Source organism: Rhipicephalus sanguineus, chromosome 11 (genome assembly GCF_013339695.2).
Source record: "Rhipicephalus sanguineus isolate Rsan-2018 chromosome 11, BIME_Rsan_1.4, whole genome shotgun sequence".
Lineage (NCBI taxonomy): Eukaryota > Metazoa > Arthropoda > Arachnida > Ixodida > Ixodidae > Rhipicephalus > Rhipicephalus sanguineus.
This window is the reverse complement of record NC_051186.1, coordinates 17,480,529-17,624,707: the sequence shown is the minus strand read 5'-3', so window position 1 is coordinate 17,624,707 and position 144,179 is coordinate 17,480,529. Positions and strand designations below refer to the sequence as shown.

At 46.0% G+C, this 144,179-nt stretch overlaps 1 protein-coding gene across 1 annotated transcript; it reads right to left on the bottom strand.

The window, feature by feature from the left end:
- Nucleotides 1-32,051: 32,051 nt before the first annotated feature.
- LOC119374895 (uncharacterized) lies at nucleotides 32,052-91,674 on the bottom strand. Its single transcript, XM_037645099.1, has 2 exons — nucleotides 89,516-91,674; nucleotides 32,052-32,148 (listed from the first exon to the last, which is right to left on the bottom strand). The coding sequence occupies exons 1-2, from the start codon at nucleotides 91,672-91,674 to the stop codon at nucleotides 32,052-32,054; spliced, it is 2,256 nt and encodes a 751-aa protein (XP_037501027.1).
- Between the last annotated feature and the right edge of the window lie 52,505 nt (nucleotides 91,675-144,179).

Genomic DNA, 144,179 nt, shown 5'->3' with positions numbered 1-144,179 from the left:
GCGGGGATGTGCCAGGTTTTTTGTTTATACTCAATCAAGAGGATGCGAAGTCTTCCAAGCGTGCATCCGAGCCGCCGTATGTGGGCGAAGCCTGCGTTGATTAGAGCACTGCACGGGCTCGGGCCTACCCAAACCCGGGCCCGGCCCGGCCCGTGGGCCGGGCCGGGCCGGTAAAGTAGCCTTCACGCGGGCCCGGGCCGGCTAGGGCCTGAAGCTCCGGGCTTAGGGCCGGCCGGGTTTGAGGTGGCGGGCTCGGGTCGGGCCGGGCTTGGACTTCGCTCCGTTCTTAATGGGTCGCAAGTAATACTTCAACCATCGTTAGACCGATAAAGTGTCTCGGACAACCCGAACGTCATTAATTTGACCATCAATGAGTTCTTATAATATAAGAAAATCAACGTCACATTCCATTTTGAAATTTCGCGCTGAAATCTCTGCACATGACGATCACGGATTTCAAACTGCATTGCCGCATTTTGGGGACTTGTGCCCAACGAAATTTCCAGAAACTTGGTATGTGTCTATGACCCCTTCAGAGGTCAATATACTTCATTTTACCCACTATAAACTACATAGGCCCACACTCTTAAAAAAAGGTGTCTGTACTGACTACCTTTGGGTGGTAATCGCCTCGCTACATATGATGACCTTTTGGGGTGTCAACGACTCCCTTGCGTTCTTCCACCACCGACTCCCTTCTTCACAATTTGGGGTGTCAAACGACTCCCTTCGTTCTTCAGACCAACGACTCCCTTCTTCACAAGCAGAGAGTCTACGTTACGCCCAACGCAGGAGTCTACGTGACTACCTTTATTTCCCGCTAGTACCATCTAGGTAGTCCAGGGTGACCCCTTTGCCATGGTACGCTGACCCCCACTGGAGCGTTCCGTTGACTCCGTTGTCCTTAAGGACAGTGGTGTACATGACTCCCCTGGCAAGAGTCAGTGTGACCACTTCGTGGTACTCAATGAGACACTCTGCAACAAATACTTGCGTTATTTTTCTTCTTGGTCGATATTGATGAAACTTGCTGAGTTTAGGTTTACTTATGTGGGGATTTCAAATATGCAATTATCTGGAAGAAAACGCAGTTTTTACACATAAAAATTTCATGTGTCTTGATGAGCAAGCCTTTCCAAACTTGGAGTTACAAAGTAAATCGACATATCGCTATAGTTAGGGGATAAAAACTGTATGCAATAGTTTTAAAGGATTTTACTGCGCTGTTCTGGCATAATGTTCATGAACCCACTAGCCCACATACGAACTCGCGTTTTAAACCCATTTGAGTTAAAAGTTACGTAATATTGAACTCTCGTGAGCGAATCACCAGCTAGACATACACTTACTGGTCAATGTTCAGCATACTATGACTATTGTTAAGTGGGTTTAGGACATGCATTCTGGTTATGTTGCATACAGTTCCCATTTCATATTATTGTGATATGCTTACTTTGTAACTCGTGCAGGCCTAACATGGCACATGAAATGTTTGATATACTTAACACGACATATAAGTAGAAAAATATTTGCATTTTCAAAATCAGCGTACAAATACACATAAACTAAACAAGTTTTATAGAGATTGATCAAGAATTTCAAAAGAAGTTCAAATCAGAGCGAACGCCTTAGGGTTTTATCTGACAATCGAGCGAAGTGGGTGCCGCGTAACCTTTGTTACTCAACAAGGCACTTCCACCGGGTTTACTCAACAGGAACACTGTGGTGTATGCGATAGACAGCCGCAACAAGTTTTTGTACACAACTTACAGTGCTGCACTCGATTCCTCTGGGGGAAATAAAATACTACTCGAAGTTTATATAGATGAGTCTCAGAACAATTCCGCTCGCGTAAAACAACAAAAAAGTTGATTTCTAGAAGAAAGTAAGCCATGCAACACGAAACAGAAGAGATGCGGACAGCTCAAACGCTAGCGTTTGGTTTGTCTGTGTCCTTCTCTTTCACGTCGCATGCCTTCATCCTATAAACAAAACTGAAATTTCTGCGATTACGTAAAATGATTCTTTGAATCGGTTTTATAAAACACTTCATGCCATTTCATACATGTTCACATTGTAATGACAACCTACTGTTTTATCAGTAAGCACCTAAACTATAGGCACAACATCCTTCGAATAATGCGTAGTCCTTAGCCACGTCACCACAATTGTTAGCATTATATATATATATATATATATATATATATATATATATATATATTATATATATATATATATATATATATATATATCTTGTGTTGTGTGTGTGTTTGACATTTTTGAGCGCGCCAAAAGAACAGGACGAAAAAACGACGCGGACACAGCGCTGACTTCCAACATATGCTTTATTTTCTACAGTGGTACATATATATATATAGACAACAAAAAGCAACGCACGCAGGTGCATTGTACAGGAAGGCTTACATGTAAAACCACAAATAAGTATGCATGACTAAGCAATCAAACACCTGATACCGGATTTTTTTCTTCTTTAAGAGATCAAGCGGTCATTCCTGACTACCACTATCGTCTAGTCACCCTGTGGGCCTTGCTTAGAAAGTCTAGTTCTTTTTGGATAGGTCATTGAAGGTGCACTAATGCAACATGCATAGGTCGGCAAAAAAATGTGGAAGCTCACTCAGACCTCACTCACGAAACATATCTTACCCTTAGAGCTCACTCGGACTCAGACTCGCCAAACTTTTTTTTCCTCATCCGGACTCACTCGGACTCAGACTCACTATAATTTTTCTCAACCGGACTCACTCGGACTCAGACTCACCAAAATATAATTCACTCGAACTCACTCAGACTCAGACTCACGGCTCGATCTGAGTCTGAGTGAGTCTGAGTGAGTCGACTCATGAGTCCGCTAACCTATATTAGCCTTTTTCTACCATAATGTCAATGCTCTTTAACGCCAATATTTCGCATAATCGGTGCGCTACTTAGCACCTTTTGATCTCGTACCTTCAAATACGAGTTATCTGACTTTGTAGTTCAATAAGGACCGTTTTATTGAAAGAGATGACTCACACGAGATATTTTTATCAGTAACTTCCCATGAAGAAGTTTGCGGGGGGAGGCCAAGGCACCTCCTCCCCCTCTCCCTCCTCATCTCACGCCTCTGATCATAAATAATGAGCTGACGTATGAACGGTAGCGCGTTGACGTATGCGGGACTACACGGAGTATAAATGTGAGCCGACATAAGGCTGATAGTAATGCTGAAGTTGAGTAGACAGGACCATAGGTCGGCAAGAAATGTGGAGCTCACTCAGGCTCACATCATGCAATATATTTTGCCTTAGGGCTCACTCGGACTCAGACTCACCAAATTTTCCTCAACTGGACTCACTCGGACTAAGACTCACCAAAATTTTTCCCAACCGAGTCTGAGTGAGTCTGAGTGAGTCAACTCATGAGTGAGTTTGCCGACCTATGTGCACATATCTCCCAAACTTGCAATCTTCGCCGCTTCAATTATCTCACGTGTTTGTTTGTGCCTGGCTCCTTCCTGTCGCAGTGCACTGCGAATACATGGGATCGCACCCACACTTCCTGCAGTGGAAAGCCAAATGTCCCACACCTCCAGTTCGCACGTTATTTGCGTGCTCACGACAGCCTGTCATTGGCACACCGTCCCGTCTGCCCTATGTATTTCTTGCCACAGGACAGCAGTAACTCATAAACGATGTGTTCTCCACATTTAACAAAGCTTTCTTTGTGCTTTTTTGGCACCTGGTTTTTCAGAACCACTGTAGGAGGCCTTGCACAGATTATAAAGCTTGTTTGGTGCTGAAAGGACGACTCTTACGTTGGCGTTGTTCCTATCTTTTTCAGCCTATGTGAGACATCGTGAAGGTACGGTATGACGGCGCATTTCTGCTTGACAGGCTCCGTTTCTGGTGAAGCCTGCTCCTCACCCTCGCGAGCATGTTTAACAGTCTTGAGAAGACCCTCCGCCACAGATGTGACGACATACTGAGGAAACCCCGCCTTTTTCAGGCAGTCAGCTTGCGCCTGGGAAACTACACGAACACTTGTGAGGACATGAGCGGCGAAGCGCATTCATTAGGGTTAATTTTGCAATACCCCTTTTAACTAGCTTGGAGTGGCCCGAAGAAAACGGCAGAAGCGGCTTATTGGCCCTAGGCTCGTACGACCAGCAGACCTGGTCTCGCTCGAAGAACATTCGTAAGTCAAGAAAACGCAGGCGTTGTTTTGCGGCATTTCATTGCGTGACTGCGAGCGGGTTGCAGGAAACGCGTGAACAGATCAAGTACGTTTGAAGAATCATTGCCAATTCGCCTGGACTTGATTCTAGAAAGACAACGTAGTCGTCTACATATCTAAACACCTTCTTTACATTTGTGCCTGTTAGCTCTGTTTCTAGTTTCTAGTAACAGGCACAAATGTAAAGAAGGTGTTTAGATATGTAGACGACTACGTTGTCTTCTAGAATCAAGTCCAGGCGAATTTGGCAATGATTCTTCAAACGTACTTGATCTGTTCACGCGTTTCCTGCAACCGCTCGCAGTCACGCATGAAATGCCGCAAAACAACGCCTTGCGTTTTCTTGACTTACGAATGTTCTTCGAGCGAAAGACCAGGTCTGCTGGTCGTACGAGCCTAGGGCCAATAGCCGCTTCTGCCGTTTTCTTCGGGCCACTCCAAGCTAGTTAAAAGGGGTATGGCAAAATTAACCCTAATGAATGCGCTTCGCCGCTCATGTTCCTCACAAGTGTTCGTGTAGTTTCCAGGCGCAAGCTGACTGCCTGAAAAAAGGCGGGGTTTCCTCAGTATGTCGTCACATCTGTGGCGGAGGGCCTTCTCAAGACTGTCAAACATGCTCGCGAGGGTGAGGGAGCAGGCTTCACCAGAAACGGAGCCTGTCAAGCAGAAATGCGCCGTCATACCGTACCTTCACGATGTCTCACATAGGCTGAAAAAGATAGGAAACAACGCCAACGTAAGAGTCGTACCTTTCAGCACCAAACAAGCTTTATAATCTGTGGCAAGGCCTCCTACAGTGGTCTGAAAAACCCAGGTGCCAAAAAAGCACAAAGAAAGCTTTGTTAAAATGTGAGAACAACATCGTTTATGAGTTACTGCTGTCCTGTGGCAAGAAATACATAGGGCAGACGGGACGGTGTGCCAATGACAGGCTGCGTGAGCACGCAAATAACGTGCGAACTGGAGGTGTGGGACATTTGGCTTTCCACTGCAGGAAGTGTGGGTGCGATCCCATGTATTCGCAGTGCACTGCGACAGGAAGGAGCCAGGCACAAACAACACGTGAGATAATTGAAGCGGCGAAGATTGCAAGTTTGGGAGACATGTGCATTAGTGCACCTTCAATTGACCTATCCAAAAAGAACTAGACTTTCTAAGCAAGGCCCACAGGGTGACTAGACGATAGTGGTAGTCAGGAATGACCGCTTGATCTCTTAAAGAAGAAAAAAATCCGGTATCAGGTTGTTTGATTGCTTATCATGCATACTTATTTGTGGTTTTACATGAAGCCTTCCTGTACAATGCGCCTGCGTGCGTTGCTTTTTGTTGTCTATATATATATGTACCACTGTAGAAAATAAAGCATATGTTGGAAGTCAGCGCTGTGTCTGCGTCGTTTTTCGTCACTGTTCTTTTGCGCGCTCAAAAAGTCTAAACATGAATTACCAACTTGCCGATGCCTACGCTCTCGCAATATATATATATATATATATTGTGTGTGTGGGTGTGTGTCATTCCAGGCCAAGTGTCCCAAGACGTGGCGCTCGCACAGCACAGATTTTGCTGATAAAATTTGTGCCTTTTTCCTGGTGCCACATGGAGTATTGTGGCAGAAACACTTTTGGTCGAAAAAAATTTTGACAATCATGGCACCCCCTCGAAATTCGCTTCTATTTATTAAACTGTACCTAATAGAAAAATGTGTATAAATCTATTTTGTGTGTTGAGCTACGAAAACCGCGCTTGCGCTATCACAGAGGTTCTGTTTAGTTGTCCCATTCATTATTTCCGATTTTTTTTTGTGTTTCACTACCAGCTACGTAGCTTCAAAAAACTACAAAAATCTTCAATGTTCGTGAATTTTTCTTGAGCTAGTTTGCAACTCACCCTAACCAATATTAACATAGCCTGATTTCCAGGGAAGTGTATTTTAGTACATAAATGTTAGGGGGTAAAGATAGACTTCAAATCTTCCGAAAAAATTGTGATATTTGAAGAAATGTACGATTTTCACCTGTTTGACCGGTATGTTTCATACTGATGCGGTCAAAGTAAAAATCGCTCGTCATGTGGCGTTTGATAGAAGACTTTCATCGTAAGTAACGAAGAAAGTCTAATCACATCATTTTTTTGGTTTTAGGAAGAAAATAATTTTTGAATTTGGCCCTCCGATCGCGCAGTGCATGTCATTTTTGCTGCCACTTCGCCGCAAAGCACGTGGTCGCCCTTACAGCTGACACGTCGTCCAGGCAGCGGCCAGATGCGAGATGTATGTCAGCGTGCTCGTGAGTGGTCCGAAAGTCCTTGTCGCGCTGTCAGGGCGACGAGGTAATGAATTTGCGTACAATGAGCATTTGCTATGCGGGGCCCAATGGGAAATATGGACGCCCGAGAGCAGCATGCGGAGTCGTTGGCACAATGTCCTAGAGGGACATCTGCACAACTAGCATACACATACTGAAAGAAATAATGCACAGCTGTACACACTTCTTTCTCAGGGTATACATGTTGTACAGACGGCCTCTAGCACAATGTGCCAACGACGCCACAGGCTGCTCTCGGCGTCCATACTTCCCACTGGGCCCAGCCAAGCAAGCTCACATTGTAACGCGAATTCATTACTCGTCGCCCTGACATCAACGTGACAGACTTTCGACCACTCACGAGCCACTGACCTACATCTCGCACCTGCCGTTGCCTGTGACGAGTGTCCAGCTGCAAGGGCTACCACGTGCTTTGCGGCGAAGTGGCAACAAAATGAAATGCACTGCGCGTTCGGATGGGCCAAATTCAAAAATTATTTTCTTCCTCTAAAAGAAAAAAATGATTTGATAAGACTTTTTTCATTACTTAACGATGAAGTCTTTTATCAAACGCCGCAGGACGAGGATTTTACTTTGACCGCATCAGTATGAAAAATAATGGTCAAACATGCAACAAATCGTACATTTTCTCTAATTTCACAATTTTTTTTTCGGAAAGATCTGAAGTCTATTTTACCCCTAACATTTCTGTACTAAAATACACTTTCCTGGAAGTCAGGCTATTAATAATAGTTGGTTAGGGTGAGTTCCAGATAGCTCAAGAAAAAATTCACGACTTTGAAGATTTTTGTAGTTTTTGAAGCTACGTAGCTGGTAGTGAAACACAAAAAATTCGGAAATAATGAATGGACAAGCTAAACAGAACCTCTGCGATAGCGCAAGCGCAGTTTAGAAGCTCAACACACAAAAGTAGATTTTATACACATTTTCTATTAGGAACAGTTTAATACAATAGAAGCGAAATTCGAGGGGGTGCCAAGGACCGTCAAAATTTTTCGAGCAAGAAGGTTTTGCCACAATATCCCTGTGGCCACAGGAAAAAGGCACAAATTTTATCAGCAAAAGCTGCGATGTGCGAGCGCCACGTTTGGGACACTTGGCATGGAATGACCCTTAAATATAAGAGCTACAGAAAGATCACGAAGGCCTGATACTGTAGGAAGGCATTTGACACACGACGTACGTTTTTAGCACTATGCTAATGCTAAACGTACGTCGTGTGTCAGTACCTTATATATAGGTATGATATATATAAATATATATATTTAGCGGGTATGGAGAGTTCTGTACGAACTGAAATACGAAACACCGTCCAGAATACAGCGAGACCACTTACTGTCAGAATGAGTGAGATATGCAAAGCAATAGTTTCGCTAACATCGTCATTACTGTCAAATGCGGCAATATACTAGACCTGGCATAAACATTAGCATAGCCAGCAGTCAGTTTTTGAATAGGAATCAATGGCCAGCCATCAAGCACTTCTTTGCGACATCCATTACATATTTTATGTGGCATACAGCGCAAAACATGCAACATGTGTAGTTCTCATGAGTACAGGATTCTCATGTAATCTGAGATACAGGACCCCATAGGTGACACAGCTTGCGTGCATGAGCTTGGCAGTGTCGTGTTCCCAGACCATGTCAGGGTCGGTGCATTCTGGCGAAAAGGACAGCAGGTTGCACTGATTCGAGCCACTCACGGCCAGACTTAAGCGTGGCTATTCCGCAATTCTTGGACACAGTCTTGACTACCTCGAGACACGAAGTTTCCAAGGATGCTTCCTGGTCAAAGCAGCTGTAGAGCTTCAATGTGCAGTCTTGAAGCAACCTGAAATAGTCAAGTGCACAAAAAATAAACACATGATGACAGACAGATCGATCACCTTTTAATCTGACAGGGGAAGCGCTCACACACCCAGATTCCATGAAGTTCATGGCAATGAACAAAACCAGGGATACTCATTAACTTTGCTGTACATTGAGGGGCTGTTACTTCCATTAGCCAGCTGCAACTGTTTCCGCTGCATGACCTCCGTACAATTAGAAGGATGTTTTTTAGAGAACGCATATTCTTATCAAAATGTATAAGTAGTCACGCTCAAGAGTTTTCGCGCACACACTCTATGTCAAGAAGGAAATAGTTTGCTGCAACTAAATGGCAATGAAGAGATTAATTAACAAAAACGCATTAATTAACTTTAATTCCTGACCTGGAGGTAGTTGTTTATATTAGAAAGTTGTATCGCGTGCCAATTAATGGCATAAACACTTTTTTTTTTAATCGCGAAAGTTACACGTAATTCGTGATATCATCCTTGAATTTCAAGGACGAAATCGAAACTGATAGCGCCTGACGTGCAGGAAACGTCGCTTCTCTGTTACGTAAGCTCGGAGCTACACGTGAAAAGAAGGTGGTGATAGTTTAATGAAGGTGGGCCGCAGCAGAATGTGATCAGGAAATCTGCAAGCATTCAGAAATACCAAGTAAACAGCTTATTATTTGGGTGCGATGTGTGGTACTTATCGTAAACATAGAAAGAAAAGGTTGATATTACTGCCGTTCAGATGCGCGCATCTCGAAAGAACATAAATGAGCACCAAACGCCACATGCAAAAGGTAAGGCGATCCGCTGACACAAGTTAGCTGACTTGCCAGTTTTCACGAAAAGGGTACGACCACGACGCGCCTTCATTCAAATTTCGTCACTCCCTGTCGCAGGCAGCTCCGGTCTGACGAACAGAAAAACCGCGTTTTCTGTGTGCCGGACACGATCAGTTTTGATTTAGCCCTTAAAATTCACAATAATATCTTCGAGTTACGTAAAACTTTCATGATTTCTGAAAAATTGGTATACCATAAAGCGGCACGCACTACAAATTCTAATATAACAACTGCCCTCAAGTCAATAAATAAAAATTAGTTAACGGGTTTTTGTTAATTAGTCCCGTCAACGCATTTTTTGTTGCGGCAGAATATTCCGCCCCGAACTAGAGTACTACTGGAGCGTGACTGTCATAGAGTTTTTTTAATAAAAGATATGTACTGTCTGAAAAAAAAATCACCCTGTATAGCATGGCAGCAGTATTTTAAAATAATACTAATTGTTGGGGTTTGAACGTTCCCAAAACCACGATAAGATTATGAGAGACGCCGTAGTGGAGGGCTTCGGAAGTTTCGACCACCTAGAGTTCTTTAACGTGCACCTAAAATCTAAGCACACGGGTCTAAACCATTTTCGCCTCCATCGAAAATGCGGCCGCGGCGGCCAGGATTCGATCCCGCAACCTGCGGGTCAGCAGTAGAGCACCATAACCACTAGACTAGCAGTATTTTAACGAAGACCTGTAGGTCGCGGGATCGAGTTCCGGCCTCGGCGGCTGCATTTTCGTTGGAGGCGAAAATGTTTGAGGCCCGTGTACTTAGATTTAGCTGCACGTTAAAGAACCCCAGGTAGTCGAAATTTCCAGAGCCCTCTACTACGGCGTCTCTCAATCATATCGTGGTTTTGGATGTTAAACGCCAAATATTATTAGTTTAACGAAGAAAACGGCAAAATGTGTATACAGCTACACGAAAATGGCGAATGTACGACAAGACCGGCTTGCCTTCACTGCCTTCTTTCTGTCGCATCATTGTGAGCGTGCCCTTCTAGTGCCTGGCTTCAGAAGAGCTGCAGATCTATATCAACAGGCAAAGGTCTCGTTTTTCCGTTTGTCTGGAAGGACAACCCACCAGCCAGCGTTGACCAGTATAGAGGGTTGGGAGCAAACTCGGGCAAACTGTGCAGCACAAACATCACCTCAAACCTCAAACAATCGAGGTGATGAGAAGCGGTCAAACAAAAAGGAACAGTGCTGAAGTGACTTATATACATATTAAAAACAACAGCTGATTATGGCACGAAATTGGGACAATTAAGGTGCATTGTAAAAGAATGTCAAATGAGGTACCCTGCTGTAAAAAGTGCTAAATATTCATTGCAGACGATGGCGAATAGAATTCAAATAGGATACAGCGAGTGTTTCGAGGTATAATGACGAAGCAATAATTGCTAGAGATTTATGAGCGAAAAGCACAATGCGATTAAGCGGTGCTACATAGTGGGAGATCACGGATTAATTTCAACTACCTGGAGTTCTTCAACGTGCACAAATCAGAGGGCATGGGAGTTTCTGTATCTCGCCCCCTTCTAAATGCAGCTGCCGGGGTCAGGAATAGAACCCGCGTCCTTGGGCTTCGCAGCGTAACGCTTCCAAGTCCATTTTAAGGATTTTTGTCCACTGCCCACAACATCACTGTAGACTGTATCTTTGTGTTGAAAATAATAACGAACTGAACCACGGCTGGTATAACAAAGGCATCCAATATCCACGAAACACAGCGTTTGAGCAGTATGTTTACTGCCATTATTACTAGCCGGTGTTGTGTTTACTATTAGGTACTAGCACCACACCACATTAGACAAAGCAAGTATCACAGGAGGATGAGGTTATGCTCGTATGCAGTTTGTGGAAAAAAAAAAAAAACTACAACTTTGAAGTGAACTCACATTTACCTTTGTTGCATGATAATTTTTAGCATCATAAGATCAAGTCACCACTGTTTCAATTAAATGAAACCGTGCTACAAAAGCTATTGCATCAAAGTTTTATAGCAGTTACGCACGCACGCACGCACGGACGACGCGCGCGCGCACACACACACACACACACACACACACACACACACACACACACACACACACACACACAACAAACAAACAAGCAAACACGGCGAGAAGTTCGAATATGCAGCGAATAAATACGTATTAAACGTGTTTCAACGTCTGGGTAGCAAAGGAAAGAAACACTAAATTCTAGAGTTTCACGAGCCAAAATCATGATCTGGATATCAGGCATGTTCGGGCCGGGTGCATTAGATTGATTTTGATCAGCTGATCTTACTTACCCTTCAAATAATATCGGTGCAACGTTGCTCTACGTGTCACCACACTCGACTTGCAACCGAGATTTCAACTCGCAATTTCATGTTTTTCTGGCATGTATGGAATAAGGAAACACGATATTGGCGCGCACCACTCCGTTTTACCCGCTACTGGATAGTCCAGTGCGGTTTTCGTCGTTGCCAAGCCATTGAAACACGATAGCAAAATCCGTGCAACTGGAACATCAGAAAGACAAGTGGCAAAGCTACGTGTGAAGCGAATAAAAGAGTTGTAGGCAGAAGCCGGCAGAACTCACCTGAAATCTATAACGACCGTAGGAGCGTCGTCCACAGGCTTCGTCTGTCGGTGCCACTGGGATCCGTCATGCGCTGCCATCTTGCTCAGGCAAGTTCACGACGAAACGAAGCTTACTGCAGGGACTTCTCCGTCCGGAGGCTGCTTTTCCCAAACACTGAGTGACACTGCTTCAGCCAGTCACGGCAAGCGTGAGCCGACGACACGATACTACGCCACGAATGCATAGCACGGAAGGAAAGTCACGCAAAACGATCAGCCAGACACGGCAAGAGCGAGCCGACGATACGATACTACGCCACGAATGCATAGCACGAAGAAAGTCACGCAAAACAATCACTTGCAATCACGCCTGACGACACAGATTATTCTGGCGGACTAAAGAACGACCACAACGAGACGGATCACGAACAATGCCGTCTCGCTAACGACGCCAGGCCAAAATGGCTGTCTCGTATTGATGGCTTCGGCTTTGGATTAAAGTAGCCTCCACGAACGCCTAAATGGTTTCGGTTTTGTTTTGGTGCTATAGAACACACATCCATGCATAGTTAAAGCTCTATTGAATAATATCAGGGTGGAGGAGGCCGTGCATCCCCTGCTCTAGGGGCTAGGGAGAGTGCGGTGAGGCCGTGTGTGCGTGCCTAGCTGTGCTCAACGTTTGCTGAGCGATTTGGTGGCCCGCGCGGATTATCGTGAAGATATAGTTTAGCTGTGGCGGGCAGAAATGATGACCACGCGAGCTATAATTCTGGTAGTATTGTCGCTCTTTAGGAGACGCGGTAAAGCGTCGCCTTGATAACCGGTCTGCGCGGTTATCATGCCAGCTTTGCGGCACATGTTTTTACGGCCGTCGAGTTAGATGTGTTCCCGATCGCCAGTGCGTTCAACACCATGCACGTCCATTTCACTAATAAATGTATGTTTTCTGCCATACATGCTGTCGTAGGAATCTACAAACCTCGCTTGCAAACGTGCGAAGATTCGCAAATTTGTCAGCGCTGCCATTGTTAAACGTTGTCATAACTCTGAATGTTTCGCTTGGGGGCAAGATTTTTTAAGAACCCTGTTTACTTGTAGACGTTTTCGAAGCGCCGTTTCAGCAATATCGTAACTGAAGCCATAACACAATACGTGCGTAATTCCACATTTTACGAATCCATGTTATATATTCTCAACCAAAATTTTTCGGTATACCACAAGCCAAAGCAGCGAACTGCATCTTGGTCGCAGCCAGTGAAGCTTTCTTTTAAAAAAAAACCCACCCTGTATATGCAGAACCATCACTGACTCCCTTGGAGCAAGGGAGTCATCTATTTCATTCAGGAGCGTCGACCAGAGCATTGTGACTCCCCTTAGAAAAAAGGTGGTCATCGGCTGCCACAAAGAGAGTCAAGCAGACGTGACTCCCTTTTGACTCTCTTTTTTTTAAGAGTGCAGTAGATGCCGTCAGAATCTATGACGTCACGGCGTTTGCTGCGTGAATTTCAAGTTGGTGTCGTTACCTGCATTTTCCTGCGAGTTTTCTTTCTTACCAAGAGTCTTGTCGCGGCGAGCGTGGTGCTTTTGGATTGACAAAAGAGTAATTTACTGACAATAGAAAAATCGTTTTGCGCATACATATAAGCCCCACATTTTATCTCGAAAAAACGCTTTTTCTATGTGGGGTAAGCTCTTTGGAGAAGTTTTATGAGGGATAAGTACTGAACTGATTGTTCTTGCATATGAGCTACTTGATTTATCTGAAACGGGCGAGCTAAAGGTAAATAGACCAGGCGCCTATATGTGACATCTCGCTATTCCCTGCTTTATTTGCTTTCGTTATTTTATATCCCAAATGTTACTCTGTAATCGCAGTAATAAATGTAATATAATAAAATTATACCTATGAGATGTCATCGCAAGAGCGATCACAGAGCTACAAAGCGGGGAAACGTTGTTGAAAGTTCGTGCAGTCCTTTCGTTTTAGAGGGGGGCTCTGAGTCTCTCTCTGTGCACATAGAATCCCTCTGCACATAGAATCCCTCTAAAGACACATTCTTTTAGGGGCGAAGCTCCTTAAGGCGGCACCCGTTCGTCCCTCGTAGTCGTAGTCGTAGTGCGTAACCAGTCTTACGCTTTGACCTCCAAGGTGGTGCCGGTGGGAGATTTTTCCTGTGCGTTGTTGAACAATAAAAAATTCGCAGCGTGCGTGTTAACTAAAAGCCGAATTCTTCTGTCTCTCATTCCCCATTAGCAGCCATTGGCATTTCCAGTAGAAAAGGTTAGTAGAAGTAGAAGTGTAAGTGTTAGCTAAGAGCCGACTTCTTCTGTCTCTCATTCCCATTAGCAGCCATGTTTACCTCCAAGGTAGTGCCTGGTGAGATTTCTCCTGTGCGTGTTTAAACAATAAAAATTTTGTTCAAAACGCCGTTTATTGATGAATAAACCAACGAAAGACGCCAGATGTTTTGTAAAAGCAAAACGAAAGAACGCCAGATGTTTCTAAGGCAAAACGGAAAGACGCCAGCTGCCTAAAGAAAGACGCCAGATGTTTTCTAAAGCAATGGTTATCTAAACAATGAAAATTCACAGCGTACATGTAAAATTAAAGTGAGCTGCAAGTCGTCATAACTCATCGAACCTTTAGTATAAACGCGCCCGATCTCACGTCGGTGATGATGTACTGGGCAGAATTCACGGAAGATTCACGGTTTACCGATGAACCTCCGCAGCTTCGCCCACTCATCATCATTCACTCCGTGGATATGCTGTGATTTTTTCTGTGACGGCTCCCAGAGGTCATGTGGCGCGAGATGGACATGCACAACCTGCTTTTTGTGGCCACATTGTTAATGTCTGAGTTTTCGTCTTGTTCCGCCATATCAGGGGTCTCAAACTCACCTCAGCTAACGGGCCGCATTCACGAAAATTTACTCCCGCAAGGGCTAGGGCAATGACGAAGGTAGGAGCGTGAAGGGGGAACAGGTTTTAAAGCTACCGTCATTTCACAGCAGACCTTTGCCTATGTCTCATATACGGGATCATTTCTGAAGGGGATTTGGCGGCAGGAGTCCCACAACATATCGATGCCCATTGTTGCAAAATAGTGCGGAACGGAGCAGCTTGGAGCGTGCCAGACTCTATCGAAGAAGAGGAAACCGAGGGGCATTGAGGGCACGTGCACATTCACGTGGCCGGCGCAGCAGTTCGCCTTTAGTATTGCCATTAAACGGACGTCTCTCTTTCACGTCTGGGGAACCAGTCATTTCGTATCACCCATAATGACTAAAATCTGGACGCCGATTCTGAAATATAGCTCTTGTTTCACGGTTATGTATGAACACACGGTGACCGTAGGGGGCGCCTCATGAAAAATATCATTTCAATCTGTGATGCCTGTGTGTCTCAAGAACATACTTATAAAGAAAAAAAATGGGATCAAGGCAGTCATGTGCGGGCGGCGGGCCGCTAGCGAGAGGTCCGCGAGCTGCGTGTTTGAGGCCCTGTATAGTGCGCTATATAGTGCGAGAGCTACATGATACTGCCGCAACATCGTTGGAATGTGCAGGAAGAGAATAGGTCCATTAAACAAGGCGTGGGGTGAAGTATATTCGCTTGACAAAATATCTGGCTTGAAATAGGACAATGACAGATTTTGTGCCGGCTGATGTCCCTTTACCTCGAACCATATGCATCTAATAAGTTAGCTTCGAGAAGCTTAGTCGCGCCTTTATTAGCAAACTCGAACGAACCCCGAAAATATATCGAAATCGCTTCGTCCACTTCCTGCCAATCCTAACCGCGTAGTCCAATGGCCACCTTCTACCGGTACAACATCGCTAGGAAGGCATAAGCCATTATAATATGAAAAAAAAAAAAAACTAGCACGGTGCAAACCGTGCATAACATACACTGCTGACAATTGCAAGAAGAAGCCCTCAAAGAGGAGGTTTATAGATGAGAAATAGTTTTTTTTTCTTCCTTTCGGCTGCTTATACACATACACGTGGTGCACGCGGTTTCATACCTTTACCTAGATTAGTGTATTTGCAACAACGGTCACAAATTTGGTTTTTTCCTTCTGTTTCTCTTGCTGTGGCAAGGCGCTACAATGGTGAAAACAGGTGGTACATATCGAGAAGGGTGCACGATTGGCTTTGTGGTTACAGCATGCTATAAATTTCAATAGTCTATAGAGTGCCATAAAAACAAAGTGAAGTGAGCGTCTTGTTCTCTGCCAAGCTAATCTGGAACACATGCTCTGGCGGTGCTCCGTGTTACGTGGAGGCGAAGTCATCACGCGGTCCAAATGGGAGGCTTCTATTACCTCTATTATGGGCAGTCCAACGGGCCTGCGACGCAGGAAAGTGACTTGGTCTTTCTGTTCCGATGTCGGAGCGGCCCGCAACGTGCTAGAGTGCTTTCCGATGGACCATAATAAAGTTTATCCATCCATCAATCCATCCTTTGTTGTTATTGCGCTCCCTATCGAAAGTGAACTCGTGCTGCAAATCACTTTCGTTGCTACAATGTCTCCTACAAAACGCCCTTCATGATCCCCAGTGTATTTGCAGAAAAAAATATGTACGGTATACAACTGCCGAACAAACAATCATTGTATCTAATATGTCCCCTCAACTGCTTGCACCGTGAGCCCCTTTTTACCAGAAATTACCGTGCGGTAAAGTATAATTGTTAGCGAAACATACGCCAACAAAGCGTAGACATTTGCCACTTAAAACACTTTGCTGTCGATTTCATGTTCGGGCAACACCACCTAGATTACTGGGTCGGGCCTCAGTCGGGCCTGATCTGTGGTCGGACCGGGCCGGGCCGGGTAGGCGAAATGTTTTCTCGGGTTCGGGCTGGGCCCGGGTATCATTTTGAGTCACCGGGCCGGGTTCGGGCGGGTAAATTTGAACGAGATCCGGGCCAGGGACGGGCCCGGGCCGAGAATTACGGCCCGTGCAGTGCTCTAGTGCTGATTACCCTTGCGCCCCTTGTGTCCTGAATCGTCGTACGCCGCGTACGGCATCGCACGTCTGTTCGCGCGAGGAATCACACCATGCGTCTCGAGCTTTGGAACACGTTCATAGGTGGCATTGGCAACCTCTCATTCGTATTCTTTCAATATCGTCGCACGTTTCGTCACTGTTAGTCATGTCACTGTGTACACATTGTACTCTGTAGACGACTACGCTCCAGTTGTCCGCAGGGGTACGTACCATCGGTTTCGTGAGTACTTTCGCCCAAGTAAACTGGGGCTTAAAAACGGTTTGTATGCTCAGCGAACGCATAGCACATCGAGCAGTCTCTGACGTCTGTGATGAGTAGACGCCTCTGTTGGGCGTGTGTGATTAGTAGACTAGTCGACCTGCCCTCGTTTTGAATCAGTGTATGCCGCAGATCCTACTTCTCTAGGTGGCAAAACGTCGATTCTTTCCTTATTAAATTGTTGCACGATGTCGGAGTAAGTTTTTTCTTCGATCAAGAAAGAGCACCTGCGAAATATGCGTGCAACAAATGTGAGATGCGGACAGCTGAAGTGAAGTGTGTCAGTAGGATTGATGGATGAATTTGGGAATCCTGAGGAACAAGACTTGATTGCGGCAGCAATTATATGGACACTCTCGGCGGATTTTGCCGTCGCCGCCATGTTCCGTATATGCAAAGGCATGCATATACGCATATATATATATATATATATATATATATACTGGGTTTCCCAGCTATCTTTAGCCAAAGGTTAAAAATACAATATTAGATAGAGACAGGCGAGTGAAATCTATTGGAAATTACTGACAGTCAGCTTGCGCAATATAGAGAATTTTTTGTTTGGTCATTAGTTAATTTTTTTAATTGAGAATATTTATTGAAATTTCTAAATATTGGCTTTAGGCAAGAAATGCCACTTGCAGAGTTCGATAGCGCCTTCAGGAATCCCAATTGCATTATTTGCGATAAAGAAAGTCTGACGTATACCATTTTTTCCAAGCTGCAAAGAAAGCCAGCGAAATACAAAAAGAACCACGTGACTAGCGCATTCGCGCGCAGCGCGGATGCTGCCATCAGCCGTGGTTCGAGCGAACGAAATCAGCTGCTGCCGGGACTCGGCGGCTCCGTTGCAGCGGCAGGCCGATAAATGGGCGTTGGTTTTTTGGCCCGCGTCAGCCGGTTGGCGCGCGTGATGGTGCAAGTTGTGGCGAGCGAGGCTCAAGAAACCACCGGTAACTTATCGGCCTACTGCTGCAAGGGAGACGGCGAGTCACGGTCGCAGCTGATTTCGTCCGCTATGTTACCCTGGTTATCCTGATGTTACCCTGGTTTACCCTGGTGTTACCTTGGTTTGCCGACCGTTCACTCCGCAGCGCGCCGCGTTAGTGAACTACGCCACGCAGCATGCGTCGTTTGTGTACTAACGGCGAGATATTAATAGACACCATTTATTGCTGGCGGTACGGAGAGCTCGGAGGTGCTTCAGCGTGTTCACTATAGCCACGACATAGCGCCATGTCCCACGGCGTGGGTCTCCCCTTTATAGGGGAGACCCACGCCGTGGGAGGCGCTGCGGTGCTGGGCGCTGTCAGTCAATGTGGGGAGAAAAACTCGTTACTCGAGTGTTGACCCCTCCACTGTCCCCTTCAAGCTACCTTGAAAACGCGTTGCTTTGCTCGCACGCTGCACGCGTTCTGCACGTGCTTTTGAGAATTTCGCGTCGCACGCGGTTAGAATGTACACGCTACTGTCCGCGTGGCAGCAATTTGGTGAAAGGTCAGCGTCTGCTCAGCCATGTAGCAGATGCGGAGCAAGTGATAGCAGACGACGCCGTCCCCGTCAGAGCGAAATGCATTTCGCAAGTGAAGGACGACGCTGTTTACAACGTGGAGTTTGCACAATTTTCTGTACGTTCATAATTATATACCTGTTTTATTTGGTTTGCTGTGTGTACTACGCACTCCCTATGTTTGTTACTGGATGCATGGGTAACGCCGCTTCTCATGCTTTAGGTTAAGCGTCCCTGGCGCTGTGTCTGCTATTAGTTGGGATACCTTAATTTACTAGCAACCATTCGAGTTATCGTGCTGTACGCAACACTCCAAAAACAAATGGTCTTCTTGGGCTTCTTTCCCGCAACAAAAATTGACATCTATCTCGCGTGTGCTTCCTTGCATTATCGCCGTTCTCATAGCCTGTACTCCGAGTTCACGAACAGCGTGCGTACTATCAACGTGACATAGCATTATTAACAGGGAAATGACGAGCCCCCAGCTTTCAGAAAAACTTTTTTTGGGTGCAATCTGCGGGGGAAGAGCCAATTGCTGTCAAGACATTTTATCTTGGTCCCTATCGAAAGTGCACCGCGTTGTACGGGCTGTACCTGCACACTCAGTAACAACTAGTTCATTGTATCTGCCAAAAAATCTAATGGACGTGCAACAACGGCTAATGCGTTTTTTTTTTCTTTTTTCGTAGTTGTCGTGGTCGTGCCCACTCAAGCGTGAGCTTCGCATCCATGCCTGTCGTCTGCTTTTTTCGTGCCATCTGTTTGGGAATCGGCAGCATTTCACTGTTGGAGCCGACCCCTTCGTGTTTGCGTGGCCATTGTGACAGTTGACGACGCAGCAATAGTTCGCCCCTTTCTGTCGGGGTGACATCGCGGAACGAGGGGGGTTTCACGTGCAGCGCGCGCTTCGCAAATGCGTGGGAGCCAAAGGGAGCGGAAGGGTCGTAGCGCTCAACAGTTGTACGCTTTTTCCGGCGGGGGAATGGCAAGCGCTGCCGTCGGCGCGCAAACTTGAGCGGGAGGTCCCTATAGGTCGTCGCCCGCTAGTTTTTCGCCGGAGTTTGGGTGCGCACGCGTTTCCTACTGGTACTTCGACCTATAGGGCGTGGTCGTCCGTGCTCTCGCGCTTATCTTGTGAGGAGGGAGTTTTGTACGTCGTGTGCTTTCACCGCAAAGTTTGCGGTGAAGCTCTAGACCGCACGAAGATCACTTCGCTCGCTGCAGCAGCCGCGTTTGCGAAATGAGTGAGCTGTGAGTTAGAAAAGCCAAAGTAGGGCTAGTTGGCTGTGCATAGTCAATACTTGCAGCACGCTGCTTAAACACAAAGTAACAGCTGTGAAAGTTGTTAGTTGGTGCTCGTCCTGTGTTTACCTGTGCGTTCTTTTCGCGCGTCCTTCTTTGTGTTTGAGCAGCGCACTGCAAGTGTTGATCTGTAACAGTTGTTATTTCGCGCTCATCCTGTGTGTGTTATTTTCGTGCGTCCTTTGTGCTTAAGCAGTGCGCTGCAAGTTTCGCGCTGCTTGCCATTCTTCGTGCGACATACCATTTTTTTGCTATCACATTCATGCTTCACCCTTGCGGCGAAATTGTGACTTTTATTGGCACCGCGAGATGTAATGCACCTTTGTTGCTTTGAACGTCTACGAATCAACCGTCTGCTATTCGCCAAGGAAATTGAATGGCAGCGTGTTCTCATACGAAACTAACAAAATACACGAGGCAATAAATATCCTTCTGCCATTTTGTCAACTTGATGCATAAGCATGCATGTTGCGGGACAGCGAAGTGGCAGCACCAGGAGAAGGGAAGAACGCGTTGTAAATAGGCTAAGCCACTATGAAATGTTGGAGGCACCGTAGCTGCAATGTTTGTGTGGGTCCTGGTTAACATCAGAAGCTTTTAACATAGAGACAAGCTACAAGCGTGGCTAAAAGATGGAATCATGTTCGGAACTAACCGAAATGTCAACGGAAATTTCGCAAGCGAAATAATAATTTTGTTTTGTGAGCTTACTTTGATTTGTTAAACGGCGTTTCTTGTTCTAAGGTAGGCAAACTCCACAAACTGGTTCTAAAGCAGTGTTTCTGTTAGAAGACCATGATGCTTGTTAACAGCTGTAACAATGGCGGCTGCAAACGACTACCCAGCCAAAACAGATATTGTTGTGGAAGCGCTCAGAGCACTCCTCAGACACCTTGTCGTTCCTCTGCCGATCATTTATCCTCGCTGCAATAGGACTAACCACGTGCGTATTTTTTCAGAAAATCCCTTCTATCCACCTCACTTTTCGACCAGGTTACATTGCTCCAACGAGGCAGTTCCTATTTCCCTATTCTGCTTGTCTGAACTAGCATTTCGACTGAAGGTACCAAGAATTCCGACAAAATCGCTACTCAGGTCTTCGCCACTAAGTCAGCTTTCCTTGCCATTGCTGTACGAACCAAGTAACGAACACTTCTATATGCATACTGATGCTTGAGCCACGGGGTATCCGCAGGGTCGGTGATCATTACTGCAAGTGCCACCACTGTATACATTATGCTATTTCAACTGACGACGTCCAAAGCCATGAAACTTGCCGCTCTCCGTAGCGCGCTTCGCCTCATTGGCGAACCGCCTGCGGAGAAACAGATCTTGTGGACTGACAACGCGGCAACTATTATTCGTTTGATTTGCACCGCGGAACCCACGTCAACGTAGTCCTCAAAGTTAAGAGCTGCTCAGACACGTCTGCCGAGCAAAAACACGACATCCCGTTTCAGTGGCTTCTAAGCGCTCGATTAATAATCAGCAACGAACACTCGTTGCTACTGCTCGATCTGCACATGAAGATGGCATGCGATACCCCATGTCATACTGAAGAACAAATGCGGAAATGAAAAGTCCTGAGCTTAGAACTGAAGCTATAATATTTTTAATTAAGGTGTCATGTTTGTAGCACACACGTTACCGCGAGCTGGACGCGTCTTTTATATACAACGCGCCCCATCTGGAATTCATCCACTCCAGACCGCAGGCTATTTTGACCGGTGTAAAGTTCTAACGCACTGTTTTTTTCATTAAGGCATTTTCTTCACGCTGGAAGCAAGCCAAAGAAATTCTCAAATGTATTCCAGATTTATTTAGATGGAGCAAGTATTTGTTATGCGTACCGATATAGAGAGAAATAACATTTAATGACATTCCCGAAGATGTTACCCTGGTTTATCGCCTGGCTTGCTACTCCAGGTGTCGGGTGATGACTACAATATATACCATGACCACATAAACACATGAATAATACGTATAGATACAAACAGACATATGTCCAAGAGTCATTCATAATGTGTCGTTAAGGCCAGTAGTCCTCAGAGATACCAGCCTTGTCTTTGTGTTGCGTGTCGCACAGACGCTGGTTTGAAGCGTATTTGCAGTAATTCTACTCGCATTGTTGTTTTACAGAAGCGTCTTCAGTCACAGCATTGAAACTATATGACCAACCGCTCTTTCGATGAATATGTATTGCGCGAAGTTATATAGCTTACGCGGGCCGTATAAAGAGAACATTCATGCTCATATTGGAAACACGGAACAAAAAAATTACCCTACCTAAAATTCTGAACTTCCTGATCATATATATTGCGTCGAATGGAGCAATTGCAAGTTATTGCAAAAGAGAGCCAAGACCCTCAAGGCGTTTATATTTCATGTTATCTTCCTTTTAGCTACACAGCCTAGAGTGGGAATGTTGCACATTCCTATGTAATAAAGAAAAAAGAAAGGCTAAAAGGGCTAAACTTTAAAAAAAGAATGCAGGAAACAAACGTGTCGGCCATATCGTGAGATCTCTGTGGCGTTCTCACACCTAGATATTTGAGCTCGGAGGGTAGGAAAGTATTCTCCCCGCAAAATACCCAGTCTTTTGATACCGCGTTCGAAGTCCTTGTGTGGTTAGCTTTATTTTTTTAGAGAATCTGCCATTTCGGAGGGTTAACTTTCGTGAGAAGTCTTCAGCTGCGAAGAAGCTCTTTCGCGGCTGTAGAGAGGCATTCCGAACTCGAACACACGTTGACCGACTCTTCCAAATATAGCGCACAGTATACAGCAGAGCAGCGAGGGAGTACTTGAGTGCTCTGTGATTGCTCGGTCTCCCAAGCGGACACCAATTCGCTTTCCAGTGTTTGTCGCATTTGTCACAAAAACGCTTGCCCGAGCGACTTCGGACCAAAAACCCGAAATGGAGGAAATCGAGCCCGCTTCATACCCACAAACCAATGTTGTGGCATCTACGAATGAAGTGTGGTGATATATGTCTCGGTCAACTATTTCTGAAGTGCAGCTGATTGAAAGCGGCTGTGCTTTGTACACATATGCTTGTGCTATCACGGACTGCAACTGGCAGACGTTTGTTGAATTAAGCCTATACATTTATTTGCGTGTTTCGTTACTTGTTGCACGCTTTATGCAATGTGACGGTGACTATAACGGCGTTCTCTATATCCGCAGTCCACATGAGAACCCCCATTTCTTCGCTACGTTATAAATGGTTCAGACACGCGACACTCTGCGCGTAATGAGTGGGTCGTATTTTGTGATGCGAAAATTTCTACAAATTTAGTGTACCATTTTGGAATGTATATACCACGAAGTTCCATCCCATCTTCACCATTTAGCCCCCGACGATTTAGCCGAGAACGTGGAGGCCCTCATCACGACGTGCCTTCCAGTGCTATAACGGGATATGACGTGCGCCATGTCACTGATTGCTTCTGACCGAAGTAGCCTGAGATGGTGGCTTTAGTTAGAGTGAGGAACAACATTGAAGATATTCCAAGTATTAACTAGAAGCGGAAGGCTGGAAGTCGAAATTCGAATAATTATAAATAAACGAAGGTAAGTGCAGGAAGTGAAAGCAAGATCTGAATTGTGGCACACTGCAGCGCAAAAAACGCACAACAAACGATGCACTAACGACGACGACGAGCGCTGAACTTGCAACAACCTTTATTGGAAACATTTCACACATATTTACGCTGTCCGACGCAAACGTCATTCATTACACATGCGTAGGTACGCCAGCTCTTTATCAATTAGTTGTAGGGACGGCACGCTTACAGAATTATCTCCCAGATAGGAAATGCGTTCTGCTTCTATGATTTCGCGGGTGATCTTTCTTGGTGATCTATCCGGGTGATCTATCTATGTAGCTCGTAAAAGGATCACATGCTAAGTCACGCCAGAGTGCAAAAGAAAGGGGGGGGGGATGGTTCATCACTCGCGGTCATGCCCTCGAGCGGCGCTGACTAACGCTCCCAGGTTTAACTGCACAGATACACCTGATAATGTGAACAGGGGGACGACCGCTGCCTTAGCTGAATTGGTAGAGCATCGGACGCGTTATTTGAAGGTTGCAGGTTCGGTCCCTGCAGGGGTCAGTTGTCTCTTCATCTACTTTATATTCCTTCCACTTACAGCATTGGGCGCAAGGCCCACCACTGGAAACGCCGGCGCCACCATCGGCGTGACGTGCTAGGCAGGATCACGTGGTCTCAGCGGCCGCGTCGGCTGCTTGTGGAGCGCTGCCGCGTCCTTTCAAAACGAGTTTCAAGTTCCATCTGCGCTGCGGTCCGTTGAAATGCGGGGGTTTTCTCGCGCTTTGAACACAATTGAACCCGTGGTAATAGGAGTGGCTGCCTCCGAAGGCGATGAACATGCTGCTGTACTGCTCGGTGCCGGACGCACGCAACGTAGCCCGGTGTCAGCCTGCACCAGTTCCCGTGGGGCAAGAAACTGAGTGAAGCGTGGGTTGTTAAGCTAAGAACAGGCAAGCAGCCATCGGCTACGAGTCGTGAGTGCAACAAGAACTTCCGCGACGAAGAGTTTCGCTACTGCGTCGGGGCTGCGATGTTCGGTGAGTAGCAAAAAGCGTGCACTGAGACGACCGTTCGCGCGCGCTTCCCGCCGGCTAATGGTGCTAATCTCCCGCAGGATGGTAAAGGCGCTACCTTTTACTAGATGCGATAGCATCTCAGAACCTTCCCGTGCAACCTCTTGATCGTTGGCCCTGTGCTCAGCGTCCACAAAATCGGCTGCAGATAAGTCATTGTTTAGATACGTTAGATTAAAGAACTCAGAAGGCCCCTTACGCATTCCCCTAAGATGACTGGAAGGTGAAAGCCGTCTTCTTCTTATTATTATCAGCCGATGTAATGATTCGCCCCCCCTCCTTCCCTCCAAAAGCTTTCTGCACTTAACGCTGTTTTGCACTGCCTCCGCGATCGGTCCACCGATCACGGAGGCTGTGCAAGGAGACCATGCCGTGTGAATATATCATGCGACGCCAAGTTAAGTGGCGTCATAATAGCGTCACAAATTCGGGCGATCTGTGACGTCGTGATGACGTCATATGGTGACGTCATCACGTGATGATGATTTCTTGCATCACTCGTGTTGACACCGCCAACGCGGGACACCGACGGTCAATCTTTCCGTCTGATGAGGCGTCTAAGGCTTTCGCCTTCATAATAAGCTACACGATGTTTGCTGCTGGAAAGACAAAGCGAACGAGTCAAATGCTGCGGCTCATGGGTGCTGCATTTATTTATTTTATATTTATTTATTTATTTAAAGTACCTGCAGCGCCCGAAGGCATTATTATAGGGGGGAATACACAGGGTAACATATGCTTACATAAATGGATAACTGTGAAAACAAGATCAACAACAACAACAACAACAACAAAGACTATGAGCGTACCAGTGTGTCTCTGAACGAAGTTTCATTGCGACAGTCAAAAATCTCCTGTGGAAGCTGATTCCACTGGGAGATTGTGTGTGGGAAAAACGAGTATAGGTATGCGTTTGTTCTGCAAAAATTTTTAGAGGGTGGTCACTTCTGTGAGACAAGAAATGGGGAGGTAAAATGTAAGATTCTTTATCTATTTTGACCAAGCCATGAAATATTTTGAAAAGCATTTCTAATCCAATGTTGTTTATACGTGTACTTAGTAATTCTCATCCCAACCTATATTTTATTGCAGTAACACTAAACGTGAAGTCATAGTTAGAACTGACAAAACGGGCTGCACGGTTTTGTACCAGCTCGAGCATATTAGATAGGGTTTTACTCTGCGGGTCTCAAGCCACACAGGCATACTCTAATATTGGTCTGACTTTCGAAAAATAAAGTAATTCTCTGATTTTGGGAGGAGCTATGCGGAAGTTTCGTTTAACAAAATTTAACATTCTACAGGATTTCGCTGTAACATACTCAACGTGTTCAGTCCAAGTAAGATTTGATGAAAAATGAACACCAAGGTATTTATAATCAGTTGCTCGCGTTAGCTGGACAGAGTCTAATGTGTAATCAAACAGATATGGATCGTGTTTACGAGTGAAGGAGACGCATTGACACTTACTAGGGTTCAGAGACATACGCCACCTAACACACCAGTGCATGATACTATCTAAATTGTGTTGCGAGTACTCATGGTCAGAAACAGGTCTAATGCAATGGTAAATCACACAATCATCTGCATACAGGCGCACTTTGCATGAAACATCTTGAGCAATATCATTGATGTACACTAGAAACAATAGAGGCCCCAAAACATATCCCTGAGGGACTCCCAAAGTACCAGCAACATATTCAGATTGCGAGCTATTAATTACTGCACGTTGCATGCGATCTTGTAGATAACACTTAATCCAATCAACCAATGCAGGATTAATACCGAGCGATGAAAGTTTATGTAACAGCAATACATGAGAAACGGAATCAAATGCTTTTCTAAAGTCTAGGAATATACGGTCAGTCTGTACACCAAGATCAAATGAATCAAAAAAGTCATGACTGAATTCTAGGAGCTGAGTCGAACAAGAAAGGCAAGATCTAAAGCCGTGCTGAAATTCGGTAAAAAAACATTGTTATTTTCTAGATGTTTCATTACGGCACTGTAAACTATGTGTTCCATTGTTTTACTACATATACTCGTTAGAGAAATTGGCCTATAGTTGGAGACAATATTTTTTGGGCCACTTTTATGGATCGGAACCACGTTCGCAACTTTCCATTCCCTGGGTAAGCAACAAAAAGTACGCAATGATTTCTGAAAGATGATAACGAGGTAGTGGGCAATTATGTCGAAAGAAGCCCTCAACACATAAGAGGGTATGCCGGCGGTATCTTTGCAATACCATGCTTTCAGTTAAGCTTGCGTTCTCGTAACGAAACACTAAGTGCTAAAAAAAGCCCACATTTGTTTGTGCCACTGTGAAACTCAAGTTGGGCCTTTCGAACCCCATGTATTTTCTTAGAGCTCATTTATTTATGTGGGAAAGTTCAATGGAATGCGAAGGGAGCATATTAAAAAAAGGCATCGCATTTGCTCACGGTTTGCGTGAGCACTAAACAAAACGAATGCACTGAAATAAACAGGAGCAGCGGCAATTGCTCGCTGAGAGATCCATCAATATGCAGTGCGAGGCAACTTGTCAAATGACATTGAAGCGTACACGAATTTAGACCTAAAATAAAAAGAAAAACTGAATCGTCGGGATGGCACATCACAAAGTTGCCATAGGCGCGCCAAAGTCATAATTGTAACGAAATTGTTTTTGAATTGCTCTGATAGCGTCCGCGCGACAACTGTTGTTTGTGTACTCACAAATTTTCATATCTGCGACTAAAGTTCACAGCACGGTGCCAAAACGCGCTTGTAGAGAAAGCGAAATCATCAGTACGAACATACATGCATAAAAACCGCAAGTCGCCGCGAACCCATGCGATCGCTGTCTCGAGGCTTCTTTCTGCTATGCTCCAATTTTATACAGGCAGTCTATACTCTAGCAAGATATTTCACATGGTTTACACTCAGAGACTGACTACCTTTCACGCCAGAAGCCGGCTCAGGGGTCTCCAACGCGGTGACCCCGTGAAGCGGGCGCTCTGTTTTTTGCAAAGGAACAGCGATCGTAAACTACCTTTTGCTTTCTGTTCGTCCAAAATTATTCTTTTGATAGTAAAAAAATATATTTCGCGTCGAAAGTACTTACAGAAATGTCCTGGAGGGCTTCTGTGAGGTGTTTTTGTAGAGCGCCGACAGCAAAACCTATAGATGGCTTGCATGTGACATCATGGATGCAGCTTCTGAAAGGAACTGGTATTCCACGATGGCGACTTTGATGACAAACAATTTGCGTCTATGTGAAAACGACGCGGCAGCAACGTCCCTCTGCGCGAATAATGAAAGAACCTGCGTGCGAGCTTTGATAAGATTAATGTGACATCGGAAACGTCGCGTCCCCACATGCTGCTGCTCCAACAGCGCGCTTTCAGTGACGACAGCGCAAGCCATCTATAGGGAGCGCGCCGGCGGTATCCTACCTAGCACGCTGTCGAGGAGCGTCCAATAGAGGGCGCTCTTAGCCCCCATACTTACCACAAATAACGTCCCCAGTATTTTCTTTGGTTTGATTATCTGTTTGTCTCATTTTATTGAATTGCTGTTACATTGTGAATCCTCTTCTGATACAAAAAGATTACGGAGTAGAAGAGGCACACGTAGTTAAAATATAATACTGATGGATAAAGAAACACCACTCGCACAGCATAAGCTATGAGTTTAACCAATAGCTCATATACTTGTTTACTCGGTACTAAAGCGTCAATACTTGCTGTTTCGCATTTATTCTGGATATCGTGAGAAGTGCCGAAATTCACTATACACTAAAAGCACGTTAATTCTGATTTCCCTGGAACTAAAAAAAAAATGGCGGACTTAATCGAATGTCGAATTCTCGAAAGCATCAAGAAAACAATCAACATATGTGTATTGCATCAATACATTTTCATTTTCTTGATCAATACGCAAATCCTGTACTTTATTTACATAGGAGCAGTGTAAAAGCCGCGATTTTCTTGATCCCGCGTTGGCATTCACAATGCGAACGCGGCGCGAACCCCCGTGCGATACGCTCTGCACCCCTCCCGTATTGCTACCGCCGCCATTGACACCACAATGTGGATGTGAGAATAATTTTTTCACCGGTAAAATTGCCGGCAGATGACCGTTCATTCATTGCTATGAAGCAGATGAGTTTTACGCCAGCATGCAGACCGTGGCTGAAAGTTCTTCATCTTCAGCAGCTTCCGCCATATTTGAGTTTTGTGAAATCTCACACGGAATGCAGGAAGTCAAAACGAAGCTACTGGCTGTTGCGTCCGCTGTGGGCGAAACCGTGGTCTGTAACGAATGGATCACAAGCGGCGTCCCATCAAATCTGCAAGCACGTGCGCGGCCTATACGTAAATGCAGTCGAAAGAAAACTACGCAGTGCCGCAGCCGCTGCGGAAAAAATCTGACTTGCCAGTGCACAGTCATGGATGGCGACTACGAAGTTCTTAAGTTACGCGCCGAAAACGAAACTACTGCTTCTCTCAGCCGCTGTGTACGATAGCACAGTCACTAACGGTGCCATCAGAGATAACACCAACACACATCACGTTCTCCGAGTAGAAACCAAAACGAAAGAAGCTTGCCGCAGCCGTTGAAGCTCTGGGGCTCAATCTTCTACATGTTCTGTGTACAACGCTACGTTACGCTGCGCTAAAACGAAACGCTACGTCACGAGACAACGAGACGTAACAAATGGCCAATGGGCTAAGGGCAAGCGCCCAGGAAGAATACGACACATTTCGACCATTTTCATATTTTCAGCGCCTCAAGTATTATAGGATTATTATAACTGAAACCAATATTTCGAGGCATTTTTTTCTCAACGCTTCAATTGAAGACTGCGATGGATGTAATAGTTTATTTGTGTTAATGCCTTGGTTGGTGGCTAGGTTTTTAGGATTTCACGAGACGTTCGGTGGAGACGTTGGTTGTCACTATTGCAAAGAGTCGGTGCGAGATTGGATTAAAGGGGTACCTACATGAAAATTTTCTGTTCTCGTTTTTCTGCGTCAAATGAAAGGCCAAGCATTGAAGTGCCTAGAAAATGTACTGCTAAGCTTGAGTGCACCCTAAAAAGCGATGGAGTATGTTTAAAAGCTAGTTTCATCTCAACATAGCATGAACTCTTCTTCACGTCAGGGGAGCAGCCAAGGGGCGCATGGGGTGCTTCAACCCCCCCCCCCCTAAAATTTGTAATTTTGCTTGCGTATATATGCACGCACACATACAAACGCACGCACGAACATACATAAAGTATAATAGAACCCTCCCCCCACCCCCACGAAAGAAATTTCTGGCTACGCCCTGCTTCACGTGCTCGCGCAAGGTATCGTGACGTGTCCACTCTCGCTCCGCACCGTGGCTCCGTTGACACAAAAGCGGCCGTTTTGGAAGTTTTGGTACCTGACGTCATCACAACGAGCCAGACTGCTGTGTGAAGTCACCAGAGTTGGCACTGCAGCCTGACGTCAAGCTAATGTCGTTGTCGGTAGATGCGCCAAGGGGAAATTAGCTTAAATATCAAAATAAAATACCTTAACAGCATTTGCCGAGCTTCACACTTCCTAAGTGTATCTTTGTATGCGGGTGATTTGTACGGCACGAAGCGGGCTAATTTGCTTCTCTGTCCCGACCAGTTACGTTTCGATCCAGTCTAAGTCGTCCAGAGATCGTTCTATATCCGTTCTGTCGGACGGAACGGTGTCTCCATCCGTTATGTTCCTGTTGTTCGCCTAGCAGAAGACAAAATGATTGCCACTACCACGTTTTCCAGTTGTTTTTCTGACGTCGGACCTTCAGACGAGCCTCGACCAATCCCGTGCGGAGCGATAGAACGTTCTGTTACAGATCGCGCACAAGACTGCGCCCTTGTTCGCAAACAGCGCGTTGGTGGATGGCGACCACGCCATTCTTAAGGCCCACCGCCAATACGGTGTCACATGCTGTGGTAAACGCAAATAGACATGAAGCTTCTGGCTTTCCGGGCTTTTCCGTGCTGTTCACATTGGTTACGATAGCGATGCGGATGGGATCGCCTTGTGTCGCTTGTGCGCAAACGCCGTATTCGCTCTTTCGTGTCGCAAATGTGGGGCGCTGCGCGCCACGCGCGCAGCGATGGAACGAGAGTTCGATGCCATTAAACAATGCATATGCTTGCGGGACCACAGAACACTTGCGAATTATCCGATTTTCTTTATTAAAGAGGGCCGAATTAAGGAGGTTTACTACATAACGTTACGCGTTGCAATGGCAAACATTTTGCGTAACAGAATAAACTAGAGTTTGCATTGCCATTCATATGTTATTGGCGTGAACATTTTTTGAAGCACTCGTGTGCAGTGCATCCATTTTATGAATTGCTACACGGTATGGTATTTTTTTTACTAATAGCGCTGACCAACCAGAATTTACTCGATAAGTAAGTCCTCAGTTCAAAAACCTTCCGAGAAAACAAAGAATATATGACTCGATTTACTTGCTTACTTGAAGACCGCTAAAACTTTTTTATGCCTGCCCATCCAGGAACACGCAGCTTATCTATTGTAGAGGAAACACCGAGTGATTTACGGCATCGTTCCAGGACAGAACTTTAGTGCACGCTTTGCAGCAAAGCTCAAAGTTAGGGAGCGTTTTATTAGCATTGCCTGTCGCTAGCCTCTAGATGCATGCTACGTTCGCCCAAATCTGAGTGGCAAGCAGGCACTTAGCTCACCCCAGGAGAACATAAACAAGACAAAATATTGACAAAGTACCCGACGGACGAGATTTTTACGACGACCATACAAAGAAGAAGTTCTTCCGCAACATGGAAGGCACCATAGCACTTTACCGTAAGCAGGAAGCCACGTATCGCGTGACCTTTGCACGGCGGGAACGCACAGAACACTTAATGCTTCTGCTGTTCCAGTTTCGAAGCCCTGCCGCGTCTGGATGTCATGCGCGAACGTTCACGTACTCTGGGGAGTGCTAAAAATGCGAAGGCCCCGGCAATGCTGCTTTAGGCGTAGCACGCCTTTGATGTTACTCCCTCTCACGACACTAGCACCGTTCTTGTTCGGAAACATGCGCAGCAGAAACAGCGGCAAGAATGAGAACAATCTTTTTTTCTTTCTGGAACGTTTGGCTCTCTGTTGTCTTCAAGTTGGCTGAAGATGTCGATACATTTCCATTGAAGGAAACAAAATACCTGTCACATGCATGCTGCTCATGGTGCTCGACGTCGGTATTGGAAGTAGACATGGTGGGCCAAATTCACAAAGCTATCTGTTTCCTGACTGTTGTATCCCATTGGCTGGTCGCCTTTAGCAATATGTCCGTGATCACAATTCAAGCACAAGTTTTCATTGGGAATACAACCCGCATTCAGTTTTCATTTTCACTGTCTCGCATCACATGGCGCAGCATACAGAGGCCACTTCATGCGACAACGCAGGCACGGCAGAGTTGGGATCATGCATGATCCAGTGAGGAAGGTTACGAAACATGTTACGTAAGAATGCGCACCAAGACAACAGGAGGTAAACTTGCCGATGCTACGAATTTACACTAGGGAGCCGTGGGAGATCCTCTTCGCTCGGCCAGGGCTGGAGGTCCAAAGAGGCCCTTGGACCAGGCGGAGAGTGTAGCCAGGATCACTGGAGTCCTGGAATAGGGACAAAGCTAACCGCTCTTTCCCATTCTATCTCTTCCCTTATTCCCATTTTGCTACCTTGAATCACCAATAAAGCTTTTCCACCGTCACCACGAAACAGTACTAACCTAAATAGAACGTCGAACACATAGGTATGCAGGACTTATATTACCTTCTGTAGGTTAGGTATCGCAAGCTTGAGAACATTGCCTTAAAGGACACTAAAGAGCAAAACGATTTTTCTCATATTAGTAAAGTGCTCTTTCACGATACCAAAAACACCACGCTTGCTGCGAGAAGACGCTTAGTAAGCGAGAAAACACGCAAAAATAAAATGTTGGTGGCGACGCCACCTTGAAGTTTTCGCACCAATCGCAGCGACATCACGTGTTTTAATGGCGCCTGCTAGGGACTACGCTGTTCCTAATCGGTAAAATGAAGTACACTGTCCTCTGACGGGGCCATAGACTTAACATACCAAGTTCGGTGTAATTTTGTTGAGCCAATGGCGCCAAAATACGATAAATACGTTTTGAAATCCGTGATGTCAAGCGGGGAGATTTCGGCGCGAAATTTAAAGATGAAACTTTGAACTTGATTTTATCCTTTATTATTAAACCTATGATGGCGAAATTAACGACATTAGAGTACTCAGAGCACAATGTACTGATCTAAGCAGATTCATTGCGGCCGCTTAGTGTCCCTTTAAGTTGCCCGTCTTTTACTTTTCTATACGTAGTGTTTAGAATATGTTTGCAGCTTCCGATGGTTCGGCCTCCTACATTTCAAAGAAAAAAAATCAATGTAATAGTTTACATGAAGATGATAAACTACTGTAAAATGGATGGATGGATGGATGGATGGATGGGTGGATGGAGGGAGGGAGGGAGGGAGGGAGGGAGGGAGGGAGGGAGGGAGGGATGGATGGATGGATGGATGGATGGATGGATGGATGGATGGATGGATGGAACTGTACTGAGCGTCCGGCAAGGCTTAACGCGACCCGGGCTTAGGGATCTGTGAGGGCCTGTGCGACGGCTACTTCCTCCGCTGTTTCCGAGTGTTTTGTGGACACCCTGCACGCGATTCTGCTTTTGGAGTCTGTGTCGATGACTACACTCTTAACCACGTCCCACTTAAAGTGCTAGATATAGCCAGGAAACTGGAAAATGTTCCTCTGGTTTACTGAATATAGCCAGCATTTAACCAGGACCTGATTATGAGTGTAAGCCCGTCTTTTTATGGCTGTCGAGATATTTGGTTGCGTCGACAACTGTGCGTTCCTCTCCCTGCCGAAAGAAGGGAGCAAGGACTCCGCTCTTGCCTGTCGTCTGCGTCGGTTGTAACCGGTGTGCACGTTTCTAGGGATGTTTGCCACCGTAACGTTGTTGTTGATTTCTATGGGGACTGAAATTTTCGGGCCCTGTTGGCTGTTATACGTTATGCCGACCTTGTTCATAATTTGTCTTCGCCTCGTGGTGGTCGACTTTCGTTCAAGCGGTGAAATGCGTTGCGCTTCGGCTGCTTTTTTTTTCCAGGGTGTTGTGTATGCACAGGTTGGTCAGAGTGTCGGTGCTCATCGATTCTGGGAGGCCCAGGGCTGTCCTGTGCGTTTTGCTGATGAGCGTCCTTATTTTTTATTCTTTTTTTGCCGGCGTACCAGTTGTAGTAAGCGGCTACATATGCAATGTGGCTGACAATGATGAAATGGATCAGTAGAATGACGTTTTCCTCTTCATGCATGCCTGTTTGTTCCTTGTCATCTTTATGTCTCGTGGCGCTGGTGACTTTGCCTTCGAGCTTCCTCACAGTTTAGCCGTTAGCACCGTTGGCCTTAATGGTCACTACGATGATTTTCATCTTGTTAACGTTGGGAATTGCGTCTCCATCTTGGCTGTTGGCGGCATTCCTCTGCGCGCTGGCCGGAAAGGGATAGTTCTGACTTGCTCAGAGAGTATAGCTTTAAAAATTATGTGCACACGTATAAAACAATTGCTATCAAAGTGATGTCACTAGAAAGATAGAAGAGAACCACCGGTCGTCGTGCTGGCCTTTCTGTTCCTAGTTTTGTTCCTAAGTTCATCGTTATCAATTTCACATACATCAATCGGCCTCGTGTCTCACTGATGGTGGCACTGGGAACGAAATTCCGGCGACACTTGCAGTAAAAATTTTTCGCCTGCTACGCTTTGGCTGAAGCAGCTCAATTCACCATGTAAGTGCAGAAACTGTGGACAATAACGCGATTGAAAACTTAAGCAAATAAAAAGACACTGCTTTAAACAAGCGCGAAGAAGGTTAAAGAGATCCTGCGAAACTTTTCCAAGTAATGATCGAATGGCTTCATTAAAAGGGCTTGCTCCCTCACGAATCGACTGCCAAATACATTTTTGGAATTCGCCAAGTGCGAGCGGATTTACAGAGACTTGTCGCACGCACGCTTTAAGCGATTTCTCTCTCCTTTGGTACCAGCGAGCGCTCTTAAAGCTACTCAGGGAGGAATGAGAAGGGGGCAAAAAGATGCATCCGTTCGTCAGCACGCGTCATGAACTTGAGCATTTTCTTTCTTTTCTTCTTCGAGCGCGTGGCTCACTGTCAGTATGATCGCGAGCGTCGCGGCATCTCGCTGCGGCCGCGGCAATTATGCAGCCAACGATGCTCAAATCAGGTTACGGCCGTGGACTTTGGGTATATGACAGGGTCATTTGTGTTCATGGCATCATTTGTCGAGAGAAGACGGAACGATTTCTATTTGTGTCGCGTGCTGCGATATAGAGCTTGGCTCGCGTCTTCTCAGGAGCCTCACTACCGATCGGCAGTGTTTTGTGACCGTGCTGAAAAGGTGCTGCAGGGCCCCTTTAAGGAAGCAGTTGTAGAGGAGCCGTTTTTCACTCAAGATGCTCAACAGACGTGAAATCTGTGCCCGGGGATAGCGTAAAAAAGCAGTACAGGAACACGTGACGATCATGTAGAAAAATAATGACGTGGGCTTGCAAGGTCACCAAGAGGCGATGTAGATATGATACGTTCTTGCTAACTAAATATATCTAGGCTAACCTGGCATATAAAGCACTAGGCATCAAAATCACAAAAGCCCTAATATCGTTTTGGCGCTGGTCGACATACCTCTTGACGATGGTGAATTGTATGAAATTTGAGTGGCACTTCCATGCATTAGGGGTGTCGTCTTTGTTCTGACAACGTTTCGGCTTAATGACTACGCGTGTTAGTATCTCATCAATCATCATTTCAGTAGTAAGCCATATGGCCTAGGATTAAAGGGGCCTTTCATATTCTTTTTTTCGGCCGTTTGTTTGCTATGAGTCTATTTCACTGCTGCGGCACTATTGAAATCGGCGAGAGCAAAGTGTATGACATTTTAATCTCTTTCCGAAGTGGGCTTCCGTGCTGACTGCACCGTCGTGCATCGACAATTTCTGCTGCTAGAAGTGAGGTATCACTCCGCTTATGCTGGTCATTTGGATTAGTTGGAAATAAAAAAATAGATTGAGCACGCATACGATGTACCTATTGTGAGCAATATACAAATTGTGGTGTGTTTAATACTTGTTAGACCTGCGAAGAAGACAGAAATATATGCACCAATTTCAATTTTTGTGCTACTGTGACACCGGTATCCCTGTCGAATGGTCTACGACAGGAGTCTCAAACACGCTGCCAGCGGGCCGCATGCGGCCCTCGGACCTTTCGCTAGCTGCCCGCGGCTTCACGCTGAAGAGTTCTGTGACTTTGTTGAATAATACTGGAATTATAATTTCGCCTATTTCATTCAATTGATAGTGCTTTGTGCGGGTAACGTACAGGAACGGGGCTGGTCTCAAGCACATTTTTTTTCTTTCGTGAGCCACCCCATGCGCACACTATGAGCTCAAACATCACCATGCAACAAAATCTCTATATTTCAGAATCGACGTCCAGAATTTAGTGATTGTGGAAATCAGTGTCTACATGTTTTACGAAACCTGACGTCAAATGCCATTATCAAATGACCCATATGTGGAAACAATATTAATGAGAACTAACAGACAATAATGCCAAGGAAACTATACGGAGTGTTATTTCTAGTAATTAGGATATAAATGTGAAGAAAGTAAAGTGGACGAAAACTAAAGTGGACACAAAGAAAAAACGAGCCCTTAAAAGTCACCTTCTTTCCTTCATTCATAGCGAGGGCCTCGTTCTGGCAGACTTGATGCCTTCGGGTAGTATGCGAGGGATTATTGGTCAGCTGCCAGCTCGTAAAAAGATCACGTGCTACGTGACGTTAATAGGCAGAAAAAGAGTGTTCCACACCGCTGCCGTGGCTGCGATCTGCGCTGACTAACACTCCTAGGTTTAAATGTACATATATACCGCATAAAGTGGACGAGAGGATGACCGCCGCAGTAGCTCAGTTGTAGAGCATCGGACGCGTTATTCGAAGGTCGCAGGTTCGGTCCCTGCCGGCGGCAACCTTTTCGTCCACTGTACTTTCTTCACATTTATATCCTAATTACTAGAAATGGCACCCTCTATACTTTCTTTGGCATTATTGTCTGTTAGGTCTTATTAGTATTGTGTATAACAAAGAAAAAACGAGCTCTTAAAAGTCACCAATTCTTTCCTCTATATGTGGAAGAGGCGTTCTTTTAAATGGCAACGTTTTGTTTCACCTCTCCCCACCTCCCCCCGCTCCCACCAGCTTTCATCTTTAATGTCCCGGCCCTTGTGGTACTACACTGAGTGAATGCGGCCCGGCCGGCTGTGGTGTGTTTGAGACACCTGGCCTAGGCACAACACAGCGTTCATCAATGGACCGTACTTTGCATTTGTGCATCAGGGAAAAACCATTCATTCTTCTATTGCAAAACACAGAATTGCCCGCCACTGTCAACTCCTGGTGTTACAGTTTGTCACCTGCCTGTGCTATTCTTTTCCGTTAACAATAGTGTGCGCGCATTCCTCATTCCAGCGTGTTCCATTCCGCGGTGCTGTCCTCCTTGTGTCGCATCGGTCTCGGTGGCGTCCCTGGAACTTCTAGAGGTGTGTCTTCGTACGTAACAATGCATACAGCGTCACTTCCCCGTGGGAGCTCACGTTGCAGTCTGTCCATTTAATTCAATTCAATTCAAATTTTTTACTTACCAGAAAAAACTGGAAGGTCGCCAAGGCTAAAAGCCGTGAGAACGGCTTGACGAAGGCCCTGGTGACCTGTATATACACATGGCAGTAGTGCAGAAATGATTAGAGGTACATAACATGCAAGTGCAATATAAAGCATGAACAATGCATACTAATTCAAAAATGATTTCACAACTGAATATTTTTTAGATATATATTGTAAATGTGTACTAAAATAAGGGTTTCCAAAAATAAACGTACATCGTACATAGACCATCGTCAACATCGGCACTTAGACACTTAAAAGCACACGTAGATACATTTCGCGAAACACACATACATATAGCTAATATAATGCAAGATAACAAGATGTAACTTGATATAATGTATTTATACATTAGACTAAATTATGAAAAATATGAAATAGACTATGACAAAAGTTTGTTGCACATGTTCCTATGACGCCAGAGAGAAGAAATGAGAGTGTAATTGTTTCGTGTTGCAGGTGATCGTACTTTCGTGCGTGCTAAGGGTTGTGGGAACGTTGTAGGCCCAGGCTTGGTATTTATACGTAGTGTGGAAACGCGGCACAAACCAAATGTCTCTATTTCTTTTGGGAACTGTAATGACACGATGCTCTAGGCATGACAGTCAATTTGGAGAGCTCCCTATTCGAGAAATAAAGTGTGTGCAATGAGCGAAATGTATAAAAGTTGTCAGCTCGTATTACATTGAATTCTTCGAAAGCTTCACGCGTTGTTCCGAACGGGTCAATATTTCCAATTTGGGGAACTATCTTTTTTTTTGCCCAGTAATGACTTTATTTATGTTTGCTTTGCTTGTCGCGGCCCATACAAAGGTGCAATACATTCGACGTGAATTAAACAGCGCGTATATATCTAAAGTTTGACCTTGAGCGGCAAAATGTTACGACATCGAGACATCATTCCTGTTACCGAAGAAAGCTTCTTACAAACAAAATTTACATGTGTATCACAGCCTAGGTTGGAAGAACAATAAACTCCAAGTATTTCGTGGGTATCACCAATATTGCCACGCCCACTTCTTGTTTTAGTTTGAATTATTCGGCTTTGACCAGCTAGGACGTTTATCAACGATCGACGCTGTCCGCAAAGCAGTGTTCGAGAAGCTTCTCGATTGTAGTAGATCGTTTTGTTAAGAATGCGCGCCGCCCGTGAATGTTCTAGCTTTGTCGAGAGATAATGCCGCCACCAGCGATATTGGTGGAAAATTCGATAGCGCCTGTATAAAAGCCGACGCGCTTGACCGCTTGTCAGTTGATCGACGGTCGACGCTCTGTTCGCCGCTATCAGTTTATTGCTGTAGCTGGAGTTTCATTTTCTCGGCCACAAGTTCGGCCTAATAAAGAGTTTCATCTCGGACGTGCTGACTGCTGCCTTCGTCGACGTCACGACCACGTGACAATATGTATCGGCACTGATTCAAGAACAAAAGGTTAATTGGTAGTGAATACTTTATTTTTGGCACGAAAAGCAATGGCTTTGGTTTTACTTGGATCGATTTTAAGCCGGTTGATTCTTAACCATGAGGAAATTCTTCAAAGTATATCATTTGCTTTACTTATAATATAATCTCAGTTAACGCCAGCAAGGATTATTGTTGAATCATCCGCATATATGACGTATTTAACTGTTGTGTCTAGTTGAACAATATCATTAATGTAAACATTGAACATCACCACGAGTGAGGAGCAAAAATGACGAGCTCTTTTCATTATTGTGAACATTTTGGCACCTATTGCTAAAATATGATTGAATTAAACATTTGCCAACACCACGAATGCGATTTGATTCTAATTTCTCTAACAAAAATTCGGAAGATCTCACGTACCATGGGAGTCGATGTTATGCGAAGCATGCGGCTGCTAGGGGACTGTGGCGTAACTCTTTTTACTCAGCGACATGTTACAAAATGACGCTAAAGATTTGTATAAATTTTATACGCACACATATATATGCTGAAGAGCCGCATATGTGCTATATAACCAGTTTACGGTTGGGTATGCAACGTGGGTATTACCAACACCAGAAGCGGTAAGCTGATATGTAGTGCTTATATGTGTCCCGAGAAGGCGCGCACGTTTCACGAACCCGTGTACATGTGTGCAAGAAATTCTTGACAGTTCTTCAACAAGGGCATCATCACTGTGATCAGTGAGCACCAGCAGCTGGTCATGACTTGTTATAGGATCCGGTCGGGATCGTGGTGACGAGGGGTCCATGTGTAGTGAAGTATGTGGTATAGTAGAGCTGTTGGAATTCGTGGATGCCTCGGTCATTTCGTCGACAAATTGTCTGTCGACAGAGCCGGCGACATGTCGGAACCTGAAGCCCCTCTTCGCGTTGGTGAGGTATAGGCCGTCGAGGCTGGTAGGCCTGGATAGTGCTACGTAGATCAACATCAGTGGATGGTGTTTGTCGCATTCGTAGACTACCTGGGCGTATGTGGCCTACGTAGCCTAGTCTACAAAGCGGCTGTCAATAAATCTGGCATCATCCTCGGTCGGCATGAGCCCATCGCCCAGCCTCGTAAGAAATGAAGAAGACACTGCGCCGTTCTGGTGGACGAAGTGCACTTTACGGTGCGGTGATGAGGATATCATATGTAACTTTCGTTAATGTATTCCTCCGGGGTCGAGCAATGCTTCAATATAGCTTGCTGAATCATAGGAATACGAACGTATTGTTTATTAGAGTGCTATAAAAGAGGAGCCAACACTGGAACCACAGACGTTAATCTGATATGACGCCTGTATCGTAGGAGTACATATTGTAGGAGTATAATGTAGTGTTTATTGCTTTCTTGTAAAATTAGATAGCCGGCACCACAACCACAATTGACGTTGGACCGATATTACGCCTGCGTAGGCTATTTTTCCAAACCATTTTATACACCTGGCGTGGCTTAGTGGTAGAATACCTGATTGCCACGCAGAATGCTTGGGTTCGATTCCTGCTGGGATCCTAATTTTCATTCTTTCCATTCGTTGAGTCAGCGCTGCCGATGTTGGTTTTCCTTAACGCTTTAGCATTTAAGTAACCAATGTCTGTTCTCGCCGTTCCTGGTTAAATAAAAACTGTCAATCACCTGTGGCGCATACCCGTACACCGCGGCCCATGGTAAACGGGTATGTGCCACACGTGTCTAGTGGAAAGGGTTTGACGACGTACGCGACAGGATTTTAACGTTATTCATGTCATGACCCGGCAATCATATTCGTCAAATCCGCCTACCCTCCCATGCAAATTTTGGTGTACACCAAGTTAAGGAGGCGATCATGAGAGCACCCAGACGTAGGAGGCTATATAGATATATAGATAGATAGATAGATAGATACGTAGATAGAAACGCTCAAAGTGCCCGAGGTTCGCTAAGAAATGCTTCGCATTTAATATTATGATGAAGCGAGTCAAATGCCTTACTGAAATCTAGAAAGATGCCGAGCGTGAATTTATTAAAGACGATAGTATTTCTTGGGATACTTAAACGGAGAAATTTTGGTCTGTCTTTCTGTTTGTCGGCACGTCACTCGATTCAGCCACTCGGCCAAAGTTGAACCGCTTGCCCAAGGGCCAGCCATCTTGAACGGCTGACTAGGTTCATACTTGTGTACATTGTCGATCAAAAAGCAAACATTACGCATATCTGAGGCGCAACATCACTAGGTAAGTATTAGATGATGTGTTCTTTTAATAGAAAATGCATACATACGTAATTCTAAAGACCCTAGTCGCTTAAGCTGCGCTGAAAATGCGACTGCGCTGAAAACTTGCCTTCCTCCGTGCAATCTGCACGAGCTCATTGTTGTGTTTCGGTTTCGGTTCTGTATTGCACTGTACGAATGCCATGGGGCGCCGCTCTGGCATTGCTGTTTTATCCAGGCGACGGGTAAATAAAAGAGTGTGTGGAGAGTACTCGTTGAGTGCGGACATTTCTTCTGCTTCAGCGCTTCGAGCCAAACCGCGTGTTCGGGCTGGCTGGCGTCCCCGCCGGTCGCGTGGGTTACGCCGGTCTTCGCCTGCTGCTGTGCCGGGACTACCAGCCCGCAACACAGCGCTCATGTTTCCCGACGTATTGCCAGATGGCGTCCATATCTCACGCATCGCCTCTTCTATCGTCTTTAGACGACATTTGCAGCGAAGCACGCAGATACGCGGCCAATTTTTTATTCAGAGTTATGAAGTATATGCTTCCTTTAATGTCACCAACGCGGTTTCAGTGGACTTGCCGCATCTAAAGCCAACTGCGCATCTGTTAACACATCATGTTTGTGAAAGAATTTCTTTATGCGGACATGAACATTTTTTCTAAACATTTAGAGAACACGGGAAGGGCCGATATAGGCCTGTAGTTACTTTCTGTGTTGCAATCACCACCCTTAAAAATGACTGATACTTTTCTTCATGGCTCCTGGAAAAACACCATGTTCAAGAGCTAGGTTACGTATGTAGGTTAGTACATCACTAAGTACATATAAGGCGTCTTTTATTGGTGTGATGTGCAAGCCATCGGCGTCAAGCGATTTAGTGTTATCTAGATGCTTGAAGATTTCGCATACTTCAGTTTCCTTTGTTGGGTCGAGAAAGACACTCTGCCTCACGTGACTGCATTCGGTGACAAAATCCGCGTTATCCTTGCACAACGCAACTGCATTTATGGAGTAGTCATTAAAATGATTTGCGAGTGCTGTGCCATTTAAATCTTTACCACCAAAATGTATATACTCAAGAAAAGCATTTTTATTATATGACCGTGTGTGGTACTAATTAGCTTGCACGTTGCACTTGACCGTTGCCGATTGGTATGTTCAAAATACGCTGATAGTAGCCTTTCTTCGCAAATTGAAGTTCAGCGTCTAATTTATTTCTAAGTTTTTTACACTCTTTCAAAGTTTCAGCAGAGCGCGTACGTAAAAAAGTGTGATAACAGATGTTTTTACCCTTTATAATTGTCAAATGCTCGCGAGTCGCCCGGGGTTTTCTTGCCTTTCTTGCAGATTTTGACGTTTTGAAAGGAAAATGTTTACGCGTAATTGCATTGAAAAATTTGGATGAACGTATCATATGCGTTATCGGCATGTTTCTTTTTAAATATAGATGACCAGCATTGATTGGATATATCGAGAGTAAAAGCTTCAAGACTTCGAGATGCAATATGCTGTATGGTATGCAGCACCTGCCGCCTCCCTTTATCGAGATGTTCTCATCGTTTCTGACGCGTTTTGACCTCTCATTTCTCAACACTGAGTGGCCTGCTAAATTGTGCGATACTGAATCCCTGAAAAAGTGCGGCGCCCGCTTGCGGCAAGAAGGCCACCATGTGAAGCAGGTTTCCGTTGCAGCAAAATGTAAGCCGGGTTTTGATTGGAACCAGACAAATCAGAGTGACACGTCCATGAAGGAGTGAAATCTTATGCCAATTTCTGTCGTTTGCTTTAATTTTTAACTTCTAAGTTCGACAGCTTCTGTTTGCATGAGCCTATCTCTAATATTCTTTTTGAATTCATCTCCGGAAATTCAAGGAATGCGTTGCAACGTAAGATTACGCGGGTGAAATTTGAGTGCAATGCCCCTTCAGGGACAAGCGGTTCAAAATTAACCTCAAAATTTTTCTACCCAGCTGCAGTGTTCAAGTACACTGTTTGTGTAGTATATATGGGGTGACTGTGGGGTCAGTTCAACGATATTTAGATAAACAAACAGCTCATTTTATATTCAGCGCTGCGGCAGTGTTAAGCTTTGAACACGAACTGTGCATTAAATAATAGGCGAGTTTAGCCAACAGTTCAAGGTACAGTTCCACTGCAGCAGCTTATATTTCTTGCACAAAGAAAAAGTTACCTTCGCTTACTGCGGTATCATTAAAAAAATCACGCCATATCCACGAAGTAAATGATGATTGAGGAGCGGGCTCGGAGATAATCGGGTAAACCGTGAATGCTCCATACAATTCCTCTATTGTCATATAAAGACGTCTCACGTTTTTATAGTAGCGATTGTAGTCAGGTTGCTGTCGAACCACAAGCGGTCGCAGACCTCGCAGCTGTGGCCGAAGGTGTGGTCGAGGAAATCGAGGAAATGTGGTTTTGCCTACGTTAATGTCATCATCAAGGCGCTCGAAGAACAAGAGGAAGAAGACTCCTCTTTCGCGCGAGCGTGCGCATGCTACAGTTGGCTATGCTATATGTGGTTCTGCCTGCGTTAATGTGATCATGAAGGCGATCGAAGAAGAAGAGGAAGAAGACTTTTCTTTTTCGCGAGCTGCGCCTGTAGCGTTCGCCTATGGAACTAAGGTTACGCTTACGACGCGGGGCATTGCCCCAGCTCAAGAACCTGGCGAGCCAGCTCCTAAACAACGCTTGACAGCCTCCGAAGGACATGAAGCGTCGACAGAAAACAGGCGCCATTATTTACCCGATTGGCAGGGGTGTGAGCGTAAAACTAAAACGAAACAAAACAATCACAAATTCCATGCTTCCTTGGGCTTTAATTAAAATAGTTTTACTTTCGGTATAGGGCGCGAGACTTTGGTACTGGCTAACCCACTACCTTCCGACGAATCGACGAAGATATTAACTACGGTCGAGCGGCTCTGTTGCCTAGAAAAGATAGGAATAAAGCTGCTTTCAGAGAAATGCTGCAGTGAGCACCAAAACCACCTTTTTCATTTGTGAAATCTCTCGAAAAGAAGGATTTGAGAAGAGTCGTCTTGGTGCTTGTTCGAAGAATCCGAAGGAATCAACCATTAACTTTTAGAAAAGAATGAACCGGTATATCTTGCCGTGACACTACGGAAGGATGACAGAGATAGTAAGCTTCACGCTTCATCGTAAACATGTCACAAAAGTCACTTCAGACGAGGAGTCGAACAACAGAATATAATGAAATTGAAAAGCGTCAAATGAAGACTTCATGCCAAACCAAATCGTTTCCATGGCTTCCGTTGCAGTAGCACTTCATTATATGAATGCCCGCGCGTTCTGTAGCGTTATTACGAACTAAATACCCTTTGGATCAAACTGCTAGAATAAACTGCAATTCTGTTGAACCACGGAGCGTAAAGCGCAGAAGCTAACCGAAGGCATCTGAAGTTGCATGAAAAGGCACCAAATGGGCAATTACTTTTGAGAAAAGATGCGTACTTCACCATGCACCAAATGAAAAATAATGAAACGGCACCACCTAAGCGTAACCACGTGCGAGATCATTGGACTCAAAAGCCAAGTCTAGTTATGAATGAATCTTTGACTGAATGTTGATTTGATGTAAAATACAACTTCAAGAAAGGTACAGGAGCAAAAGGCGAGCAACGCCTGAGTGGGACCCCTGTACCTGCAGCACATTGCAACATTATGTTACATGATACGGATAAAGTTGATTGGCAGTCAATGTAATACGCAAAGTCGTTATACATTTCGCATACTGTGCATTAGTACCACAGAATTAACAGCAATATTAATTCGATATAGTTGCTGTGCTACCAACTGGTTTCTAAAGAAATAGATGGTGAGGTATGCGGGAAAAATAAATGCTGATAGATAGCAAAAAGTTGTTTTTTAAAAGGTGCTCCGCGCGGAGTACCTTGGTAATCCGCACGGAGACAGACATATTTGCGCGTTTTTATCCGCGCAACGTTTCTAGCTATTCTATGCCCTAACGAGCGAGACTAACCCTGAATAACTTCGCATAAACGCTGGCGTGTCTCGCGGTGATTATGCGCATCCAATTTAATTAAGGAACATTTTCTTTTAGTACACTTCTTTCGGGACAATACAACTGCTCGTAATTATTTACCGTGAGTTTCCTACGGGTCCATCCAATATTTCCTTGCAGGCTTGGTGTTAATGATCGAGTCTCGTTTTTTGCTTCACTAGTTAGTGAGAAAACGGCTGCCTCGTGTGCTTCAGAACGTGAGCTCAAATGTATCGGCAGAGGCAGCGATATTATACGCTTATTATTATTAATCTCCAGCACATTTTCGCGAAGTTTTCTCCTTGGAACAGTATCACGGGTAAAAACTTTTGCTTCGACTATAACACGTAAGTAAATACGCCCTCTCTATGATTTTTTATTCCTGCAGCGGAGGCGCACTCCCTAGAATTTCCGGCCATGGAGGTAGCCTAATTAACGTGCCTTATGTATGTTGCGAGAATCAACTATAACCCCTTACCTTGATTTATAGGCAGCGAAGAGCGGTAACGCGTCCCCATAATTTTATCCTAACGAGAAACATACTTAGCTACTTTTTTCCCATAACAATAGCTAGGGACACCCAAACTGTCTCAGAGTGCTCCTGCACAGTGCAAGCAGTCTGTTCGAATATGCAAATTCGCAAACACGGCTCGATGACAAGCTGCCTTCGTAAACTGCAGAACACCAGGTAACGTCGGTCCGCGTATCTCGCGAATGTAAGCGTTAATTCAATGCCTGCCCGCCGGCGCTTAACACCCTTTTATTGGAGGATGTTCGGCGGCTGTGCTGTGCGAGTGTTATCGCTTTTTGCAGCAGCAGTGACGCACAAGTAGTTCAGTTGGTTGCTTTTTGTTAATAGAGCAAGCCTTGGGCCCTTTAATGTACGTGATATTCTTCGGGTGCGGCCTAAACAAAGGCTAAGCGAGGCCGATGTTAACATGTAAATCCGCAGTACTTTCAGCCACTTGAATGCAAAGGAAAAAAAATCTTCATTATCACGACACGCTACCAGTTACAGAGACGCGTATACCCATCCCCTCACGATAGGCTAAACAGGACGCAAGCGGTACACTACAGACAATTACAAACAGATTCGTACAGAAACCCCAGACTCATGCACGCCATCTATCCAGATGTTTACACTACAAACAGATGCAGATCGTGTGGCGAGGTTGCCACGCTAAGCCACATGTTGTGAGAGTGTCAGGGCTTAATAGACAAATCGAACAGAGCCGATTCATCCGTCTCTTCCACCGCCAGCCTCCGCTCGCGCTGGAAGACCGCACTGCTCAGCTCGAACCTGACAGCACAACTCTGGGCCGTCCAGCGTGCCGAGGAAGCCGCTTCGAGACAAGGTCTCGGAACCGCGTCCGCGGTGGGTGCCCAGGCCCACTAAAAAGACGCCGGACTCAAATCTCATTGATTTGACAATAAAGTTTCTGTTCCTTATTATTCTGCACATGCCCTACACTCTAATAAAAAAAGGAGTATGCGTGACTCTTTTCGGTGAATTCTGACTTGCCGCGTACCGTAAAATGCCGAGCAAGCCCCCCCCCCCTCCACCGCGGCCATTCATTCTTCAAGACGAGCATCGCCTGTCTAAAAAGACCCAGATGAATGAGTACACTGAACGCGTATCAATGTTGTTTATGAAGTTACGTTGCCATGTGGCCGGTCGTATATTGGCCAAACCGGTCGCTGCTTCAGTGGTGAGGCTCGCGCAAGTTCATCCTCATTGACATTATCAACAAAAGAAATTGCCATTATCAAGAAAAGACATGGACTGTAAGATTCTCGGTGCGATTCTTCCTGTTCAACCCTTATAAGTGTTGTACCTTCAAGAAAGTACAACGCTTTTAACGGTTTAACAAGAACACCCCCTCTTCCTCCGCCATCTTGAATTTCGGTCCGGGACCGAGCAAGCCCCCCCCCCCCAATTTGGTCGGATTATACTTCACCGTATGGGGAAGGGCCCGCTTGATCGGCATTTTACAGTATACGACTCTCTCTTTAAAGAAGCATGGTGACTCTCTTGGTGGGTCAGAGTCGGCACGCTCTAGGAGAGATCCGAAGGATCACATTCCCACTTATGAGGGAGTCAGACGACTCTTGCCGGTAACACTCCTACGGGGGTCAAACGACACACACCGAAGCGTCAAGCGACTCCACAAATATATTAAGTTGCGCAATTCAACCATGTTCTACGTTTGCGCGACTACTCTTGGAAATAGTGAAGTATTCATTTTAAGCAAGTCAAAATGACACTTGCCGTTGTGCCCATCGACTGCAAAAAAAAAAGAATAGTTCAATTTTGGTAATATTTAAAAGAAACTCGTCAAAACAACACACGTTTTCTAGCAGAGTAATCTAGAAAGCGCGAAAAGATGGTCTGTGATCTCCAATTAAGTAGTTGAGGTATTCCTTATTTACATGCTCGTATGAGTATAGCCAACTAAACTGTATGACTGCGATCTGCATAGTGTAGTATAGTGCAAAATAAAATGCAGTAATCGGCATCATCTTTCCATACTTATTCCTCATGATTATGAATAAATCAAAATGTGGTGAGAGCTGGAGGCATCAGACTTGTGAATTGCTATGTTGTCGCTTCTTTTCAGCGTGAGCAGCCATGAAAAATTGCATCTGAAAAGCAGAACGTGATATTATGATGAGAACACGGAATTGCAGTAACAGCTTCCAAAACCTACACAATAAGTGATTTACACAGACATAATGAAGGCTCACAACAAAAAAAAAAAATTCGGCAGATCTCACGTACCGTGAGAGTCGATGTTATGCGAAGCATGCGGCGCTTAGGTGACTGTGGCGTAACTTTTTTACTGAGCGATACGTTACAAAATGACGCTAAATATATATGTTGAAGAGCCGCATATGAGTTATATAACCAGTTGTTTATGGTTGGGTAACGCTGCCAATGGCACCGTGGGTATTACCAACACCAGAAGCGGTAAGCTGATATGTAGTGCTTATACGTGTCCCGAGAACGCACGCACGTTTCACGAACCCGTGTGCATGTGTGCAAGAAGTTCTTGACAGTTCTTGAACAAGGGCATCATCACCGTGATCAGTGAGCACCAGCAGCTGGTCATGACTTGTTATAGGATCCGGTCGTGATCGCGGTGACGAGGGGTCCATGTGTAGTGAAGTATGTGGTATAGTAGAGCTGCTGGAATTCATGGATGCCTCGGTCATTTCGTCGACAAATTGTCTGTCGAAAGAGCCGGCGACATGTCGGAACCTGAAGCCACCCTTCGCGTTGGTGAGGTATAGGCCGTCGAGGCTGGTAGGGCTGGAGAGTGCTACGTAGAACAAAATCAGTGGTGTTTGTCGTATTTGTAGACTACCTGGGCGTATGCGACCTACGTAGCCTAGTCTACAAAGCGGCTGTCAATCAATCTGGCATCATCCTCGGTCAGCATGAGACCATCGCCCAGCCTCGTAAGAAATGAAGAGGACACTGCTTCGTTCTGGTGGACGAAGTGCATTTTACGGTGCGGTGATGTGGATATCATATGTAACTTTCGTTAATGTATTTCTCCGGGGTCGATCAATGCTTCAATATAGCTTGCTGAATCATAGGAACACAAACGTAATGTTTATTAGACTGCTATAAAAGTAGAGCCAACACTGGAACTACAGATTTTAATCTTATATGTTGCCTGTATCGTAGGAGTACACATCGTAGGAGCATCATGTAGTGTTTATTGCTTTCTTGTAAAATTAGATAACCAGCACCACAACCGAAATTGACGTTGCACCGTATTACGCCTGCGTAGGCTGTTTTCCAAAACCAGTTTATAGACCTGGCGTGGCTCAGTGGTAGAATACCTGATTGTCACGCAGAATGCTTGGGTTCGATTCCTGCTGGGATCCTAATTTGCATTCTTTCCATTCGTTGAGTCAATGCTGCCGATGTTGGTTTTCCTTAACGCTCTAGCGTTTAAGTTACCAATGTCTGTTCTCGCCGTTCCTGGGTAGATATAAACTGTCAATCACCTGTGGCGCATACCCGTACACCGCGGCCCGTGGTTAACGGGTATGTGCCACACGTATCTAGTGGAAAGGGTTTGACGACGTACACGACAGGATTTTAACGTTATCCATGTCATGACCCGGCAGTCACATTCGTCAAATCGTCTTACCCTCCCATGCAAATAGTGGTCTACACCAAGTTAGGGAGGTGATCATGAGAGCACCCAGACGTAGGCGGCTAGATAGATAGATAGATAGATAGATAGATAGATAGATAGATACGTAGATAGAAACGCTCAAAGTGCGAGAGGTTCGCTAAGAAATGCTTCGCATTTAAAAATCGGTTTAAGTGCCTTTGCGTGGGTGCCACTCACCTCTTTTCCTACGTCGTCTTGTCCAACCAAAAGAAATGTAGGACCGACTGCCTCGTTGACAGGGCGACCGCCGCGGTTGATTTTCCCATCACGAGTGGTGAGGTGCCAGACCATAGCGACACCTTCGTTTCCCCGAGTGTGGCTGTCAACTGGAGTGAAGAGGCGGGCGAAGTGATCCGGGATTCTGGGAATACCTAACACACACACGCACTGATTATTTGTATTTAAAACCACCCTTTGTTCAACACACCGCTACTGTACACACATCGGACACGTGTGTTTCGTTTTAAATAATTTCGCAACGAAAACAAGTTTTCACGTAAAAGAAGGCTGGAACCTCCTTTCGCAATATGCACTGGCTATGCACGAATGAAAGGCACTTCTTTTGTGAGAAATCGCTTAAAATTTTGCGTTCAGAATAAGCCCGGCTTTGCGACAGCATATTCCGACACCCAAGCGCATCCTCCAGCAGTCAGGGGCATGTCGCGAGCGGTTACGGAGCGCGTGTTTTACAAACGTAACCCATCCTTAAATACTCAAATAAACACATTCGAGTACGAGCCGCTGAACAACACCCAGCGCGCGCGGACGCCGTCTACGTCGAGATCAGACATGTCATATGCTAGAATTAGCGCACATAGCTCCCACAGTCACGTACACTCTCTCGATTCTGTTATAACATCAAACGACAGCGACACATACGCCAGCGACACATACTCCTTCTCGTTATCGCATCAAGATTTCCGAAGTGTGGGTTAACGCAGACTGGATCACCTGTGGCGAAAACCACGGCCGGAGATGTGCGCGTATGTGCCACACGTCCCTGCTGGAAAGGGTTTCATGTCGTGCGCGAAAGGGAAGTCATGTTATTCATGTCATGATTTGCCAATTCGGTTCGTCATACACTCATGCCCTCATGTGTCAATCCTGGAATATGCCAAGTTAAAGGCACACTAAAGAGGCAAACGATTTTTCTCGTATGAGTAAATTACTCGTTCCCAATACCAAAATTCCCACGCTTGCTGCGAGAAGACGCTCGGTAAGCCTAGCAAACGCGCAGACAAAAATAAATGCCGGTAGCGACGCCACCTTGAAGTTTCCGCACCTTGAAGCCTTTGCACTTCATAGATTCTAACGCTATAGTGTTAAAGAGCTCGTGTGGCAGAAACTCCGGTGTCGGTGTCGGCGTCGGCTGCGTCAGGGTGTTTGGTTGTGTGCTACAAATCAGCGTTGTCCGTGAGTGATCATTCGAGGTAGATGCAAACAAAGAAATAATAAAAATATTCAGTTCGAATGGAACCGGCGATCTGAACGTGCGCTCCATGGCGCGATGCGTTTACCCGCTCGGCCACCACGCGCACATCCTCCAGCAAACTGGCGGCCAGCTACTTATATACATCATTTAGCGTTACTAGTACGCACATCTCGGAGGTTCTTCAGCGGCTTGATTACCACCCGCGAGCTGGAGCACAGGGCCGACTGGGCGCGCTTTTAAATCGCATCGTCCCGCCGTGTGGCCGTGTTTTGTCGCGCCGCATGCGTGAATTTTTTAGCCGGAGGGCGTCCGCACTTTAGCTTGCCTTGCGGCATGGTTTAGGTCTCCAGCGAGAAGCGAGACTAGCCTAGCGATTGGGAATGTGATACGAACATGGTCCGATTACCCTATTGCGTTTTACTCTTGAAACCAAAGCTCAAGTGTCCTCCAAGATTTTAGGAGCGAAGCTCCATAGGCCCGCATCCGCCTTCGCCGCTAACGGTCCCTTCACTTAAGCATCGCTTTAAGTTGCAGTGGCCGGCGATTTAGGAGGAAATGTTTCGGCCTTGAGTGGTTCTGTTCTAGCGTACCAGAAATTCGAGGTTAAATGAAATAAGCTCTCTGCACAACTGGTTTCAATGGTCGTCTTCACTTTCACCACCTTTATCGTGGATTGTGTAATGACAATCATCATTCTACCGCACTAAGGGCGCTTTGTCGAAGGTAGTTCTCCCCACCCGGCGCCAGTTCAAAAAGCCAAAGAAACGCTGCGTGCCAACGTTCCGTTGCCGCCGTCGAAGCTCCCTCCGCATCACCGCTCGCACCCCTCTCCCACCTGTCTCCCTCTACCTACGCTGCGCACGCCGCACACTCACTCGCTCAGAAGTTCCCGCCAAAGAGCGCAGCAGACGCTCTCCCCACCCGCTTCCCACCCTACCGCCTTCATGAAAGCCAGCAGCGTGATCAGGGGCATAGTCGTTTGCGTCCCATTTTTGAGGAGGTTCGCTCATCGGTTGTATTCGTACACGGAACCACTGCTAATTTTTAATGGTGTCTGCTAGAGCGTATGTAAGTCATAATCGGCAAAAATAAAGCCCATTGTCCTCTGAGTGGGGACATTGACTTAACATGCCAAGTTTCGGGAAATTTCGTTGTGCCAATGTGACCAAAATACGAAAAATACGCTTTGAACTTCGTGACGTCACGCGCGGAGATTCAGGTGCAAAATTTAAAAATGAAACTTCGACACTGAGTTGCTGCCCTGTTCATGATCTTGGATGGTGAAATTCCCGACATCAGAGTTCTCACAGTACAATTTATCAGTCTACACCGATTCATTGTTCCACTTTAGTTTCCCTTTAAGGAGACGACCACGATAGCTGGCGCCAAAACGTAGGCGTCTAGATAGATAGATAGATAGATAGATAGATAGATAGATAGATAGATAGATAGATAGATAGATAGATAGATAGATAGATAGATAGATAGATAGATAGATAGATAGATAGATAGATAGATAGATAGATAGATAGATAGATAGATAGATAGATAGATAGATAGATAGATAGATAGATAGATAGATAGATAGATAGATAGATAGATAGATAGATAGATAGATAGATAGATAGATAGATAGATAGATAGATAGATAGATAGATATGGTCTAGCCCAAATGCTATGCAGGCATTCCGCTTGGCAGTCATGTGTTCTACCTCAGAGCCACTCCAGTGTTTGAAACTGCCTTGAAATCATACCCTATAGAGGTGTCATATCTCGTGAGCAGCGATGTTAAGAGGCGTAATTTTGCGTGACAGACTCTCAAAATCGCACTAAGCGTAGCAAAATGTGAATTACGTAACTAATCAGTGCTTCCATGCTGCCCACTAATTACCACAACTAATCCTACTGTGAATGTTATCATAAAGTGTATAGAAATAATATGCGTGATATGTCATGTATGTATGCGTCTGCATAACTTTTTCTTGGAACGTAGGAGTGTGCATATAAGCGTTTCCTCCCACGGCTTGTGGACACTCGTGACTAAGTAGAGAGTGATTAGTCATTCGCTCAAATGCGCGGTCGAATTCATTAATCCCATCACGCAATCTTTTCCAGCGAGCTGCAACTCCGAACTATGGGGCTCGTATAAACTGCAACTCGATTATCGCCTTTAATTGCAAAGTTTCCAGTTGCGCCCGCTGGAGTGGATATAAGTCGACAAGTGGTGTGCAGCCAAATTTAAGTGAAAAAAAAATGGTTACGAATGATCTCCTAATAAAGAGTAACAATAAGAAATGACAGATTGCAGTCTACCATTCCTTTTTTTTTTGCAGCCTAATTATCATCCGTCATCTTTCATTTTCTGGCATTTTCAGTATTGAAAAATAAATTGCAGATGAGCGAAAGTGCCTCGCGCGAACGAACTTACTCCAAAATCTTTTCGCCCGCAAGCACGTGAACAGCTGCTCTTGAACAAAACTTAGTCGCAGAATATTTTTTGTAGCTTTCTCGCGTCTCATTTTTTTTCTACCTATATCGGAAGGTATTTATTTATCTCCTTTTACCGTCATCCAAACTTAGGATTCTTCAGTCCGACGTCTTCAGTGGTATTTACGTACTGAGGCGCAAACAACGTCGACAACATCGCCGAATGCTTCTTCCGTAAGCTTCAAAATATTGTTCCCGTTGTCATCTCTTAAAAAAAAAACAGATCTAGGGTATGAAATACGACGCAATCAAAACACTTCTCATGTTTTGGAGTAAAATATTTGCTCAGTTTTGTTCATCTTCCAACTTCCGCTATCGCTAAATCAAAGTTCGTACTCATAGTTACTGCTCATAAAGAATCTCAACGCCAGGTCTTAACGTTATGGTTAACATAGTCGTTAGCGTTCCGCTGGTTTTTCTTAAATGCTTTCCCGTTGTGTACAGTGACATACCCCACTTGGGCCTCACAAGACAGCAGTCGTTGCAATTATCTTTTTTTTTGAACAGTGAAAGGGAACTTCCTTCAAGGTATTCAAGAATATTTGCAACCGCTCGGAAATGTTATATTTTCTCAAGCTCGATGAATTTTTCTGCGCAAACGGTCCGGAATTGCAGTTAGGGAATTCTTTTCCCGGCGGGTGTTTGGTAGACTGCCGTTTATCCGCGAATACTGCGCCTGACGTTGCTTTTTATTTCTTTTTCGGACAACACCCCAAATGTGAGTGACCAGAAACAACGATAAGCTTGCTCCCCGCTTCACCTCAGGTGAAACGACTGTGTTTGCTGTGATCATCGGCACCTCTAGAACCTGGGTACATTTTTATCTCAAGGTAAAAAATGGTGTAAATAAATGCATAATTACTAAGGCATATACACGCAAACCTATTTGACCCATAAAAATTAAGTGCATTTTTAGATCGAGAGCTCTACTACGCTATGTTTCCCAAGTTTATTCATCGCGTCACAAGAGATTGAGCCGCCGGAGCGCAGGTGTCGCAGGCGTGTCATCACGCCACGTGATCCACTGCGAAGAGGCGTCGCAGAGGCACTCGCTCTGTGTCTCGCTGCTGCGGTACAACTTGATCAGGTGAAGGTATAAATTAGGCTGCTTCTCTGGCGCTTGGTTGTTCAATGTTTAGTCTTGCCATGGATAGTGCGCCGGCAGGGCAGTCCGTGTGCGCACTTCAGTGCAAACCACGTGCTCAATCCAATCGTCCAGTATATATAGCTACTTGGCAGACCGTGAAATCTCCAGCAAAGCAAAGTTCCTTCCGAAGCAACGGAGCAAAGGGAGGCGAGATCAGCATGTTATAGGAAAGCTTACCAAGCATTGAAGCGTTCCGAGATCGAAGCTACTGCAACGGGCGCCATCGTTCAAAAACGAGAACGACACGGTGAAATATTTATAGAGATATCCACTGGTTGTTGTTTGTTTGCAGCCCAACTTTAATTAAACATTGTGTGCATAGTCTTTGCAAAACCAAGCCAAACGTAACTTTCGCTCGTGTTGACAAGGTTTAGAAGATTTAAACGTCACCCATTTCTTTTTCCGTGAGTGCTATGGCGCAGCCGCTTCCTAGTAATGTTTGTTTTTTTAAATGCAGTATTTTCACAAAACTTGATAAGAAATTTCCATTATTTACATTCTAGATGGGAAATGAAGCCCCGAGGTTAGCGTTCTTCCATGTAAGGTGCGCTCATCCAAGAGAGAGCGAAAAAGTGAACAGGGCTTGTTTCTGAGATGACGTGATCGGGCCTGATCTCAGATTAAATGCAGTCCTAGTCGAGTGGATCAGTCGGGCTGCGTGACTTGTGTCCCAGTCCCTGTCCGGACTACTCACCCTTTTTGCTGTGGCCTGTGGCCGAGTGCGTCTGATTTCCAACTCTTTGTGGACCTCCGCTTCACGTGAAGGCGCGCAATGCGTTATTGCAACACTCTCGCATTAGGAAAACCATAAAAAAAAATCCCCCGTACCTCCCCGAAGGGGATCGTGAGGAAATGCGAATGCATTTGGGTGCACCCGATGAGTGTGCGATTAATAAATGAAGAGAGACGAGAGTGTGCACGTAGAGGCGTAATGCTCAAGTTGCACTGTGTTACACTTCGTCTTAGTGGTATCGTTGCCGCGAGAGATTAGACTTCCCCGACTTCCATCGCTATCAAGACACCAAAGCGCGCGCTCCCTGCATGATATATATAGGTCCGAGCACGGGAGGAGGAGCGCCCGAGCTCTCTCTCCGCCGAGCGAGCTCCGCAATGCGAGCGCCCTCACCGGGTACACTCCTCCTCTCCCTTACCCTCCGTTGCTCGGCGATGCGAGCGCCATCACACGCCCGCGCGCTCCTCCTCGCCGCTCACCACCTGCTTCGGTTGCTAGGCGCGGCGCAGCTGTTGCTAGGGGCGAAGAGGAGCGCGCGCGGAGAGATAACACCTGTGCGCACGCCGGCCAGGGACGCAGGACAACCCCCGACTAAGAAATGCATTTGCATTTAAAAAAGAATCCGTAAGATTTGAAGATGGAGATGGATAACACAATACTTACTCTGCAGAGATACGTTGCAAGCACCAGTGTTCATTCTTGAAGAGTGCCCGGACAAAAGCAAAAGTAAATGTGATGTGCGCCTTTCGACCCTAATAAACAATATATTGGAAATAATTTGGAAACCTATGTTTCTTAAGCTACGCACTCAGTGAAACGGAAAAGTAGAAGCGTGTTCACATAATCAATGGCATTCGTCTGCCTGGGGAGCAACACCATGAATAAGCGACCAAAGCTTGCCGTGTACCATCGATTGTCCTCCAATGATTGCTAACATTATTTAGAGACTTGTCAAAGCGCGCCGAAGGCAGTGATGTAGAAAGATGCATTTCATCGGGCGTTGATGCGACTGCTCTTAAATTCAGGACTGCGCAGCAAGCCACGGAAGGAAAGATGATAAGTGAAATCTGCAGGCTCAAGAAGGCAGAAAAGTGGTCCAGGGAACAGTCGCGTGTAAGACGCAAAAATCCAAATGCAATAGACATCGGCATGATATAAAGTGAGAAGGTGTGGGAACCGTTCGTCATCACGAGTATTCCAAGGGGAGGTAAGCTTGCGATGGGGAGGCAGAACGATAAGCGCGCGGATCAGATTAAGAAGCTTGCGTGGATAACGCGGACGCAGCAAGCACAGGACGGTTTCACTGGCGAAACATGGAGATCCATGCCTTGCGATGAGCGTAGTCGGGCTGATGATGATGATGCGGTATCGTGAATAAACATGCTTAGATTAAAAGTGTCTCTAAAGTGTGTTTGCATCCTTCTTTGAGATAATAGCCTAGCACTCTTTCCCTCTGACAAGGATGGTAGCTTTCTGGTACATCTACAAGAGTTTTTGAATGCGAAGGTAAATACAGGTATAAGATATGCATTTAAAAAAATAATTTTTATGCTTGAATAAAGAAAGTGAAAATTGAAAGAAGCAAAATTTGCCGAAAGCTCCGAAAGTTCGCCAGGGAAATTGGCAGTAAATAGGCAGGTCTCCTTAAAATGTACTTTCCTGTAAAACCCAGCACACATGAATGGCCCTTCCGCGTTATCGCGTCAGAATAAGACACTTTGAACATTTTGTTTGCCTTTATATTAAAGAGCATTTGAAATTACTTGACACTCTTGCTCAATTTTTGACAGAGAATTCCCAGCAAATGATGAGTTATCTCCAAACTGAGTCTGTTTGCACAGCATTTTGCCTGAGGGACCACCAACGAGTTTGTTCAAAATGAAGTGGATTCTGATTCTAAGTAGGCCTTATGATGAATTAGAACTTACGAATGGCGTATGTGTATCTCTCCAAGGGTCTCTTGAGCTGCGGCCTTTCTGTTTGACAGCCGTATTCTGTGACTGGAACGGAAATGTTTCTCTTAAAGAAATAGATTTGTATCGGTTCACGTACCCTACCCATGTGAAGGGTCCTGTATCATACCGGTATTAGAAAATGCGAAGCCAGCTAGTGAGTTACCGGTACGTTGATTACTTTGTTTTCCTAGAGACAGCTTTTCCTACGACAGGTAGTAGGAGCGCCTTAAATGGCACAGGGTAAGCCCTATACATCCCACGCATTTTTGACCATGTTGAGGAACTGTTTTCTCAGTAACTGAAAAAGATATCTACATAATACAAATACCATTGTCTTCCAAATTTTGTGCTTTCTTTAATGTACCAGATTCATTCAAATGGGACGATTATCACTATTTTGGTGATTTTTTTTAACTCTAAGACCTACATTCTGAGTTAACTTGCATCTTTCAAAATTTGTAACACAATACCTTCGGACTGCATAATTTCAAATGCGGTGAAGTAGTTATTGCACATTTGCAGAATACAAGGAAAAATAATCAGCTGTTTATGTTGCAGTTCATAGGAGATTATGGTGCCTAAGAAATAATAAACATGGTTTTGAGAGAATCGAGTTTTAATTGAGAAAACAGCTGAAAAGCGAACATCTTTTGCCACAAACACAGTTCAACTATTTTATTTAGTAGCTAAGAGCTTGGTCATCACTGCCACAGTCACTTCTTCACATTTGAGCCTGTCGTCTTGCTTGTCTTGCTTCCCTTGTAAGCTGTCGTGCAGCTCTATCCGCAATGCATTGTCGATTGTGGTCAACTTCTTTCAGCAAAGTGACTCCGCGTTTTGGCCAGGCTTTAATCCTAATTATTTCAAAATTTTGGCGTGCGTGCGATACTGCCATCCTAAAACGAAAGAACAGCATCCAATATCACAATCCTTAAGACTCTGCAGCCTAAACAAAGCCAGTGAAGACTCTGCGACGGAGTTCTGAGTAACTCAACGCTTCCACGGCACAGTTTGCAGGAGTAGTTCTGTCTAATTGCATCAAAAATAATGTTCATGTCTATGAGAGCATACCCGTTGTCCACCTGCACGCGATTCCTCTCGAAGGAGGTTAAAAAGGCTCAGAGGTTCGACGACGAAGAGCTTGCTGGTTCAGCGTTCGGAACCTCGCTACGTCACCGGCATTTATTCGTATTTGCAAGAGAACTGTATTGCTTGCCGCGAAATTTACGATTGCTGAAGACCTTATTTACTTGCAGACTCAACTTACCGACACGCACGGCGGACGCAAGGTGTAATGAAGCTAGGAGCTAGAAGTGTTCGAAGAGACGCGCTCCGAATAACCAATGCGAATAAAAAGGCGCACCGCGTCTTCTGATTGCCTTAGAAGTTACCCGAGAATTGCTTATATGCAGCTGACTCCAGGCAAGCATTTTGGCTTTCGTACAGCAAGTTCTTTCTCTTAAAAAAATGGACTGTACGCACGGAGCGCATACAAGACACTTGTCCTGGGGTGCGTGTTCACTGACTATACTCGCTTTCGAAAAAGCTGTTTTTCAGCCACAAAAGACACTTCCTAAGAAAAGTACGAGCATGGAAAATATGCACAAAGCGATACACTTGCCAAATTTCAAAAGACAAGCAACGTCACTTTTTTTTTTTGCCTTATCCTGGGCCCTTAAAAATAAGCGAAACGGTAGAGCAGGCCATCTTAGCCTCTATTGCAGTAACTGAGGAAGTGAGCCCCTGTACGCGCGCAGTGCTCTGTGATGGGAAGGAGTGATGGGCAATAGACGCGCAAATCATAGAAGCGGAGAATATCGCTAATCTAGGAGCACGTGGTTTGGTGGACTATCTCTTGATCTAAACTAAAAGAATTAAATTATCGGAACCTCAAGCAAAGAAGGGCCCGTCGAGAATTCCTATAACAAAACTTATCATTTTTTCAGTTCACCACTCACTTTTTATATCGTATAGCGGTCACGGTGGTTACAAATGGTGCTTTCGCGCAGACACTACTCCTCGTCCTCTCTCTCTCTCTCTCTCTCTCTCTCTCTCTATATATATATATATATATATATATATATATATATATATATATATATATATATATACTACAAGTGTGACGCCTCCGAATATAAGTCTGTTGGAATTTAGCACCGGTCTTCGTTGCCTTTCACGTCGTCATTATGATCTGTCCGGCGCTCGATGCTGAAATCGTTCAATTACTCCACATTTCATGGAAGAATCACGGGATGGCCCAGCGCACCTACCGAGTGAGGAAAGTACCAACATTACCATACAGTAGGGTTTGTTCTTAATACTTGGTAGCGCTGCGTTATACCCATTCATCCTTTTTTTTTTAATTACGAACAGGCCAGAAAATCACTCTTTATTCAGATACCCTAAGGGCCCAGAAGGCATTACATAGGGGGGGGGGGATACAGTTAATGTGGCAAATAAATAAAATACACACTGAACAATGAAATCAGAGTACATGAATAAGTAAACATCGAATGGTGTAAAAGCAGCTACGGTGACAGTATTATAATACGTAAAAAACAATCATAAAGTAAAGTTTCATAACAATAAACATCATCAGTATCACATGAAACTAATAGAAACAACACTAAATAGACAAGCGGAACAGAATAAATAAAACGCAATGTAAAAAAAAAAGAAAAAGAAAAGAACATAGAAAATCAGCACTAGTGAATTGAGGATAGAATTTTTCTATTCGCTTCCATTTTGTCCTAGAAATGACTTTAGGCTAGTTACAAATGAGTCATGATTCACAATGCGCACAATGTCAGCAGGAAGAAGATTCCATTCACGAATGGCGAGGAGAAGTGGGGAGTGAAAAAAGAGATTAGTGCGGGCGAAAATAGGTTCAATTTTATGTTGGTGATCGAGTCGCGAAGATATATGACGAGCTGGCCTGATATTGAAGATATCGTGGGATGACTGATTGAAGTGAAGCTTATGAAAGAATGACAATAGTGTCAGCAACCTGCGATTTTCTAGAGGAGCTAAATTGAGTGAAGATTTTATTTCAGTTACGCTTGATGTTCGTAAGTAGTTTTTTGTGATGAAGCGAGCAGCCTTATTTTGTACCGACTCCAGTTTCTGTTTGAGGTAGGCCTGATGCGGATTCCAGATGAAGGAGGCATATTCGAGTTTTGAGTGTACTAAGGTTTTATAAGCAAGAAGTTTAGTTTCGGAGTTCGCCGGATGCAAATTACGCCTTATGAAGCCAAGTGATCTGGATGCTTTACTGACAATTGCGTCTATATGGGTGTTCCATGACAGGTCTGATGACAAATGTACACCAAGGTATTTTATTGTGGATACAGAGTCTATGGGCATGTTGTTCAACGTGTAGTCGTAAAACACGAGGTTAGCCGTTGTCCCGAACGTGATAGCTTTTGTTTTGTTAACGTTAATTTGCATTTGCCAATTGTTGCACCATTTACTAAGATTTTCAAGGTCAGACTGAAGGAAGCTGGTGTCCTGAGGGTTGCTGATTTGCCTGTAAATCACACAGTCATCCGCAAATAATCTAACTGTGGAATGCATACCATTACTAATATCGTTAATATAAACTAAGAACAAGATAGGCCCGAGCACGGAACCCTGTGGTACTCCAGATTTGACGTGAATTAACGGAGACAAATGGTCATTAACGAATACGGATTGGTGTCGGTTGGCTAGGAAGTTGGTAATCCACCTAACAACCTTTGTATTTATGTTATTACTTTATGTTATTACTCCGAAAGATGCCAGGATTATGAGTGTCTTAGCGCAGCTGTTTGCGGAGATTAAAAAAGACACCACAGTAAAATTTTCACAGGAAACGAGCGCATGACAGGTAGAAATATTTATTTAATCGTTCCTTACCTTTACTCGGGCTCGGTTGTAAAGGAAATCCGACGAGTTACCGTTGTTGTCTTTTTTTATGCTTACTCGCTTTCACATCTTTCTTTTTTTTTTAATAAGCGCAAACAAAAGCAAATGTTTGTATGAGGGTGCCAGCTACGGGCTTTATAGCTCGAGAGCGTCTTTTTCTAACGCCATTGTTTATAGGTCTACGTACTTGCACTAAAGGTCAAACGCGCTGAGCCGTACACAACAAAGTGTTCCCTCGGCGTCTCTCACGGCTGCGTTATCCAACCGGGGCAGAAGCTGTGCGCTGCCACCGAAAAATCCTTGCATTTCGAAAGGCCACGCACCCCACGCGTGCTCGTGTTTTACGTGTCTGCTTAGGCAAGGCAGTGCAACAGCGATGCCAGATATACAGTATGTAAAAAAAAAACGCGCTTTTTATTGTTGGTGAAAGCGCAGTGTTTGTGCTTTCCTGGACAGAAAACGTAACCCGGCTTTCTTTAAAGGATGTTAGAATCTGTTGTACTTGTTGAATCCAGTAACATACCAGGCGGGCCATATAAAGCCAAGTGCTATAGTTTTAACGCGATAGCGTTAGAGAGCTCGTGTCGCAGAAATTCCGGTGTCGGCGTCGGCACCGTTGGTTGTGAGCGGAAAATCGTCCGTGACCGAAAAAATCGAGAAAGAAGCAAATAAAATAAACAATAATATGTTCGGTCCCATTGAGGATCGAACCCGGGCCGTTCGCGTGGCAAGCAGGTACCCTACCACAAAGCCACAATGTTTTTTTTTCTTGATTGAAAGCCACAATGTTAATTACGCCTGCTTCGGAAAAAAACACTACATAATTGCCCTGTAGTGTAAGGAGTCCACTTAACGCATTTTGTTCGGCAGGTGTCACGACGAAAACGAGCCCATTCGGCGATTTGTAGGCGCATTCGCGAGGCCATCAAACTACGTCGAAAAAGGCCGGGATAGTGCAGCTACAGTGTACTAGAAGGGGCAGTGAAGCGGGCGGCAGCCTCCGCGTGACTCCGGCGGCGTTGCCAGCAGCGGCGGCGCTGCGATCGACCAATCTTGAAGAGGAGCACGCGAAACGTAGCATCCACTGCGACGCTCGCATGTGCTTGGCGCGCGGTGTGTCTGTGGTTCCGATGTTTGCGCGTAAGCACTTCGCTTATTTTAGTCTGTATCATCTGCTAAGGACAAGAAACTGTAAGGCAGATTGGTTTTCCCACAGATGCAAACGCATTTTGGGAAAGTACTCGCCGCTTGAATAGAGCCACGCTCTTGAAAACACGGACACTTTCCATCGCAGTTGAGTCCCATTAGAACATTTTCAACCGTTTCAGCAATCAGGATCGAGTTTGTTTAGCTTAGAGAACTTGAAAGCGCCGACGAATCTCTGATAGAGAGCGAGTACATTCGGATCTTGGGTAAGCGCAATAGGGAAGCCGTGTGAGAGGTTAATTAAACGTAGCTAGTCGCCACAACTATGAAAGTAAGTTTAAACTAAACAGTTACATGGTGCGCTCGTTCTCTTTGAAATCCCTGTCAACAGCATAACATGCAAGGCCAGAAAAAAATTTTTTTTTAATGATCGCGCAAATGAACAACGTCACGCAGAATCAGTTGGACTCGTTGCTGAAACAGCTATAATAAAACATTCGTGCACGAAGTTGAACAGTCATATACGCCCACAGCAACAATTTATTTTAAAAAGGACAAAATTCACCTATAGAAATCATGCCCGAAACACAAGGCAAGTAAGCTAAAAAATAGGTCTAGCACAGCACTGATGCATGCAGAAAGCCAAGTGGGAACTTCCTTAAACTGGCAATTAGCAGCCGATTTTATTTATAGTGACCGTGCAGGCTTCGGCGAGCAATTAAACAAGCTACAGCATTTCACAAAAAGAACACAAGGTCACGGTCTCTGTAATCTGTGAATTAATATGTGACAATGCGTCACAGAATATGAGAACACACACATGAGGCAGTAGGGCACAGAACATTGATATATGACATTGTTTTTCACACTAATGCAATGAGAGCATTACCCTAGTAATGGGTTGAAAAACAACTGAATTACTGTACAAAAGGGAAGCCGCTTGCTTTGATTCAGCAAATCCTCACAGCTGGCAAGGTAAAGCGAAAATAAATAACAGCAGGTGAGGAAGGCAAAGGCATAATGCATGTTGAGAGAGTTGCCATGCACCTAGTTTGCCTGCTTAGCTTGAGGTACTTGGCAGAATTACGTTTCCTCAGCAGATTGGACTTATTCTCGCCTTTCACAAAAAAGTGCAGTCGCATATAGTAACGTAAAACCCAAAACTGCGTGCTCTTAGCGTGAATTTCGCAGCCGACCTGCAATGGGGAAGCATGATGAATCATGTGCAACACATCCATAACACTCTCGCTATGAAGTTTGCGTCCGCTGAATAACGTTCAATAGCAAATAACGTTCCCAAACGCTTCTTCGCTCTGGGTCTACGGGCGCTTTAAACAACGAAAGCTTCGCCGTTTGTTTGCTTCGAGAGTACCCTGTGCTGCATCCAGGAGCGAAGCAATGGTTCAAGCGTTGTTTTTAGGAGCCATTCGCACGTTATAGCATCACACATTGAGAGAAAAGCGGGAGAATCACTTCCAGACAAGCGCGTTCCAGCCAAGGAACCGGCAACACGAGGCACCCGCCTTCAAGATTGAGTGACTGCAGCGCCGCCGCTCCGTTCGCCAGCGGCGGCGTCAGCTGCCCCTATGTGTCGGTGCCTCCGCCCGCTTCACTGCCCTTTCTAGTACACTGTAGTGCAGCCATCGCCGCTAAATACACACACGAACTTTCAAACAGCTCTAAAAAATGGACAACTGTGTCCATCTAGCGGAAAACATATCAAGCCAACGACAGCAAACGTTAGATAATGTGCTTCCATCTGTGAGGCATTGTGAGAAATATGTCTCGACTCTATATGGCCTCCGAGATGGCGGGCGTGCAGCGTATATCTTGGAGGCCATGCGACCCTTGCTTTAGATCAAAAACCTGTACAATTCGCGCGCGCGCGTGCGTGTCTGTGTGCGTGTGTGTGTAACAATGCACATTAATAAGTATGAACTTAGTGGTTGAAGTGCGCACTAGGGGACGGATGTCGCTATCGCGTTCAACTCTTAAAGGCGAAGCTTAAGGGTCCCCCAAATTTTTGCACTCGGAAAGATTAAAAAGTGAAATTCGGGGTCCGAACGCGGGTACTACTAGTATCACGTGGCGAAAAATCTGTAGAGCTTGGAAATTTTCGCGAACTCTTATGCTTCGTTCTACCGGGAAAAATAATAACATATGCAGTTTTATTTTCCAAATCCACGACATGATTGTTAGCGCTCCCGAAATTTCGACCACCTGGGGTTGGTTGAACGGACCGACAACCGAATATTATGGTACCTCTTTTCATTAGTGCAACGGAAAGACCGTCTAATGACGTAATGGTAACGCACAAAACGCCGGCAACACAGTTAGTCATTTTTTTTGTCTGCGGAGACTGTGAATTAAGTCGTGCGCACAACACATGCTGCAATCAAGGGGATGTGAGTGCTGCAATTGCTGTGTTTGTGCGCTGCGGCTTCTTGCGTATGCGTGCAGTCTGCGGGCATGTATCGTTGCTCGACAAGTTCCATTGGTTGCGAGAACACTTCAACGAGTTGATGCTTCTCAGCGTCAACTCATTGTACCTCTTAAGCAGCACAGAATAGCGCGCATATGGATAACACATACTCCAGTTCTGAGCGTTTTTTTTTATGTTGCGCATAAAAGCACCAGACTGCGTACAGCAAACGGAACGATATATCAGTGCAACATCAAGCCCATCCCATAGGGTACGCGACATACCGGTCGTTTCGTGACTTTCATGAGCGATTTAAAAACATAGTCTTACTCAAATAACAAAACAAAAAGGATGGTTAAATCTGTCACTATAATTCCCGGAGCTTTCATTTCCGCAAGGATCCATTCACGTTATCTGGCGATTTATCGGTCCCGTTAACGCATACCGAAATATATATGTTGCATGGGCCTCTGGGCATTCTCGCCTCACTCGAAAATGTGACTGCCGCGGCCCGGATGGAAGCCGCGCCTTTCGTGTCCGCCTCTGAACATTGTGACGACTGTACCACCTACGCGGTCGGCAAGGAAAAATGCATAAAAAAAGATACAGATGACGCCGTAGCATGTCTGCGGACGTTGCAGCTACAAGCACGGTGTGTGACCGGGCTAGTTGGTATTCCATAGTGACGTGAACAGCTACTTCAGTCTAAGGGTCATATTGCTGTAAACTGCCTGTACATGACATCAAATTTATGAGAACTTTTAGCATTGCTACATTTTATGTATATGGCCATTTTATTGTGGCGTTCAACTGATTTTGTAGGCTGACATATATTAGTTGATGAGTTTGTGTTCGTGCTACGGAAGCACGACTAGCGCTATAAAAGAAATATATGTATTGCGTCTAATTTGCAGACATTCCGTTGCCGCGTATACCTTACTTACAAGAACCTTCAATTGACAAAAAATAAATATTCCGCCGAAATTGAATGTAGGCAATACAGCGGAGAAAAACTTTATCCATTCAAAGAACTTTATTTAAACGTCCTGCGAGCGTCTGGGGCGTTCGAAAGGTCCTGCCTAGGTGACGGCCAGGAGTTCTTGAGTTCTGGCGGCTTCCTGTGACCGCTGGACAGCTCAAGGTTGATCTTCAAAGGCAGAGCTGTGCAACACAGTCTCCCAGCGCGAACGAAGATAATTTTGCTGTAGAAGTGCAGGTAACGGTATCCGTCGGAACGGCAACGTAAAGGTTTTATTGTCTTCCGCTACTGCAAGGCAGCAACGCGCAGTTATAAGCAAATACGTAATGGACTGTACGAATTCAACGAGTGTCTTCCACTGCATAGCTACAATATTGCGTGAATCAGTCCACAGAAGAGCGGGAAACATGAAATATCATGTACAGTCGGACACAATGTGACTTTCAGCACGGCACTGCGTGGCCTCATGAGTTAAATGTATCATATTGGTTCAACTTGCCCTCATTTTTGTGTCTAAAATATAGTCTGTTTGGGATCATCCCCATGTGAGGGAACAATGTTAAGTTGGGGAAATAAGTGCTCGCGCAAGCCATGCGCAATCCTTTAGCTCGCGAGCACGCGCGCTTCCTTTTTTGCAAGTCATACTGCGTACGACAATTGATAAACAGAGCACGGAAGTAACTACGAAGGACTTATTCTTTCTGACAGAACGCACTAATTTCGAACACGCGACTATGAACAATATCCTAAGTACCAAAGCACGCAAAGACGATGCCGCCGCTATTTGGGAGTGCTGGCACCCTATCACGCATTTATTCCCTTGAATTTTAGCGCGACAATGTTAACGAGCTCGTTTCGCAGAAATTCCGGTGTCGCTGTTCGCGTCGGAGTTGTTGTTCGTGAGCGACAAATGAGCGTTGTCGGGGGGAGAAAACTCGAGGTAGATGCAAGTAAATGAACAATAAAACAACTTCTTTTCGAGTAGGAATTGGAGCGAGGCCGTTTGCGTGGAAAGCAGGCGTTCTACTATACAGCTACGTCATTTACTGGACCTCCTTCGCGAAAAAAAGAAAAACCTATACGAATAACAAGTAGTGCGTGGAGTCTCGTTAGCGAATGTATTGTGGCGTGGCAGAAGCTTAGAATCGCGCCAGGTGTCATGATATGTGAACTGCACAACGAGTGAAGGGTTTGAAGGATCACCCATTACAAAGCGCTCAGAGATATTTAATCATCATCAGCAGCAAAGTCATCAACGAAATGAGCAGCTGCGTTGGTTCACGCGTGTTGGTTTACAGACGCGTAGTGGGTACATCGCTGATTCGCAAAAATAAAAAAAAGAATTATGGCGCATTCGGCACTTCGCAACTGTACTTGCAGTAGACATTCTAAGGTGGTTTTAAACGGCCAATGTCACTCGCACAGACGTTCATTTCCTTGTGGAATGAATGAGGTGTCCAGCGAGAAGCGAAGCGACGCTGACGATTGAGAAGGCGATGTGAACGGGCGCGAGATTACGCTATCACGTTCTACCCTCTTGGGCCGAAGCTCAAGCGTCCTCCAACATTTTTAGGGGCGAAGCACCTTAGGACCTAGCTTTGTCGTCGACTCTCACTGTCCGCTGTCACGGTATATAGAAAACCGTTAGTTTAACCCAAACGTATGTGTGTGTGTGTTGCGATTACGATTGTAAAGTCTCAGGTAAAAGTCATATGCAGCTCTCAGAGCACTCCTGAAACATCTTAAAACAATTAAATAGAATAAGAATTAAAGGCAGTACGTTCCCGAAATCAACAAATCTGGCTACCACAATTTTGAAGGATGTGCACAGTGGGATGTCGAAGGTGTCGTGCCTGACAGTTTGCCTTCAACGAGAAAGCCTGAAGAAACGCTTTCGTAAGAGCTTGAGTCGGACACAACTTTAGACGTCCGCGGCATTACCTCCTCAAAGGCGAAACATATTTGCGCATGTTGTGATTACAATTACGAAACAAAGTACAAGCGCAAACCCTTTATACTAGTCGGCGACTTCAACGTAGACATTGATATATGATACGCAGCCGAGTGGCACGCGCAGGCGCATTGCACGCACGTTACAGTCACAGTTGTGGTGTCTACAGTTGCGTTACGGTTGTTATGCTTATACTTGTCCGTTAAGATGGAGGACGCACTCACGTTTCACGAACCTCTAGGTGTAGAAGGGGTTCTTGACAGTTCTTGAACAAGGTCATCATCACCGTGATCAGTGAGCACCAGCAGCTGGACCGGACTTGGTATCTGAGCCGTTCGTGATCGCGGCTACGAGGGGCCTAAGTGTAGTGAAGTGCGAGGTATAGTGCAGATGGTGGAAATCCTAGATGCATCTTACAATGAAATTATCTATGATGTCTCCTGTACTGTACGTGGCAGCGAGGTCTTTTGATGCCCTGTCCACATCCAAGCCGTCTTTCACGCAGTATAAGGACCAGGCGTTGTTGGGTCTTAATAAGTCGATCTTGAAGTCACCGGTAATGATAAGAGGCCTGGTTCTCTCGGAAGATTTTTTGTAGGGAAGCGCTGACCCCGGTTTTATTGTAATCCACGTGGTCCGCAACGTGGACCACGTAGGCGAGTAGATGGTAGTTGAGCGTCTTCCACAAGTGTTCTGTCTTCAGCTCCCTCACTTTCCTTGCGTCCGCCGCGGTGGTGTAGCGGTTACGGTGATCGGCTGCTGACCCGAAGGTCGCGGGTTCGATCCCGGCCATGGCGGTCACATTTCGATGGAGGCAAAATGTTAGATACCCGTGCGCTGTGCAGTCTCGGTGCACGTTAATAATATCTGATGGTGGAAACTCCGGGGCCCTTCACTATGGCGTCTCTCATAATCATGTCGTAGTTTTAGGACATAAAATCCCGACAACTATTATTATTATTATTATCGCTTTCCTTGCGTGTCAATGTGTGTGTGTTCGCCGTTGCTGTGTTGGTTGAGGCACTGTATCACCTGTGGTACATACCCGCATAACATGATCTCTGGTATGCGGGTATGTGCCACATGTGACTAAGAGAGAGGGTTTCATGACGTACGCGACAGATATTTTGCGTTATTCATGTCAAGACCAGTGAATCGTGTTCGTCATATAGTGATCCCGTGCTGTGCCAATTTTGGTATATTACAAGTTATGGAGACGACCAGGAGAGCACTGAGACGTAGGCGGCTAGATAGATAGATAGATAGATAGATAGATAGATAGATAGATAGATAGGTAGATAGATAGATAGATAGATAGATAGATAGATAGATAGATAGATAGATAGATAGATAGATAGATAGATAGATAGATAGATAGATAGATAGATAGATACGTATATAGTAATGGCCAAAGTGCCTGAGGTTCGCTAGAAATTCTTCGCATTTATTAAATATTTTTATATATATAGACTTCATGCCACTCAATTTACATTCGCAGTGGCAACACGCGGGTGACGTACGGTGACATAGCGGTACGATACCCAGTGCTTCGCCATTCGTCGTAATTAATATTAATGGAGGTGCGGTGCTTTTGTCACGATACCAGTCTGTGTATAATTCCTAATAATCAATGAGGATGCGAGTGATGAAGCAACGGCAGTCCCGTTTGCATTCACAGATACGTGTAATATTTGTTTTCATTTTATCCATGTGATTCTAAGCTTACTAAGCTATGATTATGATGAGCATGCCGTTACGTCTACCCGCCATGCATGACATGTTGAGTGAACATGAATTAGCGCTTAGAGGACTGCTACTTTCAACATTGCCTCGATCATAAATATTTGCTAACTATAAGACATACAGACTGTCTATATGAGAACTATCAGACAATCATGCCAAGCAATGTATAGAACACGCGGTATGTAGTAGTTATAATATCAATGTGAGGAAATTAAAGTGGACGAAAGGACAACTTCCTACCGACAGGGACCGAACCTGCAACCTTTGAATAACGCGTCCACTGCTCTTCCAATGGAGCTACGGCGTCGGTCATCCTCCCGTCCACCTCATCGGGTATATCTGTGCATTTACATAATAGTGTTAGGCCTGTTTCACATGACAGCGATTTTGCTCCAAGAGCGGAGCGGCTGCCGTCGCAGGAGCCAGAAACATGTTTTACAGCGACTGCTGGTCGCTGCAATCTTCTTCCCTACAGCTGGAAAAATTCACTCGCGGCAGAGCGTCTGCCGAAGGTCAACCAATGGGAGTGCATAGACGTGGGTAGCACGTGACTGCAGGGGTGGAGTCGAGGAGCGGGCGCGTGCGCCAGAAGGAATTCGCTTTCCTAGCAGACGACATTCGCTGTAACGAGCTGGCAGTGTAGAAACGCCATTTTTTTTTTCATTTTGTGGTTCTCTACTGCGCTTACATCAAAGCAGACAAATCGTTTGCACGTGTCATTTTGTTCTTTTGTATCTTTATGGAATCGTGGAACCCACATGTCAGGACAGGGGGACCTTACGGCACTCCGCACTTGTTGTTCGTAGCACGTGTTTCAGTTTTTCTTATTTTTTTACTACTCTGGCCCAGCACGTTCGAATAGCTTACTGTTTTCTTTTTTCGAATGGTGACGTACCCCGAAGACGACAAATGCCGCCGCTTCTTTACTGGAGAGCTCATAGGCCAAAAGAGAGAAGAGCGCCTTCACAAACCCACAATATCGTCGACTGGGCCGCTTGCATCCGGTTGCCGGATGCAAGCGGATGCAAGCCGCGGATGCAAGCCCCGTGAAAGCATAAACCCACAAAAACCAATTCTTTCTTTTGCATTTCCATGGCCAAGTGTATGAGCGTGCAACAAGACTTGCGTGGTAAAAACAGAAATCTGGAACAGAAATAAACGTTACTACTGAAGTTGTTGAATTTCACACTGATACACTGCACATTTTCATCAATCAAGATTTAGGCGCGTGAAACTCGAGCAGGCGCGTGAAACTCGAGGAAGTAGAAGGCTGGTGAAACTCGCAAGCCAAGCGCACCATAAGAAGCGAACTCGGAGAAAGGAAACGCGCGGGTAACGGGCGCTTTACACAACCATCACTGCGCATCGCAGAGGCACGCGCCCCGCAAAAGCGGTGCATGTGAAACGAAGCCACGTCCGAGCGTCCTGGGGCCGCTCAATCGCCGCAGGCCCCACCGCTCAGTCGCTTGCATGTCAAACAGGCTTTAGTCAGTGCCTTCGTAGCCATGACGGTGCGTGTGCGACACTCTTATTGCCTGCTGGCGTCACGTAGTATGTGATCTATTTAAGACCTGGCAGCTGACCAATAATAGCTAGCGTACTACCTGAAGGAATGAAGTCTGCCAGAACGAGACCCTCGCTGCCAGTGAACAAAAGACGGGGAATTTAATGGATGGTTTTGCTTTTTCTAGACACAACTTCATTGAGAGCCAACAAACAATCAATCCCAAAAAAAGCATAGGGGACGCTATTTGTGGTTATTATGATATAAACATGAAGAGCCTAAAGTGGACGAAAAAACAGCTTGCTGCCGGCAGGTACCGAACCTGCAACTTCGGAAGGAAAAAAGTTGTAGCGCAAAGCAACACACGGACAGACAGAGAGGACGGGACTGGCGCTAACGTTTTGTTGGGCTAGTTGGTTCATGACTTCTGAAGGAAAAAAGTTGTAGCGCAAAGCAACACACGGACAGACAGAGAGGACGGGACTAGCGCCAGTCCCGTCCTCTCTGTCTGTCCGTGTGTTGCTTTGCGCTACAACTTTTTTCCTTCAGAAGTCATGAACCAACTAGCCCAACAAAACGTAATAGCGCCAGTCCCGTCCTCTCTGTCTGTCCGTGTGTTGCTTTGCGCTACAACTTTTTTCCTTCAGAAGTCATGAACCAACTAGCCCAACAAAACGTATTGCTGCAACTTCGGAAAAACGCGTCCTATGCTTAACCAATCGAGCTACGGCGGCGTTAAGCTGAAGTGCCAGAGAGCGCCGCTCGTAGAAAAGGCAGCGCGTGTGGAGCACTCTATTTGCCAGAGGGTGGCACGTACGTGGTTTTTGCAAGGAGCGGCAGCTGACCAATAAATCTTCGCATGTTAACCTAAGGCATTACCTAAGGCATTAACGAACGAAGATTTACCATGGTTTTCCTATGCTGTCAGTGGATTACTAGGGAGAAGTTAACAGTCCATCATCCAGATTACATATGTACAAGTGCAGGTAAATATAAATTTTACCTGAAGTCAAAGAGACTCCTGTTGCTTTTAACTTTAACGTTATTTTGAACGTACTTGACAGTCCTTCCTATTCCTTTGTTTTTCGTTTGTTTTTTATACTAAACAACACCGAAGCCCCATTTGACACACCAACCTGATTATTTGAATAGCCCACAACTCCACTTTCTTTACTGTCTTTGATTTGCTCACATGCTTTGTCTTCTTTTCCTTCTATTTACACGTTGGAGTAGTGTGAAGAAGATAATAATAATAATAATAATAATAATAATAATAATAGGATCTGAAGTTTTAGTGGAGAGCTCCGGATATTTCGACCTCCTGAGGTTTTTTAACGTGCCCCTAAATCTAAGTCCACTCACCTCCAGGATTTCGCCTCCGTCGAGATGTGGCTAGCACGTCCGGGACTCGATCCCGCGACCTTCGGGTCAGCAGTCGAGCATCATTAGAGTGAAGATGAACACAACGAGTTAGAACAAAAGAGGGTTCACCAAGATGGGAAATGCAGTCGAGGAAGGCAGCGAGTTAGATGGAGTGATGGAATTAAGAAGTTCGTCGAGATAAAATGGAATGAGTTCGCATAGTATAAGGTAAACTGAGGGAGGTCCTTGTGCCGCAGTTGACCAAAATGGGCTGAAGATGAAGAAGAAGTTGATGAATAAGCGTACCTAAGTACGCTGCCAACACAGGAGATTGCTGCCTCGACGGACACAAGCATCTTCGTCGAAACGCTGTCTCTAGCGACGTTTCCGATTCAACAACTTTTCCTCACATATCTGCGTAGGATTTTAACGCTTCAGAAGCGCTTAACCTTGGATTCTATTTAACAGTTTTAAATATGAACTTTGTATCTTAGTCTTCGTAAAGAATTTTTTTTTCAATGGCCTCAAACAGTGGATCTGAACGGTAAGAGATACCCGTGGAATATTTTCATCGAATATGGTATAACGCTTGGCTGGCAGCTTCGTCCCGAAGTCACCAAGCACCCGTTGGGGCCATTCCGCTGTGACAGGACTGCTGCGTACAAACCTTCCTTCTATCCCTGGATGACCCCAGGCGGTCAAGCTGCAAACGAAGAACGGCGAGCTGCTGGAGCGTGAAATTAACCCATAGCAAATATCAATTCCTGTCGGCTCGTGTAAACGTGGCTGCAGATTGCTTCAGCCAGCGTGAAATGATGTCAGGTGTCGACAAAGCAGCGGACTTCCTCAGCTGTTGAAGCCAATCTCACTATGTTTCGTCGTGTGTGCGCTTCTATTCTTTTACTCTTTCTTGTGTAGTAAACAGCGGACGACGGAAGAAACCTTCCGCAGTCGAATATTCAGTGTTGGATACTTTGGGTGGCTTTAATTCATTGTGGATTTTGCTTTCATGGAAAACTAGGGATTCATTCTTTGATTGCATTAAATTACATAACATGACCTTTGTTATGATGCTGAGATGTAAGTATATATAACATTACATTAAAGTGGAGTTGGGCGAAAAGTAAATGTAATTTAAATTATGGAAACAAAGTGCACTATACGGTGCGATCATGTGAATTTCTAGCGTAACTTTCGTTAGCGTATTCCTCCGGGATCAGGCAATGCTTTAATATAATTTGACGAATCATGCAGATACAAATGTAATCTTTATTAGACTTCTATAAAAGCGGAGCCAACACTGGAACCACAACTGATGTTAACCCGACATGACGCCTGTATCATTGGAGTACACATGTAATGTTTATTGATTTGTCATGAAATTAGATAACCAGCACTGTAACCACAATGGACGTTGCACCGCAATTACGCATGCACAAGGTTTCTTGACAAAGCACTTTCAAAACCTGGCGTGGCTTTGCGGTAGAATACCCGACTGCCTCGCAGAATGCTTGGGTTAGATTCCTGCTGGCATCCTGAATTTTATTCTATGCATTCGTGTTTTTCTGAACGTCCTCGAATTTAAGTTACCGATGTCTGTTCTTGCCTTTCCTGTGTAGATACGAACTGTCAATCACCTGTGGCGCATTCCCGCATTCCGCGGCCCATGGTAAACGGGTTTGTGCCACACGTGTCTGGAGGAAAGGGTTTGACGGCGTACGCGACACGATTGCCACGTTATTCACCTCATGGCCAGGCACTCATACTCGTCAAATGCTCTTGCCCTTCCACGCCAATTTCGGTGGACGCCAAGTTATCAATACGACCACGAGAGCACTCAGAGGTAGGCGGCTAAGACATATACTTAGATAGAAACGCTTAAAGTGCCTTTGGTTCGCTAAGAAATGTCTTGCATTTAATAATGACTCATGCGTTGTTTCTGGCTGGTTTGTAAGACGTGGCCAGCTGACTTCAGATGGAAGTTTCCCACCATAAAAGTTTAGTGAAAACGCAAGATGGACAACTGGGCAGCCGCCTCACCATAACCCAGAAAGAGCTTCCGCAGCTGAAACTCTAACAAGTTATAAGAGTGCTGCTTATTTGACGACCGGTGCACCGCCACTAACGATGCCGCCAGCGGCCATTCCTTCATCTCGGTCCTGTTCAAATAAGGCGGCCGATGCCTAAGGTGTCACCGAAGCAATGATGCCCTCTCAGAAGAAAAATCGCAAGCGAGACCCTCTGTACCTCGCTCCTTCATTTCCTAAATAGGACGCAAAAAGCCGTGTTTGCGCCTCGTACGGCTCTAGGTTTGCTTACTTTGATCAACGGTCGGGAAATTGATGTTGATATAAGGTTCTGCGCAGCTATATCTGCCCATGTATTCCACGGCACACCATAACAACCTGCCTCTCTGCTCTGCGCAGATTTTTCGCGGAGTGTTTTTATATGTATCATTCAACACTGACACCTTTAATACTGTGGAGTGTTTGTATATAAACACGAAGAGCTTTGTTGCGGTGCTTTTTGATAGCTGCATTGGAAAGCAGTATTAGTATTGTTCACATTAGTGGTCCTATAAAATATTTCAAAAAAAAAAAGGCATCTAGTTAGACAGCTTGGACAGCTTACACGGCTGGCTGTTCGCATTGATCTTTTCAGCGTCAACACCAGACAAGTTAATACCATGTGAGTTTAACCATTTCCCTGACTTGATGGGGCAGAAATTACGATTTCATTATCAATACAGTGTACGTACAACGTTTCAAAAGAAAGATAGCGTGTTTCTTGTACGGGGCTGTGAATTCCATGCTGTTTAAAAACGATGATCACCTGACGCGTGCTGTACTACACTGATACCGACACATGCCCCCGACCGGCTGGCCGGCTCCGTCCTTCCATATTGAATATTGCACTGCTTTGTCAATAAATGGTTTGTATTAAAAACGCTGGTCAAAGTTCTTTCGCAGACCGCAGATGGCACCTTACGATTTTCAGCGATTAGCAAAAATTTCTAATGGGGACTGACAGAAAGCCCTTTAGGTTTTACGACATGTTGTGCTGAGTAGTTGATGGTAGCGCAGGCTAAGGACAGGACAAAAGAAGGACACCTTCGACACCACACAGCGCTGTGTCGTGTTGAATGTGTCTTTCTTTTGTCCTGTCCTTAGCCTGCGCTACCATCAATTATCATGCTGTACCATCAAGCCCATGTTGAAACCCTCATTGAGCTGAGTAGGTTTCTGAACCACCCGCATGGTAGTTTACTGGCTGCGGTGCTGCGCTGCTGTCAGGATGATACATGCCCGATCGATTCCTATCCATGGCGGCCCGTCTTGGTGGGATTTTCATGGCCACATTGATGACGGTGCGCTCAGATTTCTGTACAGGATAATTTACTTTAATTGCTCAATTTCACTATGCAATTACGTTAACCTGGATAAAAGGTCAACCCACCCACGTCTGATCAGTGTTGATCACTTTGTGTATAACTTCCTGCCGTTTATTTCTCTCGTACAATATATTGAAAAAGAAAAATAATCCGTCCAACCAGTTTTGTAGAACACGAGCATTAACATCTACAGGTCAGTACTTGAGCAATTTGTTTTGCATGCACAAGTGCTCTCTCTTTTAATGTATGCCAAATGTGATAACTCAAAAATTGATACATGAAATGTAGGTTGTATTCGTACCCGCAGCCGCCAGCATAGCTCGTGCCAACTTATGATAGCTTGGTCAAGGTATGCATCCTTGCTCTAAACGGGGGTGCGAGAGTAGAAATAACCTGTTCTATCAGATCCATAACTAAATATGCGTAATTAAGAACCACTTTATGCCATGCCATAGCGCGCATAAGTGCTAATTCTGGAAATAGACGATCGTCGAAATGCTCAAAAAGGTGCTGCTGCCCCTGCTTGCAGCTTGCGACAGTGCACGCGCACTAAATGCGCTTGTTGGTGTAGGCACGTTAACATATCCTTGTAAGTCTGGCACTTACACACGTAACGTACTATTAAAAAGAACGTGGTCTTCGAACATCTGAGAACGCGCTTCTGCCATTGAGACGCGTGTAGATTGCGGTACAAATAACCAAAGTTGCTCACAGCACACACACAAGGAATAAACATACGTGGGCGTCGCCACCTAGAGATACCTTCGTCAGCTGGTATTCGGGAATTTTTCGTAAGCGAAACAACCGCGATGTATGGAGAAGCACTCAAAAGGACGCACATTAGTCCTTCTTCCAGCGCGACCTACGACGAACGGAAGTAGGAGCCGAAGGTGTTTACTGTGGTAAACACCTTCGGCTGCCGCAATATATTTTGCGGCTCCCGCAAACACTCCGCAAAATATTTGCTGGCCTAATGCACGCTCAAAGACGCACACATTTCACAAAAACACAAGTTCAAAGTTCCGCCGACTCTTTGGTAAATACATAAGCCCGTGAAAAAACCCCCAGGCCTGCGCTGAAACCGCAGCACAGTCACAGCGAAAGCTGGAAGAGCGGCGTGTCTAAAGCGGGCACGCAAGTGTCTCCATCCCTATCCCCTCCCCTGTTTTGCCGGATCGAACCAATAAAGTTGTTCTCTCTCTCTCTCTCTCTCTAAAGCACCGTTGTAAGCTTTCTTGGGGCTACTAATACAAGTACACTAGCAAGGTACCCACTACGCCATAAATCACAACTTTTGTGAAGTTCGGAAGCACCTACTAAGCCATTATCCGTCATTCTGCGCAGAAGCGAGGCACCAGCTACACGTTTGTAAGCATTATGTGCACTTTGTTGACGCGACGACTGATGACGATGAAGAATTATGGCTCAACCCTTTGTAATGGGTCGGAAGCTTTAAACGACCCACCAGTTATGTAATTTGCATTAGGTGACGCCCGGTCGCTATGTCCCTCTCCCGCCATACTGTATAACATATGTTGACGTGGGAGAGGGGGGGGGGGCGAAGAACTTTACTGAGACCCCGAGGAAATGGATCATGCACTTATGGGCTTCCTTGGCAACTAATACAAGTGCATTGCGAGGAACCCACTGTGCTATAAATCATTGCCATTTTTGAGAAGTAGGAAAGCAGGCATTATGCCATTTTTCGTCATTCTACGTAGAGCCGTGGTACCTGCTAAACACATGTAAGGCATTATGCGCACTTTGTTGATGCTGTGCCTGATGACGATGAAGAATTATGGCAGAGTCATTTGTAATGGGTTGGAAGCATTCAACATTTAACACAAATATACAAAACAAATATTATGCCTTAAGGGCAAGTCTATGTCGCAAATAAAAAAAAAAAGCATTCAACAACCTTCTCGATGCGCAATTCGCATTGTGTGACGCCTGGTTACAGAATTCGCGTTGTGGGACGCTCGGTGTTTATTTTACTCTTCTACCACGCTATATTGCATATGTTAATGTGGCTCCTTCCCGACATGAAGCCTGTATAGGACCTTTTTGCAAAGCAGTTTCAAGCACCGGCATGGCTCAGAGGTTGAATACTGGGCTCCCACGCAGGGGGCCCAGGTTGGAACCTCGTTCCATCCTGGAATTTTTTCTTATTTCGTTTTTTTTTTATTTCGAGCGATAGTGGTTACGGACACCGGCGGCGGCGGCGGCGGCAGCGGCGGACAACTACGGCGCCAAAAACGGCCGGTGAAATGATCTCATAACAGCTTTCGCTGTAAAAGCAAGCACTCATGTGGTGATGCTGTAGTGCAGTGGGTATGGTGCCTGTTTGTGGTCATGAGTTAGATTCCTGTGCCGTGTGTATTTCCTACGACGATGTCACACTTGTGTATAAATGCACTGACGTTCATCTTATATTTACCCACAATGGTGAAAAGTACCGCAAACTGGCCGTAAAACGACGTTACAGTATCAAAAAATAAATTTTTTATTCCGCAACCACTTCACGGCCGCCTACAACAAAGAACGTCTCGCGTAAGCGTAGGCCATACCTAGCCAGGAGAAATTCCACCTTAAATGACGCCTAAGCGTCGTCACGGCTATTTTGGAGGCCACTTATAATTGGGCCACTTCGTCTGGGAGATGCCTTTTGAGCCACTTAACGAACTGACTAGCAACGGCCGGAAATATTACTATATTTCCGGCCGGCAGGCGCGGAATCTAGCCAAGCTTTGACTGAGAGTGTACTTGCAGTAGTCGCCCCAAGAGAGTTTGCAACGCGCTCTACAAAGGCCCCTCCTCCAGCTTTCGGTGTGGCTGTGCTGTGTGTACCATGCAGGCTTGGCGTTTTTAACACGAATGTGTTTTATGCCGGGGCCCACCAAGCAGGGTGTCGGAACGGAACGAAAACCGATAACGAAAAACGAAAAAAGCGATATTTTGGACTGGAACGAAAACGTAACCAAAACTTTATCTAATATTTCGTTCCGGAGTGAAAACGAAATTTTTTCAGTCGTTTTTCGGTTGACGAGAAAACTTCGCAATGCGGAGCAACTGAGCTCGTGCAATGTGAGCATATCTTAGGGTACGGTATTGGCGCTTACCTCACGCAGGAATTCCAAAGCAAAGATATGTTGAAATTGTGCGAAAAACGAAAACAGTGGCAACCAGAGATGTTTATACAGTGAAACCTCGGTGATACGAATCTCACGGGACCAACAAAAATATTCGTATCATCCGAAATTCGTATCACCAGAAAGCATGGAAAATTAGCATGCGAGAAAAGAAAGCTGGCGTACATTTTCATTTATTGTTTTTCAGGGCCGCAGCAACGTCAGGAAGAGCCCTGAATGATTGTCATTCAAGTTTTTAGATGTCGGCAATCATACCAGCACTCGTAAATATACGGCCCGTGTGCGCGTATTTAATTAATGAACCAGGTGCGTTGCGACCAGCGAAAGCAGTAGCCCCTTCCAAACTTTAGTATGCTTTTTTGCATGACACCGGAATACTGCAGCGAAAGTAACGAAAGAAGAGCTTTGACGCGATGGATGAAGGCCACAAAATTACAGAACCACGGTCCTGTGTTATGATTTTGTTACCGCGGAAGCGTTGGGGATGTTTTTTGGGAGATTTACGGCCGTGCCCGCACAAGTGCCACCTCAACGGTCGCGCATGTTGACGTTGTGAGGCCTGACTCCTTCGTCAAGACCGTCCTCGCCTTCTTTCGGTCCTCGTCCACATTTCATGGCGCTAATGTCCCCTGTAATCTAAACACGAAGGCACACGGAAACACATAAGAGCCTCAAACATTCGCGCACACAATCTCGGAGGCCGTGACGCGTCTCTGAAGGTTTATTCTGACCGTAAGAAAATGTTTTTTTTTTTACACCGTGATTCTGACGATTTGGCGGTGCGGCGCATGCCCACGCTTGCGTTCCCGCGCTCGCACGGGCTTGGCGTGTCTTCTGCGACAGCGCTGACAGCACCTCTTCATACCTTGGCGGCAACTTACGTTCGTATCAAACGTCGCTGGGTGAAAATCGGTTCGCGACAACTGTATTCCATTACATTGCAAGCCAATGGGTCTTGGCCGGGATCAACGAAAAATTCGTATCACCCCGAAATTCGTATGAGCTGTGATCGTATCACCGAGGTTTCACTGTATTAACGCAAGTGGATTTTTGCGCGCCTGTCACGCAGGCCAGCGTAGAGAGGGCATTGTCGGCGCTGAAGTTTGCTACAGCGAAAGTTGTTATGATATCATAACGGCTGATTTTGGCGCCACAGTTGTCCACCGCCGCCGGTGTCCGTGACCGCTATCGCGTGATATAAAAAAAATAAATGAGAAACAAATTTCTAGGGTCGGATGGCATTTCAACCCGCGCCCTCTGCGTGGCAGTCGGGTCTTCCACCACAGTGCCACGCTAGTGCTTCTATGCTTGCGAGGAGCGCTTGACAAGCGTGAGTGCTGACGAGCAGTGCGGCCCAGTGTTCCGTATTCAATACAAAGGCACAAGGTACCAGAGCGGTGCACTGTTCCAAGTAATACCAGCAGATCTGGTCTTATTCCTCAATAACCAAATCTTATTTTTCTCCCTATTCACAACCGCTCCAGACGCGTGACAAAACTGCTTAGTCTTCTTGAATACTACTTTTGTCAGCATAAAAATAGGCTACGTCGTCATTTTAGCATTAACACATTTAAGCATAAACAATATTAAAACACCACCATTCGTTCAAACATGCTGACCATCCAAATACTATAGGTAGCGGGAGAACTGCCCCTATGGGAATTAGTAGGATGGTTGTACTGCACGAGATATGTAATCAAGCTACTATCCCTCGACCTAGGCAACCTGTTTTGCGTACTGTTGCAGTTCTTAATGCATCCAATCACATCAGCTTTATGGGGCGTTCATTCTTAACTCAATAAAACTATCAAGGTGCCTTTCTTACGTGGAGGAATTACATTGATGGAATTGAACTGCCCGGCCATTCCCGGAGTGCGAATGGGCTAAGTTTTTTTCATTCCGAGGAATTGAAAGGAATGGAATTGCGGCAAGTTCTAATTCCCCGCAATGAAATTGAAATGGAATGGAGGCGCCCATTCCGCCACACTGCTCCCCACCCACTGCAAAGTGCTCAGCCATAATTTTTTTTCATCATCAGTCACAGAGCAAAGTGCACATAATGCCTTACAGATGTGTAGCGTGTACCACGAGACTCCGAAGAATGGCGAAAAATGGCATAGTGGGAACTTCTCTACTTCAGAAGAATTGGGATCATTTATGGCGTAGTGGGTACCTTGCATGTGTACTTGTATTATTGCCCCAAGAGACCCTCCAGCGGGCTCTACAAAGTCCGCTCTTCCAGCTTTCGTTATGACTGTGCTGCGTGTGTCGCGCAGGCCTGGCGATCTCTTTATCAGAACAGCGGTCTCGCACATCAGAGAGTACACTCAATGACGTGCTGCTTCTGAGATCGTGCTCACTCCCTTGACACAAAGCATTGAGCCCACTAAATAATTCGTATTTGTCTTTTGAGAAAATAAATACTATGACTTTGAAATTAATACTGGTTTGTGCTAGTTGGAAGAAATTCGTGGTACAGTTACTTCCGCTCCTCTGAAGAACATTTACCCTTGTCCCACTTTCCTAAGAGCAGGGTAAGTAACCACATCACAAATCCAATGTTCGTTATGATTACCTTAACTTCAAATTTTTCCATAAAAAAAACCGTTACGAACCGTTACGGAACATTTTTTTTTCGTTCCTGAACAGAAATGGAACGAAAATTTTTGCGGTGGAACGAAACTAAAACCGAAACGAAAAACATTTCGTTCCGACACCCTGCCACCAAGGCTTCACTGACGTATTTCCGTCGCGGATATGACGTTGTGAAATGTACTCTAAAAGATCATAAAGAAACAAAGTTGAGGAAAAACGTTCCGTCACTGGGAATCGAACCCACGACCGCTTGCTCCACAGGGCGCAGCGCTAAAGGCCTCGGCCACAGAGCGTACGCTCTTCGGTGCAAACGCGGCCAGCTATTTATATACACCATTTACCGCTGGCGGTACTGAGAGCTCGGTGGCCCTTTAAAGTGTTCTCGTTATCACCAGCGAGATGGCGCGGACGGCCCGAAGGGGCGCTTTAAATGTGGTCGCCCCGCTCGCGCTCGATGTGATGCGGGCAAGCCTGCGTACAGGGCGTCGTCGCGCGTGCGCGCGCGCATTTTCGTAATTGGGGGGGGGGGGGGGGTACGTCTTCTGCGTTCACCGCAAAGGTTGCGCTTACGTGAAAGAGCGCCCGAAGGTCGCTTCCCTTGGTTGCAGCGGCCACGTTCGCGAAAGGAGCACGCTGCTCAAACACGACAAAGTAACAAGTGTAACAGCTGTTAGTTCGCGCTCGTCCTGAGTGTACTTGTGAGTTCGTTTCGTGCGTCCTTGGTTTTTAACGGAGTAATAGCTGCCATACACCAAGAGACATTGTACAAGCTCTCATATATCAATGCACAATAAACGCTGTACTACCTATCTGAAGACACGTTTCACTTTCGTGTTATACCGATTCCTATGACGGAGGGATTAACCGTTTTTTTTTCGTTCATTTGAACCCGGGGCGAGCGTATAGCTGTCCGCCTGGGCGGAAACACGGCCAGGCTTTAGGGCCTTGTTTCGGTCGCTGTAGCGTGGTCACCCGTACGTGATTCTAGCAGGCAGGCTCCTGACTTGAAGCCATTATTCGGTGATGTTAGCTTTATTTATTGTCATTTGCATTTCAAGGTATACGGAGCTCCAAAAATACTTAATATCGTTTCTCTGTCAACGCATCTGTTTATGATATGATAATACCTATTGATGTTGGCTAACAGCGCCACTAACGAGCGCAAGGAAAAGAAGGGTATGCGTTCGCACGAGCCTCACACTCAGCAAAAATTTAAAAAAATAAAAAAATTGGTGCGGTCTGGACTAGTGGAGAAAGGCTCGAACCAACAGCGGAGCTAGTGTTCCGGGAAGAAGCTGCCCTCCAAGCCCACGTCCTTGCCCCGCTTAAATAACGTGGGTTTGGCGGGAATATGTCACGTGACTAATCTTATGTAATTTATTGGGTGGGTACGTGTCACGTGGCTAGTTTTGCATGACTGGCAAGAACATGTCACGTGACAAGCGTTACGTCATTCCTTACGTCACGTCCCCCTCCTCCTCCTTTTAATTCTTTCCATCTCTCTTTCTATTCCTCCCTTCCTTCTCTCTGTCTATCCATATATTTTTTTTTTCTGTTTCTGTATTTCCATCTCTTTTAACAGTGCCGCACGTGTTGGGGAGCAAAGCAGAACATGAAGAAGACGACGAAGAAGGTGCGGGCGGGCATGATGGTGATGATGATATATTTTGCTAATGCAATACGGGGATAAGCCGAGCATAGACAGCTTCGCTGTTATTAAAAATCTAGTGTTTGGGAAGTATTTCTGCCACACAACTATAATCGTCCTCGGCCTCGCGTACTCTCCGTGCCTTATCACCGCGGACCCGGGACTTCCGCGGACCCGGGACTTCCCGGTCGCGAAGGGCCTGCGCACTTTCAGCTTGACGTATAGCACCCTCGATAGGAAACTTACGAGAATACGATTTTTGGTAAAGGAAACGCGAGCAGCCCAGATGACGATTATAGTTGTGTGGCGGAAATACTCCCACAATGCCCCATTTTTTTCTTCGGCTGTATCATTCGCGCTACGTGTATTTACCTACCGGTACCGACTAAGGTAAGTGGGTCAGTTTAGCTGATTTCTGAATAATCCTAACAGTGACTATTTTAGAGGCCGACACATCCCGTGCTGCGTGTCAACGAGTACTCGAAAGCTGCTAGCTAATGGCTTCGAGAATAAACGCGCACAACATAGACTGTATGATCAGTTTTCTATGTACAGTCGCGGCCAATGTTAGAGGGAACGCGGCACGCGTGCCCGCTCTCTTCGGGCCACCAAGCGGGCGCCGCTCGAAGTATTGCTGCGCAAGCGCAATCAGCGCCAGAGGCGGAGTTGGCTGCGCGTCGTCTGCTACGGTGCCTCCCACTTCGCCGCACGCGCTCTGGTTCAAAATACTGTAGCTGTGGAGCTCGATAGAAAGTATTTGAACTGGGTTATCTGGGTGCGCCTTTCATGTTACACCCCGTATTCGGCTTCGAATTTCAGACGTTCGTTTTCGTCGCAAAGTGAAGTTGGTCGCTGAAATTTCACTTGGTTACAAAAGGAAATAGAGCACGTGGCATAAGATTAACAGCGTGTGCCTTAGATGCTTCACATGTCAAACAGCGCATTTAGGCGACGAAAGTTACGCCCACTTTTGATAAAACTCTGCTCGTTATGAGTTTAAAAGGGGCTGCGTGTGTTCTTAGTGTGGCATTTCGTCAAAGCAGTGTCTTCCGGCATTTCTGAGAATGAGCGCTGGGAAATCGTCGAGCTCTACTTCAAGGGTGGGTCGCAGCGAAAAATCGCCGAAGCGACGGGAAGAACGCTCAAGACAGTCAACAGGATCGTAAGAGCATTTAAATCTTGTCGCCGGATCAAGGATGCTCCGCGGACGCCGAGGTCTCGAGTTACGACTGAACAAGAGGATGCATGGATCCTTGCGGCGGCAGCCGTGAAGCCAGGTCTCTCTGCTCAGCAAATCAAAAATACCCTCGACTTGAGAGCATCCGTGACAACGGTCAAGCGACGCCTCCGGGAAGCGGGTCTGAAGAGCAGGATTGCAGCCCAAAAGCCTCTTCTTCGCGCTCAGAACAAAGAAAAACGGCTGTAGTTTTCTCGACAGCATGCGCAACGTTCAACTGAGGATTCGAAGCAAGTCGTCTTCACAGACGAGTGCACGTTCACTACATCGTGCGATCAGCAAGCCCGTATTTGGCGCCCTGACAACACCCGGTAAGCTACACGAGAATGTGTTTTTGCAAACGTGCTTTTTGTAAGAAAGAAATGTGCTTCCAGCATGGGCTTCCAATTTTGTACTCTGAATACGTTTAAATGGGTGTGTCATTCCGTTTGCATGCATACACCTCGAGACTCCCGGATGCTTTCGTTTTCATGACTATTATTGTTTATGAGGTTTAACGGCCGACGCTACAGAGGCGATGCGACGCGTCGTAGGGGGGGGGGGGGAGGGGAGGGGCTCCGGAATAATTTTGACCACCTAGGAATTATTACCGCGCACCGAAATCGCTTAGAAGAACGCAATGACGACTTATGAGACTGCGGTTAATGGTAAACGCATTTTATACACTGCACGTTTAAACATAGCTTGAACAAGTTCGTAACGGCTTCAGCTATCTGTACGTTTCCTTATTTTATGCGTTCACAATCGGTAGTCTAGACACTCAAATGTTCTTTTCTTTTTTTTCCTTGATGCAGGTACCAACCCAGGTTCTTACAAAGAGTCTCAAAAAGCGGAAGGTCAACTGTAAGTGTTTGGGGCATGATCACAAAAGACGGTCTCGGACCTCTTGTGAGAATCGACGGCAAGTTCACAGGGAACAAGTACTGCGAAATTTTCACCACAGTGGCCCATCGCGAACTTGCAAAGGTGCACTTCTCCGGGGCTGGTCCTGTATTCCAACACGACCGTTCGCCTGCGCACACTTCGAAGAAAGTTGAAGCCCTACTACGCCAGCTCAACATCGCCGTTTTAGAGTGGCCGCCCCAGTCACCAGACTTCAATTTTATTGAAAATATTTGGGGCCAAATGAAAGCGGCACTCGCATCCAAGCCCCTCCATGGAATGTCAAGGGACAGCCTCTGGAGAGCAGTCCACGCTGAATGGGAACGCCTTAAGTTGGATGCCACCCTTGTGGATTCGTTATACAGTTCCCCTGCCACGTAGGATGGCTGTCGCGATTGCCTCCGGGGGAGATGCAACCAGGTACTAAAATTCGCCTTCGTCATTTGTTCGGACCACCCTGCTGCCTCGATTGTCTCCGAAAGGAAGGAGACTATCATTTAAGCTTCATTTGCAGCCGTATCTTGGCTTCATCGTATATATAATAAATCTGAAGCACAGATTTATCAATACCTCTTGTTTGGCGTGTGATTTTTTTACTTCCTTAGCATGCCAATCCTGAAACCCACCCTCTGTGACCAAAGGGAACATTTAGAAGTAAAAGGCGCAGTTAATATTTTAGGCGTACAGCATGCCTGCGCGCTTTCATAACTGATTTAGAATAGTATCTATTGAGGCGCCATTGATACAGGGATTGTCTATTCCAAAGCACGCGCGCAATCTAGGTTTCGCCGCTCGAGGCGCAGTGGGAGGCACTCACTGTAGAAGAAGACGCGCAGCTAACTCCGCCTGTCGCGCTGATTGCGCTTGCGCCGCAATAGTTCGCGCGGCGCCCGTCGTGGCGCTCCGCGGAGCGCGGTCACCCGCTCCGTGTTCCCTCTAATAGTGGCCGCGACTGTGCATGTCGGCAACATTCAATACAAGGCGTTCAGTCATAAATTTTGCTCGTCTGCGGAACAGGAAAATACTGGGAACACTACTGCGCGTGTGTAAACTGCACAGAACAAGCAGCAAAGAAAAAGCTTTTACAAAAATGGGATGAAAAGATTGCCTGCTTGATGCTGGTTCCTTGAGGCGGTCGCTGTTGCAGAAGAGCTCACAGCTGAAGTTCTGCGAAAATAATTCCCAAAGGCACAAGCGAGTTGAAATTTCCAATTTTCTACGAACCTGTGTTCCTTGATGAGACAAAAAGCTATCCAGATCCTCCTGTCCGCACCACTTTCGTGTTCTTATATCAAACGTAGCCTCCGCCCAATGTTGGGGAAGTGCGCCCTGGGGTTTTTCTAAAAATAGGTTGATTTATAGCACCGATGTTGAAAAGTGTTTTAGCCGTTGCAAACTTTCTCTGATATTAGGCTGGTCGATGTGTCTTCTTCAAGGGCTGACGTATCGGACATGGGCAGATTAAAGGCACGGCCTTGCCAAAGCCTTGTATGAGGAATTTTACAAAAAAAAAAACACAAAAAACAAAAACAAGACTCAGGCGCACAAGATCGGTTATGTCAACAGCTCACGTACTAATGGCTACGGTTCTGTTTCGGATTGATTTAAGATATTTTTTAATGTGGCTGTTTTGCGTCTCAATGTATGAACTAGTGAATGAAGCCAGCTATCACTGATGTCAAAATTGTGGGCTACGGAATAACTGTGACAGCCAAGGTTTCTCTAAGTTACGGTATAGAAGCTGAGATACTCCTCCATCTAGGGGCTGCAGTCACGGAAAAAAGGAAGGCTTCGCAGCCCGACCTTCATCTGCCCCCAGGCTAGTAACTTTAACAGCCCTACTTATCAATTTAAATATTGCTAGACATAGGGTGCACTGCCACAATGTACGGTGCATAGGTGGACTTCCGCCTTCGCTGCACCAATAAATCAGTTTTGATGTGTACACAGCCCCCTACCCCCCCCCCCCCCCCCAGAATGCTTCGCCTCTTGGTACAACTAAGACTCCAAAGCCGCGGCCCCGACCCGTTGTGACGTTGCTCACGAGGGGGGCAGGTTGTGGGGAGGGGGGGTGGTGGCCGCGTCCCCAATCGTCTGAGGGGGCGCCAAGGCTGCCCCATACATTTGCTCCGTCGGGCCTGTCCCGCCATTTTTTAAAACGCAAGGTTATGGCCAAATAGGGTTTTGACCATAATGGCAGCCGAGGACCCCCAGTATTGCATTCCAAGAGTTATTTGCTTCCTGTTTTTACCCCCGGAAAGCGGACCAAGGACAGGCCGCTGTTTGGAGCACGTCGTCGTTTCATTTGCATTTTCGCATCCACTGCGAAGCTTCTTTCGGTAGTTTGGGCTTGTTGGCGCTTCACCCCCTTCGCTAATAATGACTAAAGACATTCGAAACACACAGGTATGAAAAGCAACCCACTGAATACATTGAGAAAGTATTAGGAGGGCACACCAGATTGAGCAACAGGACCGGTCAAGCAAAGAGGTCTTTTAAATGGGGCCTTAGGAACTCGCCCACACTTCTTCTCTTGCAAAGCTACTGAATGTTTAAAATTTCGGCCATTTGAATAAGCATTCCCGGCTGTACCTTAGGCTACACTTTCAGAAAAACAGACTTGGAGGATGCTTGAGCTTCGCTTTCGATAGTAGAACGCGTTGAAGTAATCGGACTGTGTTCGTATCCCCTTGCGAATCGCTAGCATGGCTTCGGTTCTCGCTGCACAGCTAAACCGTGCCACGAGCAAAGCCAAAGTGCGGACGCCCTCCAGCTCCTATATCCATGCATGCGGCGGACGAAACGCGGAGGGGCGGTGGCGTTGAAAGCGCGCCCGTGGGCCCTTTGCGCCTTCTCGCGGCTGACAGTCAAGCCTCTGCCACGCCTCCGAGATGTGCGCACCACCAACGGTAAATGGTGTATATAAATAGCCCGCCGTTAGTACGTTAGATGATGTACGCCTGGTGTCCGAGCGGCCAAACGCATCGCGTCACGGAGCGAGGGGTCGCAGGTTCGAATACCCGGTCACTCTTAAACCGAATATATTGTATTATTTATTTATATGCATCTGTATGGACGCTATGAGGTTAACTGGCGCGGAATAATTCAGGCAGAAGCCATCGTTGCCGTGATCGAACGTGATCTACTTCTTCTTCTTTGCCTCTACTCGCTGGCAGCGTTTATTTGTACATCATCTTTTTTTACATCCTGCCCCGCCGCGCATGTAGTGGGCATTTCCAGGTGATGCAGAGCTTGAGCGGGTCTTTTAACCACTTTTCCGTTCTGTGTTTTTATGGTGTAAGCCCGCACCAGTCCATCACGACCAGGGTGTACTTCTAATATTCGGCCTAGCGGCCAAAAGCACCGGTTCCTTTTGTCGTCTTGCAGTAGTACGACCTCGCCTACTGTTAAACTTCGGTTAGGTCCTTGCGGATACCGATGCAGAGACCGCAGTTCCAGGAGATACTCCTTTCTCCATCTTTGCCACAGATGATTCAGTAGTCTTTGACGATACTCCAGCTTTCGGATAACACCATTCCTAGTAGTCTGCGGCCAGGTTGAAGTTTCACGTGGGCTAGGATCCGGATGAGCCAGGACTGAACTCCCGGTGAGAAAGTGAGCCGGGCACACCGGTGACGGTTCCCCTGCCTGCGTGTACGTGTATGTCAGAGGACGAGAATTGATAACAGCTTCGACTTCTTGAAGCAACGTCATCAGTTCCTCGCTTCCTAGACTGCTTTTCCCGAGAACTTTTCGAAGAGCTGACTTGATCGACCGGATGAGCCTTTCCCACCAGCCACCCCACCACGGGGCGTTAGGCACAAGAAACTTCCATGATATTCGATGATTGGCGAGAAATGCAGCAAACGGGGATCCATTGATAAGCTTCCCTATGTCACGTAGCTCTTTGCTTGCCTTCTTGAACGTCAATGCGTTGTCCGAGTACACAGTAATAGGCACTCCTCTGCGAGCAAGAAACCTCCTGAAGGCAAGTACAAAACTGTCTGATGAGAGAGAATCTGCCAGTTCTAGATGTACCGCTCTTGTGGTTGCGCAGGTAAATAGCACAATATAAACCATGGTACATTGGGGTTCCCTCTGGTTGAGTTTCATATATAACGGGCCTGCAAAATCTATGCCGACAACTTCAAACGGGCGAGACATAGTAGCTCGGTCTTCCGGCAGTGGGGCATGTTCCACATTCATGGGCTTTGTTCGGAATCGTTTGCAAAGGTAACAATTGTTGATCAACTTTTTTGTTTCCTGGCGTGCATGAACAATCCAGAACCGCTCACGAATTACTGTCAGTGTGGCTGATACTCCACCATGCAAACTGCGGCAATGTGCTTCCATGATCACCAGTCTCGTAAATTCATGGTTCTGAGGCAAAAGCAGTGGATGTTTTTCTTGAATTGAAAGTTGCGCTCTCTGTAGGCGTCCGCGCAGATGAAGTTGTCCTTCTGTATCCAAAAATGGATGCAAGTCATGAAGAATCGACCGCCTTGAGATCGCGCGTTCGTTGGAGAGTTGCTCTATTTCTTGAGAGAAAGCTTCTCGCTGTGCTCTTATTATCCAAAACTTCTCGGCCATATTTAGCTCTTCTGCAGAAATAGGCCCCGTATGTGGTGCACGGGTGCGCCGCGTCCTTTCCAAAAATCTGTAAACCAACGCTGTGACGCGAAGAAGCCTGGTCAAGCTGCTGTACTTCTTGACGTTCATGACATCTTCAAGGGGTTCTTGCGTCTGTAGCAGTAGTTCTGTCTGTAGAGTTTCTGGTTCGTAGCTGTTTTCTTGGGCGGCAACCGAAGTGATCTCGATGGGCCAAGCGGTTTCAGGTTGAACTAACCATTCTGGGCCATTCCACCAGTTGACGCTTTCCCGAAGCACTGCCGCTGATAATCCCCGTGTCAGATAATCAGCTGGGTTCTGCTCCCCAGGACAATAACGCCATTGCCCTTTGTCGGTGCAGTCGGCTATCTCGGCCACTCTGTTTCTCACGAAGGGGCTGAGTTTATCTTGCTGTGCCCGTATCCAGCTCAGAACAATTGTCGAGTCCGACCACATTATATGTGAGAACTGAACCGTGTCCCATGACTTCCTAAGGTATTTTAGTAGCCTTGCTCCAACAACTGCACTCATTAGTTCCAACTTTGGCATGGTCAAGGCTTTTATGGGTGCCACGCGAGACTTAGCCACGACAATCTTCGTACCACAACTGCCATTGCGGTCCACCGTTCTAAGGTACGCGCATGCTCCATAGGCCCTTGGACTAGCATCCACGAAGATATGGACTTGCGTCATGGTGATATCTTCTTTCGGATGACTCATGACGTAGCGCGGTATCTTAATAAGGTGTAACTGAGCAACTTCAGTACACCATTCTTTCCACGCCTTCTCGATTTCCATGGGTAACTTGGAATCCCACGGTATCCGTAACAGCCATAACTTCTGAAATAAGATCTTCGCTATTATCGTGAAAGGCGAAAGAATACCGAGAGGATCGAATATTCTGGAAGCTGTTCTTAAGATGGTCCGCTTTGAGTCCTCCTTGACCGAAAGCAGGAACTGCGTGACAGACTTTGAAGAACATGCCAAGTAATCATCTTCGGTGTTCCAGTGCATCCCTAGAATCGTTGCTGAAGTACTGTCCAATCCTTCCAGGCACTCTTCGCTTTTCGAGAACACTTCCTGGAGTTGAGCGTTGTTTGTCTTCCACTTCCGAAGGTTCATCGCAGCGCCTTCCAAAATCGACTTTGCCTTCTCGTACACGTCTAAGCCTTCGTCAAAACTGTCGGCTCCTACGAGCAGGTCATCCACGTAGAAACTCTGCTTCAGCGTCCGGGCCAATGTTTTTTGCTCACCGCTTACGTTGTCCAGGTGGTGGTGTATCGTTGCCATCAGCAGAAAAGGGCTTGATGTCGACCCGAATGGCACACGTGTCATTCGCCATTCGATAATGTTGTCGTTTTCACCACGGGGCACGTTCTCGAACCATAGAAACCGAAATACATCTCGATCCGATTCCTGTATTTCTATCTGCAGGAAAGCTTTCTCGATGTCGGCGTTGATGGCTATCGGGTGGCGTCGAAGACGAAGCAACACTCGAAGCAGATCCGGGTTCAGGTTTGTACCTTTGTCCAAACAGTCGTTCAGTGACATATATCCCTTTTCATGGGACGAGGCGTCGAACACTACTCGCAGTTTCGTGGTGAGTGAGTCTTCTCGTACAACCTCGCGATGCGGCATGTAGTACACGGCATTATCAGATTGTCGCTCCGGCACCACTTCAGCATGTCCCATTTGCCAGTATTGACGTATGGTCGTGTCGTATTTCTCCATTAGGCCATCATGCTGCGAGAGTCTTCTGACGAGCTTATGGAGCCGGTTAATTGCTGTGTCCCGATTGTCGCCTAGAAGATGCTTGCGATCTTCTTTCCATGGTAGGGCCACCGAGTACCGGCCGCCTGACTTCCTAACGGTCTCCTTAAACTGTAGCATGTTCCGGTCAGCGAGACATTCGTTGGAGTCAGTAATGCCCATAGACTCGAGTCGCCAGAAAGACTGTAGAATTTCTGCAGTCGATTCCTCTTCGGTTGCATCCACACGCAAGACACTGACAAGCAGGTGAGTGCCACAGTCCAAAAGGGTCTTCTGACTGATAGGTCCTTGTACCGTCCAACCAAATATTGTCTCCATTGCCACCAGACCTGGCACGTCTGGACATCGCACAACTTCACCGGTGATTGCTTGCCACATATAGTCAGAACCTATTAGCAGACCGATTCCGGTGTCTGGTGCGTCCTTAGGCCGGTAGTCGTTCGCGAGCATCTTGCCTTGTCTCTTTAATTCTAGAATGAATGCATTGTTCGTTGATGGTAGAGTCACACCGTGGCAAATGGCAGGGACAACTACAGCTTCTATGCGAAGGTCAACCTTCTTGTCTCTGCTTCGAAGGGCTATTTCAACAACGTTCCGCTTTTGTGCAGCTGAAGAGCAAGTGCTTCCGAAGGTATTCAATGCCAACCGGGTCTGTCTGACCACCTTCAGGTTAAGCTTACTGGCCACCTCTTCTTAATGAAGCTTCTTTGGCTTCCGCCATCCAGAATACCTCGAACGAATTGCCTGCTGTCGTTGTTGACCAACTGGGTGCTGAATGTCTGAAGATAGACCGCGTTGTCCCTAGGTGGTTGGCTAGTTGATGATACGTCTTCGCAGGACGAAAGAGCATTTGAAGAAATGCATACGGTGGCACTTCCTGGCGTTCCTGCGGTCGTCGAAGCCCTCCTGTAATTGGGGTCGCACATGCTGGAAGCGTGTCTTCCGCGGCAGGAACTGCAGGTAAGCTTAACGCGGCAATCCTTCGCTCGGTGGCCTTTTGACGTGCAGCGGAAGCACCGGTTGTCTTTCTGCAGCTGCTCCTTTTTGACTGCAAGAGGAATATCAGCGTTGCAGCTGCGCTTCCCGTGCTGATCAATCTCGCAGAAGAAGCACTTGAACCTTGGTATAGATGTGGTATGCAATACGGATGCCGCTGGGATGCCACCATTTCGTCGGTCCAAGCGATCCTCCAAAGCAGGTCTCTGATGTGGCAGTTCGTGCTGCTCTCTACTTTCGAGCTCCACTCGTAAGAATAATAACAGGTCATTTAGCTCGGCATCCGACGCGGCTGACGCCTCTGCTGGTGCACTCGACGAGGAGGCTTGAGCATAACGTACTTCGGTGGGCCTTGTCAAGGCGCGGTGCCGTTTTTCTCTTGTGAAAGAAAGACCGATGTCCCGCGGTAGAGCCTTCTGCAAGATATCGATGAGCATAGCTGAATACGTCAGTGTCGGCACGTTCAGGGCTCCTAGGCAGCGAATATTCAGTTGCGTGGCATCATACAATCTTCGCAAACCGCGGATGTCGTTGGCGGATGTCACCCTTGGGAGATTTCTCAGCGCCGTCAGATGGTGCTGAATAATCATCGTCTTATCGCCGAATCTTTCCTTCAACATATGCACTGCGTCGGCGTAGCAAGATTCGGTCGTGGGCAAACCCGCGATTGCTGTTGCTGCGTCACCGGATATGAAACTCTTCAGGTAGTAGAATTTAGTGGATGGCGTCAGGTCGTTGTTCAGATGAATAAGCTGTTCGAATTGCTCCCAGAAGCCTGTCCACTGTGCGATATCTCCTTTGAATGTTGGGATCTGCAGCTGCGGCAACCGGGGTGCCATAAATCTTGCGGAAGCCTCGTGCCTGAAAGTCGTTGCTGCGCTTTCACCGCTGGCAGCTTGCGCATGGCCGGCCTGTGCTCGTTCCATTTGGGAAAGTCTGCAACCTATCTCGGCGAGCATGCTGACCGCTTCATCTTGGTATTCCGCTACAGCTGTATACTCCTCTTCGATGCGTTCAGTCGGAATATACTGCTCATACTGCTGGTTAATCTGAGACAGCTCATCGTTGCTAGCGGAGAGTCGTTGCTTTACGGCTGTGAGCTTCGCGATGTCGACGCTATCGGAGTCTAGTAAAATTCGAGCTTCCTGAATAATCTTTGTGTTCTGCGTGCGTCGTGCAGATCTCTTGCCTTTGAGTCGATCCATTGGGAGAGCAGTGCTGCTGCCTGATGTCGTTGCACCAACGCCGATCCTCGCATCCACGATCCGTCGAATCCTCACCGCCCGCGACGCGAAGCGAAAGTAGAGTCTTGTTCGTCGTGCGTAGAGGGAAGACTTGTCCGCACGTGGGTTTTCGGCACCAAAATGTATGGACGCTATGAGGTTAACTGGCGCGGAATAATTCAGGCAGAAGCCATCGTTGCCGTGATCGAACGTGATCTACTTCTTCTTCTTTGCCTCTACTCGCTGGCAGCGTTTATTTGTACATCATCTTTTTTTACAGCATCTATCTCGAATTTTCGCTCACGGACAACGCTGATTTTTCCCTTGCAACCAACGACACCGTCACTGACACCGAAATTTCTGCGAAACGGCATCTTTAGCGCTGTCGCGGTAAAATAGTAAAACGTTAGCATCCGCAACAAAACAGCGCAACATCGTAAATTGCTTTCTTGAATCGTTACTCCCTTTTTGCTATTTGTTGACTACATGCCAAGTCATCGTTAGGAACTACTGCGTCACCTTAAGAACTGTAGATATCTCGAAATATTACCTTTTTAGTGGAGCCTCATGAAAAACATGTGCACTATATCAAGCAAGTAGAAGACCTGAAAATTGTGTCTTAACATTGAGCAACCTCCGTGCCTTAAGCCCACCTTTGGTATTGTAACAGCGCAGGAGTAAAAGGCAAAGAAATGTATGAGAAGTGCAGTACGAGCTTTAGTACACAATATAATTTCCAACAAATTGTCGAAATAACAGACTAAAAGTCAATGTCATGTTTGCGCCAATGCGATAATTCGACCAGAAAAATTCAGAGTCGATATGTATCATAAGTATCTATTGGAAGAACTAATAACTTTCGGGAAAGATCGCGGCGACACAAAAATGATCTCACTAAACTGAACAGTCAGTGCAGCGCAGTGGCAGAGCAGTGCGAGCTGCGTAACCACCGGATTATTCCAGACGGTGCGGTTGCCCAGGAAGAAGAAAGTAACCTTCGGCGACAGCTCCTCAGGACCACGGTGACAGTGCCCTCAGTCCACTTTCAAGACTTGCGACAACTTCCTGGAAACGCCGAGCGTACGTCACTAAAGTGCATATAATAAGCGCTGCGCACATTGCGCCTTCTCACCCGTGAAAAAGTAGCCGGTCAGGCTTTGAAAATCGGGCATATTAAATTAAATTTTGGTAAGAGTTTTCTCTTTTCCTCTAAGTCTTTTTGCCCCTAACAAGGCAGACATCTGCGGAATGTTTACTTTTGCAGCCAACCTCTGAGTAATCGTAGTTATCTAGTGTCAGTGGCCGTACCAACGAGTAGCGACTCTGAGTGCAATAAGGTTGCCAACATTGTAATACATTTTTGCGGAAATAAAGACAGAACACAAGTTCTGGTGAGCATGGTGGCTTGAATTGATGAAAAATCACGAAACATCAGCTGCATTTTTCGGGGGGTTAAAATATGTCCACGAAAACCTGAGCAAATATTTTCCTTCTACATATCTCAAAGCTTCTGTACAGTGCTCTCTGAGTTGTGCTTTCCTAATATATACTTAGTGTATTTTTTTTGACGAGATGTGCCGGTTCAGAACTGCCTTTTCTGTCATCCTTTTTTATTAGCGCACACTTCAAGAGCTCAATTAAAAGAAAACACTTCAGAACATTCCAGCTTCTTTGCAAGTTTACCTTTATAGTAGCTCCACCTTCACTTGCTTGCGTGATGTGCAATAAGTTCAAAAGTCTAGAACATTGACACCTCTAAATTACGCGGGGCGTGTCGGTTATTTATTACAGTTCCCATTTTCACCTTTTCCAGTATTTTCACTGACTCCACCATTCACTAAGCTCACCGTAGTACGACGGGAACATGAGTAGGAAATAAAAGGCTGACTAGGAGCATGCCGGGCCGCATTGGTTCAGTCGCCGTAGAGTGCCGCCGTCTATATCGATCAGCGCTGGAGAAAGGGATCAGTGTTCTGCTTCCCAGTGGGAGTACCGAGGCGAGGCAGTCGGCTCTGTGCCTCCACAGCTAGCTTGACGAGGGTGCACTCTAAGCTTGTACTGCCGACGGGAAACGCGTCAAACGGAGCGTGAAAGAAGGACAGATAGATGATCGTAGACAGGCCCGTTATCAGTGTCGCTGTCTGCTAAGCTCCCCTACAATCCCGCAACACGCCGTTACGTAGTACCAGGTGTCTCAATCTCCTTTCACTGGGCATCCGCATCAGGTCGCTATTTGTTGGAGCAGAAGAAGAGCGAGTTCGGATAACGGGAGGAGAGGTTGAAAATTTCACCAGAATGAAGGCGCCTCTCGTACCACGCTCCTTCTTTCTTCAGCTGCAGTAGAGGTAGGAAGGCACACTGCATTTGGGGAACTCAATTTTGGAGCGTCTTGCATCGACTGAAGCATGCTTACAATAATTTTCTTTCCGCATCGCATTCCACCTAAATGCTGCGTACTCACCATACCTTTTGGTTTTCAATTGCTTTCCTAAATTGGTTTGTATTTGCGGCTCACACAGCCATGGTAAATGTTTCAGAAATCAGGCGAGCTTGAAAGGTAATTTCGAATTTGTAAAATAAACGGTAATATGGAATTTCCTACAGACAATGACTGAGGCAGAATATGAAACAGCTATAGAGAGAAGGTGAATAAGCGAAAAAAAAATTCAGCAGATCCCACCTCTTGTGGTAATCGGTTTCATGCGAAACAGTCAGCGAGTAGTTCTATGTTGCATTTTTTTTTTTACTTTCAGCCATTTGTTACGAAGTGGTTCAACGAGCTTTTGTAAATGGAGTAGTAGCGTGCACATCGAGGGCTTACCAGGCGCGTCGGTTGCACTGGCGTTTAAAGGGCAATTTTTGATCTGAAGTAACGACGTCAGCACTCACGTTGGAGCACAGACATTAGTACTATGGAAACGAAGTGCATTTTACGGTGCGTTGGTGCGAATATCATACGTAACTTTAGTTAGGGTATTCCTCCGGGGTCGAGCAACGCTTCAATATAGCTTGCTGCACCATAGCGATACAAATGTAATGCTTATTAGACTCCTGTAAAAGCGGAGCCAGTACTGGAGCCACAATTTACGTTGACCTGAAATAAGGCCTGTGTTATAGCAGTACATATTTAATGTTTATTGCTTTGTTATAAAATTAGAATGCCAACACAGCAACCATAATCGACGTTGCACCAACGTTACGCCTGCATAGGGTCTTTTTCCAAAGCAGTTTCTAGACCTGACGTGGCTATGCGGTGGAATAGCTGACTGCCACGCAGAATGCGTAGGTTCAATTACTGCTGGGATACTAATTTTTATTCTTTGTATTCGTCGGGTCAACGCTGCCGATTTCGGTTTTTCTTAACGCTCTCGCACTTAAATTACCAATGTCTTTTCGTTAGATAGATAGATAGATAGATAGATAGATAGATAGATAGATAGATAGATAGATAGATAGATAGATAGATAGATAGATAGATAGATAGATAGATAGATAGATAGATAGATAGATAGATAGATAGATAGATAGATAGATAGATAGATAGATAGATAGATAGATAGATAGATAGAAACGCCCTTCTTCGCATTTCTTAGCGAACCCAAGTCACCAACAGAAGCGCATGAATGCATATGAAAAGCACGAGCGAGGAGGCTCTGATACACAGCAAATTGGGAGTGGACGGATCGTTCAATAAAGATTCGAATTGTTGAATCATCCGAAATTGTCATCCACGATTAGTTGAGTCATAAGAAGCTGCGGTATCATAAGAAGTGTTCTATAGAATAATTATTGCCTTTTCTTGAGAATTTACTTCACCAAAGAATAGGAATTCGTTGGAGCATGTATCGCAGGCTTTTGCCAATCATAGCAGCGTACCTCTGTCTTTAAAGCGAAGTGTTCGCAATAATTAAGTTGAAAGCCTTAAATGTCTCATGCGAACACGGCCTTGAACGAAAAGCCAGCGTGCGTATGAACTTGAACACGAGTTGCGCGTACACTTCGTCATCGCGGGGTTCGAAGGACTAAAAAAAGAAAAAAAAAACAGAGATCAAGGTGGTGTTTGCGCGATATGAAATGCACGGCAAAATAACAACTGCGCATAGCTTTCGCCTTCGAGTCGTCTTAGCGGAATCCATAACAGACAGTATGAGTCTGCATCCTGCGACACTACGTTATGGGGCAGACACATGGAGAATAACAATGTATCGGATGCTATGCAGTGTGCGGTACGACGGCAAATCGTAGGCATATACATAACATTAGGACTCAGGAAAGCAACGGAGTGGACCAAAGGGGAATCAGGTTAGCCTATATTCTAGTGAACATTGAGAGGACAAGATGGAGCTAGACAGGCCAAGTAATGTTGAGGACAGATTACTAGTAGTCACAGTCCTGGAATGTTTCAAAGAATGGGAAGCGCAGCCGACGTTTGCAAAAAGTTAGTTGGAGCAGTGAGACGCCGAAATATGGGCGAAGAAAGTGGATGTAGCTTTCGCAAGACAAGGTAAATTGGGCATGTCGAGGATAGTACTTTTATTAGAAGGAGACATCAAAAGGAACTTGAACATGACTACAGGGCCCAGGCTACTCCTGACACGGAGGTGGTTTAGCCTTGGCAACCTGTCTCGTTGACTGCCGCTGCTACGCTCGCGCTCCCGGTTCCATGGTGTAATGTTACCTGCTCACCGATCACGAGTCTAGCCCACAGTTTCTCAGAACCCAGCCCTCGACGACGCACAGTTACAATGCGAGGGATGAGTGCGAACGCAATCAAGTGCCGCACAGTAAACATTATAAGGGCGGCAAATACAGTGGTTCCCGTACTGCGGAAACACGGCATTAAGGGCCTTGGGGTTCCAACCAGTGGCGTAGCCAGGGGTTGGCAGAAAGAAAAAAAACTAGAAGAAAAAGTTCCATCACCGGGAGTTGAACTTACGACCCGTCGACCCCCAGCGCATGGCACGAAATGATTCGGCCACAGAGGGCACGTTCTTTGCCATGTTAACGGCGACCTATTTATATACAGCATGTGCCGGTGGCGGTACACAGAGATCAGTGGTACGTCAGCGTGTATTCGTTATCACTAGTGAGATGGCGCGAAGGGTTCGAAGAGTCCGCTTTAAAGGCCGTCGCCCCACGCGAATGAGCGCGCGCCTCTAGAAGGCGTGGTCGCTCGCACGAACTCTGATCTCGTGATGGCGGTGGTTTGTACCGTCTTGTGCTCTCACCGCAAGTTTGCGTTGAGAGCACGAAGGTAACTTAATTCGCTCACTGCAGCGGCCGCTTTTGCGAAAGGAGCGCGCCGCTCAGACAGAAATAAGTTGCAACAGCGACATCTAGTTCGCGCTCATCCTCTGTCTGCTCGTTCCGTGCATCCTTTCCTCTTGAGCAGCGCGTTGCAAGTTTTGAGCTGCTTGCCGTTCTTCGCGTGACGTAACAATTTGTTGCTGTAACATTAATTCCTTCGCGCTTTGGGGCGAAAGAATGCACAACAAACGCTCAACTATGTCTGTGAAGACACGTTTCGCTTTCGTGTTATAACGATTCCTCCAACAGAGGGATCAGCCATGTTTTTCGTTTATTTCCGGCTTTCCTGGGTACACCCAGGCGCATGTTAGCGCTGACGGCCCTGTTAGTCTTCTGCGACTAAGCTAGTCTCTTCTCTACATCTTAACACACTTCAGAATGTGCACACTTATAAGTGGCGCTCACGCTTGCGGCACCTTGACAGTTTGTACTGAATTTCATAACAAAAAAAAAATTCGTTGCGCTGACTTCGTTATACTCCCAGGTGCTACGTATTTGCATAAAAATAACCGGAGGGGGAAGCCACCGAAACTGCGGTGGCTCCTGAAAAGAGGACGGAGGAGTGGATGCACCATAAGACCGTGGAAGAAAACACGACGCGGCGACAGGTCGACGTGATTGCCTGTGCCGGCGCAAAATACCGGCAGCTGACGCTCTCAAGACGCGAGTCCCTTTTGCGCTTACCGCAATTACCACGGCTGCCATCTGCAACGTGCATAATTATGGCGGACGGCCTCCGCGGCAGCTCATGTAGGTGACACATGAGAGGGAGTTTGGGGCAGAGAGAACGCTGTAGTGTTCAACAGTTAACACTGCGTCGCATTACTTTAGCCGTCGCCCACGACAGGGACAGGTAGTTGTCACGCAGAGTGTCTGCGTTACCAGGACAGAGGCAGCACGATCGACATTCTTGTATACCAGCGCTGCATCTCTGCCAAGGAGGTATAGGGTAGACACTTCCTGAAAACGGCACTTTCTACGCAACAAGGCTGCAATAAATGCCGTCGCACAGAGCAGAAGAATTTGTACGCCTGCTATCAATGTGGAAGTAAGATTAAGTAAGGTGGATAATTGGGCAAGTTGGTATATCTTCATCATACCACAGCGCACACACACGAACACAGAAGAATAAGGAAACGACCCACATCAAGAAGGAGGGAGAGGGGTGTATTAGTCAGGCCTCAATTAATCTCCTGGAAAAGGAGATTAGCTTTTTAGATGCCACGTAAGAAGTGTGATATCTTGTTCTGCCGAACTCGTGCCTAATGTCATAAAAGTGTAAACTGATACGCATATGTTTCATCATGTGACCCTTCAATGTGTATATTTATATATGTGTGGTGAATAAAAATTTCAGTTGATAGTCAGCGCTCGTGTCGTCGTTTCCTTATTCTTCTGTGTTCGTGTGTGTGCGCTGTGGTAAGATGAAGTAAGATTAGCTGTTTTTTAGCACAACAGGGAAGGAAGAAAAATTGCAGAACCGCTTCAATAAAGTGAACTAAATTAATTATTTTGTTCTGACATAAACCGTAAAATTCGCCTGTAATCGCTTCTCACACATTTCATTTATTGAACTAAATGAAACTTCTCTGTTAAAGGCGCTTGCTTGTTTCATAAACTATGAAATCTTTTTCAACGCAACACTTTTCCTCAAGTATTATCAGTGCCAATTAACTGGTCCTGCTCCGTATATCTCGACAGAAAAAAATCAACACAACATTGTTTGAGACGCTTTCAAAAAACGTAGTTAGGATAGCTGAAGCACGATAGTATTTAGCCGCCATGGTTTCAAAGAAAGCTTTTTTTTTCAGAAGTGAGGAGGACGTGGTTTTTTTTTTTGAAGCAGCGCAAAAAAACGAGGAAAACGAAATAATACAGACAACAGGACCAGCGCTAGTCCTGCTTGTTTGTTTGTTTGTTTGTTTGTTTGTTTGTTTGTTTCTTTGCGTGTTTCCTCAAAAATATGGAATTTACCCACTCTGGGCTGCTTGATTGATTGATTGAAGCCTTTCACTGTGTGTGCTCCTTCGTTGTCCTCGTTTTTTCGTGCTGCTTCAAGTTGTTTGCAAGATGGACCGACTCACTCAAACCTACCAGTTGTTGCTAACGTGATTTATATTCTTGCAATACTAGAACTGGCGAAGACTTTCAACCGGGGCTGACCAAGCTGAAAATATACAGGGCGTCCTCTTTGTAACAGCGGAGCTCATTAAGGCCACCGTTAGTCCGTGCACTGCGAACACAAAACTTGTGTCGTCGTCATGAAGCGGCACGCGCTCTCGTCGTCGTCTTCTTCGTCTTGTGCTTCGCTCCTAAAACACGTGCGTCGATTTTTCCGGGGCGGGATGCAGTAACTGTGATGGGCCTGAGAACGAGTCCAGAGAGAGAGAGGGAGAAAGAGAGAAATTTCTCTTGCTTCCTCTCCTCCTTTCTCTTCCTGTCTTGCTCTCTGTCTTGTTATGTCTATTTCGCGTATGTTCTTTTATTCCTTTATGTGTCTTTCTGAGTCTTTCTCTGTATTTTGATCTTTTTATGTCTTTATTTCCTTCGTTGCTGTCTATTTTTCGTTTTCTCTTTCTTTCTATCGTAGTCTTTCTCTCTCTCAGCTTATTCAATCTCTTCCTATGTCTTCCTCTGTCTATCTACCTTTTTATTTCTTTATTCCCTTTATTTCTGTCTATTTTTCTTATTCTCTTTCTTTCTATGGCTGTTCTTCTCTCTCTGCCTATGTTTTTCTGTCTTTTTGTCTTTTGATGGCTCAACGCCGTTTCTTCGCAGCCATTTCTGGGGCTGTTTTGTTTACTTGCGACATAGCCTTGCCATTAAGGCATAATATTTGTTGAGTATATTTGTAGGATAATTGTTGCCTTCTTCATGTTTAGTGGACCAGTAGTGAGAAGTGGTATTTGCCCAATTGCCGTGGCACATAACCGTTCATGATTAATTTTCTGCTGAGCATGGACATTTTGCTGCCTTTCTTAACAACTTGGCTGTAGAGAAAGAGAGCGTAAATATTCTGTCCCGGCGTTTCCCGTCCTCACGGCACAATTCGTGACGCCAGCAGTCTGTTCACGTTACGTCATGAGGTTTCGAGCTCTTGACTGGTCCATACACGAGGGATATCAGCTGTGAATTGTCTCGCACCCTACTTTACCATAAATCCGAACGTTCGTTCTGCCTTCTCGCACGTGAGTCTAGTGCGCGATCAACTGATTTCACTTTGTCCTGTGCGTCTTCGGATACGCAAGCGGAGATAACAGAGTGTAGTCGAAAATCGCGAAATCCAGGTAGGCTCCGCGCTTAGTGCTGACGTTGTCCGCGTGTTTCATGAAATAAGTGACGAGGAGGAGTTGCGCTTGCAGAAAGGGTAGCGCAGGCGAGAAACAAACCACTGTCGTCTTTGAACGCCGAATGGTTGAGGGAACCTTTAGAAACATTTTTATCGTCGTTTCACTGCACTGCAACTTCAATAACAATCGTGGGCACTTGGCACATAACGTCCCAAAACCCCGATATGATTATGAGAGACGCCGAAGTGGAGGGTTCCGGATATTTCGACCGGCCGGGGTTATTTAACGTGCACCTAAATCTAAGTACACGAGGCTCAAGAATTTTCGCCTCCGTCGAAAATGCTGTCGCCGTTGCCGGTATTCGATCGCGCGACCTTCGGGTCAGTCGTCGAGCACCATGACTACTAGACCAACGTGGCGGGTGTGCTGCAGCTGTCAAGTACAGCAACGTCCGTAGGATATAGAGGAAAGCGCAGCGACATAAACTCTCTGACGCTTACGTTCTACCTACATTAAAAGATATGGTAAAACTAAATAAGCACAAACGCAATCGATCGGGGTATACAAGGCTAGCTAGTTCACATAATGGGGATGCCCTTCACATTTTCACTTCAGCAATCGCTTCTTGTTTATGAGACTGTCTGATTAGCGCGGTTTGGGTATTTGCTCTTTGCATTCTTTCACAGAGTACGCAAGCAAACTCACCTAGTTTCCTGAACGACTACTATTGCTATACGGTACTAAAGCAACTTCTCTTATTAAAGCATTGGAACTGACTTGCATATCACTTCATTTAATCTCTGCACCTCATCTATTTCAACTGTAACGTAGAAGTGGAACGTAGTTAGTTCATGATCTTGGTTTCGGTAAGCAGCTTGGGCTCGGAGTCCGTGCCCTGCTCTGACGGTCGACCCTAGCGCTGCTGCAAGATAGACAGCTTTACACGACACATATGACGTCAGAAGAACCGTGCGCTACATATTCAGCATCGTTCTACACCCCGGCCAGCATCTACATAACTAGGCTAAGACGCCGACGACACATGACGCAAGGCCAAAATTGATAAAACCTAAGGCGACGGCACAAGCTGCTGGTCGCGTCGATAATTGCGTATATAGTGTGCCAAAAGGGCCCAATTTATACTTTGTTCAAGAACAAATGCCGGCAGTTTTCTTTTTCTTTCTCTTTTTTTATGTGCACGGGCACTATTTCTACTATTTATAGATTTAGTCACTTCGATGCTAAATTCATTTGCAAATTTAAGGCGCTGACACATAACATAACAATCACAGTAGCAATTTCGACCTACAATATTTTATGTTCCGTTTTTGCGTGTCGATGCTCATGGTATACGTAGCTAAAAGCGCTGCTTGCAAAAGGCATTGATTTTACAACAGATATTTCTTTTAAAATGACGATGACAAAGATACACACCGCTACATAGCCATCGGCGCAATTTCGACGCTGCAGATCAGACGCAGCTGCTTGACCGAACGCCGCAGGCGCCTTCCGAAGAACACGATGACGGTTTTCGTTATGCGTGATGGAAATAGCACTCACAATGCGTTGACAATAGTACACTGTGAAACGCCCGTCATGAAAGGCAATTTTCCGACGCAGCGATGCAGCTGTATAGAGTATCTGAATAAAATATACAGCAAAAATTGAAAACAACACACATACAAGCTTTTTTTTCTTCAATCTAACGGCGCTCGATTCTTCTATAGGCACCGTACAGTCGAGTTTTCCAGTGCGACTGCAGCGCCAGAACGCAAAACCTAGCGGACAAAAAACGCAATAATGAGACGGGGTTGCTCAAAATGGAACGCGATGTGCGCGTCTCCTTCTCTGAATGAGTGGGCGGACTGCGGCCGGGATACACGGGGGACGCGTTCGCGCGTCTGTTTTCTGCGTGCCCCTAACGGCCAATGCCAGCGAACTTGGGACGGGCCAGTGCGAGCAACGCAGCTCCCTCTGGTCAGTGTACGGTGCCTATATACACTAGGGGAGATGAGAGCACCTGGGGCCTTATTTTAGGCTACTCTAGCAAGGGTGTTACTTGTGCCAAGCTAAATGCAAAGTCGGCGAGTTTGCGGAGGGTTACAACCAAGGCATTTGTCTACGAAAAGTAAAGCTTTCGATACGCAAATAATTAAGCGTTCTGCAGATAAGCGCCGCATTGACACAGCGAGAGCTTCTCCACGTACAGCGCAAAATATGGCTCGCAGAAATGAAATAATCGACCGTCATACTGAGAACGACGAACGACGCGACGCAGCGACGCGAGAAAAGACGTACGCTTGGAGCGCATCCACATTGCCGTACTTACGAAAGCCGACTATTTTCTTCGCCACGCGCATTACGGCGTCACTTTCTGGCGGCTGCAGTGAGCTTTCAACACCTCTCCAGGTGTCAGCGGGATGCGTTTCGGAGACAGGATGAAAAGGACGCGCTACGGTATCCATTTGTTCTTGGTTTCCTTTCAGGACTCTTGGCGTGCCTTCTGGTGACTCACTCATCCGATGTACCGTTCTTTCGTGGAGTGCGCGCTTTATGTCGGTGATCGTTCTGAAGTGCAGCAGCACAAAATGCAGCGGTTGCCAAATCGATATCGACATGACGCAATCTCTCCTTCCCAAATGGCGAAGAGCACTCTGACAGCATTCCGTCGCCTGTCGTTATTCAGTGGCGTCTAAGTGTGCTTTATTTGAAAGATATCCATTCTGGGCCTTCGATTTGTCGTCCGGATACATTTAATCGTTTTTTTCGCAGTACTGCAGCTGATGTTCACACGCTGGTATGCAAGCAGGCAGGCATTACCTTTTCCTCGTGCAGACGGGCATCTAATGATGCACGGGGTGTAGCTTCAGGGATTTGCCTTCGCGCCTGCATACTGACCTTGCTTGAAACTGTGAAAAAGTTTGTTTGTGTTGGCTAGTTGTGAGAGCCAGAGTAAAGCTGGAAGCAACGTCCTAAAGTAAAGTATAATCATCGCAAGCTCACTGAAAGCAAATATACAAACAATACAATCAACGAAAGCTCAAGCTTTTGATGACTATTTCCGGATGATTATATTCCTGCCCTGTAACATCCTGAAAGGGCTCACAGTATTGAAAATAAATATAAATTAACAAATTGTGTGCCTTTGGTCATTTCTGTCCCTGAGAGACCTACGACTGTCCTTGCGCCTCTAACTTCGGTGCCGTTGTCAATGACAGCTAGATGACAATTTACTTTTGAAAGAAGGTTAAACCGAATGCTTCGTTTGGGAAAACTGGACGCGGACACCGCTTGGATAAGCCACGATGCCAGCGACCGTTGTTGCAGTGAAGACATTCAATTCTTTTCACGAAGGTTTCCTTGAAGCTGCAAAAGTATATCACCCATGTATTAGCTGTTCATACCGTGTTGATAGTTTACTTAATCCGTCAGCCAGCTCTTCTAGATGCGAAGCATCTTTTGCAGTGGGCTGTGTCCGTAGTTCCATTGGCGACCGCCCGCTTTTAAAAACCTACCATAGCGATCTGTAACATATTGAGCGCTCGCTCGCGCCAAGGTGAAGTCTTCTTCGTCTTGTTTTTCGACCGGTTTGATGATGATGCGTGCAGAGCAATTTAGGGGCCCGGACTGGCGCATGCTGTCCTAGCTTGGCGTAACGCAGACAAAACCACGTGTGCTGGCACGCGCTAGCGCGTTCGGGCCTGTGTAATGGCACGGCCGCTACATAAAAAAAAAACAGGTGCGGCCTGCTGCGTGGCGCCGAAACGGCGTCCGGAGCCTAGTTCTCCTTGCGCCCGCTCTGGCGCCACCACACCGGTCCAGCTGTTCACGGAGAAGCGCTTCGACAGCCGCGTTTTTACGCGCGACACTTACTCCAATCAGGCCGTAGATTACGCGTTTTATAGCTTCACATTACAGATTGAATATTGAAGTCGTTATTAGAAATGCCAAGAGATGCGCAAGACCTAATGTGGTTTGGCAGGCCTTATCTACAGGAAAGCTACGTTCTGTGCTCGGTTCTGAGGCCGACTGTGGAACGAACGCTTCGATCTCGTCTTTTCACAGGGTGCGAGGAACTTTTGATCTGAGGGCTTTCTCCTGAGCTTTCACAATCACCTGCCCCAACTATTGCGTCATCAGCTGCATTCATTCGCCGACGTTTTCTGGGCTGCGCGTTCTTTTTTTTTTTGCATGTAGTGCGGATAACCGGGAAACACAGTTGGGACCGCAGTCGGAAGCAAAATCCTAATTATCATTTTCTTTTTATAGTCATCCTTAGTGAAATGTAATGCACATACCAGCGACCTGTCGCTTGGCTCCCACTTACTTGCTTTCCCTGATGGTCCTTGGCGAAAAATACTCTTCAGCCACGCTTCGCGACGCTGCAGATCGCTAGGGAATTCGTGGTACTTCATAGTAGCGTCTCTTCTCGCGTTTGAATTGCACAGCGGCACACAACAGCTTCGCAGCATCTCACCGCTGGAAAAAACCGTCCGCCACAGACGCGCACACCAAATAAACGCACTCAGGCGCAAGAAACACGAGGAAAGCTACTCACACACACGATCACACAAAAAAGCACACGAACAACGCATAAATTCCGAGCCGACCACATTGTAGCACCAAAGCCGCTGCATAATGGTAGCACGAACTGGCCTCTGCTTTGCGGACCGCGCTAGTGGCGTCCTCACCAAAAACTGCGGCCGCAACTGTGAACTCGACCGGGACGCGCTTGCCCATTGACGGCCACGCGACGCAGCAGGCCGCACCTGTTTTTTTTTATGTAGCGGCCGTGGTAATGGGCTGGGTAAGACGCTGTGGCCTCTCCTAAAGTCCCTGAAACTTCGTAAAGTAGCGACATGCGTGCATAAAAGCACGCCTCCTCCCTTTTCTCCCTCCTCTGCCCTCTCCGAGGCTGACGCCGCGTCGGCATTGGCCAACTGCCGTCACGTGGGACAGCGCGCCGCTTTCGTTTGTTTACAGTCGCTTGCGACTGCCATCTTTGCTCTCAAAGTGCGGGCTCACTGGTTCTCAGCGCACGTGTTCTATGGATACGCACTTTCCATACCGCGTGCGTTGTGCTCTGTGATACCTTGCACACAAGACCGACGTCGCGGTTGGTTGCCATGGGCTTCTGCTGCGCTTTCGGACGCCGAAACAAATAAAGCGAAGGCAAAAACCGTCCGGGAAGCGCAACGAGTTGCGAAGGAAGGCTTGGTTACACCGAATCGGAAGATAGAACTTTCGGCCGACGCTTTCGACGCGACTGTGCAAGGTAAGTTGCTATCCTCTCACTATAAGTACTCGTCGAGGTTTGCGCAAATAGCTGCGTGCTATAACGCCGTAGACAGGTGTCAGTTAATTGTGCAGTACGTCGCTATTGCTCACACGTTTTATTGCTGCTTCTGCGGGGTCTGTACTCAGTGTTTTCTTTTTTTTCAAGAATATATGGTTAGGTTTTCTGCTTGACGTAATGCGCCTACTGGTTTGAGTTTGAGGATGGTTTGTGCGCCTAGCATGGCACGCCGACTACGGAGGCACGCCGACTGACGATCGAAAATGTGATTGCGAAACTTCAGAGATTCGGCGCAGTTCTTTTGAAGAAACAAAGCTGCAGTGTGAAAACTCACATTAGGAGTGGTACTCTCTGTTTGTTTTTGTTGCGTGCTCGGTTTTTTTTTCCTGGAGAAAAGAGCTTTCTCTGGCTCTCGTACGTCGACAGATCCGCCGGTGGACTTGCGACAGAAGGTAGGTAGGCAAAGCGTGCGTGCCCAACCGAGTCGCAGGTTGCGTTCATCGTTTAGGAACCTCACGTACACGTGTTATTTAGCGCGAAGGTTTACGTGCCATTTCGTGTGGAGGTTTATATCCGCGAGTGGCTTTCCGCCGCGGTGGAGCAGAGGTTATGGTGCTCGGCTGCTGACCCGAAGGTCGCGACCGACCGCGGCGGTCACATTTCGATGGAGGCGAATAACTTGAGGCCAGTGTGCCGTGAGATGTCAATGCTCGTTAAAGAACATCCGATGGTCAAAATTTCCCGAGCCCTCCACTACGGCGTCTCTCATAATCACATCGTGGTATTGGGACGTAAAAACCCCAGATGATATTATTATCTGCGAGTGGAGCTCTCGCGAAGGAAACGTTTACGGTGGCAGCTGGCTAGTTTATTCTTTCGCTTGCTCGTACATTGAGCAGCGAGTATAGTTCGTATGTCAAGTACGTCTATGAGGCACACTTTCGCACTATGGTTGGTGCGTCTAATCTCTTAACGAATCAACCAACGCTGTCTTGAGTAGAAATGATGTACGCCTTCTGGCGCATTCTTCTTTCAATGAAGCTCCGAGCTGCTGCTTGAACTGACAGTCATTTTCTAAATAAATATTAGTCGCCACTCTTTAACTAGCATAGTACCGCCAACACCCATTGCCCATGTGTTTCTTGCACTCTAAAAACTGTCCGTACCCTTTGTGGAGTCTTCTTGCCCCTCACCAACATACGTCGTCTGGCTAGTTTGCGCTTCCTTTCTTGAAAACTCGGCGCTCGCCGCTTTCCTATCAAGGTGCCGTTTAATAACACGAACGCCATTCGTGCCTGGTAGTACGGTGCGCCCGGCGATAATGCAAGGAAAGACACGCGAGATTGATGGTTATTGTTTCGGGACAGGAATACGCCTCTTAGCACGCAGAGATTTGGCAAAAAAGAAAAAAAAACAAGCGAGTCAAATGCTGGATATCGTTTTGTGGGAGAGAGATGCCTCAAATACGCCCTCTTTTATACTGCAGTGTACAGTGCTACATAATACAGGCACGTATAGCGGCGTTAACTATATTTACCCAACCGATACTTCGGAACGGCTACCTCTAGTGCGTACTGGCAGCCTCAGTGCGTCATTGGTATGCACGACGAATTCGACTCGCGAGGATGACGTATACAATGTATAAGTTTCGGAAGGCTTCATGTAGAGCGGGACATTAACGTTCAACATTACGCATGTCCTTTACAAACGCGTCCTAACATATCCTAAACACAATATAATTTTTAAAAAAGGATACCAAGAGCTAGACGGCTAGTGCGAATGCTTAAAGCGCGCCGCCTGGCAAGCAAGCGCTCTCTTTGCGAAGCGTCGTCTGCTACGCGGGAGCAAGGTAGGTGGCGCCATGCTCGAAGAGAGAGTGCGAAGGAGAGGAGAACGAGGAGGAACGCGAACGGAGGAGGAAAGTGTCGCTACTTTACGAAGTTTCAGGGGCTTTAGCCTCTCCTCCTTACACTCTCTCAGCAATCACGTGATGGCTTCGGGGAACGATATTCTGCAGACGCGCGATGAACCCGCGTGGCGTGCTCCAACAAGAATTCGGGACGAGTAACAGGAACAGCAACTACAGTGAATTGATGGTGTGCTCCACATGCAAGGACGCGTTAACATCGGGCAAGGTGCCCGTGATGAACGGAACATTTAAGTCGACCCATGTGCTCCTTCGCATCCCCACATGGTTCCCTTTAGTGGGACATGGTGAAATTTTTTTTCTTAGAGAAAACATGCAATAAACGTCTATTATTCAGTGTTTATTACAGAACCACAAAGCTGATTGCATTCGCATGAAGTATAATACAACAGGAGCACGGCGGCACCGTGCTCGATATTAGGCACTTTTAGCTGAGCGTTTACGATCCGCTGTGGCCAGACCTACGTATGCTAGCGTTTTACACACAAACGCATAGAAGGAACTGCATTGCACGTCACGCATTTTACACACAAACGCGTCGAAGAAACTGTACAGCCCGCACGCAGAACGACAGTGCGAGCAGCGGAACGTAGAGCGCGCCTCACGTCCCATTGTGAAGTCAATTGAGGTGCGTCCACTTGGTTCGCCGTCATTTTGCAGCCACGCTGACCGCGTCTCGGCAAGACGCGATCGTCAAAAACGCGAAATCTATGCGGTTTCCTGCACTGTCTGGGGACGCCACATTTGCGCGGGGCTGAGCGTAAGCGACACTGAGGTTCTGAAAGTCTTACTTCGGCCGCTCATAGTGATAAAAAAAGGTTCGGCGTGTTGCCTCTCACTGAACCACACGAGCACAAACTTGTACGCTGTATCGAGAGTTACCGCTGCGTTTCATAATCACTTCGATCGAGAATAAAGGATTTGAACATCGGGCACCACGAATTTCCGTGTGACACTGAATTGCGTTGAGACATATAAGTTGCTATGAAAAATAAGATATCGTTGTTTCCGAAGGAAATAGCGCTTCCACGGGAGTGTTGATGACATGATTAAAAAAAATACACTATCTCCCGCTAAAGGGGACCATGAGGCGATGCGAAGCAGGAGAACTTGCACGATCGCGTTCCGTTGGCGTTCGTTGGGCATGCTAGTGGCCTCGCGTCCTGGAACGCGAAGATGAACGCTACGCGCGTCGTGTCTTCGCTTTAGCCTGGCCATTAATTCTCACAGGGGGAGTGGGGAACGTGGTCGACAGGCGCGCGAGAGGGGTGAGCGTAGCAGAGGAGAAAGAGGGGAAGGAGGGGACGCGCATGCGCTGGCGCCCATCGCGGCCTTGCGCAGCAGAGAATGAGGCGCGAGAGATGGGGGGGGGGGGGAAGCGTAGGAGAGGAAAGGAGGGGGAGGAGGATACGCATGCACAGTAAGGGTGGTCACGCCGCACATCACCACCACCGGATTGAACTCCGCCATAAGATGCTTCGCATCTAATAATATTTGCCTAGAGTTCGAGGCTCCTCCATAAAACCTGCAACTTAAAGACACTTCGGCATTATTGAAACCAACTTTTAGAGGACTAGAAGGGTTGCTTGAAAGTAGCTTGGTGCGACCTGTGTTATGGTGGCACAGCAACAATAAGTTCAACTAAGCAGCTTCCGCTGCTTTCTGTGCACGTAACGGGTCGCACTTCTTTTTTGTTGTTGTTGATGTTGTAGTTGTTGTTGAGCGGCCGTCGTCTTACATACCTGGAAGCTTAATTAAAACCAGGAGATTATGAAGTCAAGAAAAGTGTAGGAGACGTTAGTTGTACTGTTTTAAGCGTAATGCAATAACTGTGATATGGATGTGAAGAAAGTAAAGTGGACGAAAAGACAACTTGCCGCCGGTAGGAAATGCACCTGTGACCTTCGGATCCAGGTTTGGTTAAAGCTACGAACCTAGTTGCCTGCTGTGAGATGATTTGTAATCTACCCGTCTGACATGACTCGATTAGCGCGGATATGGACAACCTGGGCTGTGCGCCTAGCAGTAGGTAAAGCGATGGATGAAGGGTAAAGCGAAGGTACAGCGATGCATGTACCCTTTGTTCGCGTACTGCTTGCTTTTGTGCGATGGTTTTCGGCGATCAGGGCAGAGTGCGGTAAGGTGTTATGGAGAACGCGTTCTCAGCAAGATACATTTTGTGGAGCAGTGTCATTACGTGCCAAGACGGCTCGGCGGTGTAACCACTAAGATGGTGTCCCACGCCAACCAATCCATTTTGGCCGGCAGCTGTCAGTCAATATGATAATAATAATCTACGTTCCAGTCCGTTCTGAACGGGGCGCTGTCCGACCATTCTTTGTATTTGTAGCTTATGTTCTAAACATAAATGCGCCGATTAACGCCTACACTTTAATATGGCATTGTCGGTTTCACGGCTTTTCGATGTCGCGTGACTGGCATCACGTGGCACTGAGGTGCTTGAGGGATGGCCCAAGAGATTTTAAATACCAGAAACTTGGTGAGCGATACGGAATACGGGATTGTTCTAGATTATCCCGCTGCAGTTTCAAGCGCTCGCGTGAATCCGTGGCAGAATTTTTCCCAAGCAGAAAGAGTGTATAGCTTTGATTTCAGTGTGAACTCAAATTTTTGTTGTTCATGCGTGACTGCTGCGACGGACACAAGAAGTAGCGGCGATGAAGGACATTTCCAGTAATATTGGCTGCTAGAATCAGCCCTCATATCTTACGCCGTAGAATGAAATCCTGGAATTAATGTGCGTCATTTCGTACCAGATATAAACTGTTGCGCGGGTACCCGGACTCTCAAAAACAAGTTTCGACGGGAAACGCACGGCAGGGAGCGATCTCCTTTTTAGAAGTAGTTCATTCTAAAAGCTCACTTTGTCCACCTTCTCACGCCTGAAGAGGCACCACCCACTAGCAATAACCTGTCGGAGTTTTACGCGCGAAAATGACGATATGATTAGCAGGCCCGACGTAGTGAAGGGCTCCGGTGATTTAGACCACTTGGTCTTCTTTAACGCGCACTGAATTCTCACGGCAAACGGGGCAGTAGGATATTTCCTCCATCGAAATGCGACCGCCGCGGCTGGGATCGCACCCGCGACTTTTGGGGCAGCAGCCAAGCATTTTAACCATTAGACGATCGCGGTGGGTGATGCTCACTAATAATTAATAATTTCTTAATAAATAAAAAAAAGTGACTATTTGTGTCCAGTTCATTCATCATGACACCAAATTAGATGCCTCGCAGTAGGTCCAGTAAACCATAGTAACGCTTGTTTTATCCTGTACTCTTACAATTATATAGAACATGTCTCTTACGAGTTCACGCTTACTGACACGCGCAGGAAGGAAGAAACTGCAAGCTCCGTATTTTGGGCGCTGCTTAATCTAGGGTTGCTGAATTCGTTAGAAAATTGCGTAACGGAACAATTCTTAGCATCAAATTTCGAGAAACATCAGTTGAATATGACTAATCCTATTCTGAAAGCTAGCTACACGCTATTCGTAGCACGTCTAAGAGGAATTGGTAAAAGCGGATTGTCAGTGAGAGATGACACAACATCTCTTAAATATTTTTTTTTCAGCTTTTTAATATAGCGTTTCCTTAAATATGTTTTAGGGTGATGTGTTCAGAAAGTTATAACATAATGTAGGGTTACCAGCGTGAAATTCCATGCACCAAACTCGCCACGCGCTCCTATTTGGGCTAAGTGCACACTATACAGATCAAGCAACAGAAGCGCGTGTAGTGTGTATACCTTGTTTTTTGAGATGGCCCACTGCTCTTCCATAGAAGATAACATGTCGCACTCCAAATCGTAACCGATTTTTCCAAACGCTTACCGCAATTTAACTATGAACAAACACGTTCTAGCCCACCTTGTAGCTCTGCTTGTTGTCACCCCTACTAAGTATTTAAAGAAACAATTTTCAGCCTTTACAATTGATATTTATGTGAATTACTATTGGCTTTTCTCAGTAATCCTATAGTGTAGAGTCACTTCTTTGATTACGTGTCGCTCCGAGTAAGATCTTTATATTTTTTTAATAATAATGAGCATCATGATGAAGGCGGAGTTCAGGGACCTGTAACAAAGTCCCTGTTATCTAAACCTGGACAGGAAAGCAGCCTGATGCTGTAGTTTACTCGAACTGCTAGCCCGCAAAGTGACTGAGAGGCATTTCTTCCGTATATCGTCAGGCCATCATTTAGACCTCAGGATTTTAGGATTTCATATTCACCCATTATTTGATAAATGTGGCGGACAGGTTCTGTTAAGCGTTAGCGTGAGGAAAGGTACGCCAAACATATATCAGCCTATCCCCTTCCCCAATACATCAATTAATAAAGTGGCATGCATGTCCCTCTCTGCGAGGTCGTTGACAGCTCATAAAGCGAGAATTGATTTCTTTCATTTTTGCGGGTCTACATGGATTGATTGCATTACTAAAATTATTAGCCTTGGCGTATTTCTAGCTGTATTACTTATTATGCTCGTGGCAAAACACACTCTATCTTCACAACTGATAGCCTAATGTATTCATATGTGCCTTGTCATCATGGGCGACATCATTTAGCTGCACGCTAAGGCGCCGATATTGATTGGCTTAGGCGCTAAAATGAGATTAAAATAAACGCTCCTGCTGACCGGCGATGCTGTCAAGCTCCGGTATCTTGAAAATAAATGGGGCAGAAAAAAATGACTTTTTTTTTTTGTTCTACCTGCTACTGCGGCCGGAGGAGGGTTTGGAGCGCGCCAGATGATGTGTCCCCAAGCATTTGAGCACCGAGACGGGTAATTAGCTCGTGGCTGTGTTCATTCGATTTATATATAAAGTCCGATGCAGGCGAGCTCCGTTGCAAGAGCCTCGAGAACGTGCTATGCGTGGCTCTCATTAGCAGAGGTCGCGAGCATTAAAGCCGTAGGGAATGTATCAGCTTGACTTACGCGTATTGCAACTGTTATTTTTCACTTGTATGGATACATGAGGCAATCGGAATCTACACATACTTCTTACAGAATGCTTTCAGTCAAATTATTTTTCAACTTTCATAATTAGGCTTTGTGGGATGCAAGAACGCGTTCACTGTCTCGGCGAGTACTTCAAACAAGTGTTAAATAAATCACCGCGTACGTATATTTATTTCGTTTTATCCCAGTGTTCATGGACCGCCTCTCCCGTTCATTGCGCTTGGTATAACCCACTGACCTCCATTAAAAAGGCTGGACGGCGCTTCCCCGCTCTGCGAGGCGGGCGCTTGTGAAGCCACCGGAAGGTCCCCTGTTTGTCCCGGAAGCTGGCGTCTTCTGTCCGTCTCAGTCGCGCAATTCAAATATTCTTGGTTGGCAGCTGTTCTTATGATCGTTTTTCTTTTTTTATTTTTTCGAACTCTGCGATTACGCCTCACTTTAGATGTCGACGAACGCTACACGAAAGATGACAGATGCCGTGCCAACACCGTCCGAATATGGCGGAGTGCTGCAACGTACAAAATGCGTGAAACGTAATGCAACTTTGAGGTACTTACGCGTGAAATGTCTTCCCTGACGACTTTTCTGGTCGATTCGTACAGTTTACTGCGCTACAGGAAGGTATTTCTTTAAAAAAAAAAGAAAAGAAAAGCTCCTTTCCAGGACACAAACGGCGGCTTCCGGTGGCTTCACGCCCGCGTGCTCGATGCGCCATCCAGCTCCTCCTAGTGGAGATCAGTGGTATAACCAGTCTATTCTCAGATATTATCATTTAGATTGTTTCGTGCACACGCTTTTCCTTAATCTGCACGTATAAAATCCTATGTTAGTCGTTTTGTCAGCTAGCTTCGTCAGCGAGCCATATGCGCAACTGAGGCTGTTTGCAACGCGACCCAAGTATGCTGTCGCGGTTCCTCAGTGACAGGGCTGGGCAAAGATACTTTGAAATTGTATCGCGATACGATACAAGATACTCAGACAAAAAGTATTGGAGATACAGATACAAGATACTGCCGCAATAATTGTATCCGATACGATACTTGGCAATTGTATCTTAAGATACTTCGATACATTCTCAAATTTGTTATTATAGATCCATATTATGTAGCAGCAAACGCCTATACACGAAAATGTCTGCTTGAAAATTTCTGAACTGTGACGTATGTTCTTTCATTTGAATGAGATGTCTGTTAGTATCTCAAAAGTTTTGCCCTTCTTGCTCAAAGTACATTGGTTTCCTTCCAAAACAACTTATTGGGGTTTGTTTTACCTTCTTCACAGGACAACTCTTTATACACTTCGCTGACAGTGGTTCTTGCTTGTCATTATTGTAGTTGATGGGAGTCGCTGCCCAGCTTGCCGACCAGCTAATAATAATATCTGGGGTTTAACGTCCCAAAACCACGATATGATTATGAGAGACGCCGTAGTGGAGGGCTCCGGAAATTTCGACCACCTGGGGTTCTTTAACGTGCACCTAAATCTAAGTACACGGGCCTCAGACATTTTCGCCTCCACCGAAAATGCAGCCGCCGCGGCCGGGATTCGATCCCGCGACCTTCGGGTCAGCAGTCGAGCGCCATAACCACTAGACCACCGTGGCGGGGCTGCCGACCAGCTATAGCGGGTTGCCATATCATCAGAATAACGTCAATAAGAAGCCTTCGCACGACGGCGCAAATACCGGTTTGGACTTTTACCTTGTCCGTAAAAGACAGCTTGCACAATACCGTATATCCGGACAGGTGTACAGCAGCAACAACGCTGGTAGCGACAGGTTTCTTTCTTTTTTTTGGGGGGGGGGGGGACGGATGGTGTATACTTGGGGTTTAAGACCTTTCGCCAGCGGCCCGGCCGGCACACATGACCGTCTTCGTCCCATTTGTTTTTATTTTCTAAATAAGTATGTTTGTGCGCTACACAGACATGACTGGTCTCAAGCATTCCTTTCGTGAGGAACATGTGGTCACCATGTGCTGAAATATAACCGTGGAACAAAAACTCTATATTTCAATCCGCGTCCGGATTTCACTCGTTGTGCGCACCGGTATCGATGTTTCTCGAATCCTGACTCCAAATCCCCTTCAGAAATGACCTATATATGAGATATGTGAAAGGCTTCCTTTCAAATGGCAACGTCATTTTGTTCAAACTCTCTCCGACCCCACCATGTTCACTGTCCCGGCCCTAGGAAATAAATTTCGCGACCGCGGCCCACCGGCTATAAGCTGAGTTTGAGACCCCTGGTGTATACGTAGATGATGTAAAACTGCAATGAATTTCCGTGTTGTACTAGCTACTGGCGTAAGGGATACTTTGTTGATATACTCACTAACGTGCAATCTTTTAGCATTCTTTCTTCAACGAGACAACACGTGCAACACAGAAATGTCTCAGACGTATTGTGTAGTTGCACAAAGCGTCGCAGGACATCGCCGCTATTCGCGCTATTGCCGCTTATAGCTCCCATTACGTGGCGATTAGTAATACAACAAATATTTAAGAAGGCCTAAAATAGGAAAACAAATATAAGTAAAATAGAGAGGTGGTTGTGTATCAAACATTTTCATTGAATGAGAACAGAAACACAATACAGACGGCTCCCTTAATAGCTATGAGCATGAAGTATCGTCAACTTGCCTGTTGAGACAATAGAAAATTCGGTGCCTATGGAAAATTGTCTGAAACAGCTCGTTGGGACGCCCATGAGTAAAACGGAGCATTCAGTAAAACAACGTTTCTCGAATCCCCTTCCTAATATCTTGAAGATGGCTCCTAATGATTTTCGTTATTATATATATATTTTTTATTTATAACACCCTCAGGGCCAAATAGCACTGAAGAGGGGAGTGGATAAAATACATGAAAAATACAGAATTAAACAGTGCAGTGAATTCAGGTAACGAAACATTTCTCCAGGTTATACAAAGAATAGTACGTAGTTATTTCAAAGAAAAAAATAATAAAATAAAATAAACAAACAGAAGCAGTGAGTACAGGTAACACATTCTCCTGGTTATACATTATTATCTAATGCTTCGTGGAAAAGTTTGCAGTCTGTGATGGTTGCGACACTTGAGGGAAGGTGGTCCAGTCCTGAGATATACGGGGAATAAACGACTGAAAGAAAGACTTAGTGTGGCATGATGCGGTTCCTACTTTATTACGATCATCAACGCGGTTTGAAATGTACACAGGACGGAGTATGAGGTCATTACTAAGTGTTGGCTGGTGGAAAATTTTATGAAATAGCGAAAGACGGGCGGCTTTGCGTCGGTGAGCCAATGGAATAAGTGATAAGTTATTTTTCATTGATGTTCTACTGGCAGTGCGGTTGTAGTTTGAGAGGATGAATCTTGCAGAGTTATTTTGTACTAGTTCAAGAGAGGTGATGAGGTTGGCACGACTGGGATCCCATATGGCAGATGCATACTCAAGTTTGGAGCGTATGAGAGACTTATAAAGTATTAGTTTTAAGGAAGAGGGTGCTTTGGAAAAGTTACTCAACAAACTCAGTTTCAGAAGCACACGTTATTGGGCTAGTCGGTTGATGTTCTTTCAGAAGCCACGGATGTGGCTATTTGCGCTCCCCTTAAACCTCCCCTTGTGTTTTCTTTGCGCGAAATAGCCACATCCGTGGCTTCTGAAAAAACTCAGTTTCGCTGTTTTCTTAAGCAGTAAGCAGAATATTTCGTACTATACACTCAAGGCACGCCCACATAATGATATATTTGTTTTCACAATCGCCTTGACAACGTTTAAATGTGTAAATAGTAGTAGAAATAAGGCAGACAGAAGAATAAAGCAGAAATCTCATTTTGGAAGCGCGTTACAAAAGACATACCGCAGTGACCAGACCGCAAAAAAAAGTGCAGAGACCTAGGTAATGCATGTGAAGCTAAATGACAGCTAAGAAAGCACTTGTGCTAACAATCAAATTATGAGTTCATAAATTCTTTGAATAAATGTAGATGGAAGTGAAAAATACGGTACGTCAAGATATTTTCTGTTAGGTAAACGCTTGCCCTACTAGATCTAGCATCAGTACCAGTGGTACTAAAGTTGTTAGAATATTATTTGCCTATAAGTTAATTCACTGCATGCAAGTCAAACTTACATCCACGAGATCCTTCAAATCGCTGCTATGTAAAATCCACGCGACGCAAAGAACCCCATTCTTGCGCGCATCACATTTCGTTACGGAGCAAGGCGCAAGATAATCTTCAATAACGACACTGTAACAACATCAGAATTTGCTCAATAGACGCCGCACGCAGTGGAGTGCGCGGCGCAGGACAGTTGCTAAGAGCAAGTGTCGCGGCATTGGCGCAACTAAAAAGAAAATAAATCGAGAAAACAAAAGGTACGTGGGCTGGGCGTAGACGTCCGCGTGGTTGTCTTCCTCATCTTCTACCCTCACCGGATGACTCTGGCGGAAAAATGAAATAACGTCACTCCCCCTAGACTTTTTCAGGTGGCTTAGTGGCACCAGTACCAGCTTGAGAAGCGCAGCTTGGCCAGCGATTATTGTTTCGCACGGTTATGTTGCGATAGAAGTATCTTGTATCTTAAGATACACGATACATGATCGAATGTATCGGAAATACAGATACAGATACTTGTTTTTCGAGACGTATCGCAATACAGATACAAGATACCGACAGAGTATCTAAGATAGTATCTAAGATACATGTATCTTCGATACTGCCCAGCACTGCTCAGTGACTCCTGCGATCTGCGACTGTGCGCAAGATCGTAATTTTTGTGGTCACTCTGGTAGTCGCGTGTTATGGCGGGACAATGTTAAAGTCCCCTGTTTTTGTTTGGAGCTTGAAAAGAGCGAACAGATAAGATCAGAACTGTCTCAGACATTCCAACTGAAGGGCCCCCATTATTAAATGGTGGGTTTTCCTCACAAAGGCCAAAAACTTCTTATGACACCCAATAGGCAGCCCCGACGTCTCGCGCACCTCGAGAGCCAGGGGCGTAGCTAGCAATTTTTTTAGGCGGGGGGGGGGGGGTTCAACTATAGTTTATTTATGTTCGTGCGTGCGTTTTTATGTGTGCCTGTGTATATACGCAAGCAAAATTGAAAATTTTCGGGGGGGGGGGGGGTTGAATCCCCCAACCACCCCCCTTCGCTACGCCCCTGTCGAGAGCGACGCGGGAGAGAACGTGGGGGTATCGCATGACCAGTTTGAGAGGCATCACGCAGCACTACCGATTGAACATATGCAAATATCCACAACCCCACGCCAAACTAAACGAGAAATAGGTTTCCTGGAGACAACTACAGACGCACACGTACCAGAAACAAGCAATCCTTCGCCTCTGCTGTCCAGACATTCATACATCCAACTAATGTAAAGCATTCGGAGCCAGAGCGACGCTGGAGCACACGCTGTTTGAGTGTACTGGCATAGAGCGAGCAGCAACAGTCCCCTACGAACCGGGTAGACATTGCCGTCTCCAACCGCAGGCCGTGATGGGAGACGGCCCTGCTCAGCCACAACGTCGCCGATGGACTGTGGGCTGTCCGCCACTCCGAGGCAGCAGCCCGTGTCCAATGACTCGAGGTCAGGGTGCGTGTAGCCCAAACCCGCTTAATACCGCCGGATATTTTCAATAATATTTTTACTCACTCACCCAAGTAACAGAGTACTGTTGCTACGTAGACTAGCATGTCCAGTAGTCATCTCAGCGTAGTGGTGGAGAGAAATCACAGGGAGGGTAGAATGAGAGTTACACTCAATGCTGATACACAGAGGACACGGTAATATTGCAGTATGCAACACTGCATACAACCTTTATCAGAGTACAAGCGAATTGATGTTTAACGCGTTCCTATCTGGTTCGCTTGAATATCGCTCTTATCAGCTGCTCACGGTTATCTGCATGTGTGATCGCCTGGTGTCTGATAAAATGTGATAAATTCTCTGGGCTTTTATGAGCTTTACAGCGTTTGTGTGTGGTTATAACAGCACACGTTTTTTTTTCTGTACCATCTCCGTGTTGAAAAAGCTCTCCACAAACGAATAGGCACTGCATAAGAAGACGGGTCAATTTACAAAGAGCAGAATTGATGCACGAATATTTGTTACAATATCGTGCTGCAAAGCTTCGAATTGAGGTTGTTCCAAGTGTTTTACTTTTAACCCTATCGGAACGGAGCTGCATTTTTCAGAAGACTGCCTGCGAAATGCACGATAAAATTCCGTGTAGTTTTTTTTAGGTTTATAATGCTTTTCACTAAAAGACCTTTTGTCTGTAGCAGTTTCTAACATCCAATTGAACACACAATCTAACCCCAAACTGTGGTGTCTTGGCTTCTCTGTTGTATCCGTGTTTGCGCGTTCTGTCATAAAAATGGATACGCACCACCTACTTCAGCTCTCTGTTATTCTAAACCCAACTGAACTTCAGCGTTATTACGGTCCAGGCACATGCGACGCATACATACGCTCCGAACACACTGCAAACAGACGTCCCATGCTGCATATCTAACGGCCGAATGCCTATACAAGAAACATTTCGGAATTATACGACAGCACGCGCTGTAATGGTACGTGTACATGTTTTCCCGTGACATCCTTTGCAGCTTTTGTCGAGTACAAGCATATGCTGCTCGAGCTCGAGAATCCTGCTATGCGTGCAACTTCAATTCTGAAGCGCTGTCGTTATATACGCCTCATAGATATTACGAACCGCAGAAGACATGAACAAATTAAGCTGACAGCGTTGCACGAGCTATAGCCCTCTACGAAGAAGTGAAAGCTAAGAACACATGCTTTTTATTTGTGCTCTGTGTGCGCCTAATCGTATCCTAGCGTACACCGCTTTCCTGAGATGCATGCAGGAGTGGTAATATCCCGTTACTCTTCAGCTATAATGAATACTGCCATGACAATGTTTGTACGCAGAAACCGCGTTCCAAGCAAATGGAGTCGTGAGCACAATGTCCAGTGGTAAGCATTATTAAAAATATTACTATACAGGAAGAGATCTGCAAGAAAGAGTTCTTGTCTTTATGGACGAGGATCATCGCAACCGTAATGCTGCTGTACAGAACGGAAATGCGTTTTTTTTTCCGCCGGTCGCTGGTAACACTTCAAGTAGCTTCGTAAACACGCCTTCAAACTTCTTTCAATTTACTTTTCACCACAGTGAATTGCATTTATTTTTTGCATCGCAAAGCAAAAGAAAACATTCAATTAAAGAGGCGTGGTACCATCATCGTGAATTGTTTGCGCAGTGCTGCATGTGGGTATTATTAATAAGATGCACACAGAAAAGCAACGTCAGAAGTTGCGCCATGTTTTAGCGATGAAGGATTACGATGGCACGAATGAGCCCCGTAAAGCTCCACGGTGTGAGGGCAAGCTGCTGCGTGGATTTATGGCCTCTTAGTGCAGCTATAGGAGGCTTTGTTTTGCTGTTGCAAATGGACAACTCTAATTCACTATTCAAGTTATCATTTGCGATTCATCATCTACCTTTAAAGCGAGCGTTTGCAGTAGAGCAGATAGATAGATAGATAGATAGATAGATAGATAGATAGATAGATAGATAGATAGATAGATAGATAGATAGATAGATAGATAGATAGATAGATAGATAGACAGACAGACAGACAGACAGATAGATAGATAGATAGATAGATAGATAGATAGATAGATAGATAGATAGATAGATAGATAGATAGATAGATAGATAGATAGATAGATAGATAGATAGATAGATAGATAGATAGATAGATAGATAGATAGATAGATACGCTGAAAGTCGCGAAGTTCGCTAAGAAATCCTTCACATTTAATAGTGTTCCACACTCTCCGTCATGGCTACTTGCGGCGCTGATTAACACTCTTAGGTCTAAATGCCCATATATACCCCATAAATTAGACGAGAGAATGAGCGCCGCTGTTGCTCAGTGGTAGAGCATCGGACGCGTTATTATAAGGTCTCAGGTTCGGTTCCTGCCGGCGGCAAGTTACGTTTTCGCCCACTTTACTTTCTTCACATTTACGTCATAATTACTAGAAATACCATTCCCATTATTTTCATTGGCTTTCTTGTCTGCTAGTTGTATTTAATATTGCACCGAAACAGACATCGGTCGCATGTACATAGGTAGACACATGGAATGACGTAAAGATGACACGCATAGTTGGTTTTTCACACAGTTATGCACATATACAAATAATTTGCCATAAATAGGTGCGGTATATTACGCTTATTACATCGTAAAACATAAAACAGAAATAACAATTGAATATCCAGATTTTGCGGATTTACATGTCATTTCTGCCTATCACAACCGACACATCAGCCTGCTGAAACCAGACAGGCCGAAAGAGAAACATCACTCGTCTATCAGAGACTGACACGAAAGGGCAAGACCACTGCCGAAGCAATTCCTCCTAACCGAGAAAGAAGACCTCATCCCACAAGCCCGATAGAAATTCCGAGTAGGATAGGGGAAAAGGGCGTGACTGCGACGGCCTGGTGCAATCGCCCTGCAGCAGTTGCACAACAGACAGAAAGCACCGGCAACAACAGGAAGGCGCGAGAAGCGGCATTGAGAACAACGTTCAGACAAAACGAAGTAATTTATTCCGGGGCCACGAAATCCGGCATGCACGGCCCTTCAGAAAAACCAAGCAATGAAAGATTGCCTAAGAGCATGCTGAATTGTTTCGTGAAGGAGGCAGTTCGGGAATGTTGTGTCTGTACAATTCTCCACCACTCGAGGTGTTCGAGAGTGCGAAGCACACCCCATTCACCACACGAAGGCGCCACATGAAGTCCAGGAGGTGGCCAGACACAAAATTTGGCATTAGCGTGCTCCAAGACACATCTCTTGAGGGAGCAGGGTGAGCCGGAGGAATTGACGGCAGTAATATCGCAGCCGTTATGTTAGCAAATGGGTTGTTCAGTACATCTACTCCTAGGCAGATGTACTGGACATGGCGTAACAGAAAGCAAACGTCTTTGCATAAAATGCAGGGAGTGTTGCCGACTGCTTCTCCCCGTTAAAATGCGCATTAGGCACGAAATGCCGGATGTGCTTGGTCAGTAAGTAACAATCAAGAGTTCGCGCAGAGTATGCATAACCTTGTACAAGACGGAAAAGGAAGCGCAGTGCTAGGAGCCGGCCGCGTATGGACACCGAAAGGAAAGCAAAGCTTCTCTGGGAACGCTGTTGTCGTTGTGCCACACGAGAAACGAACTCAGCGCTACCTGATCAAAAGAAAGGGCACAGAGCCGACTGCAGTTATACCATGATGCGTCATAGTAGTAAAGGTACCAAGTACATCCACCAAATACGGCCTGTGCGTGTGCGAGGTACCGCCACTCCAGAAGCGGAAAGTGAAAATCATCTGTGTCCTGAATTTTCGAACTTCTTCGATAGCGCTTAACCAAACGGAGTCACATTCGCCATAGCGGTTGCATAAAATACGTATGATACAAAGGGAAGTGTCCGGCACCATATAGGGAACGGACCGAAGTCTCGCGTTCGGAGAGCCAATGAAAAGAAATTGGGATTCATGGGGATTTAGCCCCGCACCTGAAATGTTACCTTACTCAAAGGATAAACGTAGGCTGTGTGGGAGGCTTTCTTGGTATGAAAGGTACAAAAGCATGTGGTCGGCCAATGCTCTGTTTTGCACAATACTGCCAGGAAGCGCAATGCCGCGAACGCGTGAATCCGCTTCTAAAACACGCAAAAAGGACAACAATGATGAATATTTGGAATCACGTGCAACTTTCGTGTTTTTTAAATAATTTTGTGCCACAAATTGGCACACACTAAGACTTCCTAATATAGACGACTTCCCTCAGGTAAATAATTAAAAAAATTCATTAACGAGCCTTGGTTAATTAGTCGCGTCAATGTTACTTTGGTTGCAGCACAGTGTTTCCGCCTCGACAGAGAGCTCGAGAGCGAATATGACAGGAGCCTGACTGTCATAGAGTCTTTATTTTAAAATCTTTATTGCCTAAAGGAAAACACCCTGTATAATGTGTTTGAGAGCGAAGCTGCCTGTGAGAACCCTGTGCCGGCGTCGGCGTTTGCTAAAACAGGTTGTGTGTATAGGCAGAAAAGTAGAGCTTCGTGTTAGGGGTAAAGGGAAGAGGGGTCTCGCTACTGACCACGGGGAGGAGGTGTAACTAAGAGGGAGAGGGAATAAGGAAATAAAAAGTCAGACGGTTCTTATGCATTTGCATAAAATGACTGGAAGGCGAAAGTCATCTTATAGCTGTCCTTTTTCACTTGAGTCTATTCGATTGATCCTCCACCCACTGGAAGCTCGCTTCGACTAACGTGGTTTTACCCAGCCTCCGGCATCTGAGGCGTTAGCAGTTTTGTGCACCTCGTATAGTTTTGCACAGCTTCCGTGATCCGCGCGCCTTTGACCTTGCGACGATTTCGTTCGATGACGTGATCATGCGTTGGGATGATATGACGTCACAAATTCTGGTGACATGTGACGTCACCTGGTGACGTAACTGGTGGCTTCTTTTGGTATCTTGAGGTCATGTCACTGTTTCTAAGCCGACTGCATACGCGCACGCACTTGTGTATCACCTGAGCTTCTCCTTCATTTATTAGTTGTTTTTTTATTCCATCACTCGTGCTGACGACGACGCAACCAACGAGGTATTTCAATGTATCACCAGGCCTCGCCAAATCTATAAAGATTCTTGTCTTATGATACATCTAACTAACCCTTTCGTCTTAACAAAACAAAATGAATTTCTTTCGTAAGGTGGAGTTCGAGTCCGGGTCCTCTCGGTCCGAAAACGCGTGTCATAACGACTCAGCTATACACCCGCGCTCGCAGAACATACATTTATGGAAGCATATGAATGCGAGGAGGAGGAGGAAAGGTTGAGGAAAGGAAAAGGCGCAACTTCTGCAACCCTAACTGGGAGCATGGCTCAGCGCCTGGTATGAATGCGAAAGGGAAGTGGCCACTTGGGCCACTCGCCCCACCTTCTCGCAGCGAATCATGCGCGCGTCTGCGGGCCTCATTCTCGCTCAGACGTTGTCATGTTCGTTGATCGGCCGTACAGTGCGCCCGAGACGCCGAACGTTAGCGACGAGACGACGGCAATGACGCTGCCGGTAATTTTACCGATGTAAATGGGAGCTTACCACGAATGACCCTTATCACGAGCGAGCAAAATGCTATATAGAATAATTAGCCAAAACCCGGAAGAAAATGCAGTGCCTGACAAAACGGGCAACACTTTTGGTATCCGACTGTTTTCACTTCGTGGAACTGGCTGGAATTTCCTTATCAGGGTACGTAATTATGATTATTTCTCCAAAGGAATGCGGGAAATGTTGAGAAGAAAAGGTAAGCGATTTAGAGTATTACATACTCAACTTTGGGAGAGCAGTGAGCTGTACCTGTATGTCGAGAGACACCTTCTTGAAGTGCAAGCATTTTATATCGTGGTTTATTGTGTGGCGTCAAAGAGCTGCGCGTATTTTACATAATCGAATTTTACCATGCACATACACGTTGGTGCCGCTAGTTTTATATAGAATATTTGAGCCTGCCGAGAAACTTGGCAGGAGCGCTCAGCCGAACATAACTTTTGAGTCACAAATGATGAACTTTCATTTTCCATTGTGCCTTGTATTTACATTAGCAGCGAGAAAGAACTTTGGCTTCAATAAAAAATCAGCCGCTACGACTCTATTGCACAGGCGGACAGTCGAAGCACAGCTCTGTTGGCGGAGCTTTGTTTACTAATAGGTCGTTATAGACTACGGCCACATAATATTGTTTACGTCCACAAACGCAAACAAAGGCAGAAAGAGAAATGAGGAGAGAAAGATGAGAGAACCAAAGAAAGAGAAAGAAAGAAAATAGAGCGAGGGAGAAAGACAGAAACAAAGCGTTAACTAAAAGCAGGGGGCGCTGAGCCGTGCCCCCACGACGGGAGGCAGAAAATAGCGCCCCTTTTCATTTCCTTCACGAATCACTCACTCTCTCTCTCTCTCTCTTTTAGTTAACGAGCACGCTGAGAACCTTCATTGTTCAACTACACACAAGAGAAATCTCCCAGCGGCACTACATTGCAGGTCAGTATCCAGTGCCTACATATACGGGGTGTTCGGTGAACGGTTTTGCAGCGCGAGCAGCCGGTTTTTTCAAGAAACTCGCTAGCAGACGCTGCCTGCGTCGGCGTTCTCCCTCACGGGCGAGGGCGCGTTCTCGCTCCTCGCGAGCTGTTAGTTAAGCGTTCATCGCAGAGAGAGAGAGTGGTTGGTGAAAGAACAAATGAAAAGGGGCGCTATTTTCTGCCTCTCGTCATGGGGGCACGGCTGAGCACCCCATCGCAGAAAGAGCGTTTCCATAGTCAACGCGCGTCATTCGCTCTCTCTCGCCGCACGGCGAGCGCTGAAGCGGTGGCGCCCTTTCTTGCACTCAAGCACATGGACAGGACACGATGATGCAAGCAAGCAAATGGGTCACGACGATGCACGCGGCGACAGCAGACGACGATGCACCGCCGACAAGACGAGACCCTAAGGTGATTCGCCCCTAAAAACAGTACGTCAGCACGCCCACGCAAAGCATCGCTTACCCCCATTTCCTCGATCGGTGAAAAGCATCTGATCAATGAAACGGAAAGATATGCGAAAAGATATACTACATGAAACTATTGTATGGCGTTGGCCAGAGCTGCATTTTACATAATCGAATTTTACAATACAGACAGACGTTGGTGTCGCTCGTTTTAGATGGCGTACTTGTGCCTGCCGGCCAGTTTTGTCAAATAACCTGGCATGAGCACTTGGCCGAACATGACAACTGTGTCAGAAACGATGCACTTTTACTCTCCGACGTGTCTTGTATTTATATTACCAGAGAGAAAGTGCTCTAGGGAAAATCAGGTGGTGCGACTCTCGCAGAGGCGGACAGGTCCACTTTTATTTCCTCATAGGCCGCAATAGACTATGGTAACAGAAAAGTCGGCAATTTTCACGCATTGTGGGAATCGGGTTCTCTGCGAAGCAGTCAGTGAGTAGCTCGCTATGCTGCAGTATTTCGCTTTTGAGTCAAGCGCTATGAAGTTGATGAACTTCTTTTTCTTCATTGTGTTGTCTGCACATCGTACGTTAACCAGCGCTTCGCTGGCGTTTAAAGGGTAACATAGGGTCTGACGTCGCGTCAGTGCTCACGTTAGAGCATGATTAAACGATACTGTACTTGCGTTCCGCCCTCACATGCCTGCACAGGATGTCCCCCTCCAAGTACATCGCGACATAATACCACCCACTGCCATGTGATACACTGAAAAGGCCACCCTTGCCCTAGAACTTAAAGGGGCCTTTGACAACGTTAGTCATGGCAGCGGCCTGTCAAATCTGAACATCACGGATGTTGACACAAGGCATTCGCCTAGGTAAGAGTCTCCTTTCCAAAGCGTCAGGCCTTAAATAAGGTTTAGGGACGACAAATGCGGTTAATACATCATCGGTACACGGAGCAAACCACAATGAGCGTTCTTGTCGCCGCTCCTTTTCAACATTGTCGTGATGCAACTTCCACACTAATTGATACAAGTGGAAGGCTTCCATCACACACTTTATGCGAGTTGCATAAAAGTTGGGCTACCGAAGGGAGACTTGGTAAATAGAGGACCGCCTCCAGTGGACCGCTTCCTCGTTGATAGCTAAGCTATCGGCTGTGGCCTCGAATGCGCGCTTGCGGCAACTGGACTTCTGAACGTAACAACCCATGCCAAAGGCACTATGAGGTTTCGTATCTCTTAGGCAGACGGTGCTCTCATAGAGGTCGAGGGGATCCTGATCCTGGCCTGTTAATCTTTAACGGACTCCACTATCGCTAAACTGAAACGAATAGGCGAAGAGGTCGGACGTGTGACACACCTCCCAAAGCAAACTGCCTCCCGAATCTTCGATCTGGCATAGTGCTTAACTTTTCGCGTCATAATAGAGCGAGAAAAAAACGTTTTTTCCCATAAAAATAGAGAATAAAGAAAATGTAATCCATATGCCACCAACGGTTGGGTCCTGGGAGCGGCAATTGTTTCGCCCTTCGATAGAGAACGCGCCAAACCTTCATGTATGACCTTGCCGTGATAAGGCCCCCCTCTTAGAAAGATCCTTTCATATGGTGTAACGACGGAAAGTTGTAGCTGTTACCGCTAGAAGTCGGCTCTAAACGTTCTTCTAATGCATTTATCGGTGATATTATTGCAGGTTGATATCCCTGCGTTGGTACCAGTTTTTCCATTGGGCTACAAAATGTGTACGAATAAAATCTCCGAAACTGTGCTCTTAAGTCATAAAGCTTCGATGCGTAGGAATCGCTATCTCTCATTCAGCCCAGCGTGAAAAATAAAAACGGCGTTATAGGGTGCACTCTGAGCGCGACCATCCATCGTCCTACGCTCTTAATTAGAGTTATCACAGGGGGACAGTAATTTGAAGTCGATATAATTGACATTAACCTACTATATCTGTCCAGAAACTCCAACTTAAAGTTAACGCATTCTTTTAGATGCGTAGCAGCTCTTTGACTAGCCTGTGTAACGCTGTCCTTCCGTCCGCACAAACGTCAGCCAACGCGCGTACCTCGGCGCAGGTGTTGGAGAGGTGCCAAGTAGGTCACGCCGCAGCTGGGCGTTGACGTCACGCACCCCTCGCGCGCTTCCCTCGCAGGTGCGCGCGTACGTCACCGTCACCCTCACCCGCCGGAGCGCCGCAGCTGCCGGCTCCAACGCCCGCTCGCCTCCCGTGTCTGCGTTTCAAACAAACGTTTACACCAGTAAACGCTACACCGAGTTTCGCTTCAAACGAATGTTCCGGCGCTCACCCCAGCACCCGCGTTAGCGCCGTTCAACCCGTGACGCCACCCATGCGCAACGCTGCTGCTTCGCATCCCATCAGCGTCCCCTTCGGGGCGATGGTCCAATTTTTCCAAAGATTTCCATTTGGGCAGCATGGTACTTACTTCTTTTTGCCGCACTCTCCGTATTCTGGCATGCGCCGTCTTGTCTAGCTTGTCACATGTGCGGTGTTTCATGCACGATCGTAACTGATCTTTGCCACCGGTGTGGTCCCTTAATTTTCTAGCACTGGTGGTGAGTTGTGTAGTTTGGCAAATTGGTTTGCCACATATGTTTTTGTTCATGCACAGGAAAAGAAACACGGAATCCTAGTGATATACAGCTTCGCCGTAAAACCGTATGCGTCTGCCAGCTCTCACATTCCGAGTTTCAGGGTCGAAAATACCCCAACACCAGTTTCTCTTCCCAACAAACCAAAGAGACATTGTCAAAAATGTTTGAGCAAGTGTGAAGCTTTTCCTTTTGACGAGAGTGAACAGAAAAACTTTATTAAAAGTACGGGCGAGGCGGGGGGATGAAGGGATTAACTCCTGTCCCGTCCCAACCTGCGTCGATGATGACGGCGTCAGGTGACGGCTTGAAGTCCTTGGATCCGGGCGGCATCTTCGGCTTGCCGGACGGCCCAAAGTTGGTCGGTCAGCTTGTCGCTGGTGAGTGCCGCCTCCCAGCGGCAGTGACGCCGACGCAAGCAGATATATTGTTCTAGTGTGTTACAACAACATCATGGTACTCCGTGTCCGCAAATTAACTCCTTTTTAATCAAGTTTGTCCTTTGCTCCCATTTAGTGTATTTAGTATATTCTTTTGTTTGTGCCTTCGCGGTCTTGTCGGATTATAATATGGCACACGCATATATTTCCATTTGTATTTAGGCATTGCTTTTTTTTTATGCATAAAAATATTTGAATGTCACCCCAGTCCTGTGGAGCCACTGTGTGTGTACTGGTCGTTTGTACTACCCATCGCTATGAAGTGTACAACGAGCACAGTAACGTACACGAGAATATTTGGATGGTTTTGGCATTGGATACTTGCTAAAGGACTATTGCCAACGCATTTCACACAAGTGTGCACGCTCAAAGTTTTTATCGGTGTGCAGCAAATGGTTAGTGAAATGGGTACGGTAAAGTTGTTTACTGCAAACCAGCGCGTTTCAGAAAACAGCAGGCACTCGTGAAGGTACTAGTCATCTAGCGCACTCATGCATACTGTAGTGGCATGCTTTGCATGCAGGAAGGGAACATAGTGTGAAGCTTTGCGTTTACGCAAGGCGGCCACCCACAAATTATTCTGATCTCACACGCCGCAGCGCACAGGAAGAACCAGCCCATTTGCACGCCCAAGATTCTGGTAATTCTCTGTCAGCAGGGTTGGAGTACTCAAGGAACACTGGTTCATTCACGGTATGCAGGATGAGATTGCACTAATCGCCTCCCTTCAGCGGAGGAGACAGCTTGACCTAATTTGCTAGTCGGCATCCACGTTGTTACAGCAGAGGCACAGTTCTTTTCCTGGAAGCAGACGAAGGGCGCAGTTAGGTGGCAGTTACATTCGTCTCATTCTCTTGAATTAAGCGACAGTTCCTACAACTGCATGTGCTGCTCAAGGTAGGTTTAGTTCAGCGAATCTCGGACGCGCGGTACTGATGATATTGCTCATTATTGTAACTCTTAAGGAAGGAGAGTTCGAGATAGGAATGTGTGTTCCTTGTTTTCGGTTAAGCACCAGTTTTGAAGCCATGCCAGACGGGCCTTGAGGACTGTCTACATGCGTGACATAAGATGAAACTAGCGAGGGCGCAGTAGTGGTAGTAGTAATAGACAGCATCTATTTAGTTGTGAAACATTATTTACTTACGTAGCCACTTACAAAATAATGGGAGCTGCTGACCAGAGCAAATGAAGGAAATGTGAAAATGCAAAGCAAGAGCCACTTCCTGAGAAAAACAAATCATAGTCCAAGTATAAATCGTGGCATAAGTAGTTATTGATAACGTTATTAAACACTGAAACCGCTTAGCGAAGATAAACACATTGGTACGAAAAAAAAAAAAAAACCATCCGGATTACTGATACGGAATAGCTGCACTCCGCAATATTTCGTTGCATTCATCATACATAGAACAGGAGGAGAAGAACAAAACTTCGAAAGCTGATTTCCTCTGGGATATGAAGGCAAATATTTGGAATGCTTACACATGGCTAACGTTGTAGATAATGTGCAGCCATGTATGCTAGGGTACAACGAGTATTTGTTACTGAAGTAAAAAAAAAAAAACACTTTCAGCTATCCATATCAATTACAATGATTGGATATCACACATTGAGGCACTCACGTATTTATAACGGGCTCCTCGCATTGAGTGTATTGCTAGTACACCATTATAAATGTCTCTGTGTAATTATTTCATCTATATACACAAGTTTTAGGTTGCGTTTAACTCTGATCAGCTATATACGGTGTGTTTCAGTTAACTTGTGACAAACTGCAAGGAATCAATAAGTAGATTAAGCGCATGCGAGAGAAAAGTAAGTGCGTTTTTCACCACTAATATTGGGTTTTTATTTATTTTTATTAATTTAAGGCCTCGGTTCGGACGACGTTTATTAGGCCCGAGGACTCGGCAGTGAACCCAGAGGCAGACCGCGCACACACACCATGATTATGAGGACGACCCTTGGTGACGATAAGGACGGAGGCCAACGGTTGATGATGATTACGATAATGTATAGATGAGGAAGAAGCGCATTAAAAACGCCCACAATAATAATTAGGAATCTCTGAAGCTTTTTCTTAAAAGCTCTCTTCAGGGAGTTCCGGAGGCTAATATCAAGTATCGGTGTTATTAAGGCGAAAGCCTTCAATGCCTATGATTCGAGGTCGTGTAAGTTCCAACACAAACGGCCCCGAAAAAGTGAGCGCGCCGGCTACCCATGTATTTCGTTCACTTAATAATTGTGGCATTCGCATGAGTAAACTAAAATAAACAAAAACGCACTCAAGAGCGCCAGCTACGCGTCGCATTTGTCAGTTGCTCTCTGCTGCGTTCGGGGGAGTAAAACAAGAAAAATGTATATTCGGAGCATGCTGGCAACTTTCTAAGAATGCGAATGTGAATCCCTAAAGGGGCCCTGCAACACCTTTCTTAGTTATATTGGAATAGTCTCATTATTGACGCATGACTCTTCACGAGTCATATGTCGCAAACATTTTTCGAATCCGTCAAGTCTAAGTGGTGTTACCAAAATATAGATATTACGTTCCGCAGCTTTCTCCCTCAACTCAACGACGCGAGCGCGCGGAAAGCTGCGCGGGGCGTGAAGGGAGGGAGGGCGGAGGTGCGAGGAGGCGCCGAAGAGTTACGTCAGCGCCGTCGGAATTTTTTTTATTCGTTTCTTTCTCTCTGGCGTGTCTGCGCAACCACGTGGTCTGTGGTGCCACTTCCGGTCGGCTCGCGCTGTCGTCGTCGAGCGGCGAAGCTCATCGCACCGTGTATCGCGCGTGCTTGAAAACTGCGAGTCGGTTTGGTAATGTTGGGTGTGCACCTCGAACTGCCGCAGTGTTTTCATCGCTCTGCCAACCATGGACGCAAACTTGCGTGCGCGTTTGGAACGAATGACAGCTGAGATGGGTCTCGATCCACGCTCCGATACACTGCCTCGTCGCACTGCTCGCGCTTGAATCGTATTCAACACGGCAAAGCTGCGTGCACCCTTCTCCCAGTGGCGGTACTTCGATGCTCTTTGCTCTTCGAATGCGGGCGCACAGCGAGTGCAGACAGACAACAAAGTACTAAAGACTAGAAGAAAGGATCGTGGGGCATCGGGCCGGCGCGGACCCATCCCCCGGCTGTCTGCATCTACCGGGAAAATGCGAGTCTGCTTGGTTGCTGTGTCGCGGTTTCTCAGGAACCTGGGACTACGGGGAGGATACGGCGAGGTACGGCTAGATGACATACTGAACAGACAGCGAACGGGACTCTCGCCATACAGCGAACACAGGTATCCTAAGCTAGCCGGCGCCAGCATTGTTATCGGAGAAATGCTGCACCGCTGCTTTGGTCGGTCGTGAGAACGTGCCGACGATGCAGTTTCCAACTGACGAGGCAACACTCGAACGGCTGCCACTCTCAACGGCAACCGGCGATGGTCAAAAGCACAGAAATATTCACGATTTCGGCACTGCGCACGGTGAAGAAAACGCAACCACGCAACTACGAGCAGACGAGCTGTCGGTGAGACCGGTAGTGCTAATATTAATGTTAGTTCGGTGTTTTAACGGCATAACACAATATAAACATACATATCTACTTATTGAACTCAAAATTAACAACGAAGGTAATAATGAGGGTGTTATCGTGATTATAACATCAGCCAATGGTGGAACTGCCGACAATCGCGTCATATATTGCGGACTAATACATCATTTGTCGAGAGAAGAGGGAGCGATTTTCAGCTGATTTTGAGAATTTATTGTAAATTCCAGGCCGCTCGCTTCGCTATAATATTTGGCTCGCGTGTTCTCGGGAGCCTCGACTACCGGTTGGCAGCGCTTTTTGACCCTGCTCAAAAAGTATTGCAGGGCCCCTTTAATATGCGCCTACTCATTACATGTAACAGCCCGTTTGCGCTGAGGCCGTAGTGCTTGTAAAGGTAAATATGGTGAAGGGCATAGGAAAGTCAGAAAGAAAAAAAAATGTCCGCTCGGATACGCGGCGCTTCACTCCACCTGAAGGACTTTTGTCTAATTATTCGCAACTTTGTAAGATCTAACATCATAACTGATTGCCGAATTCTCCTTTACTGGGAAACCATTTTCGCCCATGACAGCAATGACAAGCTCACGGAACTCCACTTCATCACCATTGTTATCGTTTATCGTCAATGCCACGAATGAAATAAATTAGCTTTTATCTTCCTAATGCACCCTTCACACAGTAAAGCAAACGTATTCATATCTCGTATGCACACTTTCGCTGTTAGAGTCCCTTTACAAACTAGCATAGAAAGCTAGGTTGATTTCCCGTAGAGAATAACAAGATATTGAAGCTGACCAAAAGGTTACGGTTCTGGATTAGTATGCAATGCATTACGATCTCTGACAAACGCTGAGCCCTGGTGTCCTATATTTAGGACATGAAGCTTGCGCGTTGCTACGGACGACGCATAAATGTTAGGGAAGACCCACTTTGTAAATAAGCCGTTCAACGTCTTAGAAACAAGTGAGAAAAACTACGATATGTACTGCATAGTTATTACGATACGTAATTACCATAGTTACTAGTTAGCCAGTAAGTTAGCCAGTGGGTGCGGCGGATCTGGCGGAACCATGGCTCTAACACGGCCATTCTTTTACTTGTGCAGGGATTTTTTCTCTGCATCACCGGGAACCCGGCGTGCTGTCGGTTTTCCTGCTATTCGACGCATATTTACCAACCTGTCGTTATTCATTTCTCTTCGATAACACCGGAATCAAGCAACCCGTATCAACTATTTCGGCAATCTGCCACAGCGACAGATCTGTGACGTCAAAAAACTACGCCGATATAAAAGAGCGGCTCAGAACTTTACCTTCTTTGGGTGCGGCGGATCTGGTGGAAGCATGGCTCTAACACGGCTATTCTTTTATCTTGTGCAGGTTGGTCACAATGATTATTCCGTCCCTAGCGACTGTTGTTTTTTTAGTGATCCTGCCATGCACACAACAATTTTTCAACGCAGTATATGAGTGTTTCCATGTTCCTAAAATGCTTTTGTGTGGTGACGTGGGACTTAAAACCCCGGTCCTACAAACGCCGAACTGCTGCAAAAGGTTCTTGACGGCCAAAATGCGGCAAAGGAACAAATATCTGCGCTTAACACTAGAACTGAAGAAACGATCACTGAAATTTACGCTCGGCTATCCGAAATTGAAAGAAACTTGTCTGAAGTAACAGCCAAGACAGCTAATTTAGCTAATCTTAGTCACTTGGATGTTGCTGTCAAATCAATCCAATCTTCCGTTGGTTTTCAGTCTCGCAAGCTTACTGATATTGAAGATAGAAGCAGACGTTCGAACCTAATAATCATGCGCTTCCTGAGGAATCAGGGGAAACAGAGAATGACCTCAAGCGTAATGTAATTGCTGAGACATTTGAGGGGAAACTTCGTGTGAAGTGTTCATCTGTTGGCCGCGTTCACCGACTTCGAAAGAGGGCTGCTTAAAGGCCTGTCACCGTTTTCTTTCAAGACTACAATGAAAAGGTCTCTGTGTTTAAGAATGTTGGCAAACTAAAATGAACAAAATTTTTTGTTCAGAATGATTAGTCGCGCGAAACTTTGAGGAAAAGAAGTTTGCTCAGGGAGAGTGCTAAATCTGAATTCCGAGGAAGACGATGATGAAAAATCTTCTAGCAACATTTGTACAGGTGTATTGAAAATACCGGAATCATTTTTTAAAAATTTTTAGTTATTTATGCCAGATTTTTTAGCAATATTTCTTCGTGTCCCTCGTATAGGACATAAGGGCCGAGAGTGTTAACGTGATAGCGTCAAAGAAGGCGAGTCGCAGAAATTCCGCTGTCTGTGCCGGTGTCGTTGGTGGCTAGCCATGATCGTCGTTGTCCGTGTTGAAAAATCGATATAGATGGAAATGAACAAATTATAACTATTGGTTCCAGTTTCAATTGAATACAGGTTTTCTGCGTGGAAGGCGGGTGTTTTCGTTATGAAAGTGCTTAATGTATATACGGAACAAACGAAACCGCGAGTTAGTGCGGGGAGACCGGTTAATACACGGCGTTCTTTAGACAATGCAGACTTTCTCTAAAAATTCTTCAGTGGTCACGCTCGTGTCGTTTTCGCACTCTAACTGTATGTCGTGGCGGGAACACTTTGCCGCAATTAAATGACACTGTCGTCACTAATTACCAAAAGCTCCATAATTACCTTTTTACTTATCGACTTGTGGGCCGTCGTTTATATTAGAAAGTCGCCTTTTGGCACAATTTATGGTGTACCCATTTTTCAGAAACTCTAGATATCCAGCATCAAACTTTAAGGGTGATGTGGAAACTGGCCGCGCCCGGCACGCAGTAAACGCGGTCGCTGTGTTACGTAAGACTGGAACTGCACGTGATAAGGAAGTAACGAAATTTGAATCAAGGTACGCCGAAGCAAAATATGGTCAGGAGAATCGGCGAGCATTCTGAAATACATACGCAGACATATTATTCTTTGGGTACGATGTGTGGCGCTTATCGGCTTCTTTCTTAATCTATAAACAAGGGCGAACATCTATTTCGCCTGTCTGCAAAGAAGAAGCGCCGCAGTGGTTGCCACTGAGGCTGCCCCTTCAAGGACAAAGAAAAGTTATATATTGCGATTTTTTTGCGCACACGTCGTAAGAAACAGATAAGTACCAAACACCACGAGCAAAGGTAAGGCGATCCGCAGGTGCAAGTGAGACGACTTGGCACTTTTCACGAAAACATACAGCCACGACTCGCCTTTCTTCAAATTTGTCTTGATTTGACGGAATGCGCTAATGCAATTTTTCAGGAAAATTCAGAAAACATCAGTGTATAGAAGAATACATTTCTTCCGAGCTCTGCAGCACCGTACTTTTCCTAATTTGTGGAATGAATAATATTGCGCTTAAACTAAATTCTTCCTGGCAAGATTGAATTTTGCCTCGAGATGACTTAGGCTCAGTTACAGCTATGGCGTACAGCTACGATTAATGTAAGAACACGAATAGGAGTCCTTGGACAAGTCGGCAGGGATGAAGAGCTTAATTTGTGCCTACTATTATGGGAGCGTTCGTAAGGCTAGGCATGAAATGGGCATTTTTGTTGGCCGAACTATGGTGTGCGATAATACACGAATCACTGTATCTGAATATTAGCACATGTTACATTCGCTTCAGGTGTTGGTTACTTATGTGTTAGAATGTTTCGACAAGGCACATGATAAAACATCAAAGAAAAAATCATGCCATTGTCAAGGTCTGTTTTAAAGCTGGATTAAGTGCGTACAGTTTCTCAACCTAATTATTCCAATGGCAGTACGCCTGGACTATGAAATATTGTCTCTTTAGATGCGTCAAAGTCAGGAGGATTGCTGAAGTTTTCCAGACGAAAGAAAATTGAGTGAAATCGCCGAATGCAGTAACGGTCAAACAAAGCGTTCACCGGTTGAACGAACGACAAACTTATAAATATCTGATATTCAAACTTTATGCAAACTCTCATGCAGCAAATCTAGAATGCGCAAAAACAACACAAGCAAGTGTGAAAGCAGTGGGGAGATCTGACAAGAACCGGTGAGAGTATCTGGTGCACGAGCCATGGACGTGAATGAATCTATGGGAAATAAAACCAATAAAACATACATGCATCGCTTCTCAGGCAAGTAATATGCTAGTGTAACGAACAGAAACTAATGAAGTTTGCATGTTCCGGATACAGGCTCGTGTTTGCCAACTTCTCTGTCACGAGGAGTGTTTGTGCTGCGATGGTTTTGAGCCGGCACCGCTCTGCTTACGAAAGCACTCCTGCTGCTGTGCGCTTCAAAAAATTCACTTGAGCTCAATGTTTGGCGAAAGCCTTTCTTGTTGGGAACAATTTTATAAAAGAAAACGATGAAACGCGAGTTCGGGCTTCCCTTGATTGAAGTACTTGAATCTGGAAGGTCAGTGTTGCTCGGTTTTCCTTGCTTTTTATTGCGTGAGAGGGCCGTGATAGCTGGGTGCCTGGATAGGCACTTTAACTTGAAAGTGAAAACAACAAATTGAAGCAAAATATTTCGTTTGACGACGGTGTCGCTTTGCGTGGTTCCGTAGTAAGATTTATATATCAAAGAAGATGCTGAGTGGCTTACTGCCTTTTTTTTTTGCCCATAATACGTAGCGCTCCAACAAAACATTATCTTATAATGCGATCACGTCGCCGAGTATTGCGTGCTTTCTATATCATTTCAATATTTTTCCTATTGAATAACAACCTTGTGAGAGAGAGAGAGAAGGAGAGGGAGAAATAGATGAAAAGGAAAAGGCAGGGAGCTTAAGCTAGTAGTAACAACCGGTTTGCTACCCTGCACAGGGGTGGGGAAACAGGGGTCAGAAAGAGGACAGAGAGAGAGTGAGTTAAATTAAAAACGAGACAAAAAATGCCCACATGCACACCCATGCGGGATGTTCCTATCAGAGCCGTTCTTATAGGCCGGTTGAACGCAGAAAGCGCATTAGCGCCTGCACAGCCTTCTTCTGTGACGTTGAGTCCTGTCGGTGGCGTAGCATTCTTTCTTCCGAAAGACTTCGGTCATACAATTTATCAAGCGCGTTGCAAAGCGACCGTCTCTGCGAGAAGTGCCGTGGACAGTCGCACAGAATATGTGGAACCGTTTCATCACTTCCGCAGTGGTCACAAGCTGAGTTGGGTCCAGGGAATATAGTCGTGTGTGCTGGAAGTGTGGCTCGTTCCACTGCGACGTAATGCGTTGGAGAGCAAGCACACGGAGCTTCCTTGCAGCGTCAGTTCTGGAGAGCGTTATCAATATTTGATTGTTTTCAGTATGGGCGGAACGGGCAGCTTGATCAGCCTGTTCATTGTCGATAATGCCACAGTGACTTGGAAGCCACTGAAAAGTTATTTTGTGCCCTTTCTCAGTTAAATGGTGCGTCTCTTCTGCAATCTCAAATACAAGTTTTTCTTGCGGGCCGCGTCCTAAAGGTGACAGAGGGGACTGCAGTGCCGCCTTGGAGTCACAAAACATTGTTCATTTTTGTGCCCGCTCATCACTAATACAATGTAATGCTACACGAAGCGCTGCGAGCTCTGCTGCCGTCGATGTCGTAAGGTGGGAGGTCTTGAATTTGATTGTTTTGGCTTTGATCGGTATGACAACTTGTGCAGTTGAGCTGTTTGGCAAAACGTAGCCGTCAGTGTATACGTGTGCATAGCCTTGGCACTTCTCATATAGCAGGAGTAAAGCGAGCTGTTTAAGTGCAGGTGACGACATATCCGCTTTTTTCCGGATGCCAGGTATAGTTAGGCTGATATTGTTGGGCTGAGTCACACACCATGGAGTAATCTGAGGTCTCGCGCCGGGCATGAAGCATATTGGTAAAGAATCGCGATACGCGGTTACCGTTTGGCAAAAAGATGTGCGTGGTCTGTCTTGAAAACTTCATTGAGCCTATGGTGTAAATACTCTTTCTCATCTCTAAAAGACAAGGCGTGCAACCACGGACACAAGAGAGAAGTCAAGACTCCACAAACGCCGACTATCAACTGAAAAGGCGCACAGCGGTGGAAAAGAAGGTAGACACTAAAACTTATCTGCGCATGCCCAGGAATTAGGTGATACACAACGATCCGGCATGCGTGGGGGTCAACGTGAGAGATAACTGCTCAGGCACTTGATTTCTTCTGTATTCAATTTAATAGATGGTTGGGTCGCGCATGCGCTACCACTATTATCGATAAGCGAAACCTCAACCATTAGGCGCGTTTTTTCATTCCTGTGCCTGTACAAAACTGGGCATTCATCGAATTTCGGCATGCACTTGCACTCTCGACAATGTGCGGATGGATTAGATCAAGGGTCTCAAGCAAGCTGCCCACGGACCCTCTGGTAGCGGCCCGCGCCGTTACATGCCTGTCTTCCATATTTTTAGGGGCGAAGCTCCTTATGCCGTGGGTCTGTCCATCCTCCGTTTGTAGGTTTGTTAGTAGTAGCCATCTCTAGTTCGTGAGAAGCGCGCGTTCTGGTATGCAGTAGAAGAAGAAGACGACGTTGACGAGTGACACTCTCGTGCGTGTTCGCCTGTGTGGCGTTCTTTATTCTTTACTACGTCTCGTGTTTTCAACGACACCCGAAGACAACATTTCAGAAGTAACGCGCCATGAGGCTCCCTCTTGGCACGCTTTCTCTCTAGCTTGGAGTCGCCAGATGGAAGAAAAGGCTGCGGAACGGAGGGCACGGAAGCGGCGGCAGCGCGCGCTCGCAGACAGAATCCTGAGGTGAGAGCCCGCGAGGCCGAATCTGCACGTCGACGCCGCGAAGCAGATTCTGCCGTTCGAGCCCGCGAAGCCGAAGCTGCTCGACAAGCTGCACGGCTGCGGCGCGAACACCCCGCCGTTCAAACCCGCGAGGCCGAAGCTGCTCGACAAGCTGCACGGCTGCGGCGCGAATTGGATCTTCAAAATGTGAAGGACCGTGAAGCGGCGAGAAAGCGCGCGTACCGGCAGGCAGAGCCCGAGGCTCTGCGAGCACGTGAAGTGGCTGCAAAACACACCAGGCGGGCTCTGCCCGAAGGCACCGACGTGCGCTTCCAGCGGGACTTCCTTGATAACAGTTTCCGCCATAGTTGCGGTGTGTGCGACAAATTGTGGTTCTCAAACAATCTAGTCACAATATCTTCCATCAAGAAGGACCACGCTCGCGCCAATTCAATCGCCGTGCTGCAGCGCGAGTTCGCTTCGCCCCACTCATCATCATTCACCACGTGGATATGCTGTGATTTTTATTACCTCGTGACTGAGTTTTTGTGGCTTTGCTAAATTGCACTCGCATTATTTTTTCGCCTATTACGATCGCTCACGCTTTCCTCGGGTATGCTGCGCAGACGAGACAGGCCTCAAGCGTTTTTTTTTTTTTACTGAGGCACCCCATGAAATGGAACAAAAACTCTATGTTACAAAATCGGCATCCACGTTTTTGCAATTCTGAAGATCGGTATCGATATGTCGTTCGCATCCTCTGGAGCGAATTTCCCTTCAGAAATGACCCATGATTTAGATATGGGAAAAGACTAGCCTCTTTCAAATATCTTGTTCAATTCACCCCCCCCCTCCCCTATTCTTCGCAGTGCGGGCCCTTGCAGGATTAAATTTGTTGACTGCGGCCGGCTAGCTGAGCTGAGTTTGAGACTCCCGGATGAGATGGTGAGCTCCGGTTAGCGATCTCTTATGTTCCATTCATCTTGGTTAGCATAGCGATCCGTTGTCCAACGAGGCAGCCGCAGCTAAACGGAATCGTATACACCACACACGTACAGCCATCAGTAAACATGTCGGTATGTTTTACGAATCATATATGCCAGTCCGCTTCTTGTATATTGCCCTCTCATTCTTTCTATGCATGGCGGTACATTTCGTAGCTTATTGGAAGCCGTAAAAACAACAATAACGCCGTATATACCTCTCACCTTCTTTAGTCTGCGCTATACGCAATAAATGTAAAAAGTACCTACGACACGCTTGTGTCCGTGTTTGCACGCCCTGTCTTTTTAACATGAACACCTACCATCTAGCTGAGCTCTCTGTCATACTAAACTCTTTCTCAGTATTAAGATGGGAACCTGAGCTACCTGGTTGCTGTTGACGAAATTTCGTGCAGCGCTCACGAGTTTTCTTCTTTTCTTCTCGCTTTTCAAAATAAACTTCAGTTGATGGTCGGCCCCTCTGCTCTTTGTTTCTTCCATCCTTTGACCCACTCGTGAGCGCCGCACAAAATTTCACCATGAATTCTTTCTGAGGTTATTCACCTTAGTATATGCATGCTATTAGCTCGCACAGATCTCTACAACATGGGAAACATCACTAAAGTATCCTAGTCTACCTTCATCTATTTTTATTCCCAATTATCTTTAATTCCCTCTGCTTGGTAATCTTAGCATGTTCTCCCCCATTCACGCACTCGTATGTAGCCTAGTTGCTGCATGATCGATAAACAAATGCTTTAAGGCGAGCGCTTCGCTGATTATATTCCTAGTCTAGTGTTTTACGGTGTTACTCGTTCTATCGGTTTAAACTATCATGACCTTATCAGCGCAATTTGGCATTCTTACATTTGATGAAAAGGGAAAAATGGTCATCCACCTGTTTTCAGCACAAAACTATCGTGTAAATACCGAAATCGTTCTCACGAAGATCGCGTCTTTGTTAAGAAGAGTTCTTGCTCGTCCTAATCGTGCTTACGAGCTATTGAAGAAGTAAGTTGTCATATATTACAATTCGTTCAATAGGAATAGCGGAACGGACGGTGAATGTACCGCCCGCGCTTTCTTCGAAAAAAGGCAGTCCTACCAGCATAATCAAACCATTGGCAGTTTATGGGATAACATCGACACTGTTATCCTGTTTCCGGAGATTTTTCCCCGCATTACTACCAGATGGGGAATCGCAGGTAAGCAAATAGTAACGTGGTAACAGAATATATGTAACATTATTAAGAGAAACGCCAGGCGTGCGCGGAATACACATCACAATCACAGCGAAAGCTTGAGCAATAGCGTTTCTGGAGCCCGTTGTAAACTCTCTTGAGACGATTGCTGCAAGTAGAGTTGCAAAATATGCACTACCCCTTTTTTTATCATAATTTTGCGAAGTAGCGAACTACCCACTGTGCCCCTAGTTATCATTCCGTGGTACCAACTACGTGGTTGCAAGGCATTATGTCTACTTCGTTGATGAAAAATCAACAAACTTACGATGAAAAAATTCTGCAGATCCCACGTACGGTGGGAATCGATGTTATGCAGAGCATGCGCAGTAAGGTAACTCTGTCGCAATTTTTCACATGGCGCGAAACGTTACGGAATGACGCTAGAGAAATGTGCAAATGGTATACGCACACACATAATTGAAGAGTCGCACATGTGTTATATGACCAGTTGTTTGCAGTTGCTTAACGATGCCAACAGCAACGTAGATGTTACCAACACCAGACGCAGTAAGCTGATATGTGGTGCTTATATTATTTAATACTGGATAGCGCGCCTAATTCGAATAGGACAATGAAGGAACACAGATGCACAGGGCAGGCACTACTCGCAACTAAGCTTTATTCAGAAAAGTTTCCATAGATATATACAAAGCTGAGTGGCACGCGCAGGCGCACAGCACGTACGTTAGTCACAGTTGCAGCTAGGTAGAGTTGCGTCACAGTTGTTATGCTTATACTTATCCGTTATGCCGGAGAACACACGCACGTTTCACGAACCCGTGTGCATGTGTTGAAGGGGTTCTTGGCAGTACTTGAAAATGGTCATCATCACCACGATCAGAGAGCCCCAGCTGCTGGACAGGACTTGTTATCGGATCCGTTCGTGATCGCGGCTACGAACGGTCAAAGTGTAGTGAAGTGCGAGGTATAGCAGAGCTGGTGGAAACCGCGGTTGGCTTTTACGAAGAAATTATCTACGATGCCTCCTGTCCTGGACGTGGCTCCGACGTCTTGTGATGCCCTGCCCACATCCGAGCAGTCTTTCATGCCGTCTAAGAACCAGGCGTTTTTGGGTTTTGATAAATCAAGGCTGAAGTCACCGGTAACCATGCGGGACATGGTCCTCTCGGCAGAGTTATTGTAGGAAGCATTGATCCCGGTTTTTGCTTAATTCACGTGGGTAACGTTGCGGACCACGTGGACGAGTGGATGGTAGCCCAGAGTCTTCCAGGGGTGCTCTGTCGCTATCTCGCTAACTCTCCTTGCGTCGGCCGCTGTGGTGTAGTGGTTACGGTGCTCGGCTGCTGACCCGAAGGTCGCAGGTTCGATCCCAGCTGCGGCGGTCGCATTTCGATTGAGGTGGAATGCCGGAGGCCCGTGTACTGTATGATGTCAGTGGACGTGAAAGAATACCAGATGGTAAATATTTCCGGACACTTCACTACAGCGTCTTTCATAATCATATCCTGGTTTTGGGACGTAAAACCCCGACAATTACAATTATGATCACTTTCCTTCCGTGTAAATGTGTATGCTCGCGGTTACTGCGTTGATCGAGACTCTTTTATCGCCTGTGGCACATATCCGCATAACATGAACTCTGGGTTGCGGGTATGTGTCACACGTGACTGAGGGAAAGGATTTTATAACGTATGCAACAGGTGATTTGGGTTATTCACGTCATCACCAGTGCATCGTGTTCGTCATAGACTGATCCTATGCTATGCAAATTTTGGAATATTACAATCTATGGAGACGACGGGGATTGCGCCCAGACGTAGGCGGCTAGATAGATAGATAGATAGATAGATACGCAGATAGAAACG

Bases quoted from the DNA above. Each gene is read 5' to 3' on its own strand.
- LOC119374895 (XM_037645099.1), bottom strand. From the start codon at position 91,674: ATGCTCGCGAACGACTACCGGCCTAAGGACGCACCAGACACCGGAATC. The intron at 32,149-89,515 runs GTTGGTTTACAG...TCCCTATTCCAG, and splicing joins AGGCTTCTTCGCGTCACAGC to GACTCCAGTGATCCTGGCTA.